Raw genomic sequence first — 125,278 nt, 5'->3', positions numbered from 1 at the left:
AACCATTGATCAAAATGTGAATGATCCTGTGGTCACAGGGAGTGTATTATAAATAGTAAAACTTGGAGATATATATATATGCTATATTTCAAATGGCTTTTGTTTTGAAATTCAACATCAGATTGTCTTGACATCCTATCAGTTGAATGGTTGGGTTAATAACTATCAGTCTAAAGTAAAATGAGTCTGTGCATATAGGGAGTTTGATTTAAGTTCAAACTAAAACTTGCAGATGTATATGCTATATTTCAGAACGCTCTTATTTTGAAATTCAACATCAGATTGTCTTGATATCCTATCCATTGAATGGTTGGGTTGATAACTATCGATCTAAACTGGAATGAGTCTGTGGTAATGGGAAGTTTGATTTAAGTTCAAACCAAAACTTTCAAATGTAAATTTTCAATATTTCTGAAAGCTCTTATTTTGAAATTCATCATCAGATTGTCTTGATATCTTTATTTATTTACTTACAAAACATTTATAAGCATTCCATACATTATACTTCAGTGACAGTTTTGTTAAAAGGGAACTCCCCAGAAGCTTCCTGAGCTTACGTAAGAGGGGCCCTGATCCAGTAATGACGCACTAATAACACACACCAATACAAATTACATTTACATTTTCAATATTGATTTACCTTCCATCTCATTCCTATTTACACCCTAAGTTCCTTTGTTTAGAGTTAGAATTTATTTAATTTCTCACATATTCAGACATTTCAATAATTTATTATCCTTATTCTTGACATTTCAAACGAAAGAAACATTTCTATGCATCCGAAACACAGAGCAGAGATACTAAATATACATGTACTTTATTTGTTATGGATTATTACTGAAGTGATACAGCCATTGAGGTTTACGATTGTGTGTAATGTATTAATAATGTCTGTTTTAATCTTTTTTTTTTGTATATATTTAATGATTAAGACTGTTTTATAGAGCTGTCCATTTCATTCCAAATCTCTGGGCCTTTAAATGTTCTACTAAAACTGGTACATTTCAGTTTACGTTTTTTGCCCATTAACAATGCTTTTTTTTCTAGTATTGTGTGTGAGTAGGAAGAGTGATGGGAATGAGATGGCAGAGTCTATCATTTAATTTATAAACTACTTTATACTTCATACATGCATTATGGAAGATGTTACTCTCAGTGAGCTTCAGAAGCTTGAAGCTGTAAAAAAGAGGATCAGAGGGAGCATTAAACTCAGACCATGATATAACACGTATCACTTTCTTTTGGAGAATCAATAATTTGTCTGGATAGGTTGGATACGTATTACACCATATAATATTACAATAGTTAAGATGGGGTTCAAATACAGATTGATACAACGTTAGGAGAGCTTCAAGTGGGAGATAGTGTCTAAGTTTGTAAAACAACCCGACATATTAACCTTATTGTCAACTCATTAATGTGCTTTTTAAAATTTATGAATTCATCAGTGTATGTCCCTAAGAACTTAGTATGCTGTACTCTTTAAATAGCTCTACCGTTGATCTCAATGCATACATTTTCAATGTTTTTCCGAGTTCTGTTTGAATGGAAAATAATATGGGTTTTATTTATGTTTAAAGATAATTTGTTGCATTTAAGCCAAATGTCTACTTTAGTCAGTTCTTCATTTATCATATTTTGAAGAAGTTCCAGATTTTTGTGGGACAAGAATAAATTTGTGTCATCTGCAAAAATTATTTTATACAAAATATCTGATGAGTTTATGAAGTCGTTTATGTATATCCTATCAGTTGAATGGTTGGGTTAATAACTATCAATCTGAACTAAAATGAGTCTGTGGTAATAGGGAGTTTGATTTAAGTTCAAACTAAAACTTGCAATGTGAATTTGTTATATTTCAGGAAGCTCTTATTTTGAAATTCAACATCAGATTGTCTTGATATCTTATCAGTTGCGTCGTTAGGGTTGATAACTATCGATCTAAACTGGAATGAGTTTGTGGTGGATGGTTGGAATGTTAAATAAGCTTTAAAGGATGACATCATCTTCAACGGCAAGGATGGAATGTTTTAAAAGCTTAAAAGGATTAAATTGTTGAGTTGAATGTTGGTGAAGCTGGGGATGTCGGGGCCTTTCCCTCTTTTTTTTACAAAGAGGAGACCATAGTTGGCAACTTTTGAAGAGTTGGTGGGACTGGTATCCCTTTTGGCACCCCTACAGAAGGGTGTCAGTTTTTTGGGACCCTTTCCAGCCTTTGGTAATGGGAACACAAAAAAGCGTGCCGTATGGAACTGAACCGGACCGCTCAGTGGAAAAGAGCCATAAGTGTTCTAATAGAGATCCTGTGATGCCACTGATCAGTTGGCTTCATCACTCCTCCTCAGGGATGGGTGATGTCACTGAGCCTACGTCCATGTTTTATACAGAATGTGGTCACAAGCCGTTGATTTTTCTAGTTTCTGTACTCTTTAAGGTCAGAAATCTAATGATGTAGATGTGTCCTTCAATGTGAGTTTAGGATGTATAAATTACTGATTTTAATCCAGATTTTTAAAAACTTATTGATATTTTTCTGAGGAACAATCATTAACAAAACCTGGGACAGCCTCAGTAACAAACACAGAGAGTGAATGATTCATAAAGATCACTTAAAGCCCCCTCATCATTAATAAAACATGTTCTAGTGTTAACCCCCCACCCCTCCCCGTCCCCTCAGACAGACAGGACCAGAGGACCCCTGCTGGGTCTCTGTGTTTGGGCCGAATCTGCCCAGTAAGGCGCTGCTCGCCATGTGGCATCCATACCGGAAGGGAGGGAGGGTAAATTTGACGTTTTTAGGTTCCTGATTCCTACGTCCTGAATCCTTTGATTTAACTCAAACATTTCTGAAAGATGGACAGTTTCAGACTACAGATTATTTTACCCACAATCCTAGAGTTACAGCCATGTTTTTGACAAACCAAACTTCTACCACATGTAACATGATTTTTCACTAAAGTTTAAAGTTAAATGAAGATTAATGATCATGGAGAAGACAAAAACAAGTCTATTATCAAATCTCATGAACTGTATTTTATTCACAATAAAACATAAACACCATATCAGATACTGAAACTGAGACATTTTTCCATTTCATGAAAAATATGAACTCATTCTGAATTTGATGGAAGCAGCACATCTAAAAACAGTAGGGACAGGGCAAGAAAAGGCTGGAAAAGTAAGTGTCCACATGAAAAAAGCACTTTGTAACTAATGAGGTTAATTATCAACAGGTCAGTAACATGACTGGGTATAAAAGGAGCATACCACATCCATCACAACAGCATGGCTTCACAGGAGAAGAGTCCGGGTTCTGAACCGGTCTGCCTGCAGTCCAGACCTTTCACCAACAGAAAACATTTGGAGCATCAGAAAAGGAAAAATCCAGCAAACAAGACCCGGGACTGTTGAGGAGCTAAGATCCTTTGTCAGACAAGAATGGGACAACATTCCTCTCCCATTAACAGGTCTTAGACACATTGTTTTTCTTCCTGGAAACGTAAACGGTGTGCCACACTGAGCTGAAATTCAATTGTAGAACTGAATTTGAAATGAATGAATTGAAATTTGAATTTTTTATTTTTGAATTTAAGGATTATATAGAGTTGAATGTGCAAGCTAATAAAAAACAATTTCAAAACAAACATGAGCTCATGTTTTTCCTGAAAAGATAAAATGTCATGTCTCCTTTTCAAAATCTGATATGTTGTTTTTGTTCTATTGTGAATCAAATATGGGGTTATGAGATTTGAAAATCAGGGACTTCTGCTTTGATTTACATTTACACAGCGTCCCAACTTTTGTGGAATTGTGGATGTAAAAGCAGTGCATCTAAAAGAGAAGTACGGGATGAAATGAAATTTGTGCAGAAATGCAGAGTTGTAAGAAATAAGGTGTTTAAAGTTAAAGAGATAGATAATATAAGGGTTACACCACGCGCGTATGAAAGCGACCATTCTGCAATGGGGGGGTCGATCTCGCCCCAGCTCTGATCCGGATCGAGAGGGAGTATCAGAGCCGTAACAGACTTTTCCGTAATGAGTGTGAAAGGACGTCACGGCATTCCGTAACGGCGATTGTGCGCTGCTGTCTCCATAAACGGGAGATTTAAAAACCAGCGCGGTTTAATCGAGCGGCATTTCATCGAAGAAAACAACAGAGGGATAAAACAAAGAATAACGTGGATTAACTGGACGGACTGCGAGGTTAGAGAGCTGATCACACTCTGTACAGGAGAGGAGAGAGCAGACACATCTCTGCTCACAGCAGCATCCGAAAATGTCCATGATGTGTTCAAGTGAGCTCGGTACTCTGAAGTTTCCGACCTCTGACGTAAATACGTGTGCTGTGACACTGCTTAAAGTCGGACCTCCAACTCAGAAACATGGAGGGAAAAATCTATTGGATCTAATCGATCAAAATGAATGTTCATGTTATTTTCCCCGTATTTCATTTAGAAAATACAAAGTTTTGAACCAAGAAATCCAGAGTTTCGAGTTTCATTGAAAGTAGCAGCTCAGGCAGCGGCTGCCATCTGATTATGGGACGCCGGGGTGTGTGTGTAAGCTCGGGCGTGCACGGCTCTGTTACACCTTTGTGTGAATTGCTTGTTGGGGAACAGAGACGGCCATTCCTTTTTTATTGCAGAATCTTTGTGTAAAAACGGCTTTTTTAAATCAAGCTGAACCTAGAAATGGAAAACATTCCCCCGTCCCTACTTTTCTGAGCTCATCATATTCTTAAGGAGCTAATATTTTTCCTGAGTTGTTAAAATGTCTGTTTAAAATGTTGTTTTTGAATCAAATATGGTTTATGAGATTTGATAATCAATGACTTCTGCTTTGATTTACATTTACACAGCGTCCCAACTTTTTTGGATTGTGTTTGTATTTTTATTCCCATAATAACAGAAAAAGTCACTCTGAGTGATAAGAGTCCGTCTGATTCCAGCATGAATAATTTAGGATTGTTTATTTATTTATCAGATGTCAGGAAGGCCCTCAGGGCCCCCCAGGGGCCCACAGAGGACACTTTAAGTCCCGCCCACTTTAACCTGTTAGTTTTACGGTGAATACGTTTGATTGTCTCGGTGAGAACATCAGTGATTTTAAATGAACAGAATAACAAGGAGGGGAATTAGACTGGAGCGTTCTTAAATATGAATGTATTAAAGGTTGTTATTTCAGCTCTTCAGCGCCGTCCCACTGTTGTGAGCGGGGCGGTGATGCGTGAGTGTGTCGGGGGGGGGGGGGGTCCTTCTTCGTGATATGAGCTAATGTTCCTCCTCTGGCATCTGCTCGCCGTGTGCGTCCGACTCATTACAAATTCACTGTGTGGGACCCTGGGGAGCGTGTCTGTGTGGGGGGGGTTATAATGGTGGAGATGGGGGGGTTATAATGGTGGAGATGGGGGGCATGTGGGGGGGGCTATAACGCAGTGTAAGGCATCACATGAAGATGACAGCAGCAGCACATTAGCTCAGTTTCCTGGCTCTCAGTGGGACGTTGTGACTCCGTGTCGGCTGCACGCCGCTCGGTCACGCTCAAACGCCGCTGATGTGTTTTCACTGGCTGGTGCCGCCTCTTTAATCATCTATAATTGATCTGATGATTGGTGATGCCTGAGCTCAGAAGACTGGAAGAATTAATGTCAAACATAATGACACCAAATGTTTTTGTGTTTGTGAGGCTGACAGGATGAGCCCAAAACAGGCGAACTCCTCCACGAAGACCTCGAGACAAAAGCATCACCATGAGTGCATTAATGTCGCTTTAAAGCAAAAATATCAAACTTTTCCACCTTCAAACACAAAAGTTAAATCAGTCTAAAGGCCCATTTATACTCCCTTTACATACGAAAATGTATACATCCTTCTCACACACTTCCATGCATCCTTTATGTTGGCGTGGATGTTAACCAGTACATGGGGGGGGGGGGCAGAGTTAAAAGTTTATGACAACAACAAACTCAAAAACAAACATGGCGACTGTGGAGGAGCTGTTGATAACGTACCTCTTGCATAAAAGACAAAATCGGAGGCAGCGTTTCTAACCAACTCGCACAACTTTTCTTCAAAAAGTTCCGCCGTCTTTCTTCTTCTTCGTGTCTCACTAGAGCTACGTATCAGGTAGTGATAGCAACACTGCCCCCATGGTTTCTGGTGGTACTGCTCCGTTTGGCCCGTGTCCGTAAGCTTTATGGAAACGTGCAGAAATATGGACGAAATGAACGCGGAGCACGGACAGAAGGCTCCGTCCGTATCCAGATTCATATTTAACGTTGAGCATAAATGAGCTTTAAAATAAAGACAATCTAGGGTATCATCATTTCGGTTGACATCCCAGCCCTGTGACAGAATGTTGGGACTGTCTCAGTGAGATCAAAGCAAATGTCTCCTGGAGAACAGCATAGCAACAACAGGCAGAGCTGACATGATTGGTCCATCCTCTACCTGTTTCCCATTGGTTCAACAAAAAGATCTCACTGAGAGTCCCAACATTCTATCACATACACACTCATAATGTAAGTCAACTTCCCAGCACCTCAGTTCCTCCTACAGACTTCCTGTTTAGCTTTAAAAAGTAGATAAATTATTCAGATATTTATTCTGATTCACTTTTTTTGCTCTTTGACAGAGTTTTTATAATTACTGTTGAAGTTTGATGAGGATTTTATGCTTTCAGATTTTACAGCGTGTGCTTGTGATAGAATGTTGGGAGTATGCTTTGCCATCTTGAAAACTTTTGCTATGTTTATGAGGGATTGGGGAATTATTTTTTAAGTTTGGGGGAATCTAATCTGAAATTTGGGTTGAGAATTTCTTATGGAATTCTTCCTGAATTTTCATGGGATTTTTATGGAATATGTTTGGATGTTCAGGGGAAATTGAATTTATATCAGTTTTACATTTTTTGGATTTTTTTTTTTTTTTAAAGGAAATTTTGGATTGAATTTGCTTTGAAAAATTTTTGGTAATTTCCATGGAATTTTTAGGGAATTGTGTGGATGTTTTAGGGAATGGATAGTGAATGTTTGGGAAATCTTCCTGAAATGTGTCAGGAATTTTCATGGATTTTCTGGTGAAATTGTAAGTATATCTCTAGGCTTTTTTCAGAAAAGTTGACTTAAATGTTTGGGTAATTTTTGAGGACATTATGTTTTTTTTCCCCAATAAGTTTTTCAGTTTTTCTCACTGAATTTTTGGTAATTTCTTTTCTTAACTTAAGATGACTTTTACATTTTGAACATTTCAGATCATTTTAAAGAGAGTTTTCCAAGGCTGCCAGAACTTAAAGTGAAAATTTAGTTCATACCTCGCCTTATTCTGTTTTTCCGTTTTTCACCACAAATGAAAAATTGGGAAAACCATGTTTTCCTTTTTTTCCATTTGTGGTCAAAAATGGAAAAACAAAATAACGAGTCTCCAATTTTTTGAGTCTGGTTTCAACCAGGAAATGGATCTGCCAGAAAATACACTGACCTTTCACCTTGATTGAAGCTGATTCGTCGTTCTTTCACATGGTCAGTCTCTTCTCTATCAGCCTTTGTTCATGGTGTGAACATCCAATCAGAGGAAGCGTTGACATGACAGTAAAACCCGTCATCATATCGTCGTGCTTGCACCTCTGCCTAAGGTCAGATTTCAGGGGCCTAAATGCTCGTGTGCTGACAGAGAGATGGATGAAGAAGATGAGCAGCTGAAGATGATGGATGATGGAGAGATGAACCTGCTGTCCAAAATAAAGTGCTAATATCTCCGGTTGACTAAAGGGAGATAGATGGTGATAAAGTGGTTAATCCTGCTCTCACATAAACACAGACCTGTGTCACAGTCACATCCCTCGTCTATGCTACTACAAAATCAGCCGGCCAATCACAGGTGATTTATGGCAGGTCCTTAATGATGACTATCACAACCATCATCATAAACTAGGAGGACCTGACGGCATCTTCAACAAACAGCTCAGAAAATAAAGGCAGAGGAACCTTCTGTTTTGACATTAGATATCAAAATTCAGTTTTCTGCCTCCATAGTCTCCCTGCAGCGAAGCTCTCTACGGAGCAGTTTTCCTTCCAGTCCGGTCAGGTATGACAGCATATGCCAGTTTAGCTCTCTGTGGCCATGGTCCAGGTCTGCCCCACCTCTCCAGGTATCCCCCCAGCTGACCCCTCCACAACACATAAGACCGGGCCCAAGGCCTGGTCCAATCCACCAGGACCTGGGCTCCCAGTATGTGATGAGCTAGATCAGGCCTGGGTAAACACACAAGGTGCAGGTGGAAGTGCAGCTGCCACTCCTGAATCCACCAGCGGGACCTTCCCATCCCCGCTCCCGCTAGCCTTAGGTACACGGTCTAACAACGATACCAAAGAATGCACCGAAGGGGAGTCGTAACAAGAAGTCCAGCCGGCAACTCTGGCTACAAGAGTACAGTAAGACCGGGAGGACCACAGCAGTGGCGGCCCATCACCTCAAACTACATCGAACATGGACGCCTAAGAATGACAGACCCGTGTAGGGGAGTACTCAAGACGAGCTGCGTTTCATATAAAAGTGGTCAAACCCTCAGGACCCTGGTCCTTGGACTAGGAGGAGATCCCTGTGCAGCCAGTGTTATTCAGATTGGTTAAATGTTGCAGAGGTGTTGTTGATCAGTCTGCACCTGGAACGTGACTTCACCTGGAAATGCATGCAGATATTTTATTTTATGGTTTTCCTTTTAATGGAAACCCCAGCTTTGTTATCCTGCATCAACGGTGTCAAACTCAAGACCTGCAAGATCATATCATATCTTATTATAACTGGCCCTAAAATATGAGGCTTGCAGATTTCCTTCAGTATACAAATGTAAACTTAACCTTGATGATATCAAATATGTAAAAGTCATAAAAATGTAGAAAATATAAAGAGTAAAATTAATTGGATAAAAATAAATGTGGGAAATTCATTTGTGTTTTCATTTTATATTTTAATTTTGTATAGCTCAATTAGGACTTTTATTTTATGTTTTGACCTTTTACATTTATTATTTGGACTTTTAGCGAATATTTTGGCTTTGTTGATTTATTATTTTGATTTTTTTCTCTCATATTTTGACTTTGTCAATTCATTATTTTGACTTTTGGCTAATATTTTGCCTCTTTTCTATTTATAATTGACTTTTTCTCTCATTTTTGACCTTTAGGTTCACAAATTTAAAATTGAAGTCATATTTTGGCCTTGAAAACTTGAATGTGACTTTCTTTTTTATTTATTGGCCTTTTAAAAGCCTTATCTTAACAACTCATTTTGTGTTTTGACATTTTGCACTATTAAGCTTGACTTTTTATCTCAGATTTTGAGCCTTTTAACTTATCATTTTGACTTTTTAAATCTCAAAATCATTTATCATCAGTGCTTATTTGAGGTATACAGTTTGGTTTAATGTGGACCCTGTTAGGCACGCAGGCCCTGTCCTGTCTGAATGACATTAACAATCAAAATGGACCAGACTGGACTGGATTGTTCTCCAGCCAACAGTTCACTTTGATTTGGCTGAAAATGTCTTTACTGTGAAGGCTGGAGCTTAATCACAGAGTCTGATCCCTTTTTCATTTCTCCGTCCATTAAAGAAATGAAAACAGGGTTAAATCAACCTGATTGTGGGCTCACAGCTGGAAAAGATTCAAGTCAAAATGTAAATAAATAAAACTTTACTGTCTGTTCATGTCTAAATCCACATCAGTGAGTGAATCTACAGTATTATCAGAAAAAAAGGAAACAAAACTCTGATTAAAACACTAACCTGAGTCATCTCAGACTGGACTAAAACTCCTCCTGATGACTCGTGCCTTCATTAACGCTGAGTCAGGATTAGTTCAGGAGCCACGCAGTCATTCTGACATTTTCTGTTTTCTCCAGCTGTGAACGAACTACATGTCATTTCTGAAGTGCAGTTATCTCTCAGGTTTATTTGACCACCACACTGATGATAGAAATGAATCAATCTGATTAAACAGGGATGGGAACAAAGACCTGTACTCAAACAAACCAATTCATTTGAATAAACTTCATGGATCTCTGCCACCCGTCGCCATTTGGCCACGCCAAGACGACCATCAGCTGATTGTCCTGATGGTCCGATGGCTGGCATCAGCCCAGGTCTTTATATTCAGCTGATGGTCCAGGGAGCAGAAAATGCAAAGCAAATAGACAACAAACATCAGATTCAGGAGGGCCCAGCCTATGAAGCCTGTGCAAAGAGGATGGCTGTATGAGCTACACTGCAGCTGGCAAAGGGGAGCTCCGGACTTAAGGCAACAAGAATACGTGAAGTAATTACTTGATAAAACTGTGTAAAGTGATGTAGAATAAGTGGCGAATTGACATTATATAAAGGTGTAAAGTGATGTAGAATAATTGGTGAACTGACATATATACAGTCCTTTACAAATTTATTAGACCACCTTTCATATTTGTCTCAGAGACCATCACCATCACGAAGTGCTTTAATGCGGACTCTTTCATTTTCGGTGAGCTCTCCACGTTTTATCATCTTGAACAGGAATGAGGGATTTCAAATTGAATTCACCTTTTTATACCCAAATTTGAGCCGGCTCACTGGGCTTCTCTGAGAAGTCAGAAATGAATCAAGCATAACATTCAACCACAAAAACTAATGTTTCTGTTCAAGAATGCAAGTAAATAACTATAATTTGACATATTAATCAAGAAATATTAATGTGCTTTACTATTTTTTCAGTTTTTCTGTAAATCAGTAAATTTGAAAATTCATGGATAAGAAAAATAATTCTATTGTAGCATTAAAAATATCATTTTGGTTAAAGAGCTTCTACATATTGGTGTATTAACCATTGCAGAAGCATAAAAAATGATTTTGGTAATTACTGATGCTGTTAATTTAGTGCAGCTGTGGCATAAAGCTTACTTTGGGTGATGGTGTAATAAATTTGTTAAGCCCTGTATATATTCACATGTCCAATAAGCACACAAAATATATATTATTCATGGCTTGTTTACTTTCTGTACAGATGTAAGGCTATGTTGAATTGGAACTTAGAATAAAAGATAAATCTAAGACAGTACCCCAGCAGAGCTGAGGTTGCTTCTCTTACAGATATTGATTAATCGATTGGTAACTGAAGCTTTAGTTCCATGATAGAACTCGTCATTTAAAACCTTTATACATTAAGATCATAAGAGACTTACAGGACCCCTCTGCAGATTTCTCAATCTCTCCGCAGTTTCTCAGTTTGACAAACGATGGCCCACACAGTGACAGTGCGGACCCCGGGGCCTTAGAGATCCTCTCAGGTTTCCCAGCATGCTTTTAGGCGTCATTAACATCAGAAGTATTGATCGTTGAACTCTGATCAACAGATGGACGAAAAAATCAGGGAGACTGTTCTACAGTCACCAGCTGGACAACGACGTACTGTAAAATATTAACCAACATGTACTGTAAAATATAAACTAACATGTACTGTAAAATATCCACCAACATGTACTGTAAAATATAAACTAACATGTACTGTAAAATATCCACCAACATGTACTGTAAAATATAAACTAACATGTACTGTAAAATATCCACCAACATGTACTGTAAAATATAAACCAACATGTACTGTAAAATATAAACCAACATGTACTGTAAAATATAAACTAACATGTACTGTAAAATATAAACTAACATGTACTGTAAAATATCCACCAACATGTACTGTAAAATATAAACCAACATGTACTGTAAAATATAAACCAACATGTACTGTAAAATATAAACCAACAAGTACTGTAAAATATAAACTAACATGTACTGTAAAATATAAACCAACATGTACTGTAAAATATAAACCAACATGTACTGTAAAATATAAACCAACATGTACTGTAAAATATCCACCAACATGTACTGTAAAATATAAACCAACATGTACTGTAAAATATAAACCAACATGTACTGTAAAATATCCACCAACATGTACTGTAAAATATAAACCAACATGTACTGTAAAATATAAACTAACATGTACTGTAAAATATAAACCAACATGTACTGTAAAATATAAACTAACATGTACTGTAAAATATTCACCAACATGTAATGTAAAATAAAAAACCAACATGTACTGTAAAATATAAACCAACATGTACTGTAAAATATAAACCAACATGTACTGTAAAATACCCACCAACATGTACTGTAAAATAAAAAACCAACATGTACTGTAAAATATAAACCAACATGTACTGTAAAATGAAAAACCAACATGTACTGTAAAATATAAACCAACATGTACTGTAAAATAAAAAAACAACATGTACTGTAAAATATAAACCAACATGTACTGTAAAATATCCACCAACATGTACTGTAAAATATAAACCAACATGTACTGTAAAATATCCACCAACATGTACTATAAAAAAAAAACCAACATGTACTGTAAAATATAAACCAACATGTACTGTAAAATATAAACTAACATGTACTGTAAAATATCCACCAACATGTACTGTAAAATATAAACTAACATGTACTGTAAAATATCCACCAACATGTACTGTAAAATATAAACCAACATGTACTGTAAAATATAAACCAACATGTACTGTAAAATATCCACCAACATGTACTGTAAAATATAAACCAACATGTACTGTAAAATATAAACCAACATGTACTGTAAAATAAAAAACCAACAGGTACTGTAAAATATAAACCAACATGTACTGTAAAATATATACCAACATGTACTGTAAAATATAAACCAACATGTACTGTAAAATATAAACCAACATGTACTGTAAAATAAAAAACCAACATGTACTGTAAAATATCCACCAACGTGTACTGTAAAATATAAACCAACATGTATTGTAAAATATCCACCAACATGTACTATAAAAAAAAACCAACATGTACTGTAAAATATAAACCAACATGTACTGTAAAATATAAACTAACATGTACTGTAAAATATCCACCAACATGTACTGTAAAATATAAACTAACATGTACTGTAAAATATCCACCAACATGTACTGTAAAATATAAACCAACATGTACTGTAAAATATAAACCAACATGTACTGTAAAATATCCATCAACATGTACTGTAAAATATAAACCAACATGTACTGTAAAATATAAACTAACATGTACTGTAAAATATAAACCAACATGTACTGTAAAATATCCACCAACATGTACTGTAAAATATAAACCAACATGTACTGTAAAATATAAACCAACATGTACTGTAAAGTATCCACCAACATGTACTGTAAAATATAAACCAACATGTACTGTAAAATATAAACTAACATGTACTGTAAAATATAAACCAACATGTACTGTAAAATATAAACTAACATGTACTGTAAAATATCCACCAACATGTACTGTAAAATAAAAAACCAACATGTACTGTAAAATATAAACCAACATGTACTGTAAAATAAAAAACCAACATGTACTGTAAAATATCCACCAACATGTACTGTAAAATATAAACCAACATGTACTGTAAAATATAAACCAACATGTACTGTAAAATATCCACCAACATGTACTGTAAAATAAAAAACCAACATGTACTGTAAAATATCCACCAACATGTACTGTAAAATGAAAAACCAACATGTACTGTAAAATATAAACAAACATGTACTGTAAAATGAAAAACCAACATGTACTGTAAAATGACCACCAACATGTACTGTAAAATATATACCAACATGTACTGTAAAATATAAACCAACATGTACTGTAAAATATAAACCAACATGTACTGTAAAATAAAAAACCAACATGTACTGTAAAATATAAACCAACATGTACTGTAAAATATCCACCAACATGTACTGTAAAATAAAAAACCAACATGTACTGTAAAATATAAACCAACATGTACTGTAAAATATAAACCAACATGTACTGTAAAATATCCACCAACATGTACTGTAAAATAAAAAACCAACATGTACTGTAAAATATAAACCAACATGTACTGTAAAATATCCACCAACATGTACTGTAAAATATAAACCAACATGTACTGTAAAATATCCACCAACATGTACTGTAAAATATAAACCAACATGTACTGTAAAATAAAAAACCAACATGTACTGTAAAATATAAACCAACATGTACTGTAAAATATTCACCAACATGTACTGTAAAATAGAAAACCAACATGTACTGTAAAATATAAACCAACACGTACTGTAAAATAAAAAACCAACATGTACTGTAAAATATCCACCAACATGTACTGTAAAATATAAACCAACATGTACTGTAAAATATAAACCAACATGTACTGTAAAATATAAACTAACATGTACTGTAAAATATAAACCAACATGTACTGTAAAATATAAACTAACATGTACTGTATAATATTCACCAACATGTACTGTAAAATAAAAAACCAACATGTACTGTAAAATATAAACCAACATGTACTGTAAAATATAAACCAACATGTACTGTAAAATACCCACCAACATGTACTGTAAAATAAAAAACCAACATGTACTGTAAAATATAAACCAACATGTACTGTAAAATGAAAAACCAACATGTACTGTAAAATATAAACCAACATGTACTGTAAAATAAAAAAACAACATGTACTGTAAAATATAAACCAACATGTACTGTAAAATATCCACCAACATGTACTGTAAAATATAAACCAACATGTACTGTAAAATATCCACCAACATGTACTATAAAAAAAAACCAACATGTACTGTAAAATATAAACCAACATGTACTGTAAAATATAAACTAACATGTACTGTAAAATATCCACCAACATGTACTGTAAAATATAAACTAACATGTACTGTAAAATATCCACCAACATGTACTGTAAAATATAAACCAACATGTACTGTAAAATATAAACCAACATGTACTGTAAAATATCCACCAACATGTACTGTAAAATATAAACCAACATGTACTGTAAAATGAAAAACCAACATGTACTGTAAAATATAAACAAACATGTACTGTAAAATGAAAAACCAACATGTACTGTAAAATATATACCAACATGTACTGTAAAATATAAACCAACATGTACTGTAAAATATAAACCAACATGTACTGTAAAATAAAAAACCAACATGTACTGTAAAATATCCACCAACGTGTACTGTAAAATATAAACCAACATGTACTGTAAAATATCCACCAACATGTACTATAAAAAAAAACCAACATGTACTGTAAAATATAAACCAACATGTACTGTAAAATATAAACTAACATGTACTGTAAAATATCCACCAACATGTACTGTAAAATATAAACTAACATGTACTGTAAAATATCCACCAACATGTACTGTAAAATATAAACCAACATGTACTGTAAAATATAAACCAACATGTACTGTAAAATATCCACCAACATGTACTGTAAAATATAAACCAACATGTACTGTAAAATATAAACCAACATGTACTGTAAAATATAAACCAACATGTACTGTAAAATATCCACCAACATGTACTGTAAAATATAAACCAACATGTACTGTAAAATATAAACCAACATGTACTGTAAAATATCCACCAACATGTACTGTAAAATATAAACCAACATGTACTGTAAAATATAAACTAACATGTACTGTAAAATATAAACCAACATGTACTGTAAAATATAAACTAACATGTACTGTAAAATATTCACCAACATGTACTGTTAAATAGAAAACCAACATGTACTGTAAAATATAAACCAACACGTACTGTGAAATAAAAAACCAACATGTACTGTAAAATATCCACCAACATGTACTGTAAAATATAAACCAACATGTACTGTAAAATATAAACCAACATGTACTGTAAAATATCCACCAACATGTACTGTAAAATAAAAAACCAACATGTACTGTAAAATATCCACCAACATGTACTGTAAAATGAAAAACCAACATGTACTGTAAAATATAAACAAACATGTACTGTAAAATGAAAAACCAACATGTACTGTAAAATGACCACCAACATGTACTGTAAAATATATACCAACATGTACTGTAAAATATAAACCAACATGTACTGTAAAATATAAACCAACATGTACTGTAAAATAAAAAACCAACATGTACTGTAAAATATAAACCAACATGTACTGTAAAATACCCACCAACATGTACTGTAAAATAAAAAACCAACATGTACTGTAAAATATAAACCAACATGTACTGTAAAATATCCACCAACATGTACTGTAAAATATCCACCAACATGTACTGTAAAATAAAAAACCAACATGTACTGTAAAATATAAACCAACATGTACTGTAAAATATCCACCAACATGTACTGTAAAATATAAACCAACATGTACTGTAAAATATCCACCAACATGTACTGTAAAATATAAACCAACATGTACTGTAAAATAAAAAACCAACATGTACTGTAAAATATAAACCAACATGTACTGTAAAATATTCACCAACATGTACTGTAAAATAGAAAACCAACATGTACTGTAAAATATAAACCAACACGTACTGTAAAATAAAAAACCAACATGTACTGTAAAATATCCACCAACATGTACTGTAAAATATAAACCAACATGTACTGTAAAATATAAACCAACATGTACTGTAAAATATCCACCAACATGTACTGTAAAATAAAAAACCAACATGTACTGTAAAATATCCACCAACATGTACTGTAAAATGAAAAACCAACATGTACTGTAAAATGAAAAACCAACATGTACTGTAAAATATATACCAACATGTACTGTAAAATATAAACCAACATGTACTGTAAAATATAAACCAACATGTACTGTAAAATAAAAAACCAACATGTACTGTAAAATATAAACCAACATGTACTGTAAAATATCCACCAACATGTACTGTAAAATAAAAAACCAACATGTACTGTAAAATATAAACCAACATGTACTGTAAAATATAAACCAACATGTACTGTAAAATATCCACCAACATGTACTGTAAAATAAAAAATCAACATGTACTGTAAAATATAAACCAACATGTACTGTAAAATATCCACCAACATGTACTGTAAAATAAAAAATCAACATGTACTGTAAAATATAAACCAACATGTACTGTAAAATATCCACCAACATGTACTGTAAAATATCCACCAACATGTACTGTAAAATATAAACCAACATGTACTGTAAAATATAAACCAACATGTACTGTAAAGTATCCACCAACATGTACTGTAAAATATCCACCAACATGTACTGTAAAATATAAACCAACATGTACTGTAAAATATCCACCAACATGTACTGTAAAATATAAACCAACATGTACTGTAAAATATAAACCAACATGTACTGTAAAATATAAACCAACATGTACTGTAAAATAAAAAACCAACATGTACTGTAAAATATAAACCAACATGTACTGTAAAATATCCACCAACATGTACTGTAAAATAAAAAACCAACATGTACTGTAAAATATAAACCAACATGTACTGTAAAATGAAAAACCAACATGTACTGTAAAATAAAAAACCAACATGTACTGTAAAATATAAACCAACATGTACTGTAAAATATAAACCAACATGTACTGTAAAATATCCACCAACATGTACTGTAAAATATAAACCAACATGTACTGTAAAATATCCACCAACATGTACTGTAAAATATAAACCAACATGTACTGTAAAATATCCACCAACATGTACTGTAAAATATAAACCAACATGTACTGTAAAATATAAACCAACATGTACTGTAAAATAAAAAACCAACATGTACTGTAAAATATCCACCAACATGTACTGTAAAATATAAACCAACATGTACTGTAAAATATCCACCAACATGTACTGTAAAATATAAACCAACATGTACTGTAAAATATAAACCAACATGTACTGTAAAATATCCACCAACATGTACTGTAAAATATAAACCAACATGTACTGTAAAATATAAACCAACATGTACTGTAAAATAAAAAACCAACATGTACTGTAAAATATAAACCAACATGTACTGTAAAATATAAACCAACATGTACTGTAAAATTTAAACCAACATGTACTGTAAAGTATCCACCAACATGTACTGTAAAATATAAACCAACATGTACTGTAAAATATAAACCAACATGTACTGTAAAATAAAAAACCAACATGTACTGTAAAATATAAACCAACATGTACTGTAAAATATCCACCAACATGTACTGTAAAATAAAAAACCAACATGTACTGTAAAATATAAACCAACATGTACTGTAAAATGAAAAACCAACATGTACTGTAAAATAAAAAACCAACATGTACTGTAAAATATAAACCAACATGTACTGTAAAATATAAACCAACATGTACTGTAAAATATCCACCAACATGTACTGTAAAATATAAACCAACATGTACTGTAAAATATCCACCAACATGTACTGTAAAATATAAACCAACATGTACTGTAAAATATCCACCAACATGTACTGTAAAATATAAACCAACATGTACTGTAAAATATAAACCAACATGTACTGTAAAATATCCACCAACATGTACTGTAAAATATAAACCAACATGTACTGTAAAATATAAACCAACATGTACTGTAAAATAAAAAACCAACATGTACTGTAAAATATCCACCAACATGTACTGTAAAATATAAACCAACATGTACTGTAAAATATCCACCAACATGTACTGTAAAATATAAACCAACATGTACTGTAAAATATAAACCAACATGTACTGTAAAATATCCACCAACATGTACTGTAAAATATAAACCAACATGTACTGTAAAATATAAACCAACACGTACTGTAAAATTTAAACCAACATGTACTGTAAAATATAAACCAACATGTACTGTAAAATATAAACCAACATGTACTGTAAAATTTAAACCAACATGTACTGTAAAATATCCACCAACATGTACTGTAAAATATAAACCAACATGTACTGTAAAATATAAACCAACATGTACTGTAAAATAAAAAACCAACATGTACTGTAAAATATAAACCAACATGTACTGTAAAATATCCACCAACATGTACTGTAAAATAAAAAAAAAAAATGAAATTTAAAATATAAACCAACATGTACTGTAAAATGAAAAACCAACATGTACTGTAAAATAAAAAACCAACATGTACTGTAAAATATAAACCAACATGTACTGTAAAATATAAACCAACATGTACTGTAAAATATCCACCAACATGTACTGTAAAATATAAACCAACATGTACTGTAAAATATCCACCAACATGTACTGTAAAATATAAACCAACATGTACTGTAAAATATCCACCAACATGTACTGTAAAATATAAACCAACATGTACTGTAAAATATAAACCAACATGTACTGTAAAATAAAAAACCAACATGTACTGTAAAATATCCACCAACATGTACTGTAAAATATAAACCAACATGTACTGTAAAATATCCACCAACATGTACTGTAAAATATAAACCAACATGTACTGTAAAATATAAACCAACATGTACTGTAAAATATCCACCAACATGTACTGTAAAATATAAACCAACATGTACTGTAAAATATAAACCAACACGTACTGTAAAATTTAAACCAACATGTACTGTAAAATATAAACCAACATGTACTGTAAAATATAAACCAACATGTACTGTAAAATTTAAACCAACATGTACTGTAAAGTATCCACCAACATGTACTGTAAAATATAAACCAACATGTACTGTAAAATATAAACCAACATGTACTGTAAAATAAAAAACCAACATGTACTGTAAAATATAAACCAACATGTACTGTAAAATATCCACCAACATGTACTGTAAAATAAAAAACCAACATGTACTGTAAAATATAAACCAACATGTACTGTAAAATGAAAAACCAACATGTACTGTAAAATAAAAAACCAACATGTACTGTAAAATATAAACCAACATGTACTGTAAAATATAAACCAACATGTACTGTAAAATATCCACCAACATGTACTGTAAAATATAAACCAACATGTACTGTAAAATATCCACCAACATGTACTGTAAAATATAAACCAACATGTACTGTAAAATATCCACCAACATGTACTGTAAAATATAAACCAACATGTACTGTAAAATATAAACCAACATGTACTGTAAAATATCCACCAACATGTACTGTAAAATATAAACCAACATGTACTGTAAAATATAAACCAACATGTACTGTAAAATATAAACCAACATGTACTGTAAAATATCCACCAACATGTACTGTAAAATATAAACCAACATGTACTGTAAAATATCCACCAACATGTACTGTAAAATATAAACCAACATGTACTGTAAAATATCCACCAACATGTACTGTAAAATATAAACCAACATGTACTGTAAAATATAAACCAACATGTACTGTAAAATAAAAAACCAACATGTACTGTAAAATATCCACCAACATGTACTGTAAAATATAAACCAACATGTACTGTAAAATATCCACCAACATGTACTGTAAAATATAAACCAACATGTACTGTAAAATATAAACCAACATGTACTGTAAAATATCCACCAACATGTACTGTAAAATATAAACCAACATGTACTGTAAAATATAAACCAACACGTACTGTAAAATTTAAACCAACATGTACTGTAAAATATAAACCAACATGTACTGTAAAATATAAACCAACATGTACTGTAAAATATCCACCAACATGTACTGTAAAATATAAACCAACATGTACTGTAAAATATAAACCAACATGTACTGTAAAATAAAAAACCAACATGTACTGTAAAATATAAACCAACATGTACTGTAAAATATCCACCAACATGTACTGTAAAATAAAAAACCAACATGTACTGTAAAATATAAACCAACATGTACTGTAAAATGAAAAACCAACATGTACTGTAAAATAAAAAACCAACATGTACTGTAAAATATAAACCAACATGTACTGTAAAATATAAACCAACATGTACTGTAAAATATCCACCAACATGTACTGTAAAATATAAACCAACATGTACTGTAAAATATCCACCAACATGTACTGTAAAATATAAACCAACATGTACTGTAAAATATCCACCAACATGTACTGTAAAATATAAACCAACATGTACTGTAAAATATCCACCAACATGTACTGTAAAATAAAAAACCAACATGTACTGTAAAATATAAACAAACATGTACTGTAAAATATAAACCAACATGTACTGTAAAATATAAACCAACATGTACTGTAAAATATAAACCAACACGTACTGTAAAATTTAAACCAACATGTACTGTAAAATATAAACCAACATGTACTGTAAAATATAAACAAACATGTACTGTAAAATATAAACCAACATGTACTGTAAAATATAAACCAACATGTACTGTAAAATATAAACCAACATGTACTGTAAAATATAAACCAACATGTACTGTTAAATCTAAACCAACATGTACTGTAAAATATATACCAACACGTACTGAAAAATTTAAACCAACATGTACTGTAAAATATAAACCAACATGTACTGTAAAATATAAACCAACATGTACTGTAAAATAAAAAACCAACATGTACTGTAAAATATAAACCAACATGTACTGTAAAATATAAACCAACATGTACTGTAAAATATAAACCAACATGTACTGTAAAATATAAACCAACATGTACTGTAAAATATAAACCAACATGTACTGTAAAATATAAACCAACACGTACTGTAAAATTTAAACCAACATGTACTGTAAAATATAAACCAACATGTACTGTAAAATATAAACAAACATGTACTGTAAAATATAAACCAACATGTACTGTAAAATATAAACCAACATGTACTGTAAAATATAAACCAACATGTACTGTAAAATATAAACCAACATGTACTGTAAAATATAAACCAACATGTACTGTAAAATATAAACCAACATGTACTGTAAAATATAAACCAACATGTACTGTAAAATATAAACCAACATGTACTGTAAAATATAAACCAACACGTACTGTAAAATTTAAACCAACATGTACTGTAAAATATAAACCAACATGTACTGTAAAATAAAAAACCAACATGTACTGTAAAATATAAACCAACATGTACTGTAAAATATAAACCAACATGTACTGTAAAATATAAACCAACATGTACTGTAAAATATAAACCAACATGTACTGTAAAATATAAACCAACATGTACTGTAAAATATAAACCAACATGTACTGTAAAATATAAACCAACATGTACTGTAAAATAAAAAACCAACATGTACTGTAAAATATAAACAAACATGTACTGTAAAATATAAACCAACATGTACTGTAAAATATAAACCAACATGTACTGTAAAATATCCACCAACATGTACTGTAAAATAAAAAACCAACATGTACTGTAAAATATAAACAAACATGTACTGTAAAATATAAACCAACATGTACTGTAAAATATAAACCAACATGTACTGTAAAATATAAACCAACATGTACTGTAAAATATAAACCAACATGTACTGTAAAATATAAACCAACACGTACTGTAAAATTTAAACCAACATGTACTGTAAAATATAAACCAACATGTACTGTAAAATAAAAAACCAACATGTACTGTAAAATATAAACCAACATGTACTGTAAAATATAAACCAACATGTACTGTAAAATATAAACCAACACGTACTGTAAAATATAAACCAACATGTACTGTAAAATATAAACCAACATGTACTGTAAAATTTAAACCAACATGTACTGTAAAATTTAAACCAACATGTACTGTTAAATATAAAACATCTAACTGTGTTCAGAGCTTTAAAAATCTAAATCTAATTCTGTCCTCTTGTCTGTGGTTTTCTGTGGTTTTTTAAGGTTTGAAAAGTGTCCTGTGTACAGCCGGCCTGAGGCCAAGAACAGTTAAAACACTAAATGGTTCATTAACATTGAGAATCATTTTTAAAGCACAGAGAATAAACCATCCCTGCTCTGCTCAGTGAGGCCACTGCTTTAAACTTCATCTCATCACTTTTTACATTTATCATTGAGTCATTTGATTAAGTGACGGAGTCAATCCATTTACTACAGGGACACTGAGACAGCTGGATGATTTGTGGATGCTGCAGCCTGACGTGTCTTTATGCAGAGCAGAAAATGAAAATGAATAGGATGTCAAGGGGCACGCGGGCAGACAGTAGAGGTCGTGTGTGTGTATGGGGGTAAAACCCAGACGGGGTGCCGGGGGAGATGGTGAATCAGTCTGGGGTAACCTGACACCACCAGGAGCAGATACACACATATTCTATTTTCATATATTTACAGTGTAAGACAAAAAAAGCACATTTGTATTTAAGTTTGACCTGGAGGAGAAAAGTTACAGTAGAAAAATGACAACCATTGTTTCGAACTAAGATCGTTTGATTAACAGACTAACTAAAGAAAGAAGTGAAAAACTTTCTAACGATCTAAATCCAGAATTCAGTCACATGTAGATAGTGTTTTCACGTGTCTACAGCGACTAGATTCCAACATTTCTAGAGAGTTGACCATAGACTGTAGAAAGAATTGGACAAACCTCGTGTGACGTCAGTCGTCTGCTTACAATAGGCGGACTCAAATGGCTTTTGAAGCCCATTTGTGGATGCTTCCATATCGAAATCGCAGTCTCAATGAACTTTAGATCAACCTAACGGCCCGCCCACTAAGCACGACTTCCTGTCAGCCTGCTAGCTAGCATTCCAGTTGACAGAAACAGAGCCTCTGCCTGCCGAGCTATCTGTCAATCAAATGAGATTATATTTATCCTAAATATAATCCAAATGATCGTGGAACAAAAAAATTCACTCCCTGTACAGTGGGAGCACAATAAGACTCTAGCTAATGAGACACGTTTGGTGTTTTGAACCAGGCTGTAAACCGGTTCAAAAAACCGGCTGTTTAACGTGTGCAGACGGAACTTTTTTCTTTCTTTTTTTACAGTATTTCTGTGATTTTCCCAGCTGCTCTCTGGAGGCCGTCATCCTGGCTTCTCGTTATCTGACGACCCAAACAACAGCGTGGATTATTGCTGATTAATTAAGCAGCGATCAGTCTTTGTAGAGCGATCAGTGATCATGGTGGAGCTCTGCAGGCCGTCTGCTGCTGTCAGAGGATCACCCCGTCACTATAATTGCTGTCTCTTTGTATGATCAGCTCTGCACTAATGATCCTGGGGTTAAAATATGAAACTATAGAGCATGAATCAGAGCTCATTAATCTCCCCATAATAAATATAATTCATCAGGGGACGTTGTCATGGCCGTCTCTGTGTCAGAAACACTTTGATTTATAGTTTTTAACGCTGTCCGATGTGTATAATGAGGCTCATAGCTGAGGTTTGTGTCTACCTTTTAATGCTTGTATTTACACATAGACTAACATTTACAGATACTTTTAAGTTTGATATACAGGGAGTTTGAATATAGAATGGTATAAATGACATCAATGCGACCAAAGAGAATTTTTGTTTTTTTTTACAACACTTGCAGCAGGTCAAACATACAGGAAAAAGAATGTTACATCCCCAGTGTTCCATTCTTTAGTCTCTTTTTTGATCAGACAAATCACCATGGGGATCACATCACATGCAAATCATTAAACTTGGCAGAGATGATTCCCGCAATATTTTAACACAAATTGGATTCAAAAGATGTGGGATATTTTCATGTTTTGTAGGATTTATAGGTGATTTAGCTAAAATACTACTTCATGCTGCCAGTTGGAGGCGCTGTGTTTTAGAGAAAAAATGTTCTTGGGCCATTTGTTGAGTCACACATTTCCAAAAAGCACACAAAATCTAGTTCTGTTACAACAATGTTATGGTTAGTTACACTAGTTTGAGCTGTTCTGGTGGGACAGCACTGCTAAAATCGTAACTCAACGTGTTGCCCCTCCCCCGCACTTCAATGAAAATTCACAGATATTGATGTCATGTCAATATGTTCAGACATGCACTAAAACTAAGGCTGATAAATTTAGAGCTGTTTGGATGTCATGGATGTTTCCGTGACAGCAAGATCCTATGTTTTGGAAAGATAGCTAACTTCGAGGAGCCGCCATGGCCACGCCTTTCGACTAATTAGAAAATTCCGAATAACTTTTGACTGAAATATGCTGTATCTAACAGAAAACAATCAAAACATCAAATCTCCCTGTTCGATTTACGACATTGGTCCAAGAGGCTTTTTTCTATGTCCTGCCATGACACGCATGTCCACAAATGTTCTAAATCATAGGGTGAACCTGCTGGAGGGCTGAATTTTTAAAAGTTGTGCCATGGAGCCAATAGGCTGCGCCCACCAACAAACATGTAAATTATCTCGGCATGCCAGTGAGACATTTTCTGCCAAGTTTCATTGCTTTACACATATCATAAGCCCTTGAAAATTCTGCGTCCTGTCTCATGGCGAACAAAAATCTGCATGGCCAAGCGTTTTTACGTAAACTTTTGATCTTTGAATATGCATAATGTTGACTCCTTGGGAAGTGTCTAAGCAAATGTCAGCATGGTTTGGCCTACCTCATAGGACACGTGACATGAACTTCTTCCTGTTGCCAGAGGGTAGCGCTGCACAATTTATCAAAATGTCAAATATGAACTTGTTCCTGCCCGGACAGATATCAAGGACATAAGAATGGTCTTAAATGTGATGATGTATACCATAGTTATGACTGTTCAAACATTTGTGGCGAGACAAAATGTTGACTTTTATTTTCGTCGCCCCATCGAAGCCACGCCCACTGACAAAAAGTCACAGATTTTTGCACAGACATGAATCCACTTCTTAAGGCCTTCCTGGCACTAATTTGACATGGATCCTTTTAATTTTCTTGAAACAGCAGCTTGTATCGTAAACCTTGACATTCCTGTCACCACTAGGAGGCGCTATAATGTATGTTAAAACTGACCATATAAATGTATGCAGGCATGGACCCTTCATAACCACAGGAAGTTTCAGTCTGACTGGACTTTGCACAGCTGAACAGCCTTTGTCAAAAAATATGCAAGTTGGATGGTTCGCCACAGCCACGCACTCTGACTTATACAAACTTAAGAAACTTTGAATCATCGATGTCTCCTCTAGCTCTGTGCCAAAGTACAAACATGAAATCCCTTGGACTAGTTACATCAAGTATGACCCCTGGAACAGACCTTAAACCCTTCAATTTTGGCTAATTGATTCAAAATGGCGTATTTCCTGTTAGAGATAGAAACATGGTCCCTGTGGGTTTTTTGTAGATCTCTCCAAGACGCACCTACACACCAAATATCATAAATCTCTTTAAAACTGCCTTTTGACAGTGCTCCGTAAAAGCAAAAATCTTTATTTACCCGAAGACCTTCCAAGCATGCAAACACCTTTATTGATTTCACAGCTTTAACACAGTTTTACAGCTAATTTAAGTCGTATTTCGCTCAATTAATTGCATGTTTTGTTAGAATAGTCCCTTTTATGTTATCCTTTTCTTAGTTGGTCCTCTGATTTCATAGCCTACTTTTACTGCACATGTCCAAACTTTTATTGTTTCTTTTTTAAAAGTTAATATAAAAATATACGGTGGCGTATTGCATTCACTTGAAAATAAAAAAAATCCTCCTGTTTTTACAACATAAATATCTCATAAAAACAGGATTTTTTAAATTTATTTTTGATTTTCCAGTTTTTATGAGATACTATCAGGATTCCCCCTGACGGTCTCCTGCATGACTGGTTGCTGCATTTATCAGCCAGTAATTAGAGGTGCGGGGTCAATACAATACAGGTAAGGTAGGCTTTTTAATGTGTTTTAGGTAACCGTTACGTTTCATGCCACACTGTGTCAGCTAACTGTTCGTTTGACCTGTTCTCTTTGTGCTTGATGGTAACAGAGGAGGTAGTATCTTGTAAAAACAGTGAAGTCCAAAATAAATAAATTCCTGTTTTTATGAGCTAGTATCTCGTAAAAACAGGAGGATTTTTTTTTTATTTTCAAGTGAATACAATACGCCACCGTAAAAATATGTGTCTGAAAATTTAAATACATTTAAAAATTTAAGAATTTAGATTTTGGAACTAACCGAATAGAGCCTGATGGCTACATGTTAGCACAATCCTTCAGTTTAATCAAATGTTTTTGTGTTTAATGTAGTTGACCTTTAGGGCCACCGTACATTGATTATATAGAAGTGAATTTCATGAAAGAAAAAAGGATTTTTAAAGCATCTTTTAACCACCAGAACACTATTAGAGTAAATGTTTGAGATATATAAGAGAAAATCTCATTTTTGGAAAATAAAATATGATGCATTGTGTCTCCCTGCAGTGGTAAATTAAGGGGGCGGGCTCTCTGTGACGCCATTGTTCCCTGGGGGGCAGTGTCATGGAGGGGAGGGGGCGGTGAGCAGCACCTGCCGCCTCCGAGCTTCACTTCCAGGCTGCAGAACAACAAAAGGAGGTGCAGAGCTCCTCCGCTCCTCCTCACAACAGATGCTGCATCAAGCTGTCTGCAGAGGGAACAGGAAACACCGCAGCACAGTGTTCAAGCTTCAAAATAAAAGTCGGTTTGACGCCTGATCACTTAAAGAGAGACAACGTCTACACTGAACTGTTAGAAGTATTTAGTGCTGTAAGGAAAAGAAGGAAACTGTCTAAAACATGAATTCAGGCTTTGTTTAAATGTTTTGTGAGTTATGTTCCCATGTTATGAATTATTAAATGATAGACTGTAATCTTGGGGATTATAAAGAGTGATAGAATTTTAAAAATAGGTCGACAAGAGCTGAAACTCACAAAAATGTAAAAAATAATCCATCCAAACATCATGTTCTCAAAGGAAAAGGTTGGCAACATTTTGGTATGCCTGGAAATGATAATAAAAAATAAATCACACATTATTATGTGACTTGGGATTTCCTTTTTTTCTTTCAAAAAGTCAGAGTTGTGACTTTTATCACAATTTATAATTATTTCTAAAAATTTAAAAAGGTTGTGTTTAAGAAAATTAAGTCAGAATTCTGATTTTGATCTAAAATTTTTTACTTATTTTCCCAGAATCTGAAAAATTTTGTACCTTGGATTTTTTTCAGTGGCCCTAATCTTTTTCCAGAGTTATAATTGTCAGTTATTTGTCTCTATCCATCCACATCACTTTATATGAAAGGTTCCTTTATTTTAATTTTCTATATCTATATCAAAAGACAGTATTATTCTCTTTATTTTGGCTTGTTCTGGTTATTATATATAGTTCATAATTAAACCTACTCAGTCTTTTTGTGGTTTCTGAATATAACTGTCTTTTACCAAAAACATGGGTAATAAGAGCCGAAAAACTACATAGAAGGTATTTAAGCTGTATGTGGTTAAAGACATCATCTAATTATGTTCTCTTGATGAATTATTAACATTCTTCTTCATATTTTAAATATCATTCATATTTAGCTTTTATATTTGGACTTAAAAAGACAGCTATATATGCTATAAAATGCTACAGTTAGCCGCTGTGTGAGCTGGATGCTAACAAACTTAGCAACAAAAGAAATCCACAGAATAAAGAAAAGATAAATATGCATCAAAACTACTAATGCTTGTAATATTGAGTGCGAAAAATTATTTAATCAAGATTAGGGTGACAAAAAACGTATAAACAGAGACTGATGTAGTTTAAAATATGCTAAAATTAGCTGGACGCTAGCAGTGAGCTGAGCGGACTTTTATTTTGTAAGCGACAAGCGGAAGTGATTCACCATGATTTTGGCGGGCTTGACGCTGGTGAAGCACAGCAGAAGGTGTTTGAAAGAAGGAGGGATGAGGAAGAGGAGAGGAGGAAAGTAGAGCCACGGAGAGGAGGAGAGGAGAGTAGCGGACCGTCCTTGACTCAGGCTAACGGAGCATTTAAGAGCTCAGAGGAGGAGAAGAGGAGGAGAGGAGGACAACCAGAGGAGGGGGATATCCAGGAGGAGCATCCGTCTCCTATCGCCGAGGTACCGAGCGGAATCACCCCGCCTCCTGCGCATCCTCCGAGGCTCCGCATCGCCGCTGTCCGGCCCTCATCATCCAGGTAAACAGACCGACACCTCCTAGCAGACACCGCTATACCTTTACCGTCACCTCCACGCGGTTTAACACATGACGAAGAGCAGGAAATGACCACGGCAGCGGGATTTCTGGGTGTTTTAGCAGCTTCGGCTGGATGAATGGGCTCTCCCGGTGTCCTGTATTTTGACGCAGCTCTGACGGTTACAAAACCAACGTGCGTTTTTCTGCCGTTACAGCAAACTTGACGGTAAATCTGGATGTTTTGTTGTTCGGCTTCACCGGAGACACGGTGTCGTGTGCCGAGGCGATGATGGTGGGCTAATGTCATCACGACTGTGTGGGAAAATCATCATTAATGGAGTCTAACTTTGAGTGTTTTTGTGCTGTAAACGGTGCCAAAGTTAGTTCATCAGATCATCCCCGTCTGTCTGCTCTGTCTTTGTCATCATGAATGTTTAACCTTCTGAGAACCTGCATGAGGACAGTTACATTGTGGCTTTCCTACATCCTGGGAGAAAACTGTGCAGAATTTACAGTAAAAAGTCAAGTAAGTTGCTCGGAATGTCTAGAGAATTCGCTTTAAAATTTCAGGAATTTTCTTGAATGTATTTAAAGATCTGTGCTCTGAACTTTTTAAGGTACTTTTATTGGAATCTGGGGAATTTATTTTTAAAGCTTTCTGAATTTGATTTGGGTTAGGGTATTTCCTCTAAATTTTCTTGAATTTTCATGGAATATTTAGGGAAATTTCTTAGGATGCTTTGATAATTTGTTTTTAAATTTTTGTAATTATCCATGGAATTTTGGGGGAATTTATTTGTACATTTTTGTGAATTTTAATCGAATTTTTTGGTGGATTTTGCTTTGAAATTTGGGGGAATTTGGCTGATATTTTATGCAGAAATTGTCATTGAATTTTGGTTGAATAAAATTATGTATCTCTATAGGCTTTTTCAGAAAATTTTACTGAAAAGTTTGGGGATTATTGGAGGTCATTTGGGGTATTTTTTAAAGGGATTTTTGGAATATAATCACCATTTTTGGTAATGTCTTGGAAAATCGGTTATTTTGTAATGTTTTGGAAATCTCTGACCATATTAAGGAGAATTTTCCAAGACTTCCAAAACTTTAAGGGGAATTTAATTCATACCTGTCCTGACTGAACGCCCTCCTACCATCTGGCCAAAACACTAAAAATTTCTTAAACATCAGTTACAAAAATGTTGGGGGTTGAACATAAGATAAGCCTCCTGTCCTAATTTTTGAGTGAAAATTATTTCCTGTCCAGAGACAGTGCCCAGGTTAAACTTAATGGAACTTATTCTAAATAAGTGGGAGAAACTAAAAATGCATTCCAAACTAAAGCTAAGCTCTCGGGGTGATATAACATGACTCCATCTTCACCTTTAGCCCAGATGATGAGATGCTAATATGCTGTAAAGTCATTCTGAATAAAGTAGGTAAGGTATTCTGAATATAGGCAGTTTAACCATCAGGCTAATTGTCAGGCATTAAAATGGCAGAATTCCTGTAAGGTCTGAAGACATCATCTCCTAAGGCAAGGATGGAATGTTTTATTAGCAGTTTTCCTAAAAGGCAAATTGCCTATGAATTCCAGAATTCCTATAAGCTTTGAAGACATCATTTTCAAATGCAAAGGATGGAACGTTTTTATGCGCTTTTAAAAAATCATCTCTAAAGGTCAGGATTGAATGTTTTATATGCTCTGAAGATATCTTCAAAGGCAGAGGATGGAATGTTTTCTCAGCTTTGATTACATCATCTATAAAGACAAAGATAAAATGATGTACAAGATTCAATGACATCATCTTTAAAGGCAGAGGATGGTACGTTTTTTATGCTTTCATGATTAAATCTTTAAAGATTTAGGAATACATGTTTTATATGATATGATGACACCATCTTTGGACAGAGGATGGAATGTTTTGAAAGCTTTTATGACATCATCTTTAAAGGCTTAGGATGGAAAGTTTTATAAGCTTTGATGACATCATCTTTAAAGGCTTAGGATGGAATGTTTTATAAGCTTTGATGACATCATTTTTAAAAGGCTAAGGATGGAATGTTTTATAAGCTTTGATGACATCATCTTGAAAGGCTAAGGATGGAATGTTTTATAAACTTTTATGACATTATCTTTAAAGGCTAAGGATGGAACGTTTTATAAGCTTTGATGACATCATCTTGAAAGGCTAAGGATGGAATATTTTATAAACTTTTATGACATCATCTTTAAAGGCTAAGGATGGAATGTTTTTTAAGCTTTTATGACATCATCTTTAAAGGCTAAGGATGGAATGTTTTATAAACTTTTATGACATCATCTTTAAAGGCTAAGGATAGAATGTTTTATAAACTTTTATGACATCATCTTTAAAGGCTCAGGATGGAATGTTTTTTAAGCTTTTATGACATCATCTTTAAAGGCTAAGGATGGAATGTTTTAGAAGCTTTGATGACATCTTTAAAGGTAGAGGATAGAATGTTTTATAAGCTTTGATGACATCTTTAAAGGCTTAGGATAGAATGTTTTAGAAGCTTTGTTGACATCTTTAAAGGTAGAGGATAGAATGTTTTATAAGCTTTGATGACATCATCTTTAAAGGCTTAGGATAGAATGTTTTAGAAGCTTTGATGACATCTTTAAAGGTAGAGGATAGAATGTTTTAGAAGCTTTGATGACATCATCTTTAAAGGCTTAGGATAGAATGTTTTATAAGCTTTGATGACATCATCTTTAAAGGCTAAGGATGCAATGTTTATGTTTGACAACATTATCTTTAAAGGTAGAGGATGGAATGTTTTATAAGCTTGGGAGTTTTGTGCCTTTTCCTTCCCTTTGCCAAATAGAATGCTTTAGTGGGTAACTTTTTGGAAAGCTGGTGGATTTGGTGCCTCACCAGTCTGTTGGTTCATTCATTTAGGCGTCTAGTCACCGTCTAGACCAGCGATTTCCAACCTGTGGGCCGCGGCCCCCTGGTGGGCCACAGAGGTATTGCAAGTGGGCCGCCAAATCATTTCCAAAATAGTATGATTTTTTTTTTTGGGTCGGGGGGGGGTAATTATATAAAAATAAAAATATACAAAATAGTGTTTTATTACTGAAACTCAGTTAAATTTAAAAGGATATTAGAAATGTTCAAATATTCTTTTTGTTATTTTGTTTTTCCTTCAAGTATTAGACATGTGACAAGTTAATGAGAGACAGGAACTTTTGCTGTTATCTAGGGGTTATTGTGTTGACAGCTTCTTGAAAACTGTAATACTGAAGGTGTTTCAACATGTTGCAGATGCTGTGTTAGCAACTGTGGAGCTTCCAACATTTTTCTCCTGTATTCAGTTCAGTCCTTTATGTTCAATCTTCAATTTAAAAAAGTGCTCTGAGAACGCATTATATGGCAGTGTTTCCCATACATTCATTAGGCCCACCACAGGTAGATTCTGGTGCTACCTGTTCACCCTCGGTCTGTGAATGTAGCGTGTCGTTAAAATGACTATATCGCAAATTTTTGGGTATAAGTTATGTGGAAGCTATGAGCCGCCAGCGTGCATTTCTCACCAGAGTTTCACTTCTACCATTGTCCCTGAATGCATCTCTCAAAGCAGAGAGCTCACTCTCTCTCCTGCGCCTGCGCCCATTCAGAAAAATCCTTTGCACATGCGCATCAGCGGCGAGAAGAAAGGAAAGAGGAAGGTAAACAGAGCAGCATGGCTAGTTAGTGGGGAGTTAGCTGACTTTGGAGACAGCAAGAAACAGCACTGGATCTGCAGCGTTGAGCAGATAAGGAAGAGGTCGAACTCACGCGGTATTCGTTCAAATACGCCACAAGATGACTCAGAGATAACGGCGGGAGTAACACAACACGTCACTAAAGACATGAGCCCAGTGTTGTTGAAAAGCCAGGATTTTAAAAATCTCATAAAGACACTTAACCAGAATGCGAGATTTGCCTGGGTGCAAACATTTTGCTGAAAACTCCCTGCCAGAGTCGTACATGTCAGAGAGAAGACGTCCAGCAGCGGAAAAATGTGATCCCCTTCTCCACAACAACGGAGACTTATCTCAGCCTTACAGTTCCTGCCTCCAGATGAGCTTTTCCCCCATGATCACACAGGAGAGTTTCATGAATAAGGTCTAAAGATGCTCTCAGCTCATGAACTTGTCAGAAACTGCTCCAGCGTTCATCAGCACAGATAGCGGACTAATATAATCACAGCTGGGCCTGAATGGAGGACTAGACTGCAGGGTTTAGGTCTTCATGCATAATTGGTGAGTTTTGCTTCACCCTTAATGAGGAAAATAATCATTTTATAATCATCAATGGTAAACATAACACAGAAGACATTTCAGGACTTTCCATACACTGTAAAAGACAGAGTATTTCATGATTTATGTATTTTTGATTTATTAGTGAAAGATTGAATGAAGTACTTTTCAAAATAAAACAGCTAAATTTGACTTTATGTTGATATTTACTTTCTGCATATAATTTTATTAAAAATCCAATAGAACAGTGTATTTTTATCACCAAACTAGTGCCATTTGGGGTTGAATTTAATACAGCTGCTGAGAGGCCATTTCAAAATATTGCGATATATATTGTGTATCAGGATATGGGGTCGGAGGTGGGCCGTGAAAACTTTTGGAACTTAAAAGTGGGCCCTGAGTTGGAAAAGGTTGGGAACCACTGGTCTAGACTTTCTTTTTACGTTTAACATTCTCCTTAATAACCATTATCATTTGTGGCATTTAACATAAAGAATGGTTGATTGATTTAGTCCAGAATCACTTCTTTAGACGGGTATAGGCTTTAGCCTTTTTCTTACTGGAATCCATACCTATTAGAAAGGATGCACAACATTATCATCAAGGTATTGGCAGACAGTCCAGTCAATATTTTAATACTGGCTGTGAATACCAGTTGTATGAATAAGTTTGTGGGATTTTAGGCAGGACCAGCAGACCCCCATAAGCTGAATTATTTTCTTTGTTAGTCTTACAATTTCAAATGTCTTTTCAGGCCCAAAGTTTTTAGTCTAAACTACTTTATTATAGGGCTGAACCATTTGCAAAAATAATCGAATTGTGATTTAGTATGCGATTAATCTTAGGTCAATCTTAAATATTTTTGGACAAATTCAAGTAATAAATAAGACCATGTGATTGAAAACGATGAAATAATTTCAGAAGCAATAACACATAGCAGCATGAATCTGAATATGAGGGTGCAACAAGCTTCAAACTATAAAGGAGGTGGCTGGGGTGGAGGAGGTGAGGCTGGCTACCAGTGGAGGTATGACTTTCGTGAAGTAATGCTAGTCTTCATCAGTTTTATTTAGAATGAGCTAACTATTTTGGCTCGTATTGCTAATGTGATGTCATTTCCTTTGTTTAAGGGCGTTATCGTTTTATGTCCCTCATTTTGATTAAGAAAAACACTCATAAAACATGTACAGGAGGATTTCTGTAACAATTATAGAAAAAATTACACTTAAATGTTTGCATAATGTGCATAAAATCTCTGCAAAAAATGTTTTATTAAACTGATATTTTGTCACATTTCAAGTTAAAGAAATATTGCAACTTAAGCGATTTGTAAATTGCAGCAGGCCATATTGTGATTAAATATAATTTGCGAAGAAATGCCCAGCCCTTTATGATATCAGTATCAGCCAGTGAATCTGTGAAAATAGGCATATTGGATATCAACAAAAATCTAATTTTGTACACCCCTATTTGACCCCATAGCACAAGGAAATAGAGATCCTATTGGGCAGTAAACTCATGCTCACTTTATGAGTTGCACAGATACATTGTTTGAAAAGTTTGAAGCTGGAGAGGACTGAGGGAAAGCCTGTCTCTGTGTATTTGTGGACTGTAGACTGTGCTCTCTTTGTTTTAAAGTAGGACCCAAGATCTGCAGGTTTATAAAGCTCTGGTACTTTTTAAAGCTCTGATCATCTGTGTCATTTAAAACCCATCCTGTTGATGAGTATCCAAAACTCTGACTCTTGGGTTCCTTCCTTTCCTCGCTCTGAGTGCTCTTCCTGAAGGCAGCGATCGATGGACGGATGGAGGAGGAACACATCAGACTCCATCTGTGCTCCATCACCACTCAGCCCAACAGTAGAGGCTTTCTCTCTCTGAGTCTGCAGCTCTTTGTTCTTTAATGACCCACAGAGCAGAGGGCACTGATATCTAACACTGATACGAGCTGTGGCACCCCGAGGTTACTGCTGACCCGCCCCACCGCTGCAGACGGTCTGACAGATGTGATGATAGGAAGCTAACGGGACAGATTGGTCTCTGTTCCAACATCAGAAATCGCTCAATGAGTGAAACTCCAAGTGACGGTCAGATTCCTCACATTTTCACTTTTATCATTCGTGTGACGTCTCTTTTAGATTGCTGCTCCCCAAAACTACAGAAACACTGGAAAGAATGAACTTCTCTCTGTGGTTTTATATCATAATTCATCTCCTCAGACTCCAGCAGACATTCATCAGACATTTTTCAGCTTTCTTGAACATCATGTTTGCTTAATTTTTCCTTTTTCTTAACACTAAAGTTGTTAATATCTTTGATACTTTGTCATTTTTGATTGCATGTGTTTTGAAATGATTAAGTCGATGTTTTTTTATGATAATTAGCATCAGAACGTTTAGATGCTGAAATTTTAAAAATACAGTCATATTTTTAACGAAAAGCTGCAGAGAGAGAGAGAGAGCACTGCCTCAATCCTGCTACTACGTTAGCAATGTTATTTGTGCTGTTCAGACTAATGTGGGATTCCTTTGTCTCTACTTGTCCAAACATTGCCAACATATTTCTCTGTCAGATGAGCTGCTGATGGTTTTTGACCAGTTATGTCCACTTAAACAGACTAAATCCAGTTAAAATGCTCCATCAGTCTCATGGCACGGCTGGCAGCCTGGAATGTGTTCTGTCACCATCCTGATGTTTCAGTTAAAAGGAAGGCCTTGTCCACACAGAGGGGGGCATTTTTAAAAACGGAGGTTTTTCTCATCCTGACACACCAGATGGATTTTTCTCACATGCATCTGGAAAAAAACGAGGTGCGCTGAGAGTATAACTCTGTAGAGAACTGCATAACGTAAACCATGGCGACTGTCTGAGGTGTATAGGCGGAGGGCCCCTGCTGTCTGGAGGTGTTGAACCTGTAGATAGCATCTAAATGAAAGCTCAGTGAAGCAGAGCAGGACGATGCTCAGCAGACAGTTAATGGACGCTCTGCAGCAGATAAATATCAAACCATTGATGTGAGGAGAGCTACAGCTGCACAGGTAGACACCTGTAACCCTGCTGTCATAGAGAACTCTGGGTAAAGATGCTCAGATGAGCTACCAGGACAGAGTGAAAGACTAACATCAGGCTTTTAGAGGAAATCATCCCTAACATATCAGGTGATAATGAGTCACATCTGTTGGACTTTAGCTACAGAGCCTCTCTCTGTTCAGGGCTATTTTCTCTTCTTTAGAGGAACTGGTCATAAAACCAGAATGAGACTGGGACTGGGCATCTTATGACTTGATTTAGTTGATCATGACGACTCTGTCAGCAATTTGATTTGATTCAGTATCGTGATGGATGCATCATGCTGCTGCAGGACAGCTGCATCCTTGATGACTGAAGTTTAAATGCAGTTTGTCAAAAAGGGGTTTGAATTCTTTTTAGACTTTTCTCAAATATCCACTCAGCCACAAGGATGAGCTGATTGGTCAGAGTTCACTGTGGTGTTAAAGCTGGTGAGCACAATAACCAAGAATGCATGCAGGGATTTATTAAAATATGAAGAATCTGGTGATTCTGGCGTTTGGCACATGGTCTGACCCTGTCAGCTGGGTTTGAGTTAGTCTGACATTTCTCCCTGATTAGTTCACTTTGCAGGATTTGGATTTTTATGTTTGTGACATAGACCTGGCTGCTTTCAGAGGTACAACCCTAAACTGGTTCAGATCTATAGATGTTCCCAGGTCAGACTTGACCTTTCATGTGGAGTCCCCCAAGGGTCTATTCTAGATCCTATCCTTTTTTCCTTTCCTTCCTCAGGGTTTGATTCCAAAAACACCTCTATGCAGACGACACACAGCTTTACCTGTCTTTAATAGAAGTGAATGAAACGTCTGCTGGACTGTGTGACTCACATTAAAGCCTGGATGACCTTTAGCTTTTTTAATGACAGGGAGACTGAAAGCATTGTGTTTGACTTTGTCTGCGATGCCCTTCTTACACGTACATCTCAAAATATTAGAATATCTTGAAAAAGTTCAATATTTTTTGCCATTTTTTTCTGAAAGTAAAACCCATAGATTATACAGACTCATTACACATAGAGTGAAATATTTCAGGCCTTTATTTCTTGAAATGTTGATGATTATGGCTTACAGATAAGAAAACCCAAAATTCAGTGTCTCAGAAAATTACAGTCATGGACAAAAGTATTGGCACCCCTGGAATTTTTCCAGAAAATACACCATTTCTCCCAGAAATTGTTGCAATTACAAATGTTTTGGTATACATGTGTTTATTTCCTTTTTGTGCTTTGGAACAACACAAAAAATCTGAAGAAAAAAGCCAAAATTGACATAAGTTTACACAAAACTCAAAACTCAAAAAATGGGCCAGACAAAATGAACAATCAACATTTCAAGAAATAAAGGCTTGAAATATTTCACTCTCTGTGTAATGAGTCTATTTAATATATGGGTTTACCTTTCTGAAATGAGTGACAAAAAATATTGAACTTTTTCACGATATTCTAATTTTTTGAGATGTACCTGTATGGACCTGGGCTCCCTGCTGCTCAGGTTAAATCACATTTATCTGTAAATGAGTCTGACAGTGAGGTAGAAGTAGTGTTGCTGGAAATGGTCCACTTTGTAGCAGTGAAACTAAACTCTGCAGCGATGAGCGAAACCGGAGAAGTCTGACTGGGAGTGATGGATTGTTCCCCTCTCGTGTCTTTTTTGGACTCTGTGTGTTATCTTCTGGTGTTTTTAAGTCCAGTTGTGCAGTTAAAGAGAATAAAGTCTGTCTGAACGTAGGCAGAGGGTGACAGAGTGATCACATGAACCCAGGACCTCCAGGAGACTAGAGCTAGTTCAACGTCTTTAGAGGAAAATCCTGGTCTCATTTATCAGTCCTTCCTTCCTCTCTCCCCCCCCCTCCCTGTCTCTCCTGAAGCCCCTCGTCTTCACTCTGACAGTCACATCATCTCCGTCTGCTCCTCCACCGGGACTCTGTCGGCGCCTCTGTCAGACTCTGAGGTCACGGTGTCTGAGTCGGGGTCTCAGGAGAGCGGGTGACTCCAGATGGACAGTGTGGTGTTGGAGTAATGTAGTGTCATGATAGTGTCTGCTTGGTGACACAGAAGGATGGAGATACTGGAGACCAGGGGTGTCAAACTGAACTTTGGTCTAACCTGAGGGCCTAACAGGGTCAACATTCAACCATAAAATGCCAACCTTATTTTCACCAGAAATCAATTATGGGGCTAAAAAACTTGGTACTGATGATAAATGGTTTTGTGATTAAAAGGTGAACATAAGTTAAAAACTCAGAATCTGAGATAAAAGTCAAACTTTTAAGTTTAAAAGGTAAAAACATGACACTTAAAGTCAAAATAAGTTAAAGTTAGGAGTTGAAAAAGGAAAAAAAAAAAAAAAGTCAAAATCATGACTTTAAAAGGTCTGAATAGGAATTTAAATTTAGAATTATGAATCTAAAAGGTAAAAATCTGAGATAAAAAGTCAAACTTATAAGTGTAAAAGGTAAAAACATGACATTTAAAGTCAAAATAATGTTTTTAAAAGGCAAAATATGAGATAGAACACTGTTACCATTAATTTAAAAGCAAAAAACTGAGATAAAATTCAAAATCATGATTTTTAACAGTCAAAATCTGAGGTAAACATCGGAATCACGAGTTTCGAATGTCAAAATATGAAATAAAATTAAAAACTGTGTTTTTAAGGTAACAAATGAGAGAAAATTTAAAGTTAGGAGTTAAAAAGGTCAAAACATAAAAAAAAAACAGGAATGGGAAACAGAAAGACAGATGTTCAAAAAAGATTTTTTGCAAGTTTAAATTTTACTTTAGATGTGAACTTTTTTCCTTCAATCACATTTTTTTGTTCTCAGATGCTGATTAATGTTTGATGCAGAAGAAGTTTAGATTCAGTCTTTCTGACACCAAATGAACACATAAGAACAGACTCATCTCCCCCACATCCTGTGATCATGCTGTTATCTAGCGAGGACATTCCAGCTGACCAGAACCAGGTCACTGACATCCTCAAACACAGAAGAAGACTTTTTAATTTCATCTTCTAAAACTTCGATTAAAAAAGTTCACAAACTACTTTTTTCTCCATGATGAAGACTAGACTGTAGCTGGGTTTCCATGACACTTGGAAATGCGCAAAATCGAAATAGGGCAATAAAAATCGGTAATGGAAACACCAGAAATTTGAAAAAACTCTAAAATATCGCTAAAAAGAGGTTTTTCAGGCGTTTCGATATAGAAATGTATCACTAAAGTGCAATGGAAACACCTTTTCCGCATTTACAAGTCACGGGACGTGACGTACAGTGTCACGTGATCATTCACTCCGAGACAACATGGCGCGATACGCGTAAACAGAAGAAGAGACGAGACTTTTCTTAACATCATACTTCTACCCTTATGCGTGGCTTTTGCCATACATAGGGACTTTACCTCTGAACTATCATCCGTTGCCTTCATCTTTTGTTCAAAATTATCAAAGCAACCGCCGTAGATGTAACCAAAACTTTACAAACACGCAACAGGTTTTGAGCGTCAAGCTTCCCTGCAGCGGATTCATGCAAGATGAGATTTTACGAGAATTGCAAGGCCTATGCCCAAAACTCCCTTCAGTGGAAACGTATTCAAAGTGCAATTGTACTTAATCGAAATTTAAGGAATATCACTTTTATTTTGCGAAAAACTGTAATGGAAACCCAGCTTAAGATGGGCTAAAAATAGAACTTTGGTTTAGTTAGTTTACATCAAGGAGACTAAAACTAGACTGAAATGTTTGTGCTGGACTGGTGGGCGTTCAAAATCCATCAAAAACTTTTCTTCTCTTGATGCTACATTTGAACGCATCATGACTTTTAATTTACATTTTCTTTAAAGTCATTTGACTGAGCGGACCTTAAACGCAGTCCAATCTGGAGAGACATAAATTGGAGTGAACTGTGCCGTATCTTTGGCGTTTAGACTCCATCATGATGGCTCTGTTAGGGCTGTAGTCAACCAAAGAAAAACTTGGTCGACTAAAACCGCACCAGATCGTCAATTAATCGATTGGTCGTGGGACGGACCAAAATCATCCTTTTTAACAAAATTTTGCCACACCTCTGACTTTTTCAACATGTTGTCAATTAACAGGAAACGAAGTATAAACGTGCTTCACTGGCTTTGCTCTCCTCTAAGGTGGGAGGGTCCTAGTGACGTTATTTTGACTTTCTGGGTATTTAACCTGTAATTAATTACCCTTAAAGGCACGAGTAAATTATATTTGAATAGTTATATTCATAATTATTATTTTTTTTGTAAATTATATTTTGTAATGCTAGATAACTGAAAAAATAGAAACACATGATGTCTCCCTTCTCACCCCTGCAAAAAATGGATTCTTCCAATCAAAGTAGCACGTCTGATTGTTCGACCAATTGGATTTTTGTCGAACATGAGGTCATCAACCAACTAATCGACCGATCGACTTGAGGCTGTCAGCCCTAGACTCTGTGTACTTGAAGAGGTAGGGAGGCCACGTCTTGGTTTGAGTTGATGCTCAGTGCTGATGAGCTCTGAGCGTCTGTCCACTCCTCACAGGAACTGATGTGTGTTTTTGTACCAGAGATAAGATAAAGAGCCCAGAAGAGCCAGTATAGCAGCGAAAGCTTAAGCTCAGTGATTCCTGCGTTTCAGAAGTACAGAAGGAGGTTTTTACAGACCCAGGTTTCCATTCCTGATCAGGAGCCTTGCTATCAAACATGCTGAGTCCTCTGAGCGCTGAAGTGAAGCTGTGTCTTCAGAAGTGAGCCCTCTGTTAGTCATAGAGGATCTATTGTTCTGATGACAGCAGGGATTGTTTCAGATGAAGTCAGTCAACATGAAGTCATCATCTGCTGATAGTCAGACCATCAAACTGATCCATGAAGGCTCCTCTTCCTCAGGAGTTAGACTCTGATCATTACACCTCCGTGTATGCTGATTGGTTAATCACAGGTGTGCAGGTAAACAGTCATGAGGAGAAGGGAGACTTTATAAAGATTCAACACCCAGAGATGGCTGGTTCTCCTCCTGGCTCTCCTTATGGCTGGTCTTATTGGTCTGGTCTGATCTTCTCTGGTCTTGTCTGTCCATCCTCGTCTCATCTCTTCTCATTGGTCTGGTCAAATCTGATCTGATCTTGTCTGGTCTGGTCTGACCTGGTCTGGTCTCAATCTGGTCTGGTCTTATCTTGTCATGTCATGTCTCATCTTGTCTCATTGGTCTGGTCTGGTCCTTTCTTCTGGACCTTCTGTATTGTCTTGTTGTTTTGGTTTAATCTGGTCTTGTATCATCCTGTGTCATTGATCTGGCATGGTCTCATTGGTCTGGTCCGACCTTGTCTCGTGTCATCGTGTCCTGTTGGTCTTCTCTGATCTTGTCTGGTCTTATTTTGTCTCTCTAGTCAGGTCTGGTCTTATCTGGTCGGGTTGGGTCTAATCTCATTTTCTCATTGGTCTGGGCTACCAGTAGGGCTACTGGCTACTGGTCTGGTCTAGTTTTGTTTCATTAGGCTTGTCAGGTCATGCTAGTCTTGTCTTGTGGTCAGGCTGGTCTGGTCTTGTCTGGTCTCATTTTGTCTCGTTGTGGTCTGCTCTCATCTGGTCTGGTCTTCTCTGGTCTCATTTTGTCTCGCTAGTCAGGTCTGGTCTGGTCTTGTCTGGTCTCAGTTTGTCTCGTTGGTCTGATCTGGTCTTGTCTGGTCTCATTTTGTCTTGTTGATGTGGTCTGCTCTCTTCTGGTCTGGTTTGGCCTGGTCTCATTTTGTCTTGGTGTGGTCTGCTCTCGTCTGGTCTGGTCTTGTCTGGTCTCAGTTTGTCTTGTTGTGGTCTGCTCTAATCTGGTCTTGTGTCATTGGTGTGGTCTCATTTTGTCTCGTTGGTATGGTCTGCTCTGGTCTGGTCTGGTCTAGTCTGACTTTGTCTCGTTGGCGTGGTTTGCTCTCGACTGGTCTGGTCTTGTCTGGTCTCAGTTTGTCTCGTTGGTTTGATCTGGTCTTGTCTGGTCTCATTGGTGTGGTCTGCTCTCGTCTGGTCTGGTCTTCTGAACTAAGCGGCCCACTCCTTAAACCGTCTCAAGCACCACCTGTTCACCACAGCCTACAGTCTTCACTAAACCACCCCTTACACTCATCCTACCCCTCACATAGTTTGTCCATGTCTATGTGTTCCTTTAAAGCATCCTTGGGTTTCTTGAAAGGCGCTATATAAATTCATAATATTATTATTATTATTATTATTATTATTATTAAACCGACCTACCTGTGATTAAACATGTGTTCAACACAGAGCTGTCTACCAGCCTCACCTAGACACCCAGGAATCCTCTGGAGAAAATGAAGAGGGGCTGATGAACCAAAATAAAACAATGCTAATCCAAAGATCATGAGGATATGAGTGCTTAAACCTATCTTTGAATATCTTGTTATTTTTTCTATGGAGAGCATTGAACGTTATTGGTCAGTGCCTAAACCAAACTCTCACCACCAGACCCAGAATACTTCAGATAGTTCCCATAATGAGATATGACACAGTTAAAGTGGCAAATGTCAAACCAAATAGTCAGCAGATAGACAACCATTAACACTCACAATGGCCCCCTTTTACAAAAGCCCAGCTAACAAAACTGAATACACCTTACCAAAATACCTTAATACCAATAACAAGGCCACTCTGACCACCAAAACAAACTAACAAGCCATTGAATGTTCCCTGACAGATGTGAAAACACAAAGAGACTCAGAAAGGACAGACCAGAAATATGATAAGTTTTTTAACATGATTTGAGGTAATGTGTACAAATCTAGCATTAGCAGCTGCAGAGCAGATCTTCAGGGCCTCCTCTAGGGGATCCAGGACCCAAGGTTGGGAACCAGTGATAGTGTATCTGTTATATTAATCAGCCACAGACCAGATAATATCAGACGAAGTCTGATTGATGTAAGCCATACTGGTATGAGGGCATCAGGGCTACTGCCATAGTGGAACCACTGTCTCAGACTACCTTTAGATCCACTGAGGTCCACTGATAATGTTTATTTGGGACCAATAGCGATGCTTAATATTAGTAACTCTCAAAACCAATAACCAACAGTCGAGGCCAATATTTATTTTCAGCAAAAATTTAAATTTTCCAGTTAAACTTCTTATTATAAATTGGTTTAGATAAAAAAGTACAACAGTGATAAAGGTGAGTTTTTGGTTTTGAAGACTTTCACCTTTCACAATATGTATTTGTAATCAATCAGTTATTAATTAGCAATCAGTCAATCTTTGTATTGGACCAATTCATCACAAAAGACACGTTGAGATCCAGAAAAGTCCTCAACATCCCTAGCTTCTAGGGGTGTGACGAGACACTCACGAGATGAGACGAGATGAGATTTTGGCCCAGGAGACATGAGACGAGACGAGACTTTACACTTTTTTTCAATTTTGGAAAAAAAATTCATGAGTGGATAATATGTCCTTTATACAACTAAAGGTGATAATTACAACGCATTCAGGTCTATTAAGAAATGTTTGAATTAAGTACTGATTAGGCTATTAATGCTTCCAAAGAGTATGTTTTGTCTAACTTTGACTAAAACTGTACATTTTAATGCTCTTCAAATCAAACCTTTCATTTTAACAGTCTACAAAATCTTTAATTTACTACACTATGCTCTCATCGCTACAATTACAATAACTATTTTTAATAATATTAAAAACAGGATAATATTATTATACTTAATTACATATAATAAAAAATGATGATTTTAAAGTACTTTAAGCACTGTTTACAACAGACTGAAACATAAAGAGCTGCATCAGTAAAATCAAGCAATTTCTCGTCCTCTTTAAGGACATCCATATTTTAAACACTAAAAAGAAATATTTCTGTCAATAACACGTTTGCTGTAATTTAAAGAAATAGATTATCTTATCGTTTTGTGGTCTTTTTTTCTCATATGAGCTTTGACAGTGTTGGACACGACGCACGGATGAGCGTAAGTGTTAATGTGTGTGCGTTTGTGAGCGAGTGTGTCTCCCTGCTCTGTCTGTTGTCAGACAGCAAACAAGACGCGTTTAACTGGAGCTCTAACTTCGCTTTTGGGAGCTACTCTATGGTGCTCATACAGAGTTTGTTTTGCTAAGTTTACCGCTGCAGTCTGCAGACCCGTTGCACTACTCATGTTAAGCTTCTGACTGATGATACGCACAGCCAACAGCTGATGGATGACATGACGAAGCAGCGACTCAAAGTTACAAAGTCACAAACAGCGGCACTACCAGCATGTTTGCGCACATATACGAACTAAATAAACACTGTATTCTCCTCATGGAGAAGGCACAGGCTTTCACCTGCAGCAATTTATCAATTCACGCTGTTATGATGATGCATAGGCGGATCATGTGCGGCTCAAGTAGCGCACGAGGGGGTGTGGGAGGTTGGATACTGGATCAGCTCCGTTTCCTCATTTGCTCTCTCATCAGCAGTTTATAGTGTCCAGGCATCTTTGTGATCTTTTATAACTTCCAGTTTGGTATCGTCTTCTGTAAGGAGAGCTGCTGCTCCAAGTGTCTGCACAAGGTTGATCTCGCGAGACTGATTTTTCCGTGGCGTTTTGATCTCAAAAGATCTCGTGGCACGAGATTTTGTCTCTTCCCTACTAGCTTCACCAACAGTCCTCTGACTTTGAAGATGATGTCATCCTTTGAAGATATTAAACATTACATACTCTGCCTTTGATGATGATTTTGTTCTTTCAAGTTCTAGAAAATATTCCAATTCCTGCCTTTGATGATGTTGTCATCAAAGCTCATAAGACAGTCAATTCTTGCTTTTCAAGATGTCATCCTTTGAAGATTATACAACATTCCCTTTTTGCCTTTGAAGTTTGTTTGATCCTTCAATGTTTATAAAATATTCCTTCTTTGCCTTTGAAGATAATGTCATCCTTTATATCCTTTTATAAATCATTCTGTCCTTGTCTTTGATGATGATGTCATCCCGTTAAGTTTATTAAACCTTCCATCCTTACCTTTGAAGATAATGTCATTCTTTCAAGGTCATTCAATATTCAACTTTTTCCTTTAATGATGAGGTCATGCCCTTAAAGTTTTTTAAACATTCCGTACTATACCTTTGAAGATGATGTCATCCTTTAACGCTTATAAAACATTCCCTACTTGACTTGTATGATGTCATCTTTTAAAGTCTATGATGTCATCCTTCAACATTAGAAAACATTCCGTTCTTGCCTTTGAAAATGATGTCATTCCTTGAAGCTTATAAAACATTCCCTACTTGACTTGTATGATGTTATCTTTTAAAGACTATAATTATTTCCATCATCTTTTAAGATGATGTCATCCTTCAACATTAGAAAACATTCCGTACTATACCTCTGAAGATGATGTCATCCTTTAACTCTTATAAAACATTCCCTACTTGACTTGTATGATGTCTTCTTTTAAAGTCTGTAATTAATTTCATTGTCTTTTAAGATGATGTCATCCTTTAACATTAGAAAACATTCCGTTCTTGACTTTGAAGATGATGTCATTCCTTGAAGCTTATAAAACATTCCCTACTTGACTTGTATGATGTCATCTTTGAAAATCTATAATTAATTCCATTGTCTTTTAAGATGATGTCATCCTTTAACATTTTAAAACATTACGTTCTTGCCTTTGAAGATGATGTCATTCCTTGAAGCTTATAAAACATTCAATCTTTGCTGTGAAGATGATGTTACACCTTAAAAGTTTATAAAACATTCCCTCCTTGCGTTTTGCATACATGCTGCCTTGTTGTCATATAAGCCACGCCCCTAGTTATACATAACTTTAGTACTTTAGTACTGATTTTATTTTCCAAACATGGAGGTTCCCTCCTGGTACCCTCCTGTTTTTTTAAATGACATGGTCCTCCTGGAGGTCACATAGAGGTCATCTCTCTCTCTCTCTCCCTCTCCTCAGTTAGCTCACATCAATTATACATCAGGACAACTGAGAACAGGCAGAGTGCCACAGAGTTGCAGAAACACTGTCTGAGCTGTTTTACAAATGATCTGGTTTATAAATCACAGCTAATACATTGTAAGCTGCAGTCAGTTTTGGGGCCTCCGGTGGCGATGCAGGTTTGAACCGTCTTCCTGTGTGGAAGTTTGTAGCTCACCATCAACAGTTGCACCTCTATTAGCTATAATACGGTAGTTGAGCTCAGCCTCTGTGGGCGACCACTGTGGATGTTGGACGGCCCACTAAATAAACCAGCTGTCTTTAACTCGCTGTCAGCTCTCACAGCTCAGCTTCTATCATCAGCAGGATTGCTCTTCCTGCCTCTGTTTGGGGTTTAAAGGCATTTTTCCATCTCTGATGTCTGCATTCCTCTTCTTTGGATCAGATCATGTCACTGCATCGATTATCAGAAAGGCTGAGTGTTAGATTTCAGAAAACCACAAACAGTTTCAGCACAAATCTCATCCGAGGATGTCAGATATTGAGGCCTCATAGTGAGTATTTATCCACACTGTTCAAACATGCATCCTAAAAAACAACACATCCATCATAAAGACCAGAAGAAGGTCCTGAATAAAAACCAGATGTTTAAACTTTAGTTCCAGTAAAACTCAAATGGTGTTGGTACGGACATGTCTGCTGTTGCTACGATGATTTCAGATGCTGTCAGACAGTTTTTACAGGAAATTAAAGGCCTGAAGTTCGGGGATCTGATTCCCTCTCTCTGAGCATGTGCAGACTTACCTCCAAAGAATCAAACATGACAGAGGTTCATCCAGCTGGTCAGCTGTGATCGGCAGCCATGGCTCCTTGGATGAAGCAACAGGAAAGGCTTGTTCAGGCTGAAACTCGGTCAGACATTGACCAGTGCTTCCAGTCACAAACAGAGAAAGGATCAGCTTCATACTTCACAGTTAACGACCAGTCTAAGAGAATGTCCTGTGAACTGTCGGCGTTTACCAAGTCATCCCACAATTTCTGATTTTTCCTGACCTGGAAAGTTTTTGGATGGGGATCGGTTTAACACATTTCTATGAAAATACCTCAACATTTCTAGTACATTCCAATTCCCCAAAATCCAAATTAATTCCCTTTAATATATTTTTTATTCTTAATTCAAAGGATAACTCCCGCAGCCCCCCAAATTCCAATTCAAATAAAAAAACAATGAAATTTCCAAAATCTCCATGAAAATGCCTAAAAATCTTAAAGGACATTCCCCCAAACACCTAAGCAAACTCCCTTTAGTTCTTAATAAAATTCTTAATTCAAAGGATACACCTCTACCCCACTCAATTCTCAATAAAATCTAAAAAATACAAATAAATCTCCCATTTTCCATAAAAACACCTAAAAATGACAAAGCAAGTTACCACAAACATTTAAACAGTTTCCTGATTTCTCATTAGAAGGCCAATAAATTTCAGCGCTAATCATTCCCAAAACTTCCAATAAAACTCTAGAAAACATCCAAATATATTTTTAAACTCTCCTTGAAAATACTTAAAATGAAACATTCATGTCATATCAGACTGTATGGATGTTCAATAAGACTGTCTTTGTTTGAACACGTCTGCAGGAGCACGGCGGCATTTATGAGGCTTTAAGTCTTTACAGATATTTATTTAAAAAGGTAAGATAGAAAAGCATAAAGGCAGGGATGAAGAAGAAAAGTCTTCATCACAAAGACCAAACACCTCAAATGAAGGATTAAATGAATGTAAGAGAAATTAAAAACAACAGATTTATAAGTCCTGGTTTATAAACTTCCAATAAAACTCTCAAAAACATACAAACATATCCCCAAAATTTCCCTGAAAATACATTAGAAATACCAGCAAATTCCCCAAAATATGCCAAAAAATCCCTTTAATTTCTATTAAAATTCTTAATTCAAAGGATACCCCTCTACCCCACTCAATTCTCAATAAAATAAAAAAATACAAATAAATCTCCAATTTTCCACAGAAACACCTAAAAATAACAAAGCAAGTTACCACAAACATTTAAACAGTTTCCTGATTTCTCATTAGAAGGCCAATAAATTTCAGCGCTAATCATTCCCAAAACTTCCAATAAAACTCTAGAAAACATCCAAATATATTTTTAAACTCTCCTTGAAAATACTTAAAAAATACCAGCGAATTCCCCCAAATACCCCAGAAAATCCCTTTAATTTCTATAAAAATTCTTTATTCAAAGGATACCTCTCTATCCTGCTAAATTCTTAATAAAATAAACAAATTAGAAATAAATCCCCCATTTTCCATGAAAATACCCAAAAATAAGAAAGCAAATGACTGCAAACATTCACATAATTTCCTAAATTTCCATGAAAACTCCAAAAATTTCAAAGACAACCCATCCAAAAACTTTGCCTTTCCTTTTCTCCTCAGACCGTCTGAAACGCTGCGTCTGTCGGGGCCAGCAGGTTAAACATGTTAAAATATTCAACTCCCTCCTCAACATGCATGAAACATTCATGTCATATCAGACTGTATGGATGTTCAATAAGACTGTCTTTGTTTGAACACGTCTGCAGGAGCACGGCGGCATTTATGAGGCTTTAAGTCTTTACAGATATTTATTTAAAAAGGTAAGATAGAAAAGCATAAAGGCAGGGATGAAGAAGAAAAGTCTTCATCACAAAGACCAAACACCTCAAATGAAGGATTAAATGAATGTAAGAGAAATTAAAAACAACAGATTTATAAGTCCTGGTTTATAAACTTCCAATAAAACTCTCAAAAACATACAAACATATCCCCAAAATTTCCCTGAAAATACATTAGAAATACCAGCAAATTCCCCAAAATATGCCAAAAAATCCCTTTAATTTCTATTAAAATTCTTAATTCAAAGGATACCCCTCTACCCCACTCAATTCTCAATAAAATAAAAAAATACAAATAAATCTCCAATTTTCCACAGAAACACCTAAAAATAACAAAGCAAGTTACCCCAAACATTTATACAGTTTCCCTAATTTTGTCATTAGAAGCCCAATAAATTTCAGAGCTAATCCATCCCAAAACTTCCAATAAAACTCTAGATAACATCCAAATATATTTTTAAACTCTCCTTGAGAATACTTGAAAAATACCAGCGAATTCCCCCAAATATCCAAAAAAATCCCTTAATTTCTATCAAGTCTTTATTCAAAGGATACCTCTCTATCCCGCTAAATTCTTAATAAAATAAAAAAATACAAACAAATCCCCCATTTTCCATGAAAATACCCCAAAATAAGAAAGCAAGCGACTGCAAACATTCACAGAAATTTCTTAAATTCCCATGAAAATTCCAAAAAATTTCAAAGATAACCCATCCAAAATTTTAAATAACACTCGTGAAAATACAAAAATCATATCCACAGAATTTCTCTGAAAATACATGAGAAATACCAGCAAATTCCCCAAAATATGCCAAAAGATCCCTTTCATCTCTGTTAAAATTCTTAATTACCCCTCTACCCCATTAAATTCTCAATAAAAAAGTACAAATAAATCCCCCATTTTCCATGGAAATACCTAAAAAAAAAACAAAGCAAATGACTGCAAACATTCACAGAAATTTCCTAAATTCCCATGAAAATTCCCCAAAATTTCAAAGATAACCCATCCAAAAAGGTCCAATAAAACTCTCGACAATATATACAAACATATCCCTAAAATTTCCCCAAAATAGCTTGAGAAATACCAACAAATTCCCCAAAATATACAAACACATTTCCTAAAAATGTAGTAATACAACCTCAAATGTAACGCACATTCCTTAAACTTCGTTAGACACAAATATCTCCAAAACTATCCCAGCAGAAGCTAAAGCTAAAGCTAAACTAAGTTGTCCTCATGTGGCCGTCTGAGGAGGAGAAGTTTCCATCTGCCTCTTTCTCATGGTGTCTCCTGTTTGACTGAAAACATCAGGATGAGACGGACTCTAAAGCCTTTACAATTAAAGGGCTACGCCAGTTAACAGCACAAATATGCAAATAATTTGGAGCCGAATTTTATCGCCCCCCCCCCTTCTATGCACATCAGGAGCGACGTTATTTTGAGGATCAGTGATTCAGATTCTAAAATCATTGGTGCTGCTGAGGTCTGCGGCGTTTTCTCCTGTCCTCTGATAAACGGTGAGATATGTTGGAGTCAGATGTAGTCATTTTCCTCCTCTGTTTGCCTTCAAACTCACTGACAACAAGTGTTTGGAGCAGCCAGATGAGTGCTTGTTGTTGAGCGAACATTTGGTGTGCAGAGACTCTAACAGCCTTCAGGAGGCAGACTAGGTCTGAACGAGGACGAGGATTAAACAACACGCTGACAGGAAACCAGCCGGGACGTCTTGGGACGTTTTTCCGACCTTCAGCTGAACTCTGTTAAATCTGAAACTCCTCGCTGTTTGTCTGTCCCACATCCTGACGGTTCCTAACGTCCTGTTTTTATTCTTTAATATTTCATGTTTCTGCCTTTCCTTTTCTCCTCAGACCGTCAGAACGTCTGAAACGCTGCGTCTGACGGGGCCAGCAGGTTAAACATGTTAAAATATTCAACTCCCTCCTCAACATGCATGAAACATTCATGTCATATCAGACTGTATGGATGTTCAATAAGACTGTCTTTGTTTGAACACGTCTGCTGGAGCACGGCGGCATTTATGAGGCTTTAAGTCTTTACAGATATTTATTTGAATGGATGAAGAAGAAACGTCTTCATTACAAAGACCAAACACCTCAACTGAAGGATTAAATGAATGTAAGAGAAATTAAAAACCACTGATTTATTAGATCTGGTTTATAAACAGACTGTTTCTCTGTTTAAACCTCTGATTTTTTAAGCAGGTGTTTTTTTAATCATGTATTACCGGACTAATAAACAAACATGTCTTTATTATGATGAAAAACTACAATATTAGTCAGTCAGTGCTGTTAGAAAATAAAGTAAATGATAGATTTTTGAAGATTAATCCTCCCTGTTTTTTCTCCTTTGTCTGTAATCACAACTTTGGAGACATTAGTGTTTAATGGACTCTCCCATTACATCAGTGACTCCAGAGTTTTATCCCCAGACTAATCCCAACTTTTCAACCACAGCCCTTTAGACTAGGGCTGGGCAATTAATCACAAATTAGATTAAATCACAATATGGCCTGCTGAAATGTTCAAACCGCGGAAGTTGCAGTATTTCTTTAACTTGAAATGTGTCAGAATAGCAGGGTTTTTTTTTTGTTTTTTTTTTGCAGTGGCAGAGATTTTATGTACATTTACAAACATTCAAGGGTCATTTTTTTGCAGTATGAGCAAAAATAGTTAGCTCCTTCTATCTTAAACTGATGAACCCTGGCGTTACTTCATGAAAGTCATACCTCAGCTGGTAGCCAGCCTCACCTCCTCCACCCCAGCAGCCTCCTTTATAGCTTAAAGCTTGTTGCACCCTCACATTCAGATTCATGCTACTGTGGATTGATTGCTTCGAAAATATTTTCATTGTTTTCAATCACATGGTCTTATTTATGGAATTATTTATTGCTTCAATTTGTCAAAAAAATACTTAAGATTAACACAAGAATAATCGCATATTAAACCACAACCGCAATATTTGGGGGAAAAAAAACACAATTAGATTATTATTGCAAATTGTTTAGCCCTACTTTTGACCCTCACTGATGACATCACACCTGCCTCAGACCACATTAATGTCATGGGTGCCATATATAAAGATGTCATCAAGGCTTTTGACACAGTTTATCTCTAGTTGGACAAACTTTATGCCATTGGACCCTCACGCAGCGCTCTCCCCTGGTTCAGTTCTTACCTTCATCACAGCCATCACCTGTCACCTGGGCGTTCAGTCAGATCTGGAGTTTGCTGCTAACAAAATCTCTTCCCAATTCCCCAATCCAGCGCCATGCAGATGACGTGGTTAATTACACTTCCTTTATTAGGTACAACTTGCTAGTACCAGGCTGGACCTCCTTTCGCCTATAGCCACTTTATTAGGTACACCATGCTAGTACCAGGCTGGACCTCCTTTTGCCTATAGCCACTTTATTAGGTACACCATGCTAGTGCCAGGCTGGACCTCCTTTTGCCTTTAGCCACTTTATTAGGTACACCATGCTAGTACCAGGCTGGACCTCCTTTTGCCTATAGCCACTTTATTAGGTACACCATGCTAGTACCAGGCTGGACCTCCTTTTGCCTATAGCCACTTTATTTGGTACACCTTGCTAGTACCAGGTTGGACCTCCTTTTGCCTTTAGCCACCTTATTAGCTACACCTTGCTAACATCAGGTGGGACCTCCTTTTGCCTATAGAACTGCCTTAATTCTTGGTGGCATAGTTCAACGAGATGTTGCAAACATCCCTCAGAGATTTTGGTCCATATAGACGTGATAGCATCACACTGTAGCTGCAGGTTTGTCGGCTGCACATCCATGATGTGAATCTCCCGTTCCACCACATCCCAAAGGTGATCTACTGGACTGGGATCTGCTGACTGTGGAGGCCATTGGAGTGCAGTGAACTCATTCTCATGTTCAAGAAACCAGTTTGAGATGATCTGATCTTTGTGACATGGTGGATTATCCTGCTGGAAGTAGCATCAGAAGATGGGTACACTTTGGTCATAGAGGGATGGACATGGTCAGCAGCGTTACTCAGGTAGGCTGTGGGGTTTAAACCATGCTCATTCGAGTAAGCAGCCCAAAGAGTGCCCAGAAAATCTCCCCCACACCCTTACACCCCCACCGTTGATACAAGGCAGGATGGATCCATGCTTTCCTGTTGTTTAGAAGAAGTGTTTGTTGTTTTATCTCTTTGTTCAGTCATCTTAGTCTCTATCTCAGTCAACCAATCAATCTGATGATCACAAATCAATCCAAAAATTGGCCAGTATTTCTATTTTTGTTTCCTTGGTACTGATCAGGTGTGAACATTTATGTCGTCAACACTATCAAACATAAAGTATCATAATTTTTACTTTTCTTAGTAACATTCGTGGATTTTTCTTTTCTTTACTGTCTTCCTGGTCTGAGCATTGCTGCCCCCTTGTGGTGTGCTGAATTATAAGTCAGTATTATTTCCTAAAGAAACATAAACCCTGTAGACATGCTTCTATAACCCCAGAATCTTCATGTTTGCAGCTCAGAGTTAACCTCGTTTTCTTTCTCTTGTTTTCTGCACAGACTCAGACCAGACTCCTCTTCCTCTACTGAGATCAGCTGATCATCCAAAGATGGAGAGTTTCCTGATCCTGCTGATGTTCAGCTCAGTGCTGTTGACCACGGCCCAGGGTAAGACTCAGATTAGGGAGGTTTCAATGAGCAAATATGACAGGATAAGACAAGGAAATTTACCAAGCTTTGGTTCTGTATAATCTGTTAAAACAGTTAAAATCCCTCGACTTTATGTTCTTTAGCGTGGCGTTTGTGTAAGTCATTGTGATGCAGTGTTAACGCCGTTGAGTCTTGTCAAGGAACAATGGAAGGAAAAAAATGTGTTGGAATCAGAGGTATCAGCCAAATTTAATATGAAATTGAATTTAAAAATGTACATAAGTACATTTCAGGCAACCAGACAGGGTCTTTTATTTTGAAAATTATAGGTTTTCCTCTCATTTTACTATGAAATATCATCATTGAACTAAACATACAGTGCAACCAGACATGAACCTTTGTTTTTAAATTAGAAGTTTTTACCCCACAGTTACCAGATGGCATCTTTTATTTTGAAAAGTAAAAGCTGGTTACTGACTGGAGGGCTGTATGGGAGAGGGCTGTATCAGAGAGGTCTGTATGGGAGAGGGCTGTATCAGAGAGGTCTCCTGGCTGCAGCAGTACATTCTTGTAGTCAGAGTTTAACATGAAGGTTCATGTAGTTAAAGTTTAATGACCTCCATCTCTCCTTCAGGACTGAAATAAAGCTCAGATCTGTTGAATGATGGATGCAGACCGTCTCTTGTTCATGTTGGAGTTAACCTACTGAGATCTGCAGGCATGCATCACCACAGAGCTCCTAACATTCCTACAGAACAGTCAAACCTTCTCTTTATCACAGTGCTGAGCTCACAAACACAAGCGGCAGTCGTACGCCGTTAACTCAATGTTTGAACATCTGAGTAGAAATTTATCCTCATGAGCATCATCTATATCTGTGGTTCTCTACCAGGCTAGTCCCAGAACCCTCCACCTAATCCTCAATCAAAAAATGCGACCTACATTTGAAAATATTCAACCAATCATATTAATTTGATTAAAACTAAATGCAGTTGGACCTCAAAGACTGATGAAACAAAGAAAATCAACATAAACATGTTTAGAAACATGCTCCATAGATTTGTTGACGGATTCATGACCCACTGAGAACAGCTCTGTGTTCCACTTTTGGGTCCTGATCCAGTAGTTGAGAACTGCTGTTAAACTATCCGAAGTACGATTCGCCGGCATTTTGCGGTGCATTTGCTGTATGTGGGAATTGGAGGTTAGTCTTTATTCATCAACGCGTTATGAATCCAGATATCAGTAGTATTTTGGTTGTCAGTTACTAATTATATGAGAGGGTCAGGTATAGGAGGACACCCTGGGTTCAGCCATGGTCCTGTACTGCTCTGGTCTCCGTAAAGCCATCCTCCAGGCCCATGCCCTGTCTCTCCAGGTATCCTCCCAGCTTACCCCTCCAAAGCTCAGCTGTCGTTCCCATATCAGGCGGCTGACCCTTCCCATCCCCGCCCTCCGGACCACATGTGTGACCAGTGATATAATGGTAGTAAAAGGTAGCAAAGCAGTTGAACGCTATTCTGATGTGTTTTCTGCACCAAATGATTAAAAATCCATACTTTAGAAGATGTTTATAGTCTTTAAAAGACTCAGGAGTGATAAAGGAGAGCTTTGTCTGAAACTAGAGAGGCGTGCAGGGGTTAAATGTAGAACAGCCGCAGCTTTAGACTTTTACTGAAGTATTAGTGATGTTTTAAAAGTTTGGATCCATCTCATTTAACAAGTAATTTAAAATACATACATAAAGTATGTGGTGCTGGTTTATCTCATGATGGCGCTGTTTGTCCGGTTTGACTGATATTTTAAGTTTTTAAATCCCATTAACCTCTGCTCATGTTAATGGAACATTTTCACTCAGAAAGGGGCGTGGCCAGCATCATTTGGGCAAGTACCTGAATGTGTTGAACCCATGATTATTTTTCCTCCGTGAGATCTCCTGTGTTTATCTCTGATGTATTTGGTGTGTGAAACGTTTGTTTGTTTGTTTGCAGGCGGAGACGTTTGCGTCTCAGGTCACGACAGCGGACCGGTGTTTGAGAAACAACCCAGCAGCGTCATTTACCCAGAAGGCCTCACTGAAGGAAAGGTGACGCTCAGCTGCCAGGCCAGAGCCAACCCTGCTGCCTCCTACAGGTCAGAGACACCAGAGACCGCCAAAATAGACGGTAGCGACCATACCTGAGCACGTTTGACCTGAGAGTCTGGTTAGATCTGGGAAAGAGCTTTCCTCTTTGATAAAGCTTAAGGTAGGACTAGCTCAGACCTGGACCAGGTCTTAGTTAGTCTGCCATAGTCTTCAAACTTTTCTCTTTGATAAAGCTAAAGGTAGGACTAGCTCAGACCTGGACCAGGTCTTAGTTAGTCTGCTATAGTCTTTAAACTTTCCTCTTTGATAAAGCTAAAGGTAGGACAAGCCCAGACCTGGACCAGGTCTTAGTGAGTCTGCTATGGTCTTCAAATTTTCCTCTGGTATACTCCTACCCTCTATAAAGATTGATTGATTGACAGACTGATTGATTGACGTTTAGTATTTATAGATATTAAAGTATTGATCGTTCTGATAGGTTCTCTCTTTAATACTGTCCTGCCCTGCTCGTTGTCTTGCAGGTGGCTGGTAAACGGGACAGAGGTGGCATTGGGTCTGGATGTGCGCTACACTCTAGTAGCGGGCAGTTTGGTGATCAGCAGCCCTGAGTTGATCAAAGACACCGGGTCGTACCAGTGTCTCGCCATCAACCGCTGCGGCACCATCATCAGCCGCGCCGCTGTTCTTAAGTTTGGCTGTGAGTCTGAGGAATCAGGATTCTTTAAAACCCCACTGAGGGTTTATTTTACTCTATTAAACCTTTTCCCCACCTCGTTTCTACCTCTGTTTCTCTCCCTGCAGATCTGGATGACTTCTCCTCAGACGGCCGGAGCCCTCAGACGGCATATGAAGGAGCGGGAACCTTTTTAGCCTGTCAGCCCCCTCCTCATTACCCAGGTAAGCGCTGTCATCAGACACCTGCCCTCATATCCTTTTAAAGTAGACCAGGATAAGATAAAGGAATAATTCACAAACAGTGATCATAACTCTGGGAGCCTAATCCGCTCTGCTCTCTCCCAGCTCTGTCGTACCGCTGGTTCCTGAACGAGTTCCCAAACTTCCTGAAGAAGTCGGGCGGTCGCATGTTCGTGTCCCAGGTGACGGGGAACCTTTTCGTCGCCAAAGCAGAGGTCAACGACACGGGGAACTACTTCTGCTTCACCACAGTCAACCTGGAAATCAGCAGCAAGAGCACGTTCAGCCGAGCCAACCAGCTCACCGTGATGCCTGACGGTATGAGATGGCGGTCTGACACGTAGCACGTCAGAGTGGCGGCGTGGTTAATGATACCGACTATCATTATTATAACTCAGAATTTGACTGTTTTTAATGTTAGGAATGTCAGAATAAAACTTTACAAATGGACCAATCACAAACCGGTTAAAGGACCGAGGACTGCACACAGACACAAAAGAGCAGCCTTCACGGAACTGTTTTTACTAGAAGACACGCCCCTTTATTAGATGTTACTTTCTGATTGGACGCTGCTGCACAGTGCAGTGGACTTTAGTGAAATATGGAATATGGTTGATGTAAACTTGTGAAAACACTGAGATCTACATGTGACTGAGTCTGGATTTTGACCGTTAGAATGTTTTTCACCTCTTTTCTGGCTGGGTTTAATGTGGGCGGGGCTAATACGTGGGCTCATGATGTCACCAGCCCACAGTGGGGAATGACTCCGCCCCTAACACTCCAATCTAAAATCACAGAGCAGTTCATCTCAGTCCAGTCTGTTGTTAGCTGATGTCTCTGCCTTTATTGAAAATTAACAGTCAGTTAAATGCTGTTTCTTTTGTTCATTGTGAGGTAAATTTACCAAATATTTCAGCCACAGTGGTCTATGGATCATTTAAAGCAGGGGTTCTCAACGTTGGGGTCAGGACCCCATTGGAGGTCGCTAGACACTGAGTGGGGGTCTCCAGATGCCTTATAAAAAACTAGGAATATTTTTTAAATTTACACTGTTGCCACTTTACACCAATTTTACCAGATTTCAACCCGTTGTCATCACTTTTTCAAATCTATTTTGCCAACTTTAACACATTTTTGCCACTTAAAACCCATTTTTTTTGTCAGTTTTAAACCCTTTTTATCCTTTTTTTGACTGTTTTTTTCCACTTCTAAACCAAATCTTTCAACTCTCTGCCTGTTGTTGGCTCTGTTAACTCATTATTGCCACTATTAACCCCTCTTCACCACTTTTTATTCCACATTTCTCAATTTAATGTGCCCATTTTTGCCAGTTTAACTAATTTCTGCCTATTTCTGCCTCAGCTAACCCTTTTTTGCCAGTTTATATCAATTTTTTATCCCATTTCACCAAATTTCCACCTCTTTTTGCTAATTTAATGCCATATCAGCCACTTTTTAAATCACCTGTTACCTCTTGATATGCCCGTTTTTGCCACTTTAACCCATTTTTGCCATTTTAGGGTTTTCTGGCCACCTTTATCCAATTTTTGACACTTCTAACCCATTTCTGCTACTTTTAAACTCCAATTTCATCAACTTTCCCAGGATGATTAACCAATTTTAACTATTTTTAATGTATTCTAATTCTGTTTTATAAATAAAGGGTTAACATTTTAAAGAAGGGTTAGGCTGCACAAATCAGGTAAATGATTTTTGTTTCTTTGATAAGAGTGGTTATGATTCAGGTTAAATTTAAAATACTACATCTCAACTTCACAACAGACCATAATTTTGCTGGCCCCCAGTTTGGCTGGGCCATTTCCCCCTTAAAGGACGGCCTTGTCTCCACATGACCATTGTCCAATGTGCACAACTGTGTTCTAGGGCTGGGTATTGTTAAGAACCTCACGATTCAATTCAATTTCGATTCTATAGGTTGTGATTCGATATTGATTTAATTCGATATTGATTTAATTCGAAACTGATTTCAGTGCTTCAATGTCAATTCAGTAAGAAGTAGAAATACACAGTTAACCTGTTGACAATTTTTTAATAATTATTTTCACGCCCATGTGAACATATTTGGTAGGTCGCCTCACATTTTTGAGCAATAAAACATCTGAAAATAAAAATTTGCACAATAATAACTTAATTGTGCATATGGAGTACAAAAGTAAAAAACATGACAGTTCTGTATAAACACTGAAAAAGTAAAGTGCATGTGAACTTAAATAATATTTCTGTCCTCTTGGAAATTGTGATAAACCTCACATAAAATGGTTATGGTTGGTTGTTGTTTGGTCGAGTGCGGCCTCCGTCCATACAACGCGAATCACACACACAGCGACCCCCACTGGCCAGTAGGTGAATCGATTCAGAGGATTTGCTGAATCAATATTGAATTGGGGGAGGAAATATTGCAATGCATCGATTAATCGATATTTTTACCCACCCCTATTGTGTTCAGCCACCTTCAGGTACAGTGGGGGTCCCTGGTCCTTTATTTTTGGGGCCACAGGCTGAAAAGGTTGAGAACCCCTGATTTAAAGCATCAGAACAGAGATTTGAGACGGAGAACAGACTTTGTCTCTTCAGGGTGAACAGTGGGAGTGTTTTCCTCCAATCAGATTGGCTTCAGCTCATTCAACAGACACACCCACACCATCCTGGAGCAGATTTTACGGCCTCATTTTTCATGATTTTGAGGCTTAATTTTATAAACTTAGAGATGTTTTATTTGACTGAAATTTGACCTGGGGGTTCATAACACAGTGACCTTTCATACAACAAACCTGAATACAGATTTGTTTTCACTTTACAGGGTCTTTAAGAAACATGTTTTACAGCCACCATCATATAAAGTTTACATCAGACTGATTGTTAGTGAGCAGTTTGATGTAGGGCTGAACAATTTTGGAAAATAATCTAACCGCATTCTTTTCCCCAAATATTGCAATTTGATATACGATTATTTCTTAAGTTCCACATCTTATGTATTTTCCAACAAACACGTCAAATAAATAATTCTGTTATAACCAGCACAATACTTGTCATTTTCAACTTTAATTAGAAAAACAAACAAAAAGGGAGAAAGCAGGATTTTTGTAGACTACTCTAAAAAAGTGGCACTTAAATCAGTGGTGTCAAACTCAAGGTCCGGGGACAAAATCCGGCCCGTTGTACAGTTATCCCCGGCCTGCAAGATCATATATATTTATAATAAGTGTCCCACTAAAGTCTGCAGATTTTCAGTAGAAATATGTAAACTTAATCTTGATGATTTAAATAATCCTCAAGTCATAAAAATTTAAAAACCAAAGACTAGAATAATTACATAAAAGTCAGGATGTGGTAAAGAAATTGTCTATTCATTTCATTTTTTTTTTTTCAATTTTGCACCTCGCAATAATAACTCAAACTCATTATTTTCATTTAAGTTCTCATATTTGCCTTTTTAAATTTTTAGATTTGACTTATGTCATTTTTTTTACCTTTTAGGTCATAATTTTAAATTTTATTTTTTTTTTTTTAATAAAAAAAAATATTTTTTTTTACACATTATTTTTTAATTGTCATATTTTCACCTTTTCAACTCCTCACTTGGACTTTTTATCTCATATTCTGACCTTTAAGCCTCACAATTTAAAATTTTATCCTATATTTTGACCTTTAAAACATAAATTTGACTTTCTTTTTTATATTTTCCTTTTTTAAAATATTATTTTAACACTTAATTTTGAGTTTTGACCTTTTGTACTAATAAGTTTGACTATTTATCTCAGATTTTGAGCCTTTAAACTTATCATTTGGACTTCTTTTAATCTCAAAATCACTTATCATCAGTGCTAATTTTTCCCCCATAATTTATTACTGTCGAAAATAAGGTTGACAGTTTATGGTTAAATGTTGACCCTGTCAGGCTCTCAAATTAGACTGAAATTCAGAATCTGGCCCCTGCTGAGATTGAGTTTGACACCCCTGACTTAAATGATTGCATGATGTATAATGTATAACACCTCTGCTACAAAAAACAGTTCTAAACTGGTATTGTGACACAAATTTTCGATAAATTGCCCAGCCCTAGTCTGAAGATTATTTACCGGAAGTTACACCTAAAAAACAAGCCATTTCACATTGTATAAGGTCAATCAAAATCACAGTCACATGAATTACTGGTGGCCTACACAGTCCAGTAAGCAGCTCAAAAGCCCAGCGAAGCGTTGTATGGATAAAGAGACTGTTCCCAACTGCAGAAGGTTTCTCTTCATGTTCAGGTGTTTGTGATCACAGACTGAGACCACACACTGTTAATGTTGATTAGAATAAATACAGTTCACATTTATGCAGACACACCGGTCCTCTGCCTCGATTCCTTCAGTCTCTCCACGAGTCTCTGATCTGGAGGGACTGAGACTCAGACCAGAGGATATAATCTGCCTCAGGACAGATTATAAGAGAAGTTAAAAGCAGCCTCTGAGTCATGTACTGCTACAGCACTGAGGGAACTTTTAACCATGACGACAGAGCGCCCTCTGCTGGACTAACTACCTGATGACACCATTTATCAATCACACCCAGCATAGATTCCCGATGTGAATATTGTTCCTCTCTTGCAGTCAATCCCAGGAAGTCAGCTCCCAGCATCAAGGTGCGTTTCCCAGCGGAGACGTATGGGCTGGCTGGCCAGACGGCTCAGTTAGAATGCTTCGCTTACGGAAAGTATGTTTAAACCCCTGGGTTATTTTAAAATCTATCGGGGAGAATATTTAATGACACATTTATTTTCCTCTATTGTCTGGTTTAGAATGATTTCTAACTGCTCCTCTCTATGGTTTCAGTCCGGTGCCAAAGCTGCGGTGGAGGAAGGTTGATGGTTTGATGCCGTCTAAAGCAGGTTCCAGCGTAGCGGGCCCGACTCTGACCCTGCCTGATCTGTCCTTCGATGATGAGGGCGTCTATGAGTGTGAGGCATACAACTCTGAGGGAAGTGACACGTACCAGGGACGCATCAACGTCCAAGGTAACAAGAAAATAGAACTACCTGGACAGGTGTCTGTGATAATAATCCAGGACGGTTAATCTAGAGCAGTGATTCTCAGCGTGTGGCTCCTGTGTAATTATTTGTGGCTCTTTTATGTCTTAATTTTCAATTCTTATACAAAATTTTTATTATTCACCCAGAACACCTTAATAAAGGGTAACTTTTTGCCCTTTTTCACATTTTTTGCCACTTTTCACCCATTTAAGCTACTTTTGCCATTAAATACCACTCTTTCCTACTTTTCCCACTTTTGCACCTTTTTTTGCCACTTTTATCCCATTTTTGCCCTTTTCACCACTTTTTTGGCCCCTTTTGCCCATTTAAGCTACCTTTTCCATTAAATACCACATCTTTCCTATTTTCTTGCCCATTTTTTTGCCATTGAATATTATTTTTGCCCTTTTTCACAATTGTGTTGGCCCCTTTTGTCCTTTTAGGCCTCCTTTCGCCATTAAATAACACTTGTTTCCTATTTTCGCCACTTCTTTTTTCCACTTTTTCTTTTCAAAATTTTCCCACCTTTATCCCATTTTTGCCCCTTTTCACATTATTTTTTGCCACTTTTGACTGCTTTTTGCCCATTTTAGTCACTTTTCACATTTTTTTGCCATGTATTTCCCCTTTTGGACCATTTTTTGCCACCTGTAACTTATTTGTGTCACTCCAATCCTGCTGCTTTTTGACCATTTGTGCCACCATTAACTTATTTGTATTGCTACTTCAAGCTGTTTTTGCCACTTTTCACCATTTGGATCGTGGCTCTCTCAAAGGTATTTTCCAACCATTTGGCTCTTTGGTTGAGCTGGGTTGAGTAACACTGATCTAGAGCGAGGTAAGGGAAGATTTAGCAGATTAACCTTTAAATTTCCCTCTCTGTACTCCAGCTCAGCCCGAGTGGTTGCAGGTGATGAGCGACTCAGAGGTGGAGATCAGCTCGGAGCTTCACTGGAGCTGCGTCGCTGCTGGAAAACCTCGACCGTCGGTACGCTGGCTACGCAATGGACAGGCCCTCAGCACACAGGTAAAACACACCCACTTGAATAAAGTCGATCTGATCTCCTCTGACCCACACGAAATGAACCAAGTCTTTCTTCTCTCTCTCTGTCTGTCAGGACCGGGTAGAGGTGAACGGGCCTCGTCTGAAGATCAGTAACCTCGCCCTGGAGGATTCTGGGATGTATCAGTGTGTGGCTGAGAATAAACACGGCACCATCTACTCCACAGCCGAGCTCAGAGTCCAAGGTATGAATCTGATATTACCGGGATCTTTGGGCTAAAGATTCTGAGGATTTTTAACTGAACCTCTTGGCTGTTTTTTACTCTCCTCCTCCCCTCTCTCCCCCTGTCTCTCTTCAGTCCAGGCACCAGACTTCAGGTTAAACCCGGTCAGGAAGCTGATCCCTGCTGCGAGGGGGGGTCAGGTGATGATTGAGTGCCGGCCCAGAGCTGCCCCTAAACCAAGTCTGTTCTGGAGCCGAGGGACGGAGCTGCTCACCAACAGCAGCAGGTACAGAATAAGAACCTTATCTTCAAACAGAGGACAAAAAGATCTACCATACTTTGAAGAATAAAAGTCCCCACAGTCATTTTTTTGGTGGGGGGGTTGGACTCTGCTAAAGGGAAAAACATCTTAAGCCATCTTGTGCAGCTGTATCGCACCATGTGCTTTTACTGTATGGAGTCTGGAATTCTATTAGCCACAACTGTAGTCGACCACTTGCTTTAATCCGGTAGCTGACCCCATCTGCTAGCTATGATACAATAGTTAAGCAAATCTACTAGCTATAATACGGTAGTTGAGCACATGTGCTGGCTATAATGTGGTAGTTCATCACATCTGCTATAATATGGTAGTTGATTACATCTACCAGCTATAATACGGTAGTTGATCACATCTATTAGCATTAATACAGTAGTTAAGCCCATCTGCTAGCTGTAACATGGTAATTGAGCAAATCTACGATCTATAATACAGTAACTAAGCACATTTTCTAGCATTAATACAATAGTTGAGCTCATTTACTAGCTTTAATACGGTAGTTGATCACATCTACTTGCTATAATACAGTGGTTGACCATATTTACAACATATATGATTGTACTGATGCAAACAGGGTTTACCACAGTTATAATGTGCTGGAAAAAGAAAGTGCATCTTTAGAGTTCTGTAAAAGTGCATGGTTTTACCTTAGAAAATGTGTTTGAACCCTGAATGTGATATAAACAAGAGAAGATTTGGCACATTTTTCATGGGCGCAACCCACATACTCAGCTTTGCTGCTCATCCCACAAATGCATGATCCTTACAAATGTGGCATAATTTAAAAGGGTAAAAAAACAGGCTTTCCAACAGTATAAGATTTATTACCAAGAAGCATTGTTACAACAAAGAAATAATGTACCAAACACAAATTTCCTTACTTTTTGTTTTAAGTGTAGATTACACCTGGTAACAGCAGCTGTACTCGCCTTTTGATCCGTATGTGCTGATGTCCTCTCAGGGTCACCGTCAGTCCTGATGGAGTCCTGTGGATCCACAACATCAGCCGAGCAGACGAGGGGAAGTACACATGCTTTGCTGAGAACTACCTGGGCAAGGCCAACAGCACAGGACACCTGTCTGTCAGAGGTACACAGGTGTAAATACACACGTGCACAAATGTGCACAGCTAAAGGTTTATATTTTAAATCTGCTGCCAAGCCTCAGACTGATGGGTTTAAGTTAAAATCACCATCAGCTGGACTTTTTCATATCTAATAGTAATAACATAGAAACTAAAACAAAACATGTCTTTGGTTCACTCAGACGCCACAAAGATCACACTGGCTCCATCCAACGCCGACATCAACCAGGGAGAGAATGTGACGCTGCAGTGCCACGCCTCCCACGATCCTACCATGGACCTGACCTTCACCTGGGCCCTCAACGGGGTCCAGCTGGACCTGGAGGACCCCATCGGACCGTTTCGTCGAGTGGAGGGGGTGAGAGCATTAAAGGAACACATGTTTATTAACAGTCTTTTCCAGTCCATTGTGTTAACTGTTCTTTGTTGACAACTTTTAGGAACTTGTGAGGAAACCCTCCCTCCTCACAAGTTCCATTTACTTTTCCAGAATGTCATTCTTTTAAGCTTGTTAAATATTCCTTCTTTACCTTGGAAGATGATGCCATCATGTAGAGCTTGTAAAACATCTCATCCTCGCTATCCTCTAAAGATGATGTTGTCCTTTAAAGCCTATTAAAACATTCCATCTTTTACTTTAAAGATGATGTCATCCTTTAAAGCCAATAAAAACATTTCATCCCTGCCTTTGAAGATAATGTCGTCCTTTATAGCCTTTAAAGATGTTGCCATCTTTTATAGCTTATAAAACATTCAATCCTTGCCTCTGATGAAGTTATTATTTATATCTTATTAAACATTCCATCCTTGCCTCTAAAGATGATGTCATCCTGTATAGCCCATAAACATTCTATCCTTGCCTATAAAGATGATGTCTTCCTTTATAGCCTATAAAACATCCCATTCCTGCCTTTAAAGATAATGCCTTCCTTAGAGCTTATAAAACATTCCATCCTTGCCTCTGAAGATGTCATCATTTATATCTCATTAAACATTCCAGCCTTGCCTCTGAGGATGATGACATCCTGTATAGCCCATAAAACATTCCATCCTGAAACCAAACTCTTCTTCGTCATTGTTGTGACAGAGCCCCTCAGCAGTTTTCTTGACATACTTTTCCTCCCTCTGGTCTTCATAGTTCTCTAATGCAGTGGTTCTCAAATGGTGTGCCTTAAGGCAAGTCTAGGTGTGCTGTGGGAATTTGTACCATATGTTATTACTACAACTTTATGTCAAGTACTGTAACCAAGCCTGCCCACAGATCTGGCTGGACCCCTGAAAAACCCCAGAGAATGGGACCACCCCAGTTGGGATTTATTGATGATATCAGTGTATGTGTGTTGGATCAGTAGCATTAGTGCTAGCATCCTGGCTAACAGTTACTTCGTTAAGAGCTGAAAAGCATGGCAAGCTATTATTGGGTTGAAATGGGTGTTAAAGTTATTAATTCGTGCTATTTTTAACCAAGTTAAACATTTTTTCTACCCACTTTTGCCACTTCTTTTGACTGCTTTTTTTTTGCCAGTTCGCATTACAACTTTTGACCCATTTTTGCCATCTTTTCTTTTCGCACAATTTTGCTATTGTTTGGCCATTTTTTTTTGCCATTTTGTCCTATCACTTTTAACCCCTTTTTACCACCTTGTAGTAAGTCTAACCCTTTTTGCCACTTTTCTGCCACTTGTGATCTATTTTGCCACCTTTTTTGCCCACTTTTGCCCTTTCATCACTTTTATCCCATTTTTACCACCTTTTTACATGGTTAATCCTTTTAGGCCAATTATAACCCATTTTTGCCACTATTTTAAACTTTCAACAAGTTTTGGCCAATTTCAACCCATTGGTTGGCCATTTTTTCAACCAATTTTTTCCCATTTCTGACTTTTTTTAGCCACTTTTTGCCCAATTTTGCCATGTTTTTCCATCACCTTTAACCCATTTTTGTCACCTTTTGCCATCTCCATGATCCTTCAGTTATCTGGGCCCCAGAAAGCTCTCCCCTTTATCTCCTCTTATGGGCCACCTTGACTGTAACATTATTTAAAAAGTTTATTTTTTTATTGATTTAAATATGGTATGCCTTGAGATTTTGGCTTAACCTTAGGAGTCCCTTGGGCGAAAAAAGTTTGAAAACCACTGCTCTAATGAACCCATCTCCTGTTACGCCACACGCCAAAGGATCTCAATTGTCTCTGGTTCTGTCTGTAAACTTTGTATTTTCTGTCCGCCATCAGAAGGAGAACATCGGCGACCTGTTCATAGTGAACACTCAGCTGAGTCAGGCGGGGTTGTACACGTGCTCGGCTCAGACCGTAGTGGACAGCGCTGTGGCGTCAGCCAAACTGGTGGTCAGAGGTAAGACACGGGAACTTATCAATGAAAATACTCGACCCAAAGTCTGCTGAAGAGAGATAAAAACTCAAACATGAAGAAAACAGACCACAGTATGGCAGCAGAGGCAGCATTCGAGAATCATGTTTAAAATCATCAAAATAAAAACAGTTAAGAAAGATTACACTGCTGTTTTCAGATTATAAAGATTAAAACTCAGAAATTTAAGAAAAACTACAAAAATTGGGGGCCCAAAAGTCATACATTTTATGATAACAGAAAGAAAATCAAAGGCTTTGATTTAAAAGTCCTAAATTCATGAAATAAATCTAGATTTACAATTTTAAAAGTTCTGAATTTACTAGAAAAACTTTGATCTTATTTTTTTACTCTAAAGGCCTTAAATTAATAAGAAAAAATACTTTGCAAACTCTGATGGTAATCTCATGGATTTAAACCGTATGATTTTGTGTTTGGCCACAGAGTTGTTTAAAGTGTCTTCTAATGCTGGTAGCTCTTTTATACATTCTGTGAGTGTAGATTTACTGTGTAGTCTGTAATGCACTCTAGTGTATCTAATTTATTCCTTGAAGCTGTTACTGTGCTTAAATCTGCATTTAATCGCTGCCTGACCATAGGTGTGCCACCCCTAATATATGAGGGAGTCAACGCGCCAGCTATTTGTTATTGTCTCTATTGTATAGCTTTTTGTTATTGTCTCAGGCATTTCCTGTTTGTTGTTTGTAAATATATATGCATGGTCTAGGTAGAGTACAAGAACTGAATTACCCCTCTGGATAAATAAAATTATCTGAATCTGAACTCTCCTGACTCTGATTTACGCTCTATTTCCAGTAACCTTAAACTTACTGTGTGCTGCCTTCAGGGCCCCCTGGTCCTCCTGGAGGTCTGCTGGTGAGGAACGTGGCAGAGACATCGGTGGAGCTGCACTGGAGTAGAGGATATGATAACCACAGCCCCATTGGAAAGTATGTGGTGATGGGACGGTCGCCGCTGTCATCGGAGTGGAGGAAAATGAGGACAGGTGAGTGGGGGCGAAACTAGAAACACTAAAATAAGGTGTGGAGCCAGATCTTAGCCAACATTACGACATACCACATGCATGTTATTGGCTGTAATGCTCCTCTTAGTTTGGACAATAGGTGGTGTTGCTGTGATCACTCTGTAAACAAAAACATAATTAAGAAATATGAAAATTACTGCCTCATATGTCATTTAATGTTCATGTCTGTTTCCTGTCCATCAGACCCGATGAACATAGAGGGAAACGCAGAGTCGGCTCGTGTCATTGGTCTGATGCCGTGGATGGATTACGAGTTTCAGGTCATAGCCAGTAACATCCTGGGCAGTGGGGAGCCAAGCACGCCATCATATACCATCAGAACACAACAAGCAGGTCAGAGATTTATGTCGTTTACTCCTGAAAACACATAAAACCACTGTTACTATTATTCATCATTATTATTTTAACTAAATATAGATTTTTGTTTATGTAAATCACTGAGCAGCTAAATAAGAATCTTTATACTGTATAATATCTACAATATTCAAAATCTCATCCAATGTAACTAGTGTTCTGTGGTTTAAAGAAGGATAAGTCATGCATAATTAGGGACATGGTTGCAATGACTAGAAGCCAGCTTTTGTGCAGAAGGCAAGGATAGAATGTGCTAGAAACTGTGATGATGCCATCTTCAAAGGCAAGGATAAAATGTTTTACACACCTTGATGATACCATCTTTACAGGCAAGGATAGAATGTTTTACACACCTTGATGATACCATCTTTACAGGCAAGGATAGAATGTTTTACACACCTTGATAATACCATCTTCACACGCAAGGATAGAATGTTTTACACACCTTGATGATTCCATCTTTACAGGCAAGGATAGAATGTTGCAGAAGCTTTAATGACGCCATCTTCAAAGGCGTGGATAGAATGTTGTAGAAGCTTTAATGACGCCATCTTCAAAGAGTTGGATAGAAAGTTGTAGAAGCTTTAATGATACCATCTTCAAAGGCGTGGATAGAATGTTTTACACACCTTGATGATGCCATCTTTACAGGCAAGGATAGAATGTTGCAGAAGCTTTAATGGCGCCATCTTCAAAGGCGTGGATAGAATGTTGTAGAAGCTTTAATGACGCCATCTTCAAAGGCGTGGATAGAATGTTGTAGAAGCTTTAATGACACCATCTTCAAAGGCGTGGACAGACTGTTGTAGAAGCTTTAATGACTCCATCTTCGAAGGCAAGGATAGAATGTTGTAGAAGCTTTAATGATACCATCTTCAAAGGCGTGGACAGAATGTTGTAGAAGCTTTAATGACACCATCTTCAAAGGCGTGGATAGAATGTTGTAGAAGCTTTAATGACACCATCTTCAAAGGCGTGGATAGAATGTTGTAGAAGCTTTAATGACTCCATCTTCAAAGGCAAGGATAGAATGTTGTAGAAGCTTTAATGATACCATCTTCAAAGGCGTGGACAGAATGTTGTAGAAGCTTTAATGACACCATCTTCAAAGGCGTGGATAGAATGTTGTAGAAGCTTTAATGACACCATCTTCAAAGGCGTGGATAGAATGTTGTAGAAGCTTTAATGACACCATCTTCAAAGGCAAGGATAGAATGTTGTAGAAGCTTTAATGACGCCATCTTCAAAAGCCTGGATAGAATGTTGTAGAAGCTTTAATGACACCATCTTCAAAGGCAAGGATAGAATGTTGTAGAAGCTTTAATGACGCCATCTTCAAAAGCCTGGATAGAATGTTGTAGAAGCTTTAATGACACCATCTTCAAAGGCAAGGATAGAATGTTGTAGAAGCTTTAATGACTCCATCTTCAAAGGCAAGGATAGAATGTTGTAGAAGCTTTAATGACGCCATCTTCAAAAGCCTGGATAGAATGTTGTAGAAGCTTTAATGACACCATCTTCAAAGGCAAGGATAGAATGTTGTAGAAGCTTTAATGACTCCATCTTCAAAGGCAAGGATAGAATGTTGTAGAAGCTTTAATGACGCCATCTTCAAAAGCCTGGATAGAATGTTGTAGAAGCTTTACTGACGCCATCTTCAGAGGCATGGATAGAATGTTGTAGAAGCTTTAATGACACCATCTTCAAAGGCGTGGATAGAATGTTGTAGAAGCTTTAATGACACCATCTTCAAAGGCAAGGATAGAATGTTGTAGAAGCTTTACTGACGCCATCTTCAGAGGCATGGATAGAATGTTGTAGAAGCTTTAATAACACCATCTTCAAAGAGTTGGATAGAATGTTGTAGAAGCTTTAATGACTACATCTTCAAAGGCGTGGATAGAATGTTGTAGAAGCTTTAATGACACCATCTTCAAAGGCGTGGACAGAATGTTGTAGAAGCTTTAATGACACCATCTTCAAAGGCGTGGACAGACTGTTGTAGAAGCTTTAATGACACCATCTTCAAAGGCAAGGATAGAATGTTGTAGAAGCTTTAATGACACCATCTTCAAAGGCGTGGACAGAATGTTGTAGAAGCTTTAATGACACCATCTTCAAAGGCGTGGACAGAATGTTGTAGAAGCTTTAATGACACCATCTTCAAAGGCGTGGACAGAATGTTGTAGAAGCTTTAATGACACCATCTTCAAAGGCGTGGACAGAATGTTGTAGAAGCTTTAATGACACCATCTTCAAAGGCGTGGACAGAATGTTGTAGAAGCTTTAATGACACCATCTTCAAAGGCAAGGATAGAATGTTGTAGAAGCTTTAATGACACCATCTTCAAAGGCGTGGACAGAATGTTGTAGAAGCTTTGATGACACCATCTTCAAAGGCGTGGACAGAATGTTGTAGAAGCTTTAATGACTCCATCTTCAAAGGCAAGGATAGAATGTTGTAGAAGCTTTAATGACTCCATCTTCAAAGGCAAGGATAGAATGTTGTAGAAGCTTTAATGACGCTATCTTCAAAGGCGTGGATAGAATGTTGTAAAAGCTTTAATGACTCCATCTTCAAAGGCAAGGACAGAATGTTGTAGAAGCTTTAATGACACCATCTTCAAAGGCGTGGATAGAATGTTGTAGAAGCTTTAATGACACCATCTTCAAAGGCGTGGACAGAATGTTGTAGAAGCTTTAATGACACCATCTTCAAAGGCGTGGACAGAATGTTGTAGAAGCTTTAATGACACCATCTTCAAAGGCGTGGACAGAATGTTGTAGAAGCTTTAATGACACCATCTTCAAAGGCAAGGATAGAATGTTGTAGAAGCTTTAATGACACCATCTTCAAAGGCAAGGATAGAATGTTGTAGAAGCTTTAATGACACCATCTTCAAAGGCAAGGATAGAATGTTGTAGAGGCTTTGACAATGTCATCTTCCAGTGTAAAGATTGAATGTTTTAGAAGCTTTGAAGACGCCATCTCCAAAAGCGAGGATAGAATTTCGTTGAAAATTGATAATGTTATCTTTTAGGTCAAGGATAAAATGTTTTCGGAGCAAAAGTGGGTGGAACTGGCAAAGAGCGTGGGTTTCCCTCCACCCACCGTAAAAGTGGCCAACAAAGGGTTGTCAGCACCAGGGAAACATAGTTGGTATTTCTTTGTTCTAATAATAAAAGAGAGATGAAGTGTGAGCTTTTGTTCAACTGTAGGCGTCAGATCAGACTCAAGTGACATGGAATTTTCTTTAAAAGCAAGTAATTATTCCATAATGAACATGGTGTTTGTGTGGTCCCTTAGCCCCCACTGTGGCCCCAAGTGGACTTGGAGGAGGAGGCGGTGACCGTGGAGAGCTCATTATTACCTGGACGGTAAGATGATCGCCCTGTCTGTGTTTATTTAACAGGTTTAACTTTAAATAAACATGCACTGAATGCTCATTTCATCTGATGGTGTTATGGTTAAATGACATTTTCTCCATTATTCATATGGACTGAGCCTCTTTTTATGATCCTTAATGTTTAACCGCACAGCCGATGGCCAGAGAGTATCAGAACGGAGATGGCTTTGGTTACATCCTGGCGTTCAGGAGGAAGGACACGTCATCATGGACGGTGGTTCGTATTCCTCATGTGGAGTCATCCCGATACGTTTACTTCAACGACAGCCTGACGCCGTACAGCCCCTTCGAGGTCAGGATCAGAGCGTATAACCGGCGAGGAGAGGGCCCATTTAGCCAGATCGCAGTGGTGCACTCTGCAGAGGAAGGTGAGGGGCTGAGACAACAGAAGAAACATTTTCATACCTTACAATACCTTAATGCATGATTTAAAGTTATTAAAACACAAAATGCCATTTAAAACTGGGATGAGGCTTTACATGATATAATTTCGACATTCTCTGAGTTATAAAGTCACTAACAGCCCGTTGATTTCCCAGAATTAAAGGACACCAGAGGGTGCTGTTTGCTATTTATCATTCCTGCAGTCAATGGCTTAGTCAGATTATTCTTTTAACTAAACCAGTCAACAAAGTTGTGTTATTTTAGGTCAGGGCCAGTCTTACCTGATAAGCCCAACTCTCTTTTATTAGGCTACTGCTCAAAATTTACAGCCCATCTTTAAATGAGTATATTTCTGTAACTACAAGCTCTATTTGAATGATCAACAAGGGTCAAATCACTGGCATGCAAAAAAGGCTTCAGTTTGCTAGGGAGCATAAAGATTAGACTCTGAAGGAATGGAAGAAGGTCATGTGGTCTGATGAGTCCAGATTTACCCTGTTCCAGAGTGATGGGCGCATCAGGGTAAGAAGAGAGGCAGATGAAGTGATGCACCCATCATGCCTAGTGCCTACTGTACAAGCCTGTGGGGGCAGTGCTATGATCTGGGGTTGCTGCAGTTGGTCAGGTCTAGGTTCAGCAACATTATGTGCCCAAAGAATGCCACAGCGAATGCGTGCTCTAATCAGCTAAAGGGGTCCAACAAAATATTAGAGTGTGTGACCTTTTTTTGGTGGCAACTTTTTTTTTGGCCAGGCAGTGTATGTGAATATATGTTAATGGATCAGAGCGAATCAAGTTGGCTAATGAAAAATTTTATTTTCACCTAATTTTTTTTTTGCAATTTTAGCATGTATCCCATAGAAATAATGCAGTTGAAGTCCAAAAATCTCCAGAAAGCCAAAGTACATTTTGACATTACCTCTTTCAACTTTCATGCCACTAGAGGTTTATCAGGACAAAATAAGAGAGATTTTAGTTAAAAATATCCAGGCTAAATCCCCTCTTGTGTCATTTGGGCCCAATTTGGCCCAATTTGGTACAATATTTCCTGTTTGAAAAACTCATATGCCATTATAGGTGGTCACTGCATCATGGAATTCTTTTTTACCCCCTCAAATCACCCAGACCTCCATTTATTTCCCTTTCAAAGGAAGTCCTACAAAGGAGCTAAAGTTTGACACCAAGGGGAGCAGATTTATTTTCAATGGCACAAAAAACAACACTAAATAAAGTGCAGAAAACTAAAAGAAACTGTTGAAACAAATGGAAACTGCACAAACATGACTGGAATTTTCAGTAGAGGCTGGGCTTTCAAATGAGACCATGTACATGAAGCTCATTTTTAGATCCACTCTAGTTAAATGAAAGTGTCTGTTGGTTTGTGAAATATTTTTGTGTACATTATAAAGAGTGTTAAATATTAGCCCCTCCCCCACAGCGCCCACGGTGGGGCCCTCCATCATCAATTCCACTGTCCTCACTGCCTTTGAGATCCTGGTTTCCTGGGAGCCGGTCCAGGAGCACATGGCCAACGGCATCCTCCGAGGATACGAGGTAAGGAGACTGCCCCCCCACCCACACACACACACACACATACCCACACACCCACACCTCTACACAGACACACACACACAGGGTTATCATGACACAAATAGATCTGAAACACACAGTCGGAAGAGAAGGTATAAGTGCTGTAGCGCCTGCCCTTCACCCCTGAAATGTGCCCTGTTCTCAGGTCTTCCTCTTTACTTATTTGTTTATCTATCTATCAGGTATACAAGCCTTATTTTACCCTATCTAGACAAAATACCAAAGATGGTAGTTATGCTAAAATAAAGCTAAAATGCTTTTCTGCTTTTTTCTTGTTTGGATAAAAAGACAAGAAAGTCAAGAAAGAACAGGACAAAATTCAGTGAAAGACGGGATAGGAAGATTCAAAGAGATTCTAGCTGGGATTCTCCTCTCTGCTCCTCCATTTTCTTATCAGAGATGATCACAATCTGGGAAAAATCTGATATTTGGTAGCTTTTTTTTTGTTGTTTATATAAATAATTAAGGAATTACCTATGCGGCACAGATAAGTAAAGGATTGACATGTCATTACTGTGTGAGACATTGTGTTAAATGCTTTTTAGCTGTTGTCAGATTCAATCTGGACTAGAGTTCACCAAAAGGCATGCGGGAGACCCCATGGTCAAGAGGAAGAAAGTTCTTTGGTCTGGTGAGACCAGAATGGAGCTCTTTGACCATTAAACAAGACGCCAAACACTGACATCACCACAAACACACCATCCCCACTGTGGAGCACTGTGGTGGCAGCATCATGCTGTGGGGATGCCTCTCAGCAGCATCATGCTGTGGGGATGCCTCTCAGCAGCATCATGCTGTGGGGATGCTTCTCAGCAGCATCATGCTGTGGAGATGCTTCTCAGCAACATTATGCTGAAGGGATGCTTCTCAGCAGCCAGCCCTGGGAGGCTTGTAACGGTAGCGGGGAAAATGAATCCTGAAGGACATTTTTCTTCAGTCTGACAGAGAACTACGGCTCAGGAGAAGATTTATTTTCCAGTCAGACAATGATCCGAAGCATTCAGAGAAAGCAACACAGAAATGGTTTAAAGACAACGGGAATGTTCTGGAGTGGCCGAGTGAAAGCCCAGACCTCAATTCAAGAGAAAATAGAGGCTGGACTTGAAAAAAAGCCGTTCACTCCTGACCCCTGCACAACCTGACAGAGCTTGAGCAGTTTAGAAAGAAGAACGGAGTAAAATTACAGAGAGACCTATCCACACAGACTCAGAGCTGTGACTGCAGACAAAGGAGAATAAAGACTGACTAGACGGGGGTGAATATTTATGCAGTCATTTTTATTTAACTGACATTACTGTGTAGAAATCTGTTTTTTTTTTTTTTTTAAGATTTATTTTTGGCCTTTTTGCCTTTATTCGATAGTATAGGACAGGGGATAGAGTCGGAAACAGGGGAGAGAGCAGGGAGAGACATGCAGGAAATAGTGCCATGGGCTGGATTCGAACCCGGGTCGCCTGCGTATATGGCATGCGCCTTAACCACTCGACTACCGGTGCGCCAGAAATCTGTTTTAACTTTGACATTAAAGAGGGCGTTTTATTTTTTTTTTGTTTTGTCAAAAAGCCAAATTATATCGGCCATGATTGATTTATAAAGTCAATAAAATGGTCAAACATCCAAGGGGTTGAGTACTTTTTATAGGCATTGTAGATCTTACATACCTCATATAAACCTTATACCCCAGCAGACCTTTGAGTCAAACTCTAATTCTCGTCTTTGCTCTGATCAAATCATCTCATCAGTTATGGTTAAACTAAAACACCAGAAGCACTATTTATATCCACAGACCATATTTAGAGTATTATAGATATACCATATATATTATTCTTAAAATAAAAGAAAGCAAACACCAACATCAGGCACATAAATGACCAAAAACTTCTCCAATAAAGGGGATATTTTTCTCCATACATGGACTTCAAACAGGCTTAAAGTGTTTCTGACATAGAATGATTGATTTCGACGCCACCTGGTGGAAAAAAGCTGGGACTGCAGCGTGTCTGTGAGGAGATTTCTTGTCAGTAATCTATCACTAATTCAGACAGACTTTAAGCACACTATCTGATATTAACTGATTTATTTGTTTTCTTTTTAAAGGCAGAAATTGTTAAAAGAAAGTTAAATCCAGAATCTATCTGATGTTTGAGCAGAGCATGAACTCATCTTTAAATCATAAATATAGACCAGGATTAAATGTAGATCCCTCACCTTCATCTCCAGTAAAAACAGGCTCAAACTTTAATCTGTGGGATTAAATTCTTCAGAATAAGAGCCGTTTTAAATGACCACCATCCTCTGACAGGAAGTTTTATTAGATTATAGTTTTATTGATGAGTCTGACAGGCCGACACTGTCTGAAGTTTATGATTAATATCCAGATATGAAGACTGCTGAGTCTGATAATGTCTGATATCAGCAGCCTGGTTTATTCAAGAGAATCAATATGTTATTGATCAGACTGATCAGCTCATCATTAACACACTGAATCAAACAGAAAACTATATTTACATTATTTTCCGTTGTCTTTCTTTGTTCCAGATCCGTTACTGGAGGCAGCATGAGCGTGAAGCGGCGGCAGATCGAGTGCGGACAGCGGGACTCGAGACGTCGGCTCGAGTGTCCGGGCTCAGGCCGAGCACTCGGTACCACGTCGCCGTCCTGGCATACAACAGCGCCGGAACCGGTCCGCCCTCACCACGAACTACCGTTACCACCAGGAAACCCCGTACGTACGCGGCGCAGACACAACCATGCCTGAAATCAGTGTGTCCCTGACGTCGGAATCAAACATGGCTGATAAATAATCTTTAGATGCAACACACACAGCCAAAAAACCTGAGTCAGTTAGCCATGAATCAGGCCACTTCCCCTGAATGTGGGCTGTAAATCAGCTGCTATTCATCCAGCCTTAGTGAGAACATCTCAGAGAGGGAACACAAACCTGTTCATCATTCCTTAGGTGTTTCCTGTCTGTAGCATCCTGACAGTCAAACAGAGGGGGTTAATAACCCGTCCAGTCTCCTGTTCTGAGCTAAAACAGGCCGGCTCAGCTGGAGGAGGAGGAGGAGGAGGAGGGGTCTAAGTAGGAGGGAGGGTGACATAAGAGCTCTTACCTGGGCTCACCTGGAGGCGTATCAGACAATGGATCTGTTTCAGAGCGTCACTCCTCTGCCTACAGCGTTTAAACACCTTCAACACACGTTACATAAGATGGTAGAGGGATATATGGTTCCTAATCTGGTTTCAGTTATTTCAGAGGGGGTGGTGTTGTGTTCGGTATGTATCTGAACACCTCAAGAGAAAATGCAGAAATACAGGAAAAGGTGTATACTTTTACAAACCTAGAATATAAATGACCCTCAAGGGGACCCGTAGTTAATTTGGTGTAACAGGGCAGCAGCTGGATCCTAAACTTTGTTCTCACAGAGATGTAAAATGTGGATAAGGTCAGAGTATTTTACAGCCAACTGATTCTTAATTTGAAAAAAGAAACCACTTTAATTTTCCAAATACAGTTTGAGAATAAAAACAAAACATAGAAAAAAATGCCAGTGGCCCTGACAGTCAGTTTTAACCTGAGAATCAAAAAAAACAATTACTTTATTTGGTTTCTCTTTTTCATACTTTCCAGAAATGAATAATCTTTCTTTTTAAAGAAAGATCCAAGAATGGAACTCTAGGACTCTAACATCCTTTTTCCTATATATATGAAGAAACAAAGTATGTACCAATAACAGTGTTCCATTTTTTGATCTTACCTTGAAACAGATTTATTTTTAAGGAAGATCAAAGAATGGAACACTGGGGCTGTAACATTCTTTTTCCTGTATTTATGAAGAAAACAGTGCAACATCAGCAGTGTTCCATCCTTTAATCTTACCTTGAAACAGATTCATTTTTAAGGAAGATCAAAGAATGGAACACTGGGACTGTAACATCCTTTTTCTTATAGCAAAAAAGAATGTTTCATCCCCGTGTTCCATTCTTTGATGTTACTCCAAACACAAAAGAACACAAGAACTAAACTAAACTAAAAACGATTCTATTTTCCTTTTGTTGATTCTCAGCCTTACATGAACTCCCTGAAAGAGTCAGTGTGTGTTGTTTTCTTTTATTTCCAATCTTTTTCTTTCTATTTTTTTTAAACAGTAATTGGTAAAGAGCTTGTTTCTTGGTTTTAGCTTTCACATTTTTAATCAAAAATCATCTGTCTATAAAATACACTGGTCAGGACAATCGTAAGGCCAGGTCTGTTGGGACTCTGATAGGGAACAGTGAAATTAATCTGATTTTGTCACAGACGCTCGCTTGTTAGGACGGGTTTTGTAATAAAGTTCTGCTGAGTTCAAACATGGCTGCGTTTCTGTTTCAGCTCCAAATCGCCGCCCTGGTAATGTGTCCTGGAAGGCGGATGGCTCGTATGTGACGGTGAGGTGGGACCACGTGAAGGCCATGCACAACGAGTCTGCTGTGCTCGGGTACAAGGTGAGTTCTGACACAAAGACATGGTGCCTTTGACACTAGAAATTTACCCCAGGCCGTTCTTTAATTGTGTCTTACTTGATGTGTTTACAGTTTTAAAGACTGTCAGTCTTTAACTTTTCCTAAAAGTTTGTTAAATAGCACCTGGTGTCATAAAAAAAATCTTTGCCTAAACCTAAATTTTCTTAAAGAACATTTTTATCTAGCACCACCATATGGGTCAAATTTACCTCATAAGAAAGCCTTGATTTTCCCACTGTTTTATTTCACGCCAGCAATAAATAGATACTGCAATGGAAATACCTTCTCTCTATTGCAGCAACACCTAATCAATAGTTATAGATCAACCTTCAACATGGATAGAAAAGGGGAAAAAGGCATTTACCATTGATAAATGTCGTAAGGTAATCTCAGTGCTTTTAATGAAGTAGAATACAGTGATGAGGAAGTTTCGGGATTAGCAATCAGTCCAAAGACGATTTTCTAGGTGATGGATCATCTTCCAACAGTGATCTAGTTTGCTATCTGTGGTTAAGAAGCTGTTCAATGTCAGTGGTTAACTAACAGTCCTTGATCAGTGCTATTTATGAAAATCAAGGCCCTTTAATGGCAGGTAAATTTGACCCATTGGCTGTTTTAGGTACGTAGAGATCCACGACGGTTCTAGTCAGATCTGAGACGAGAAAATATAAACACAGTCAGATTAGGTATCACCAAACAATCCAGACAGAGAGCACACCTATCAATATAAACACCAGACCTGTACTGTGTACAACCACTATTCCAAAAAAAGCTGGGTCGCTGTGTAAAATGTAAATAAAAGTCAATGAGAAGTTTTAGGTGTGTAGAGCGCTAACCGTTCTTCACAAGTCCTGATGTTCCACAACCCCAGGCTGGAGAGAGGAGGGAGGGCGGCCAGAGTCAGTGTCGACTAGGGGTGCGGTAGACGTTATAAATGATATAAATTTGGCCTATGGTAGAGATTTGGACTCTACTGACCAATCGTGATAACGCTTGTTAATGACATCATCGTATCTGCCTCAGTGTGAGTTAGCAGGCAAAAACACGTATTTTTTCCTCTCAAAGTCTGACAGCTGTACCGCAACTAAGTTAGTGTGCTGTCTCTGTCAGCCTGCCCGGGACTGTAACACAAGCTAAGTGCTGCTTTGGCTGGTCGCAGAGGCCAGCGTCATTAGCAGCTTAACACACCTTATCAGGTTAGAGATGACATGCAAAACTTGGAGTGCAGTTAGACAGAAGTAAACCTAGAGAGACTTAAAAACAATTAAACATGTTTCCTGTGTTCCTATACTTAGAGATAAATTGAGTATACCATCAAAGGCCTGTTTTAAGGGGAGAAGGGGGTTAATAACACTTAAATTTGGATTAAAAGCATTATCTCTTTTTAATTTTGTAATACCGTGTTATAATACCGTTATCGTCAAAGGCAAGAAAAATACTGTGACATGATTTTCAGGCCATATCGCCCAGGCCTAGTGTCAACACATTTGACATGTACATGTGTTGCTCAGCAGCCAAGGTCGAGCTTAACAGCATTTCTTTTGTCCGGGCCTTTGCACCCCTGGTAATACGCCCAGCAACCACCAACAGTTTTCAGGTGCTTAGACCATACACGCGACAACCAGGGGGCTGTGGCAACCCTCCTGCCTGGCCTAACAGTACCCTAGGCTATGTTTAAGCACCAAATCTACCCATAACTCTGCCCTGAAGCTGTGGTTTTTGTTTTGTTTTCATCAGATTATTTTCCCATGCCCTTGGTAATGTACAAAGACATCCAGAGCATGACCTGGGTTGTGTCAATCCTCCTTCCCACCTGATGGGGCCCTCAGGTGGGCATACTCGCCATTATATGCCTTACTTTAGCCCCAAATTTTGGCCCAAACATGCCTAAAACTTCTGCACAGTACTGTATATATATATATATATATATATGTATATATATAACAGCAGATATATATATATATATATATATGTATGTATATATATATATATATATATATATATGTATATATATATATATGTATATATATATATGTATATATATATATGTATATATATATATATGTATATATATATATATATGTATATATATATATATATATATATATATATGTATATATATATATAGAGTGTAATATTTAATCAAATCAAAATCAAACTTTGAAAGTCTTTGTGGAAACCACAGAAACTGTGTCCTGTGGACTAAAGAGGACAGGGAGCATCCATCTTGTTCTCCTGGCTCAGCTCTAAAGCCTGCCTCTCTGATGGTGTGGGGTTGCATTAGTGCCTATGGCGTGGACAGTAGTTTAGCAGATGATCTTTGGATTAGATAGGCTGATGGAGACATTAAACCTCTGCTGAGTCTCTTCACCTCATACTCAGAGATGTGAAAGACTCTTATCCTTCTCCGTCCTCATGCTAGTGTTTGGGTTAACTCGGTTTGTTTTACAACAGGAACAAAACATCCCATTAAAACAGAACAACCCTCTGTGTTTATCTGCAGTAATAGTAATAAAAAATAAGGTTGATTTTCATACTAACTGATCACGTCTGTGTGTCTGATATGAGCAGTAATAAAGCAGTGGTCAACAGAATCAAAGATCACTGTTGTTATTCTGTTTACTAGGGATGGCAATTGTTTATTTTTATTGATACTGACACCCTTATCATACTCCTTATTGATCCCAGTCCTTATCAATCACCCTGTTAGTAGTTATTAACGGAAAGTAAAGTAGGTCGGTCTTCTTAGAAAATTGATCATTTTTGGGTCTCTGACACATCTGACAAACATGCAGAGGCCTGACTAAAAGGAGGGAGCTGGTCTCTGTCAGGAGTCTGTGGTCTTGCTGTGCCCCCTTGGTCTGATGCAGTCTGGTAATGGGGGCATATGTAGGGTGGATGGTTGGACCTGGTTCATCATCTGCAGCTTGCGTTGGCGGCAGCTTTCAGGAGTGATCGACTTCTTAACCTCCTCCATGTAGAGATCTCTTGGCTCACTGGTTTGGCTTCCTCCACAGCCTCCTGGAGGTCTTCAGATCCAAATGTTTGCTGCTCCTTCTCCTCTTGAAGCCTGTCAGCCTCCATCTGAGAGACTGATCTGGTCCTGTGGTCCTCATACAGTCTGTCTCTAGTGTTCTCTGGAGACCACCAGACCTGGTTTTGGACTCTGCCAGCTCTCTCTGCAGTCTAAAGTTAACCTTCCTATGGCTTTTGTGATGTCACAGTCCATTTATTCTTCTGATCCCAACATTTCATTTCTATGACATAGAATCGTCTGTTGTTTAAAGTGAACAAATGTCTGATCCTTCACCAACATTCCACACAGTAGTGGCAGTTTGAGGTCAGATAATATTCACTATTGATCACTTCAACTTTTGTCCTAACAAGCTGGCCAGGTCCTTCTTGGACTGGATCTCTCTACACCCCTAGTTGTTCATGAAAGATTAAAAATACTCCTTTAATTAAACACAAACTGACTGTAAATAAATCAGTAAATAATTTAAGAAATCCTCATTTCTGAGCATGAGTATTTCTTTCTAATGGATTAAACCTGCTGTCTTCTGTCTGTTTTTGTATTTTCAGGTTCTCTACAAACATGAAGGTCAGACGGCTCTGAAGGTTCTGGACAAAGCCAAGACGTCCGTAAGTCTGCCACTGCCCAAAGACAATGGCTACGTGGTTCTGGAGATCCGGTCATGGGGGGAGGGCGGTGATGGACCGGCACACGAGATCATCGTGTCCAGAGACTCAGGTAATGCAAACATGAACAGGCACGGGTTAGATCCGTCTGTGAAACAGAGGGTTCCTGTTCTGTTTTAGTCGTTTCTTCTTTTTATAAAAAATGTATCAGGTGTGTTTTATGAGACAAGTAAGACGGGGTTAAACTGGGCTGGGATGAGGCTCTCAGTGACTCTGGAATTTAAAGAAATGTCTTTATGGCATCATGTTTTTATGACATCACAAGTCTCTCTGACCAAACATGTGTCTATGATGTCATATCTTTATGATGTCACACATTTATGAGATAACAGGTCTTTATGATGTCACACATATTTATGACATAACAGGCCTTTATGACATCACGTCTTAATGGCATCATGTCTTTATGACATCATGTCTTACTGACATTGCTTGTCTTTATGACTTCACATGTCTTTATAATGTCACATGTCTTTATCAGGTCACGGGTCTTTATGACATCATGTGTTTGTATGGCATCACATCTTGAGGTCGTCATGTGTCTTTATGACATCAAATGTCTTTATGATGTCACACCTTTATGATGTCATGTGTCTTTATGACGTCACGTCTTTATGACATCACATGTCTTTATGATGTCACATCTTATAACATGTGAATCTGCCAACATCCTTTCATGTTTTATACTCTGGTCATGTCTAGTCAGCATCCTCCCACCCTTTGCAAATATTACAACCATACTATCAACACACACTGACCTGTTCATACAAAAATAATACCGTCAAGAGTTTGTAGTTATTTGAATCTTAGTTTTTTATACTTTTGTTCAGTTGATTTATTTTTTGTATTTATGGTTTCGTTCCTGTACACTGAGAGCAAAGCTAACTGGAGTCAAATTCCTTGCTGCCTAAGTTTACTTGGACAATAAAGCTGATTCTGGTTCTGATCTGGAAACAAAGAAGAAAAAGGAGTCAAATTAAGAGTGATTAAAAAGTGGTAAATCATCATCATCATATCAACAATAATGAATTCTGTTTAAACAGAATAATGTCAGAACCAGGTAGACTTTCCACGGGTTACCTGAGGGGGGAGCTAGGAGATATGGGCATGGAGAAGGCAACATTTAGAAGGAATTAACCTTGTTTTGATATAAGCATAGATTATTTATGATTTGTAACTCATGATCTCGATGTACAGTACTACATTACCCACAATCCTAGAGTGTTACTGGCTGATCTCATACTTCTGTGCTCTGCCACTAGGAGTGGATCAGAAATTTGTTTTCAGCAAAAGGAATGTAAATGGAGATATATAGAATAACGCACTGTATTTTAAGAAGCACATGGTTCAGAGATGTTGCTGAGACACTGGATTATGGGTAATGTAGTGCTGTTCAGATTATATGCTAGCATGTGTTTTCTACATGATCATATATTTTCATTTACCCATTTAAAACAAAAGAAATTCAATTCTAGAGGCACTGCCAGATTAATCGTGGAAGTTTGGGAATCAGAATTGTCTTTATGGGCAGAGAACGCTTTTCCTGCTTTTAGTCAGGGATGTTGCTGTGACACTCTAGGATAGGTGGAAACGCAGTGCTGTACACCAAATCATGAATAATCAATGCTTATCTTAAAACGAGGTTAATTCCATTCTAAGTGTTGTCTATGTCCTGGTGTCTCCCTCAGGTAGCTCGTGATAAGTCTAGCTTAAATGGTTCTGACATAATTAAATCTAAAAAACTGCAGAGACTGAATGATGTTGATGCTGATTTAACCATCAGGCTGGTTTTACTCATGGACTGCTTTAAGTTTTCCTTTCTCACTGCTGAAACAGACTCAGTAACTTTTATTAATCCTCACAGCCTGATTTTTCTCTACTGATATTAAACCTTAAGATCAATAACTATGGAACAGAGGGTTCTAGAGAAGAGAACCTGGAGCCTTTATTCCTGCTTTATCTCTGAGATAAAGCTGTCAGATATCAGTGGTGTTGATCATAAAGCTGTCAGCTCTATCAGCTCTAATAATCAGCTCTTTGTGCTTTTATATCTCTACCCGTTAACATCTATCACTCGTAAAGATTAAAGAGCAAATGTGAGCTCAGGACAAAGCAGACGTTTGTTAGTGAGCTGATAGGTTCATCAGGGCCCCAGCACTCAGGATGGGACGATCCCGTTAAAACCCTCAGGGTTATTATTTATTTTATACCTTTGGCTGAGGATCTAGAAATGCTCCAGAACTCATGACATGTGGCAGTTATGATGGGCTCAGTGAACACATGGGGGTTTTATTGCTCTCAGACATAAGGTGAGAAACATTGACATGACAACACCCCGTACTGTATTTGGAAACAGCAGCCCCCAGAGCAAGGGGAGATTTAGTCATTTTAGAGCGGACTGGAGTCGACTAGAGAGTCTGTGTCCCCCCAGAAGGGCGATTTTGTTTTTAACAGGAGTCCATACAGTCTAAAAACACCATAAAGAATGCACAGATACATAAATATGTACATTTAATATGCAATACCCATAGATTTTATCCTGATGGAGAGGCAGTAGGATTAGAGACACCTGCTCATCCATCCGTCCGTCTATCCAGTATTCTGTTTTCTCCCATTCATCTGGAATGGGGCCATATCTGGCTAAAGGATAAGTGACATTCTCCTGCTGGTCCTGGGGGATCTCCGGATGTTCCCAGGCCTGATGGGATATATGACAGTCAGTCCTGGGTCTACCCCGGTCTCGACCCCTTAAGAATCCTTGGCCCACCTGGGTCCCCCCAAAACTCCTTGGTCTACCCTGGGGTCTCCTCCCATTTGGAGCCCTGGGTCTGTCCTAGGGTGTCCTCACCAATCCCCCTGGGTCTACCACAGGGTCTCCATCCTTTTAGAGTCTCCAGTCTACCCTGGGCTCTCCACGCAGTTGGGAGTCCTGAGTCTACCCATGGGTTTCCTCTCAGTTAGAGTCCTCGGTCTACCCCGGGGTGTCCTCCCTATTCGTCCTTGGTCTACCCAAGGGTCTCCCTCCTTGTTAGAGTCCTGGGTCTACACTGGGGAGACCTTGGGTCTCCTTCCTTGTTCTTGGGTCTACTAGAGGGTCTTCTCCCTGATAGAGACCTGGGTCTATCCCAGGATCTTCTTCCTATTAGAGTCTGGGGTCTAACCTTAAAGTTAGAGCCCTGGGTCTACCCTGGGGTTTTCTTCTCTATTTGAGTCCTGGGTCTAACCTTGGTTCTCCTTTAAGTTAGAGCCCTGGGTATACCCTGGGTTTTTTTCCCATTACAGTCCTGGGTATACCCCGAGGTTTCCTTCCCTATTAGAGCCCTGGGTCTATTTGGGGTCTGCTTTTTGTTAGATTAGCCCTGCAGACCTCCACAGAGAGAATCTGAACACAGATAAATATTCTGGTTTAATGACGACCTTTTTGTTTCTTTTTCTCTCTGACAGGAACCGGGATGATGGTTCAGAATGAAGCCCCCTCCATCCGGTCCACCATCCTCAGTGTCCTGTCTGCATTGGTTCTCCTCTCTCTGGTGTCATCATTAGGCCTGTGAACTCAGCCAATCAGTGGACTTTTAACTTTAAAGGCATGAATCTAGATCTCTGTGTCTCAGCCCGAGGTCGGGGTCAGGTTGGGGTGGGGTCAGGTCAGGGTGGGAGTTGAAGGGGGGTTGTGGTTATCAGGGAAGGTTGCAGCTTTGAAGGAGGTCATGTTTTGGTTCTTTTATATAAAAGGGGGTGTTTTTTTAAATTCTGGATCAAAGGGGGGTCAGCTCTGTCTGTTTGTGTCTGATTAACCATGCCTTATTGGAGCATCACATCTGACCCGTCCAGCAGTGCTCACATGAATGTTTACATTTTATATTTTATGTTTACATGAAGGAGTTTTATTTGCTATCATCTGGTTTGGTCTGAGCTCTTTTCCTTTGTCCTGATTGGTCCCTGTTCTCAGCAAAATCAATCAAAGTTATCAGACGTTGACAGGACGAGATACGACCCTGATCAGTCTATCAGCTCTTACATAACTTTAGTCTGGAAGACATTTACTGGAAGGAAGTGACCTCTTCTCTGGGACTAAGGTCCCTATGTAACCACCAATCATCCCTATCATTGCCTAAAGTCTCTCTTATTTTTGATCATTTTTATCTTTTGTTGCTGAAGTTTCTTATTTTTGCTCGTTTGTCTCTTTTATTGCTGAAGTTTCTCTTATTTTTGCTCATTTGTCTCTTTTGTTACCAAAGTTTCTCTTGTTTTTGATCGTTTGTCTCTTTTGTTACTAAAGTTTCTCCTTTTTCTGCTCATTTTTCTGTTGTTGCTGAAGTTTCTCTTATTTTTGCTCGTTTGTCTCTTTTGTAGCCACATTTTCTCTTATTTTTGCTAATTTTCCTCTTTTGTTGCCAAAGTTTCTCTTGTTTTTGCTCGTTTGTCTCTTTTGTTGCCAAAGTTTCTCTTATTTTTGCTAATTTTCCTCTTTTGTTGCCAAAGTTTCTCTTGTTTTTGCTCGTTTGTCTCTTTTGTTGCCAAAGTTTCTCTTATTTTTGCTCATTTGTCTCTTTTGTAGCCACATTTTCTCTTATTTTTGCTAATTTTCCTCTTTTGTTGCCAAAGTTTCTTTTATTTTTGCTCGTTTGTCTCTTTTGTTGCCAAAGTTTCTCTTGTTTTTGCTCGTTTGTCTCTTTTGTTGCCAAAGTTTCTCTTATTTTTGCTCATTTGTCTCTTTTATTGCTGAAGTTTCTCTTATTTTTGCTCATTTGTCTCTTTTGTTGCTGAAGTTTCTCTTATTTTTGCTCATTTGTCCCTTTTGTTGCTGAAGTTTCTCTTATTTTTGCTCATTTGTCCCTTTTGTTGCTGAAGTTTCTCTTATTTTTGCTCGTTTGTCTCTTTTGTAGCCACATTTTCTCTTATTTTTGCTAATTTTCCTCTTTTGTTGCCAAAGTTTCTTTTATTTTTGCTCGTTTGTCTCTTTTGTTGCCAAAGTTTCTCTTGTTTTTGCTCGTTTGTCTCTTTTGTTGCCAAAGTTTCTCTTATTTTTGCTCATTTGTCTCTTTTATTGCTGAAGTTTCTCTTATTTTTGCTCATTTGTCTCTTTTGTTGCTGAAGTTTCTCTTTCTTTGCTCGTTTGTCTCTTTTGTTGCTGAAGTTTCTCTTATTTTTGCTCATTTGTCTCTTTTGTTGCCTTATTTATTGTTGGGGTTTTCACTCTTTTGTTTTTGAACTAAATTATTAAAAGTGTTTTTTTTTCTTTATACGCTAAAAATGTGAAAATGCCCTAAATTTTAATATTCGCCAAAGTAAGCCTTTTGTTTGCTGTTCACACTTTTACATTTGGGGTCATTTCAGAGGAAGAAAATTCAAAGTAAAATTTTAAATTCAGTTTTTATTGTTAAAATGTTCATTGGATTCAGTTTTTCACATTAAGGCTCCTTTTTTGTCTTTATTGTGAATATTTCTGATTTTATTGTACAGTATTTAAACCTGTCGACGGTCTGGACAACCAAACCTCCGCGTGTTTCTCCACTCTTATTAGTTTTTATTAGCAGGTGGTTGAATGATGGACCACTTGATTGTATTGTAAGATGATGTGCTTTATTTTGGCGGGACGCCATCACTGTTCATTCTGTGCTTCATAATAAAAACACCAAAATGTAGATTTAGTTCATGTGGGAGATAACGTGTTTGTATGAACACTAGGAAGTACAAATAACCACAAACATCCAAACATTACTGTCGTTAGAGCTACACGGGTTTTATTTTGATATTAATGCTCACATATTTGTTAAGAGTTCAGGTTTAAAAGTCTGAGCTGAACCTTGGCCATGTTCAGGAAGCTAAATTAGACCAGTCCTGAGATCAGGGCTAAGAAGATTATGTTTGTTTGTATTTTAATTCTGTTTCTTTATCAGTGTTAAATTTATCATCCCGTTGATAAAAATGTCTTTAAGCTGGGGAAATGCTCCTCACCCTTCATAGAATCCCAAAGTGACGACTTCTTTTCTTCTTTTAAGAAACTCTCAACATGAGCCCGTTTTGGGCTAAATTTGGACCCAATAAGTCAAATAAATTCAGACCAGTTTTCACATTTTTGGCACATTTAGGAGCCTGTATAGCTTTCAACATAGCACAATTTACAATGTTAACCCTTACAGTAAAACTTCCCAAACTCCTTTTGGGCTAAATTTGGATCTGATAAGACCACAGACACCATCCTATTTTACAGCTTTTTGGTCTAAATTTGGACCCAGTACGACGTCTTAAAACAGACGAATTTTCAACACTTTTCAACCAAATTTGGACCAAATTTAACAGCTGATTTTTACAAACTATTTTTGGTTAAATTTGGATTTTCTAAGACGACTAATTTGTCCCAGCTTTAAAACTTTTTGCTAAATTTTGGGCCCTAGTAAGACGTTTAAAAATGGCCCAAATTTCAAAACTACTTTTGGCTGAAGTTGGACATGACGAGAGGTCCAAAAAAGGCAGTTTTTTTTGTTTGTTTGTTTGTTTGTTTTTACTATTAAATGTGGACCGAATAAGAAGACTCAAAATGACCAACTTTTCAACTGCTCCTTTTGGGGCTATATTGGACCTACTGATGGTGGAAAATGCCACATTTTCAACAACTCCTTCTCACAAACTTTGGCCACAATAAGATGACTAAAGGTTTGACCAGTTTCAGCAGGGACTGTCTGAGTTTACATTCAGGCTCTGAAAGATGGATTTTATAAATGTCTGGTGTTAGTGGGATGATGGTGACGGTTGTCTGCAGCTCTGTCATCCTAAAAAACGTCCCAGCTGTGTCTGTGTCTCAGTATTTAGAAGTTGTCACGAGCATTAGCAACCATCCTGATCTTTTATTTTTGGGCTCTCCTCGGTAAAAAAGTGTTATTTTTTTCTGTCTTTGGTGTTGATGAAGAGTCATGAGAATGATGAACGCAGACTATGAATATGAGTTCAAATAAACACCCTGGGATTGTATTTCAGCTGTGTCGTATTTTATTGGCCTGTTTGTTGACTAACCTTATGATCAGACACTTCAGCTGGAATAAAGCTGTAAAGTTAACAGGAAGTCATAAAATAAGGTCAAACTGAGCAGAACGTGAGTTTCGTCTACAGACATCAGAATGACAAACATTCTGACGTCACCATTCCCAACCTGGGGTCCGGGACCAAGGGGAGTCTTGGACCCCTGGTTGTGAATCAAGGGCCTAGGGTACTGTTGGGATGGGTAGTTGCCATGAGCCCCTGTTTATGCTGTGTTACACCTGCAAACGTAATGAACCACAGTCATGATACAAATCAGATTTTGTTTTTTTGAAGTTTTTTGGGGGCAGTTTGTGCCTCTGTTTGATAGAGGAGGACAGTGGATAGAGTCAAAAACAGGGCCGAGGATGGGGGAGTGACATGCGGTAAAGGACCCCAGGCCGGATTCGAACCCAGGCCGTCCACGTACACGGGGTACACTTTAAACCACTAGGCCAGGGGTTCATAATGTTGGGGTCAGGACTAAGGTTGTTATAGTGAACTAAAACTAACTAAATAACTAAAACTAAAATTCAAAAATCATTTCAGTTAACTGAAACTAAACAAAAACTAAAACTTTACCAAAAAACTAAAACTAAAACGGTATAGTGCGTTTACAAAACTAACTATAATAAAATAAAAATGGAGACAAAATCTCTGTAGTTTAAGTCTTTGGCACAACCAGACTGACTGGCACTGACACACAAGTCTGAGGACAGTAAAATTGCAGAGAGGGACCCAACTGCAGTCAAGATGGCCGACATGGGCGTCACTATACATCCAATCCATGCCGGAAGTCCCAAGTGGAAGTGTCTTCTTCGTGTTGGACTCAGCTGCCAGTGTTTTTCAGTCTTTTTTGCACTTAAGCCTAACCCTTGGTACTGGATCTCAAATATATCACCTTCCCCACTGCCTTACCCTGAACCTAACCACTCGGTTTTAATGCCTAAGCCTAGCATTAGACGTACGGACTTCCGGTTGAGACTTCCGGTATGGATTAGATGTATGTCAGCCATCTTGTCTGCATCAAGGTACTCTTGAAATTGCCTGATCTGATTGGTCTGGAGTTGTATTCAAACATCACCATTAAATAAATAAAATGATAAGTGAAGAGTAGCCTGTTTTAATATGTTTTTAAAAATGAATTACACTCACTTAGCCCCGACATCTATCCGTAAAATCTAAAACTAATAAAAACTAAACTAAAACGAAGCATTTTTGTAAAATAAAACTAAACTAAACTAACAAACCAGCGGTCAAAACGTATAAAAACTAAACTGAAATTGAACACAGAAAGTGAAAATGAAATAAAAATAGAGACTGATAAAAAAAATTCTAAACTATTATAACTTTGGTCTGGACCCGTTGGGGGGTCACAAGACACTGAGAGGGGGTCTCAAAATGCCCTAAAAAACTAAAAACATTTTTGAATTACACTGTTGCCACTTTACACCAATTTTGCCCAATTTTAACTCGTTTTCATCACTTTTTCCAAATAGTTTTACCAATTTTATCACATTTTTACCACTTAAAACCCATGTTGTGTCAGTTTGAAACCCTTTCCACCTCGTTTTTTCTGACTGTTTTTGTCACTATTAAACCAACTCTTGCCACTCTGCCTGTTGTTGGCTCTGTTGGCACATTATTATTAACCCCTTTAACCCTTTTTGAGCCACATTTCACAATTTGATATGCCAATTTTTGCCACTTTCTGACTTGTTCTGCCTCAGATAATGCTTTATTGCCAGTTTATATAAATTTTCACCCCATTTCACCAGTATTCCACCTATTTTTGCCACTTTAACGCCATTTCAGCCAGTTTTGAATCATTTTTATCACATAATATGCCCTTTTTGTCTCTTTAACCCTTTTTTGGTTATTTTTTTGCCCCGTTTATCTAATCTAATTTTTTGCATTTCTGACCCATTGCTGCTACTTTTACGATCTAATTTCACCACCTTTCCCACCATTTTTTGCCATTATTAACCTATTTTAGCTATATTAACATGTTTTTAATTCTGTTTTTAACAAAAGAATCGCTTTTAAGAGGACTACTTGCTGCAAAAATTAATTAAAATTTGTTTTTTGATAAAAGTGGTTATTATTCAGGTTAAATATAAAATACCACAGCTTACTTTTACACTGAAACATGATTTTGCTGGTCCCCAGTTTGGCTGGGCCCCAGAAACCTCTCCCATTTTTCCCCCCTAATGGGCGGCCTTGTCTGCACATGACTATTCTTACAGCGGGGGTCCCCGGTCTCTGTCACCTTTATTCTGGGGGTTACGGGCTCAAAAAAGGTTGAGAACCCCTGCACTCAGAACACAAATCAGATTTTTTTTTTTTTTTTTAAAGATTTATTTTTGGGAACTCCTGTGCCTCCAATAGATAGAGGAAGACAGTGGATAGAGTCAGAAACAGGGTCAAGAATGGGGGAGAGACATTCGGTAAAGGGCCTCAGGCCAGATTCGAACCCGAGCCGCCCGCATACATGGGGAGCGCCTTTAGCCACTAGGCCACCTGTGCCCCACAAATCAGAATTTTTTAACAGAATAATTCCACAAACAAAACACATTCCACACAAAAGTAATAGCAGCTCCCTACTGCACATACAGAATTCCCACAAATGTTACAACTATTAAGGTTGCAGGGATTGATTATGTTTGTGGGAAGGAAAAAACTATGGTTTTTAAAAGTTATGATAATTTCCCACAAATATAATACGAACATAAAAACTAAATATTTGTGGTCATTGTTGTTTGTTGTCACATTTTGATAACTGCCAGTGGGTTCAAGTCAGCTCAAGATCGAGTCACATCGAATAACAGATGCGGGTATTTTTGTTCGCCATGAAACAGGAAGTTATTTTTGAGTTATTTCACGGATCTCAGCAGAGTGGATTAAAATGTGTCAAAACAGCGTTAAAAAAATAACGTTACAAAAACAACGTTCACCCAGCCGGTTGAACTGTTTAACTGAAATATGAGATCATCTTGCGGGCCAGATTTAACTGTTCCACGGGCCAGATTTGGCCCTCAGGCCTTGAGTTTGACACCTGTGGCTTAAGCGGACTAGAACACACTGGCAGTTGTTAAAAAAAAAAGAAAAAAAAGCTAAAAAAACAATGACCACAACTTTATTTCCATGTTTACATTCTGTTTGTGAGGTTAACCCATTTGAGAAATGGTTAATTTGATCTTTCCATAAATGTTAGAAATGTAAAACCAGTGGTGGTCTCCAGGCATGTTACCATGGATGAAAAAAGGCCCAGACCAAAGAAACGCCATCACTCGACCTCAGCTGCTGCACAGCACGTACTGATGTGTTGACCTTTGACCACCCCACCCATCAGGGCCCCATGGTGAAACCTGAGAATGTGAGCACACGGCTGTATTTATTCAAATAAATCAAGAAATTATGTCAAAAGTTTGAAGGAAATTCCTCTAAGTGTTAAAATATGGCGTTCAGCCTCAGTCGTTGGATGAAGCCACCGCTGATCAAACTGATCAATCAGAGCTGAATGAATCTGATTTATGAATATTCTGGTCATTTTTAATCAGCGAGGCCTCACGTAGGTCGGACAGATCTGATCAGGATAGAAACCAGAGTCTGAGCAGGAACTTTGTCACTAATCTCCGTTTATTATTTTGTTCTGTCATGGATCAGGACTTCCTGCCATTAAGGTTAATATTTACAGTTATTTCTCAGCAGGTTTCAGTCTTTCCCGCAGTGAGGTCATTAAATATCAGCTGTTATCAGCTGAACTTTGACCTTTACTTATTAGTCATTGATGAGACAAATATAAATGAGAACACAGAGACCAGGAGCACAGGACTCCTCCGACCCTCTCCTCTACTACAGGTGAGCACAGGTAGCCTCCACACCTTTATCAGGGAACATTTGATGTTTTATTTTGAAAGGGCAGAGGGTTATTTTCATTGAAATGCTTTAGAAGTCAGACAGATTTGTCGTGTGTGTTCTGCTCAGTATTTTTCATGCTACTAAATCAGTAGAGCCATTAAAGCTGACATTTGTTAGAGAAATGAACTTGAGTGATTCCTGATTTTATATTTTTTACAGATTCACGTTTCAACAGAACATCTCATCTCCACGATGGCAAAACTCCTCGCAGGTATTCACTCATTCATGTTTTTCAACGACGGGTTGAAATAATCCTTGAATGTGTGTGTGATTAACTCTTATCAAAAGACAGGACATAATAAAAACAAGAGAAAGCCTTTTATTCAAACTTTATTAGTTTAAGGATGAAACGTTTGTTCGACTGTCTTTAGAGAAAAACTCTACATTCATTTTTTATTTCACATCCATGTCGTAGACTTCAGGTTTCTCCACAGAAAAGCTGGATGATCACCATGGTGTCTAAAATAGGGGGACAATGGGGGGCCAGCAGGGGGCGGGGCTTTCAGCACATAGAAATCCTCACATAGTTTAAATTTCACAAAAATGTTGGTGATATTTGGACAAGAGGATGGACAACGGCATCTACTACTGAACTACAACCCCAATTCCAAAAATGCTGGGACGCACAAATCTCATAAACAACATATCTGACATTGGAACTGAAACATTTTACCCTTTAATAAAACATATGAGCTTATTTTGAATTTGATGGCAGCAAACACATCTCAAAAAAGTGGAGACAGGGCCGTATTTATAACATCCTCTCGTCCTTAACAACAGTCTAAACATCTGGGAAGCCAGGAGACCAGCTGCTGGAGTTTTTCAAATTTGACCACAGAACAGTTTTCCATGATTCCTCAGTCCATGTTAACCCCTGAATTTCTATTGTATCATATTTGATACACACTTTTATGGGAACTCTATCTAATCAAAATGATCTATAAATTACTTAAAAATCTTTTTTATTTTTTAATAACTTTATTTTTAAAATGTGTCACCACTTTGAAACAGAACTTATATATACAGCCGACCAAAAAGCAAAAGGACCAAGCTAACAGATGAAAATACATTGACATGAATAAACCACATACATAATAAAACATAAAAACATGTGTGATGTTTAACAGTATTTTTTTATAACTACTAAAATTTTACGGTAAATTACCGGCGGCAGTGGTTGCCAGAGCTTTACAGTAAAAAACAACAGAACAAAACATGAGAAATTACCATGATTAAATTATTCCATGGGCTGCACGGTGGTGCAGGGGTTAGCGCGGTTGCCTCACAGCAAAAAGGTCCCCGGTTGGCTTCCCGGTCAGGGTCTCTCTGTGCAGAGTTTGCGTGTTCTCCCCGTGCATGCGTGGGCTCTCTCCGGGTACTCCGGCTTCCTCCCACCACCACAGACATGCTCGTTAGGTTAACTGCAAAGCAGAGCAAAGTCTGTAATTTTAACCAAATACTTCCATAACTGCCTGTCAAGATTACAGCATTTTTCCTTTAATTTCACAATCTTCTCTCATTTTAACAGTACAGTTTTGTAGTTATTACATACTATAATTGTAAAAATCAGTGTTATGAGTGGTTGCTTGATTGACAGTAACCTGTGTATTTTATAGAGTAATATACATTTTAGCTTTAGCTGTCATTTGTGGATGGCATGGCCAACTGTGTTGACAGACGATGATTTCTGCAATGTTCCTGAGTCCTTGCAGAGATTTTACTGCAGAATCATGCCTGTTTTTAATGCAGTGGCTTCTGTTTTACATTGAGAAACATTTTTATGAAATTAAAAACAAAACAGTAAAAAACAATTTTTAGACTCAGTTTTTTGCAGATTGTTGAACCTCTGCCCATCTTTCCTTCTGAGAGACTCTTCCTCTCTAAAATTCTCCTTTTATACCCAGCCATGTTACTGACCTGTTGATAATTAACCTAATTGGTGTCAACATGCCCCCCCCATCGTCTTCCATCAGTCCCGCTTACTTTTCCAGCCTGTCGTTTCCCTGTGCCAGGTTTCAGAGCGACATAGGGAAGGGAAGGCTGCCACTATTTTCAGCAAGACAATCCTAAACCACATACCACATCCATCACAACAACATGGCTTCACAGGTGAAGAGTCCAGGTCCTGAACTGGTCTGCCTGCAGTCCAGACCTTTCACCGATAGAAAACTTTTGGAGCATCAGAAAAGGACAAATCCAGGACGCAATGGGAAACTTAGCCCTGTCCCTACTTTTTTTGAGATGTGTTGTTGCCATCGAATTCAAAATGAGCAAATTTTTTTCATGAAATGTCTCAGTTTCAACATCTGATACGTTGTTTTAGTTCTGTTGTGAAAAAATATGGGTTTATGAGATTGACAGTCATTGACTTTTTTTTTAACATTTTACACAGCGACCCAACTTTTTTGGAAATGGGGTTGGCTCTACATTTAAATACACACCAAGGACAGGAGTGAACCTCTCAGTCAAAAAAGACAAAATCATCAGTATATCAGCAAATACAGGGTTTTTATAATTGCAATCACATCATAGCACTGTCTACCTTTATTTGCTAAAATAAGACGTCCTCATTGGTTGTTTGTTTTGCAGCTCTGGGCGTCCTGCTCGTCCTGCATGTCGGTAAGATCCTTGTCCATCAGATTTGATTATTCACTGTGGTTGATATTTTCATGAATATAAATCATTTTTAGAATAAACACGTGCTCATTTTAAATCTGCTTTCTTCTCCTCAGCCTCGTCTGTGAAACTGGTGTGTCACATGACCAACTGGGCCCAGTACAGACCTGCAGGTGGTAAATTCACGCCAACCAACATTGACCCCTTCCTGTGCACACACATCATCTACAGCCTGGCTACCATCAACAGCTTCAACCAGATCACCCCTGTAGAGTGGAACGACGAGCAGCAGTTCGTCCTGCTCAACCACCACAAGAACGTGTGAGTGTGCATGATACGCCATCAACACAGGAAGTTTCTGAGATTTTATTCCAAAGTTTAATAAACCCCAGTACAATATAAATTAAGAACGTGTGAGTGTGCATGATACGCCATCAACACAGGAAGTTTCTGAGATTTTATTCCAAAGTTTAATAAACCCCAGTACAATATAAATTAAGAACGTGTGAGTGTGCATGATACGCCATCAACACAGGAAGTTTCTGAGATTTTATTCCAAAGTTTAATAAACCCCAATACAATAACACGTTTTTAAGATTTTAATAAACCCCAATAAAATATCACTAAGAATGTGTACAATATAAATTAAGAATGTGTGAGTGTGCATGATACGCCAACAACACAGGACGTTTTTTTTTTAGATTTTATTTAAAAAGTTAAATAAACCCCAATACAATATCATTAAGAATGTGTGAGTAGGCAAGAATAAGCCAACAACACAGGAAGTTTTTAAGATTTTATCATAAAGTTTAATAAACCCCAATACAATATCACTAAGAATGTGTAAGTGTGCAAAAATTAGCCAGAAACAGGACCGTTGCAGACCACATTTTTGATAAAAACTACTTCCTGTTCAAAAACCAGGCTGAGCTTTTAAACTGATCCAGTTCTGCTGATCCCAAATAGGTGGGAGAAACTAAAAAAGGCATTCAAAGTAAAGCTCAGGTCTCAGGAGGTGAATGTTGTTACAATGCATGATGGTCCTTTAGAATTGGAACTCAACCACAGTGGTAGAAATGGCCGGCATAGTCATCTTGTCTGTTAGCCATAAATACTGTCGATGACTATTGATGACTTATCAGGAACCTGAAGGGCCGCCTTGGAGCCTGAGTCTCAGGGTGTGGATGTGGCCACTCTACAAATCTTGATTTTAACATTGTGTCTCATCAGTGAATTTACAACAGCTGTATCTCAGCCGGACATCCTCGTATCCTCGCTAGTTAAAATAAAATCTAATATATTCCCGGTCTAAATAAATCTATGTTTGAACTTTTCTAATTAAGGTTGTGTTTTTGTCTCTGTGCTGTCAGTAATCCTGCTCTGAAGACTCTGCTGTCGGTTGGCGGTACAGTGAATGGAATCAGCCCGTGAGTTTCAATCTAACCTTCCTCTTCAGTTTACATGAATTCAGCTGAGACATCAAATCAGCTTCTTCTAATGCTGCGTGCTTTATCCCAACAGCTTCATCGCCATGGTTGCCAGGGCTGAAACCCGAGCAGCCTTCATCAGGTCGGCCATCAGCTACCTTCGGCATCACGACTTTGACGGTCTGAATCTGGCCTGGGAGTTTCCCGCTCACAACGGGAGCCCGGCAGGGGACAGGGAGAATTTCTCCCTGCTGGTTGAGGTCAGTTTAAATCTAATTGTTCATTATTATTTTAATAAATGCTGTGGGATCAAATCAGCAAAGAGGGGGGCTTTACAGATTTAAGAGTTTAACTCTTTATCACAGTAATGTGCTAAATCCTCCTGAGAGCTTCAGAAAAATAAAGAACAGCCGAGGGAGATAGGAAACAAATATTCTGCAGATGTTTGATGGAAATTAAATGGACATTATACATTTTTGATGTAGATCCTACCTGGACTGTCATTAAATGAAAAAAATAATTAGGCAGACTCTGATAATATCTGTGAAAGTAGAAGCAAATCAGATGTTTAATAGAAGAGTTACACCAACTTCCTGTCAAGTGGTGAGATATTGAAAAGAACCTGAAAGAAAGATTTGAACGTAAAGAGGGGCAGACTCTGATAATACCTGTGAAAGTTGAAGCAAATCTAATGTTATTTATTAGAGTTATGCCAACTTCCTGCCAAGTGGTGAGATTTTGAAAAAACCTGAAAGAAAGATTTGAACATTTAGAGGGGCAGACTCTGATAACACCTGTGAAACTTGAAGCAAATCCGATTTTTATTATGAGAGTTACGCCAACTTCCTGTTATATGGCGAGCTTTTAAAAACGGTGCTATCACCATTGAGGCGTTCTTTGATAAAACATCTCAGTGTTTTGGATACCTATTGAGGCTTTAGATCCAAAATCTGAGCTTGATAGGTTCAGCACGGTTAAAAGTAGCACACTTCCCTCCCCTCATACTAACAGCTCATACCGAGGTGTGAGGACATGAAGGTAGAGGCCCTGGGCTACAGTCCCTGTAAGCCCATGCATTAATGCGCCTATGATTATATGTATGATATAATACATGATGGCAGTTTGGTAGGCATGGTCGATCTACATAAAGGCCTCTAGGCTCATACCCTAGCTCAGCCGTCTCAGAAAGATCTAACACAATGCAGACATGACAAGAGAGATGAATTCTAAAATCCTCTTCAGGTCCTGTCTGATCTGATGTCAGTACTGAGATGTGTATTTTTTTTTTTCTTTTTTTAATCATTTCATCTTCAGGAGATGGCCAAAGCCTTCGAGGACGAGGCCAAAGAAAACAGGCTGACTCAGCTGCTTCTGTCAGCTAATGTTGCTGGTTTAATCCCGACCATTGACAAAGCCTACGAGGTCGGCAAAATCTCAGAGTAAGTACGACTTCACTGCCCTCAGAAGATAGAGCTATCCTTAGAGGTCACATTTATAGTTTATTTGTATGTATATATATTTTAAGATTATATATTCTCAGAGGTCCCAAAAACATGCCTGTGAAGTTTGTTGCTGAAAAAACACCCTAGTATTGGATTTTTGCATGTCTAAAAACCCCTCCGTTTCAGCCCTTGTTTCTGTGTCTGTGGCTTTAAATGTTCTTCCAAGTGGGGAACAGAACCTTGGGGTGGGGCTAACTCCTTACATGACATCATGACCACAGAACAGTTTTCCATGTTTCCTCAGTCCATGTTAAATGTCAACTGAAATCTCAACAAGCCTCCCTATTTTGCCTCCCAGTTAACATGCCGTAAACTACAAACATCAATATTTTTTAATCTTCTGCCATGAACGGAGACCGACACAGGGACTGGTTTTCAGCATTTAATGAGGTCTGCAGAAGACACAAAACACATAATTTGCCCTCTGTTCCTCTGTCTGCGCCGTAGCTCCTAAACAACAAATTTTTAACAATGAATAAGGTGGAAAATCTCCTGCTCTACATGACGACATGACTTACGGCGGGATGCGGTATTCCGAATCGCGCCTAAAAAGTTACATGAAAACATCGTCTAAACTTCTAATAAAACTTTTCAAAACAGCACTAAACGGCTGGATAATGTTATATTAGCAACAGTTAGCACCACACACCAAGGGTTACAGCTTAAATGGCTCATTTTATAATGTAAACAACAAAATAATGTCGGAGAATTTTTACACACAACTTACCCTCAGCAATGTGGAGCAGCACTGTGAGGGACAGAGAGGAGGAGCTACGGAAGCCCAGGAGGTACAGAAGTCATGAAGGGCAAATATGTCAGTTTTCACAGGATAATTGAAATAACCCTAAATAAAAATACATACTTGAGATAAAATTCACAAATACCAAATAGAATATTCAAATAAAACAGTTATAAATTCTCAAAAATAAATTGGAAATATATATAGAAATTAAAATTCATTTTTAACTCCGTTACACCATCACTGATCTTAAAATCTTTCACCAACAGTAAACTCGACTTCCTCAACGTCATGACCTATGACTACCACGGTCACTGGGAGGCAGCTACTGGACACAACAGCCCTCTGTACCGCAGCAACGTGGACACGCCCGCACACATGCACCGCAACATCGTAAGAGCACTTAGAAATATGGAGTCATTATTGTCACAAAACTCAAGAGAATATTTCAACAATCTGAGAGCATGACTCATTGATTTGGGCAGGATGGCATCGTCTTTCTAAAGCCTATCAAAGACTTTAAAGGATGAGATCATCAAAGATATAGGATGAAATGTTGTTCCCTCCATTTTTGCCTCATAGTAGACCATGGTTGGCAACTTTAAGAAAAGTGGGTGTAACTGGCGAGGAGTGAGGGTTCCTTGCCAGTTACACCCACTTTTCTAAAAGTTGCCAAAAAAAGACCATCAAGAAATGGAAAGATCCTTGGTATGTCTGTGTTCAGTCAACTTCCAAGCCCCACAACTCCAACTCAGTTCCTCCTAGAGAATTCGTTTTAGCTTTAAAAAGTACAGAAATTATGCAGCTATTTCTGCTGAATTCACTTTTTTGCTATCTTTGACAGCTTTTATGAAATTACTGTTAAAGTTTGATGATGAATTTTGGCTCTCAGACTACTATGAGTGTGTATGTGACAGAATGTTGGGACTCTCTCAGTGAGATCAAAACAACAGTCTTCTGGAGAACAGCATAGCACCAACTGGCAGAGCTAATGTGATTGGTCCATCCTCTATCTGCTTCCTATTGGTTGGTTCATCAGAAAATCCAAGAGATTTATGCAGAGAAAGTTTCGTACGCCACAGAGAAAAATGAGAGAGTTGGTTTGACAAGCCAGCAGAATCTGCCTGAATGAGAGGAGAATGGGTTGAATAGGAAACTAAAGATTTGAGGACTTTAAAACATTACGATGTGCTCTTGAGTTTTGCAACAATACTGACCCCATACATCCTTCGTCATCAGCATCATATTAACATAAAGATATCCACACTGTTGGACTGATCGTCTTTCTCTCTGTCAGAACTCAACCATTTCTTACTGGATTTCACGTGGAGCGGCCCCTCAGAAGCTGCTGCTTGGTATCCCCACCTACGGACGAACCTTCCGCCTCTCCACCTCCGCTAACGGCCTTGGAGCTCCAGCTAATGGCCCAGCTGATGCCGGGCCCTACACTCGCACAGCTGGGTTCTGGTCCTATTATGAGGTAAAGTCATGTCGAGTCTGTTTGAGGTCCATAATTCCCTCTTAACCTCCTGAGACCTAAGTACAGAGCCCGGGAGGTGACATGAACATTAATTTTTTAATACGTGCGAGCGAGTTAGTATCTCGTGCGTGCGTTTTATTTGTATCTTGTGAGTCGGATTTCTCTGTATCTTGCATGCGCGTTTAACATATATATGTATAGACTATTTCGTGCGCACGAGATATGAATAAAACACGTGCGTGAGGTACTAAATCACGTGCACATATTAAAAAAATAAACACGTTCATGTCACCTCCCGGGCTCCGTACCTTAGCTTTAGTTTGAATGCATTTTTAGTTCCCCCCTCTCAGTAGGACCTGATAAGTCTAAAAGCTCAGCCTGGACTTTGAACAGGAAGTAGTTTAGACCAAAAATTATGTCCACAAATCTCCTGAAGTGCCAATTTCTGCAGAAAACCCAGACCTGGATCAATTTTAGAGCAGATATTCAGGTAGAGTGTTGTTGGTGGTCATCAGCCAGTCAGGGATGGTGCAGTTATTCCAGAAATGTACGCTCAAAGTTTAAATTTCTTAGAATCAACAAAAAATCCCTCAAATTCAAAGAAATTACCTAAACATATATTTAATAGTTTTCAATAAAATGAACCCCACAATGTCTTCAAATATTCCATAAATGATTCTGTGAAAGTTGATCATGCATTCCAATAAAAATCCCCCCAAAAAATATCCATGTAAGTTCCTGAAAATTCCAAAGCAATCCCCCAGATTTTCTAAATACTCTCCCCAAATTACATAAAAATATTGGACCAGCCCCCTAACAAAGACCACCCCACTCCTCAAAATTTACAAATAAAAAAATAACTCAAAATTTAAAGCACATTCCTCCAAACATTTCAATTGAACCCCTAAACTCCCATGAAAGAGCTGAAATGTTTCAAAGGGAATTTCTTCTATAAATTCTCCATAATATCCAAACATATCGCCAAAATTCCCAGTCAAATTCCCCAAAATATACGAAGTCCATGACATTTCCATGAAAATTCCTGAAAATGTAAGAGTAAATTCTCTCACTATTTCAAGCAAATTAGTTAACAACTACTGTTGGAGAATACAAACAGGACATATCATGTTGCCACAAGGTGGCGCTATGACTATAATGCCATAATATTCCCATAAAAACTCCCCCAAAATGACCTATAAATTCCTGACAATTTTCAACCAAATTCCAACAAATGTGCAAATACGTTCCCCCAGACTTCGCGAAAATGATGGAAAATTCCCCCAAAATTCCAAAATATTTTCAAAATAATAACAAATATTCCTTTTGTGTTCCCAGATCTGCGAGTTCACCCCGACTGCTGATGAGCACTGGATCAATGAACAGGAAGTTCCTTATGCCACTTACGGCAGCGCCTGGGTCGGCTACGACAACCTACGCAGCCACGCTGCTAAGGTAACCCCAACTTTTAACAACAGACCAAATTAAAGGTACATTTCCATGTTTATTAGGTCATCTCTGACTGCCTCTGTCCCTTCATTCGTAGGTTGAATTTCTGAATGAGAACAACCTTGGAGGTGCTCATGTCTGGACTCTGGACATGGATGACTTCGTAGGAACCTTCTGTGCTGGCGGACAGTACCCTCTGACCAACACCCTCAGGCTGAGAATGGGTAAATCCACCATCATCATAAATCTACTGATCTATCAAAGAATCTGTCCAATCAGTGACATGTTTCCTCCTCCGCTTCTGCAGGTTTCCCACCAAAGCCCACTACCACACCGGCTCCCACCACCACCAGAGACCCCATCGCTGATTTCTGTCACGGTCGGCCCGACGGTCTGTATCCAAACGAGGCCGATAACACCACGTACTTCCAGTGCTTCCAGGGGAACACCTACCTGCACCGCTGCCAGCCTGGACTCATCTACTGGGACTCCTGCAAATGCTGCAACTGGCCTTGAGCCGCAGGGACCCGATCCAACAAGTCCACAACAAATCCACAATGAGTCAATCTCTGTACGGTATCATCAGTGGAAGGGTTTCAGTCTCTGACTAATCTCTCGATGCTTGGTTCAGACTCAAAGCTCTCATAAATGAAATAAAATTCTACTCTTAAACGATACGCCGGCTTCACGCCTCCTTCTTGGGTTTTATTTTAAAAATGTGAATATTTTCTGCAGGCTTGACTAGATCTCATAGCATTGATCACATAATCATGTGTTGTAATTAGGTTCACTGATACTTATAACCCATAGTTTACTTTCTAATCCTCCCTCTTTATTCCTCCTTATGAACGGCTTTGTCTACACACAACTATTCTGGAATGTTCATGACTGTTCAGCCCCCTTCAGGTACAGGGGGGTCCCAAGTCTATGACACCTCTATATTCGGGGTCACGGGCTGAAAAGGTTGAGAACCAATGACCCACAGAACACCAGAACCATGGTCTACAGAACACTAGAACCATGACCTACAGAAATCTAGAACCATGACCCACAGAAAACCAAAAATATGGCCTACAGAACACAAGAACCATGGCCTACAGAACACTAGAACTATGACCCACAGAACACTAGAACCATGGCCTCAAGAACACTAGAACCATGACCCACAGAACACCAGAATCATGGCCTACAGAACACTAGAATCATGGCCTACAGAACACTAGAACCATAGCCTACAGAGCACTAGAACCATGACCTACAGAACACTAGAACCATAGCCTACAGAGCACTAGAACCATGGCCTACAGAACACTAGAACCATGGCCTACAGAGCACTAGAACCATGACCTACAGAACACTAGAACCATGGCCTACAGAACACTAGAACCATGGCCTAGAGAACACCAGAACCATGGCCTACAGAACATTAGAACCATGGCCTACAGAACACCAGAACCATGGCCTACAGAACACTAGAACCATGGCCTAGAGAACACCAGAACCATGGCCTACAGAACACTAGAACCATGGCCTACAGAACACTAGAACCATGGCCTACAGAACACTAGAACCATGACCTACAGAACACTAGAACCATGGCCTACAGAACACTAGAACCATGACCTACAGAACACTAGAACCATGACCTACAGAACACCAGAACCATGGCCTAGAGAACACCAGAACCATGGCCTACAGAACACCAGAACCATGACCTACAGAACACTAGAACCATGACCTACAGAACACTAGAACCATGGTCTACAGAACACAAGAACCATGACCTACAGAACACTAGAACCATGACCTACAGAACACTAGAACCATGGCCTACAGAACACTAGAACCATGACCTACAGAACACTAGAACCATGACCTGCAGAACACTAGAACCATGGCCTAGAGAACACCAGAACCATGGCCTACAGAACACCAGAACCATGACCTACAGAACACTAGAACCATGACCTACAGAACACTAGAACCATGGTCTACAGAACACTAGAACTATGACCCACAGAAAACTAGAACCATGACCTACAGAACACTAGAACCATGGCCTAGAGAACACCAGAACCATGGCCTACAGAACACCAGAACCATGACCTACAGAACACTAGAACCATGACCTACAGAACACTAGAACCATGACCTACAGAACACTAGAACTATGACCCACAGAACACTAGAACCATGACCTACAGAACACCAGGACCATGGCCTACAGGACACTAGAACCATGGCCTACAGAACACCAGAACCATGACCTACAGAACACCAGAACCATGGCCTACAGAACACCAGAACCATGGCCTACAGAACACTAGAACCATGACCTACAGAACACCAGAACCATGGCCTACAGAACACTAGAACCATGACCTACAGAACACTAGAACCATGACCTACAGAACACTAGAACCATGACCTACAGAACACTAGAACCATGGCCTACAGAACACTAGAACCATGGCCTACAGAACACCAGAACCATGGCCTACAGAACACCAGAACCATGGCCTACAGAACACCAGAACCATGGCCTACAGAAACACTAGAACCATGGCCTACAGAACACCAGAACCATGACCTGCAGAACACCAGAACCATGACCTACAGAACACTAGAACCATGGCCTACAGAACACTAGAACCATGGCCTACAGAACACCAGAACCATGGCCTACAGAACACCAGAACCATGGCCTACAGAACACCAGAACCATGGCCTACAGAAACACCAGAACCATGGCCTACAGAACACCAGAACCATGACCTGCAGAACACTAGAACCATGGCCTACAGAACACTAGAACCATGGCCTACAGAACACTAGAACCATGGCCTACAGAACACAAGAACCATGGCCTACAGAACACCAGAACCATGACCTACAGAACACTAGAACCATGGCCTACAGAACACTAGAACCATGGCCTACAGAAAACTAGAGCCATGGCCCACAGAACACTAGAACCATGACCTACAGAACACTAGAACCATGGCCTACAGAACACTAGAACCATGGCCTACAGAAAACTAGAGCCATGGCCTACAGAACACTAGAACCATGACCTACAGAACACTAGAACCATGGCCTACAGAACACTAGAACCATGGCCTACAGAACACTAGAACCATGGCCTACAGAACACTAGAACCATGGCCTACAGAACACTAGAACCATGACCTACAGAACACTAGAACCATGGCCTACAGAACACTAGAACCATGGCCTACAGAACACCAGAACCATGGCCTACAGAACACCAGAACCATGGCCTACAGAACACCAGAACCATGGCCTACAGAAACACTAGAACCATGGCCTACAGAACACCAGAACCATGACCTGCAGAACACTAGAACCATGGCCTACAGAACACTAGAACCATGGCCTACAGAACACTAGAACCATGGCCTACAGAACACCAGAACCATGGCCTACAGAACACCAGAACCATGGCCTACAGAAACACCAGAACCATGGCCTACAGAACACCAGAACCATGACCTGCAGAACACTAGAACCATGGCCTACAGAACACTAGAACCATGGCCTACAGAACACTAGAACCATGGCCTACAGAACACCAGAACCATGACCTACAGAACACTAGAACCATGGCCTACAGAACACTAGAACCATGGCCTACAGAACACTAGAACCATGGCCTACAGAACACTAGAACCATGACCTACAGAACACTAGAACCATGGCCTACAGAACACTAGAACCATGGCCTACAGAACACTAGAGCCATGGCCTACAGAACACTAGAACCATGGCCTACAGAACACTAGAACCATGGCCTACAGAACACTAGAACCATGACCTACAGAACACTAGAACCATGGCCTACAGAACACTAGAACCATGACCTACAGAACACTAGAACCATGGCCTACAGAACACTAGAACCATGGCCTACAGAACACTAGAACCATGGCCTACAGAACACTAGAACCATGGCCTACAGAACACCAGAACCATGACCTACAGAACACTAGAACCATGGCCTACAGAACACTAGAACCATGGCCTACAGAAAACTAGAGCCATGGCCCACAGAACACTAGAACCATGGCCTACAGAACACTAGAACCATGGCCTACAGAACACCAGAACCATGACCTACAGAACACTAGAACCATGGCCTACAGAACACTAGAACCATGGCCTACAGAAAACTAGAGCCATGGCCCACAGAACACTAGAACCATGACCTACAGAACACTAGAACCATGGCCTACAGAACACTAGAACCATGGCCTACAGAAAACTAGAGCCATGGCCTACAGAACACTAGAACCATGACCTACAGAACACTAGAACCATGGCCTACAGAACACTAGAACCATGACCTACAGAACACTAGAACCATGGCCTACAGAACACTAGAACCATGACCTACAGAACACTAGAACCATGGCCTACAGAACACTAGAACCATGGCCTACAGAACACTAGAACCATGGCCTACAGAAAACTAGAGCCATGGCCTACAGAACACTAGAACCATGACCTACAGAACACTAGAACCATGGCCTACAGAACACTAGAACCATGGCCTACAGAACACCAGAACCATGGCCTACAGAACACCAGAACCATGGCCTACAGAACACCAGAACCATGGCCTACAGAAACACTAGAACCATGGCCTACAGAACACCAGAACCATGACCTGCAGAACACTAGAACCATGGCCTACAGAACACTAGAACCATGGCCTACAGAACACTAGAACCATGGCCTACAGAACACCAGAACCATGACCTGCAGAACACTAGAACCATGGCCTACAGAACACTAGAACCATGGCCTACAGAACACTAGAACCATGGCCTACAGAACACTAGAACCATGGCCTACAGAACACCAGAACCATGACCTACAGAACACTAGAACCATGGCCTACAGAACACCAGAACCATGGCCTACAGAAAACTAGAGCCATGGCCCACAGAACACTAGAACCATGACCTACAGAACACTAGAACCATGGCCTACAGAACACTAGAACCATGGCCTACAGAAAACTAGAGCCATGGCCTACAGAACACTAGAACCATGACCTACAGAACACTAGAATCATGACCTACAGAACACTAGAACCATGGCCTACAGAAACACAGAAAATAAACAAAGAACTCAGAAGACACAACAACACAAAACCTGGATCACAGAAATTGGAAAACAGAAGAAAAGATTTTGATAAAACAGTGAATTAAATATGAGTTTATGAAAACTGACAATCATTGACTTCTGTTTTTATTCACATTCACACAGCGGCCCAACTTTTTTGGAATAGCGGTTGCACATATCACAGGCCTGATGTTTATTATTGATACTGAAGGTGTAAACCACATATTAGCAGATAATAAGCTCCTCCTCAGTCCACAGGACACGGGGTCTGTTGTTTCCAAAAAATAATTAAAAATTTTGATTTATCTGACCACAGAACAGTTTTCCATTTGGCCTCTGTCCATTTTAAAAGAGCTCTGGTCCTGAGAAGATGACGCATTTCTGGACCTTTTGGTCATAGAATTATCAAAATTCTTTGATTATTGTGTTTAAATTATTCTCACACTGAGGTCTTTGGTATATTATCCCGTTTAGGGATGTTGTTTGGAAAAAAAACAGAGGAGTATTAAGATGAAAATATACAGCTTTCGTGAAACTCCAGATCCAAACACTCTACAATCAGACCTCCTAAACTGCTGAGATTCAAACATGGTGTCCCTTAATTGGCACAGAAAAAGTCGTCAGCCGGATCCTGAACTCTGACGGTGGTTTCAGGAGATAAAGGCTGAGACCTCTGATGAGCTGTGACACCTGTATAAGCCATAAAAATCTGTTTCACATTGAGAAGCAAACACGGTAAAATCATGTTTGAAGCTTCAAAGAGAGAAGATGAAGAGAGAGCCGGCGGTGTTTTACACAGCGGTAGTTTAGATTAACCTTTATGGTGCTGAGACGTTTCTACAGTGGCGATAAGACGTTAACAGCTGACCTCAGGACCCCGTGGTCATTATGAAACAGCTCTAAAAACACCAAAACTGTGTCAGACCGACATGCCCAGCATCGACCAGAAGTTACATAACCAGCGCCAGGATTAATGTGTTATTGATTATACAACCACATTATCAATACAATGATTATTATATAACTACAACATCAATACAACGACTCATCATTTATTTATGTCTTATGTAACTAGATCATCAGAACGAGTCAGCATTTACAAGTCCAAGTCAAAAGGTGGTCTCCAGCACGACTCACTCACTATGGATCTGTGCAGTACATTTATCTATTTATCCTCAAACTGCAAGGTAGATGTGGGAGTAGGACAAAATGAAACTATGGTTGTTGTGTATGTGACAGAATGTTGGGACTCTCAGTGAGATCAAAGCAATTGTCTCCTGGAGACCAGCATAGCAACAACGGGCAGAGTTAATGTGATTGGTCCATCCTCTACCTGTTTCCTACTGGTTGGTTCATCAGAAAATCATAAGAAATATGCGGAGAAAGTTTCATATGCACTAAAGATTTGAGATCAGGCAAATATCTGGAGCACAAGCAGAAAAATCTAAACACAAGAAGGCAGTTTGGAGCACTGGAGTATTGTAACAGCTACGACCCCGTAGAGGAGGGTCATCGCTGGTGTCTCAAAAATTATAAAACACATCTTTAGTAGCAGGATGGACTCATAGAGGATTTTTAAACTAACTACAGTACTTCATCTCTCTATCATTATTATATAACAGTCTTACCCTTATGAGGACTGTTTTTGTTTGTAACTTTTGGAAAAGTGGTGCTCAAAATTCAAAGGTTTGTAAAAGGCTGTTTTTGATCCAGACTTCTGATTGGCTCCTGCCGTCTGTCCATCAGCTCATTGGTCAGTCTGTCTCTCAGCGCTGTGCCTGTATGTGTGCCTGGCTGGTGTCCATCACTCACCAATCGTTCCATGATGTCAGCTACCAGAGGGTAAAGATGGAGGAGGAGGATGGAGCGTTTCTCTAACACACACACATGCAGAGTGCTGGGCTCGTCGCAGTTTCCTTGTTTCAACTGTATGGTGTAGTGTGCAACCATATGCAGCACAATGTGCAGGCATCCTTGTTGTTTTAGTTTTCGTGCCATCCACAACCATGGAATACCCTGACACTTTTGCTCCCACTAGCTTAGCCTCGCCGTAGGCACGCAGCTCGAAGGGGCGTGTCGTATCTACTCTTCTATATATATCTATGGTCAAAGCTATTTCCATCCTGGCCTTTGAAGATAATGTCACACAGATATACCAACAATCTTTCCCTTGTTCTTTGTTCTTTGTTGGCAACTTTCAGGAAAGTGGGCGGAACTGGCGAGGAGCAAGGGAAACCCTGACTTCTCGTAACCTTGAAAAGCAGGCGGAAACGCCCGTTTCCTTGTTTTTCACGAGCAAATCCGTCTTGCAAAGCTCCCATCTGGACCGTTTGGGCCCGGTTAGACAGTGACAGGACCAATCAGCGACGAGGGGCAGTACTTTCAGGCACAGCAGAGTCCTGATGTAAACAAGCAGCAGCAAGAGCTGGTGCAGTTATGGAGGAAGAGATTAGCGTGGATGCCGCTAAAGCGCCAGTTTTATCAAAACTTGACGATATTTCTTTGTTAAAAGAAGAACAAAGAACAGCAGTGAGTTGTTTCTTTTCAAAAATGATGAAAGTCGAGTACTGACATGTCTATGGCCACCATGTTTCCTCAGTAGCTGCGCACTCGCAGCTTGATAGCGGCTACATCACGTGTTTTGTTGCTCTGATTGGCCCGTAGAGATGTGACAGACAGAACGTTCATCCAATCACTCTCTGAGTTTTTTCAAAGCCTCTGCCTTTTCTCAAACGTTTCCTATTGAAGCTTTCCCAGATGGATGTGTGAAAAACATCCATCTGGCGTGTCAGGTTATCCTTCTCGCCGATTCCATCTTCTTTTACAAAAGCTGCCAACTATGGCCTACTATAGTGTTCAACAGTGCCCGCCCACTTTATCAACAGCCTTGATTAAACTGTCCCTTCAGACCCTTCATAGATATTCAACAAAAATCTTATTATAGCACTTCTAATCTATGCAGCAAGCTTTCTAACTACCAAGACTTCAAATGTTTGATTTGGTGCAGAAAGGATGATCAAAAATGGAGAAAGGCAAAGCTGCAAGATTGTGTTCACATTTCTTTACAGGGAGGAAGGAACTACATATCCCACAATCCTTTCTGATACTTTTTTTTTTTGTTAGTGATAGCTTTACTAACTTTCATTTCTATACTTATCTTTATTGTAGAGTTTATATCTGACATAAAAAGCTCTTATATATCCTAGGTTAAGTATTTACTGGAAACTGGTGACCCACCAATCAGAGATGTTTCTGTGACACCCAAGGATTGTGGGTACTGTAGGATTTTGGGTTGAGATTGTGAATACACACTGTTTCTTCGATATCTTAAGAGTATTTATCTTCTACAGTGCCTGGTGGTCAGTCTGATAATACGGCCAATAATCAAATCCATTATGGAGAAAATAAATGGGATTTTCACGTCTGGAACCACTGAGCTCTGTTTGCTAATAAAGTAGGGAAGAAGCCACCCAGTGTCACCAACAGTCCGTCCTCTGCCTTCCTTTGAAGCCTTTCAGAGGCCTCAGATGAATTTGTCAAATCCAAACATTTTACCCTCTACTGAGTTCACACAGCCGTGCTCGGGTACAGAGTAATGTCGCCGATGTGAACGCAGACCAGCAGGATGGAGGGGGGAGTAATCATGCCCGGGCATGGTACAAATGCCCTCTAAAGTTTGCACCAACTTTGTTCCATAAATGTGATAAATATCTCAGTGATCAGTTGTGTTTGATGGCCCAGTGCAGAAAACCGTTTGCTAATACAGCCAATCAGAGACACAGCTGCTTCCTCTGACAGCTTCCTCCTCAGGTTTGGTATCTGATTCAGAAAAATTCAGTTTTTCTCTTCAACAGTAGACTTCACCGTGTATCTTATCTCTCCTGGTCTGGGTTTTATCTTCTCCCCTCTGAGCGCCCGTTTTACTGAACTTATCATTTCTGCTTCGTGATAAATAAGGAGGGTAGACATCCTCAACACAGGCACCATAGAAGAAGAAACTCACCAGCTTATCCTCACTCTGAGGTAAGGCTCACATTTTGGACAATAAGCCTGTTAATTTCTGTTTGCTTAATTATATTTCTATGATGGCGACACGAGTGCATTTTCAAAAAGTAAGAGGATTAAAAAAAAAACTTAAAAAAAGTCAATAAATTTACAAAAAACAAATTTCAAATTTTCTATTTTGAAATTTATGAAATCATGAGAACCAAAACTTTACATTTAAAAGGCTTTTTAGAGCCACTAAAAATAATGATAATAATTTGAAAAAATGTATCTTTTGATTCTTACCCCAAATAAATGAATAAATTTTAAGGTTAAAAATTCAAAAATTCATGACAAAAAAAAAATCAAAAACTTCTGAGTTTAAAACAGTTCTACAATTAGAAGACTCAAAACTCTGAATTTTTGAGTTCATAAAGTCAGCAGTAAAACTGAACAAGTATAAAAAACTCAAATTATTGTCGTAGCTGATTACGTAAAAGTGTTAAAGTAGTAGGAATATATATTTTGAGAATGATTTAAGTTAAAATATAAAACATTTTCCATAATGTCTTTCAGGTATTTTAATTTTGAACAAGCATGCCTTTAGAATACACAGCTCTGATTGACTACAACTAACAAAGACTGGAGGATGACCTTTTCCTCAGCAGAATTTTAGAAGCTTGGTCTATTTGGTTTATTTGGGAGGCGTTTGGATGTAACCTGCACGTTTGGCAGCTGTCTCCTGACTTCTGAACTGTCGCTGAAGTTGTCCTGAAATCCCTGGATCATACTGATTCTAGAAAACGTGATAAAGAGATCTGATATTCTAAACAAACAGGAGAAGTATGATATCATCCTGGTGTCAACAGTATTATGAGCAGGAAGGACCCAAAGGGGAATTTTCTGGGCCGCGTTTAATCCCTGATATTATTTCTGCTCCAGGATCTTTGTGAAATAATCCGGTGGTGTCGGCTCTGCTCGCCGTTTGAACCAAACTGACAGAGATAGAATATCACTGATCAGATCAAATTACTTAACAATTGGTTCACTGTCCTCATATACCACAACCTTTAATAACAGTGTGTAAGAAGATACATAGGAGCAATAAAAGCACCACCAGATAATAAATGTGATGTGTATTATTATTACCATGCCACAACTGATAGTGAAAACAAGGTTCAAGATGGTCAAACACAGTTTAGACGACCCAACAAGGTTAAAGAAGACCCAAGAAGGTTAAAGAAGACCCAACAAGGTTAAAGATGACCCAACAAGGTTAAAGACAAACCAAGAAGGTTAAAGATGACCCAACAAGGTTAAAGACAAACCAAGAAGGTTAAAGAAGACCCAACAAGGTTAAAGACAAACCAAGAAGGTTAAAGAAGACCCAACAAGGTTAAAGACAAACCAAGAAGGTTAAAGAAGACCCAACAAGGTTAAAGACAAACCAAGAAGGTTAAAGAAGACCCAACAAGGTTAAAGACAAACCAAGAAGGTTAAAGAAGACCCAACAAGGTTAAAGACAAACCAAGAAGGTTAAAGATGACCCAACAAGGTTAAAGACAAACCAAGAAGGTTAAAGAAGACCCAACAAGGTTAAAGACAAACCAAGAAGGTTAAAGATGACCCAACAAGGTTAAAGAAGACCCAACAAGGTTAAAGATGACCCAACAAGGTTAAAGATGACCCAACAAGGTTAAAGACAAACCAAGAAGGTTAAAGAAGACCCAACAAGGTTAAAGATGACCCAACAAGGTTAAAGATGACCCAACAAGGTTAAGGAAGACCCAACAAGGTTAAAGATGACCCAACAAGGTTAAGGAAGAACAAACACAGTTAAAGAAGACCCAACAAGGTTAAAGATGACCCAACAAGGTTAAAGAAGACCCAAGAAGGTTAAAGATGACCCAACAATATTAATTAAGACCCAACAAGGTTAAAGAAGACCCAAGAAGGTTAAAGATGACCCAACAAGGTTAAAGATGACCCAACAAGGTTAAAGAAGACCCAAGAAGGTTAAAGATGACCCAAGAAGGTTAAAGATGACCCAACAAGGTTAAGGAAGAACAAACACAGTTAAAGAAGATCCAACAAGGTTTAAGATGACCCAACAAGGTTAAAGAAGACCCAACAAGGTTAAGGAAGAACAAACACAGTTAAAGAAGACCCAACAAGGTTAAAGATGACCCAACAAGGTTAAAGATGACCCAACAAGGTTAAAGATGACCCAAGAAGGTTAAAGATGACCCAAGAAGGTTAAAGATGACCCAACAAGGTTAAGGAAGAACAAACACAGTTAAGGAAGACCCAACAAGGTTAAAGATGTCCCAACAAGGTTAAAGATCAAGCACAGTTTAAGATGACCCAACAAGATTAAGACGACCTTACAAGGCTAAAGATTATCCAGTAAGGTTGCAGGATATTAAAGGAGCAGATCTTTACTGGATTGTCACAAAATGAGGGAGAAAAGCTGTTAAAAGGACCTGGTTAATGCTGGAAGCTACTGTATTTTCACTTGCATAGCAGACAGTTAGATCCACTTTTAAGAGCTTTTCTCCCTTATTTACAGAAATTCATAGATGAAACCAAAACAGTGGTTAACGGCTCAGTAAAACCCCTCCATAGTTTTTATTAAAGTGAGTCCTCTGTTCACAAGAACACAGAGAGAGTGGCTGATGAGTGTCATTTTTAAATGCAGAAGCTTCAGTGCCAAAATTCTACGTGTTGTTCCTTTAAATAATTGTCTGGTAATTTAACAAGCGACATCATCTTATCACAAGCTTCATTATTTTCATGGATAATCTTCTTTATTGTGTTCATGGAGAAATCACTGACTGTCCTGTTATTTTTCCTCCTCATTTGTGCATTTCAGAGCGTGAAGATTTTCTGTTTGTTATCGTGCTGTCATTTTCAGTTTTTTATGACTTTAACACACACTGCCATGTCCCAGAATGCCCTGCTCTCTCTATGTAAAGACACACTCAGCATCCATCAGTGGAGCATGTTGATGGTCAACGGTCACCAGTGACGACGGTGTGGAATAAAGAGCCGAGATAAAACTAATCAGAAAGATTAATGTAAGAACAGCAGCATGGTCTGTTATTTATTCATGTAATGTTTATTTGTGTCACCACATGGATGGAGCAGATAAACTGTTGCTACGCTGCAGCATTTATAGCCTGTCCTTTAACAGGTTTTTACATAATGATAATAGAAATAATGACTTTCATTATGAGAACAAGTTTAGAATAATAAGTATAATAATAAAGCACTTAAAAAGTTACAGGCTAAATATTCATTTACATAAGATAAAAAAGAAGAGATGTGTGTATTAAGATGTTCAAAAAAGCACGGCAAGATGAAATGCCTTTACAGAGTAAATTTGATCAACTACAGCAGGGTTTTCAAAGTGTCGGAGAGTGAGCCTCGCCCAAGAAGAAATTATTCATTCAGTGGACCCCCACCCACATAAAATAAGATTAAACAATCACAGTTTCAAACATTTATGTCTTATCTTAAAACATTTCTAACATGAATATAATTTTGATGTTTTGGTCTGCAAATGTTCTTAAACATCTGCCTTTCCCTCTTATTTAGAGGGAACGACACGTTTTCATTGTTGATGCAGGGTTGCATAACAGCAGACCTTCCTTGCAACTCCTTTCACACGTCCTGTTAAAAATTCCCCTGGTTTTGGTCACTTGACTTTTTGCTCAGTCTTAAGATGACTCCAAGGTTTACACGGCTTTATGCTGTCATTAGCTTGTACATGGTTGCAAATTCAACACTGTTACTTGAGCATCATTGGGACCAATGCAGGAAAATCCTGCCTTGAATAGTTGACTCTGTAGCAGTGATACTCATACTGTGATACTGTGGCTCTTTTGTGATGATTTGTGGCTCTTTAATGTCTTAATTTGAAATATTATTCCCCCAGAAAACCTTAAAAGTAAAAACTTTGACCTCGGATATTATCCATTGCAAGTCACATTAATCAGTTTGTTTCTCATACAGTAGGTTTTAATGGTCAAACTTCATTGTCAACCTTTACTTCTCCTCTGTATATTTCCATTGCAATTATTTGCAATTTTGTCCCTTTCTTGCCACTTTTTGCCACTTTTAATCAATTTTTGCTGCTTTTAGCCCATTTGTTACCACTTTTATCCCGTTTTCACCCTTTTTCATCAGTTTTAGCCACTTTCATCCTGCTCTTTTGCAATTTCTCCCCCTTTTTTGCCACCTTTAAGTTGCCTTTTGCCGTCAAATTTCCCTTTTCCCCCATTTTTCCACCTTTTTTACAGCTTTTTTGCCCATTTTAGTCATGTTTCTCTCATTTTTTGGTCGCATTTTTGACCAACTGTAGCTCAATTTTTTGTGACTTTGCACCAATTGTTAACACATTTTTGCTGTTTTTTTGACCATGTCGGCCATCTTTAACTTATTTTTTTGCCACTTTAACCCATTTTTGCTACTATTCACCATTTAGATTGTGGCTCCTGTAAAGGTATTTTCAACAGCTTGGCTCTTTGGTTGAGCAGGGTTGAGTAACACTGCCTGCCTGTTTTTGCCACATCTAAACCAATTCTTCCCAAATAAGCCAAATGTTGCCTCTGTTGACCCATAATTTCCACTATTAACTGCATTTTACCACTTTCTATGCACAATTTTCCCATTTTAACCACATTTTACTATCTGATATGCCTTTTTTTTTGCCAGTTTGACCAACTTCTGCCAATATCTGCGTATTTCAATCAAAGTTTTGAGTGCTGACTACTCAGTTGAAGTTAGTGGGGTTGCATTAGTGCCTATGGCGTGGGCAGCTTACACATCTGCAAAGGAACTATCAATGCTGAAAAGTAGAGAGAGCAGCTAGAATCCTACATCAGACAAGAATGGGACAACATCCCTCTCCCAAAACATCAGCTGGTCTCCTCACTTCCCAGATGTTTACAGGCTGTTGTTAAAAGAAGAGTGGATGCTACACCCTGGTAAATTTGGCCCTGCTCCTACTTTTCTGAGATGTCTTGCTGGCATCCTTTCCAAAATGAGCTAATATTTTTTATTAAAGGGTCAAATGTCATTTGATGTGTAACGTCTGAGCTGTTGTTTATGTTCTATTGTGAATGAAATATGGATTTATGAGATTTCACAATCACTGACTTCTGCTTTTATTTACATTTTACACAGTGACCCAACTTTTTTGGAATTGGGTAAACTCAGATTAAAGTCTCCATGATGCAGACTAAACTAAGACTAAGAACAGATCTTTGGTGATAAAAACTCCCTTTAGTTCATTTTAAGGACCTGAACCGTCCCGGGCCAGTGCTCCTGATTTATAATTCCACTGGTTAAATAAAGGTTTAAATGTGTGTGAATGTGGCTGATGGAGCTGTTTAATGGTGTATTATTAACCCAGATTTGTGTTATGTAAGGATAGCAGGATGATGAGGACTCTGATCTGCAGGCCTCAGTGTTAACGGTGTGATAAAAAGCTCAGTTGGCTTAATTATTGTCGGTCTTATCAAAGACATGGTCTAATAATCATTTCATTTATTGCAGAGGTTCATGGGAGCGTCTGACCCTCCTCCAGGCTCCTCTGTATAAAAGGGGGACGCCTGCAGAGCGGCGGCGGGTCTCTCATCAGCTCCAAAGGTGAGTTCACTACTGAGGAAATCTGACAGTCAGGGGTGATACTGCCTCTATTTTATATTAATATGTATTCAGTACAGATAAAGTCTTTGGTTTGTTCTTTCTTATTTCAGTCAGAATCTTTATTTTTATCTCTATTTTGATTAAATAAGGTCATTATATTTATTTTATATCCATCTGAATATTTAATTTGACTAATTTTAGAGATAACCTTTCAGCTTGGGTTCATGTTTTTAACTCAGGAGAATCGTGAACCTTTTTAAACTTCTCTTATATTTTATATTCGGCCATCAGAGAAATCTTCATTCTGAGGGTTTATTTTAACAAGGGATGCCTAACCAGTGTGATATTAGTGTGAATAAATCCTCATTTAAGAATCATCCGTATCATTTATTCCATAGAAACACAATCCTTGTTTTATCCCTCTGAGGCTGTATTTTGGACTGATTTTAATCCTTATCTGGATTTTATCTTCACTTCTGTTTTGTCTTTCAGTAACAGCCAACCAGCCGAGGTGTGAGGAAAGAATTCAAGATGTCAAGACTCACAATTCTAGCAGGTACTGATCCTGATAACACGATTAGATGATCAGAAATAAGAACATTCTTTTCCCTCCTTAAATCTGAAAACCTTTCATAGAAGCACAAACGTATTTGAACGGTGTCATTTACGACTTTTAATTTCAAATAAATATAAAAACAAATGAAGAAACAAGCTGTTTCCCATTTACTGTAAAAAAGAATGTAAAGTTTTTGATTCCCATTTCATGTTTCCAAAATGAATCAAAACGGTTCATTTTCCATCTTTATCATTTTTGTGTTCTGATTAAAAAGAGATCAAAGAATGGAACAGTGGGGTTGTAACATTCTATCTTTGTTTCTGGCCTCTGCAGATGTTGTAAAAAAGAATGTTACATCACTAGTTTTCCATTCTTTGAGCTTCCTTTCTTTAACAGAACACAAAAACAAGAATGAAAATTGAACTTTTTTCAGAAAACAGGAAAACTGAAAACTGTGTTAATTTTGGCAGCTATTTTTAATTTTAGTCCTTAAATGAAATGCATTTTAGTTTAAGTCACATTTTAGTCATTTCTACCCTTTTTAGTTTTAGTCTAGTTTTAGTCCACAGATTTTAGTCTTTTCTTTTAGTCCAACATTCATTTTCTTGCATGTATTCTGTGCATGAACGCGTTTCCTCTGTGTCTGTTTGTTCTGCAGGCCTGTGCCTGGTGTTGTGTCATCTGGGTGAGTTTACATCCTCTCCTTTGAATATTTCTAAAATGATTTCAGGTCTTGATCGAGTGTCTTTGGGTTGTTTTTGTGTCTAAAGTTTTTGCTGGTCTTTTAGGAACTGCCAACCAGATGGTGTGCTACTTCACCAACTGGTCCCAGTACAGACCAGGGGAGGGGAAGTTCATGCCCCAGAACGTGGACCCCTTCCTGTGCACCCACCTGATCTACGCCTTCTCCATCATCAACCACGCCAACGAGCTGGTCACCTACGAGTGGAACGATGACGTCCTCTACAAAGCCTTCAACGCCCTCAAGACCAAGTAAGGGAATACAAAACTATAGATGCACACAAAAAACACAAAGACCCAGCCGACAACATCCTCTCTGTGGCTCTCTGACCGAGGTTTGGTATCTCTACAGGCTGGTTAGAATAAATGGGGGACAATTAGTGGTGCCCCTTTAACCGCTTTTCTCCCTCCTGATGCCATAAGCAATCTTTAAAAGGACACACTGATGTACGATTTAGCTAGGGGTACTGGTTAGACTGGAATGGCAGCAGGCCTATGATACTCTGAGTTTGATTTACAGAGTAACTAAAGCCAGAGTTTGATTTAAAGTCTAACTAAAGCCAGGATGTAAGAGTAACAAGCCAGAGGATGACATCATCAAAGCCAAGGATGTAATGTTTAACAAGTCTAAAGCCAGAGTTTGATTTACATCATAACTAAAGGCCAGAGTTTGATTTACAGAGTAACTAAAAGCCAGAGTTTGATTTACAGAGTAACTAAAGGCAGAGGAGTTTGATTTAAAGTCTAACTAAAGCCAGAGTTTGTTTTAAAGAGTAACTAAAGCCAGAGTTTGATTTACAGAGATGACATCATCAAAGGCAGAGTGTTGATTTACAGAGTAATTAAAAGATGATTTCATCAAAGCAGAGTTTGATTTAAAGTCTAACTAAAGCCAGAGTTTGTTTTAAAGATGACATCATCAAAGGCAGAGGATGTAATGATTTACAGAGTAAGCTAAAGATGAGTTTGATTTACAGAGTAACTAAAGGCCAGAGTTTGATTTACAGAGATAACTAAAGGCAGAGTTTGTAATGGATAAGCTGGCACACTCCTCATCAAGGCAGAATCAGCCAATGTTATTCAGTCTGGGGATGTTGGGGCTTTTTCCATGTATTTAAAATACCATAATAATTGAATTCCAAGAGCTAACCTTTTGGAGGAGAAACCAGGATAGACTTTACATGGAGAAGACACTATGTAGAATGGAACAATTCATTTTAACAGAAAAACATGATTAATCATTGAACACAAGTTTTTCAATGTTGTATAACAAACTCAAACCTTAATAAACTTTATCCTCTTATCTGCTCACAGGAATCCTCATCTGAAGACCCTGCTGGCTGTCGGTGGATGGAACTTTGGCTCACAACAGTGAGTTGTTTTTTTAAACCATTAAACACCAAAATTAAAAAGCTGTTATCATTAGCACCATAGAGATGTTTGAAGCTGATAACAGATCTGAATGCTTCCTGCAGGTTCTCCATCATGGTGTCAAATGCTGCAAACCGTCAGAAGTTCATCCAGTCATCCATCAAGTTCCATCTAAAGCTCACTGCCTTCATGTGGGATTTTCTCTCTTTGCCTCAGGAATATCGCCATGAAGTACTCCAGAGGACAAGCAGCGCTTCACTCTGCTCTGCAGGGATGGGATTCGCCTCTTATGAACTCGCTGTTTCTCTTCAGACTGACCTCCTCAAACACTTCTCTACCTCCACCCTAACTCCATTCATCTTTCTTTAATTCCTGCAGGAGCTGGTCCAAGCCTACGCTGCTGAGGCCAAGTCCACTGAGTTTGATTTACAGAGTAACTAAAGCCAGAGTTTGATTTAAAGTCTAACTAAAGCCAGAGTTTGTTTTAAAGAGTAACTACAGCCAGAGTTTGATTTACAGAGTAACTAAAGCCAGAGTTTGATTTAAAGTCTAACTAAAGCCAGAGTTTGTTTTAAAGAGTAACTACAGCCAGAGTTTGATTTACAGAGTAACTAAAGCCAGAGTTTGATTTAAAGTCTAACTAAAGCCAGAGTTTGTTTTAAAGTCTAACTAAAGCCAGAGTTTGATTTACAGAGTAACTAAAGCCAGAGTTTGATTTAAAGTCTAACTAAAGCCAGAGTTTGTTTTAAAGAGTAACTACAGCCAGAGTTTGATTTACAGAGTAACTAAAGCCAGAGTTTGATTTACAGAGTAACTAAAGCCAGAGTTTGATTTACAGAGTAACTAAAGCCAGAGTTTGATTTACAGAGTAACTAAAGCCAGAGTTTGATTTACAGAGTAACTAAAGCCAGAGTTTGATTTAAAGTCTAACTAAAGCCAGAGTTTGTTTTAAAGAGTAACTAAAGCCAGAGTTTGATTTACAGAGTAACTAAAGCCAGAGTTTGATTTAAAGTCTAACTAAAGCCAGAGTTTGTTTTAAAGAGTAACTAAAGCCAGAGTTTGATTTACAGAGTAACTAAAGCCAGAGTTTGATTTACAGAGTAACTAAAGCCAGAGTTTGATTTAAAGTCTAACTAAAGCCAGAGTTTGTTTTAAAGAGTAACTAAAGCCAGAGTTTGATTTACAGAGTAACTAAAGCCAGAGTTTGATTTACAGAGTAACTAAAGCCAGAGTTTGATTTACAGAGTAACTAAAGCCAGAGTTTGATTTAAAGTCTAACTAAAGCCAGAGTTTGTTTTAAAGAGTAACTAAAGCCAGAGTTTGATTTACAGAGTAACTAAAGCCAGAGTTTGATTTACAGAGTAACTAAAGCCAGAGTTTGATTTACAGAGTAACTAAAGCCAGAGTTTGATTTACAGAGTAACTAAAGCCAGAGTTTGAGGTGGATAAGCTGGCACACTCCTCTTTCCTGCTGTCCCTAATCAGCCACAGCATTATTCAGTCTGTGCCGCTTTGATTTTTGACCATCATGTTAGAACCGTTTAAGTTTGAGTTCCAAGAGCTACCTGGAGGAGAAACCAGGATAGATGGACATGGAGAAGACACTATGTAGAATGGAATCAACCTCATTTTAAGAAAAACATGATTAATCAATGATCACAACCAACAGTAGTACATTACCCACAATCCTAGAGTGTCCCAGCAACATCCCTGATTGGCTGAACCGGTCTTAATGTGCACAAATTGCTCATAACAATATCCTTCTTGTCTTTCAGGGAGCTGGACTTCATCAACGTAATGCTCCATCTAAAGCCTCTGCCTTCATGTGGGATTTTTTCTCTTTGCCTCAGGATTTCGCCATGAAGTACTGGAGAGATAACGGAACCCCGCTGGAGAAGCTGAGGATGGGATTCGCCTCTTATGGTCGTACCTTCAGACTGACCTCCTCAAACACGGGCATTGGAGCCCCAGCCAGCGGCCCCGCAGCAGCCGGTCCTTTCACACGGGAAGCTGGATTCTGGGCATACTATGAGGTACGTCTGCAGCATGACACCTCGTTTCTACTGACGTACGTGACTAGTGTCCAACACAAGAAATCAAAAAGGATTCTGAGGACAGAAACAGGACCAGTATTTCATGGAGACAAATTAAAGAAGAGAGATGTTGGCCGGTCCAATAAAAATTTCATTGTAAAGATGTAGAGCTAGCTCCTTTATTTAGCAGCTAACAGATAAAACTTAAAGCATATTTCCAGAGTGAAGCCTCACAGATGGTTTTATTTTGTCTTTTTAGATCTGCACCTTCATTAAGGGGGCCAGCGTTCAGTGGATCGAGGACCAGATGGTCCCATACGCCTTTAAGAACAACGAGTGGGTCGGCTTCGACAACCATCAGAGCTACGAGAACAAGGTAGATCCACGCTCTGTTAACCCTTCACCTGTCTGTATTCAACATGGACGTAGGCTCAGTGATGTCATCACTGGGTTCTGAAGAGAAGTTATGAAGTCCAACACCGGCAGTCGCCATATTAGAAATGTCCTCTTAACTTTAGATCAGGGCTCATGACCGTACTGGTAAATCTTTTACTCTACGTAGATCTATCAGGTCTAATTGACCTACCATGTTTGACCTACCACTAACTGGAGGTTGGTTTACAAAAAGTCTAAAATGTTGATCAGATTTATTCTAATGAGGCCATATATGGTGTTAAAAATAAATTTTACTTTTAGCACTTTCAAAAAAAGATGTCAATTTATTCATTGAACATCATTCATTATTTCTAGTTTTATTTATTTATTTATTTTTCATTTTTATTGTTAGCTAAGTTCACTTGTTTTGTTCATTTGGAATGTTAATTTATAAGTTTTAATTTATGTTATTTTATTTATTTTTTTACTGCTGGCTAGTTTAGTTTACTTGTTTTGTTCATTTGAAAAGTTAATTTGTTAGGTTTAGTTTTAATTTTATTAGTTTTACTGTTGGTTAGTTTAGAATATTTTTTGTAGAAATGCTTTGTCATAGTTTAGATTTTATTTATTCTAAATGTTGATTGATTAGTTTTAATATTATCAGTTTTTAATGCTGGTCAGTTTAGTTTTCTTGTTTGAATGTTGATTTCTTTTAGTTATTTTTATTATTTGTTTCAGTATTTTTTTTTCTGTGGTAAATCTGGCTTTAGGTTGTGGCTTTTACAGCCCTAATACATACATACATAATTCTTTTACTAATCATGATATTTTAAAAATAAATGTACATCTAACAGAGCAGACAGGGCCCTGCGCCCCCACATGAGATCTTTGCAGCCTCCCTATGGGTACCCAGATCCCAGGTTGGGGCCTAAAATCCTAACTGTGGGAAGTTTTGACCAATTTTAGTTTTATAAGCAACAATTCAGTTAATTATTGTTATTTACATGATCTTCTGTATCTCCACAGGTGCGTTACCTGCAGGAGCAGAAGTTTGGCGGTGCCTTCGTGTGGGCTCTGGATTTGGATGACTTTGGCGGAAAGTTCTGTGGGGAGGGCGCCCACCCCCTGCTGAGCCACCTCCGCAAACTTCTGAATATTGGTGAGTAAAGATATGTTAACTTGTACTTCTAAGTGAAGCAGGAAATAAAAAACACCTTGGTGGGAAACAGTGACCCGATGGTCAATAATACGTCTTAAAAGGCTTTTATGCCTTTAAAAAACCTCTCTAATCTATGAAGTTAATATTTCTTCGTCCTTTTTGTGCTGATGGTTAAATATGTCAACACTAACACCCTACCGTCTTCTGCCTCGTCCCTTCAGAGCTGCCACCGCTGCCCCCCACCACCACCCCTAGACCCGGCGCCAGCACCACCTCCCCGCCCACCACCACCACCACCGCCACCACCCACGCCCCCGGCTCCGGCTTCTGCAACGGCAAGCCCGACGGCCTGTACCCCCACCCCGATGACAAGAACAGCTTCTACATGTGCGCCGGAGGAATCACCCACATAAGGCATTGCGGCGCCGGCTCCGTGTTCGACGACAGCTGCAAGTGCTGCGTGTGGCCGTGAACATCTGAGCATGTGCAACGTCTGATGTAAATGTGGTGTAATAAAGAAATGTTGAACTTCTCTGTATGAGTCCGTCTGTCTGGTTTATATGAACTTGTTACTCTCAATATCTGATCAATGGCTTCACTTATTGATTGTTTTATAAAACTTTAGTCACAGCTGGTTTATGATGATCTGAAACGTCCTTGATTTTGTACAAAGCTAAAAATCAACTTTGCTGATTGAAAAGATCAAATGCGTGCATAAATAAAAGTTTGAAAAAACACAGTAAGCTTCTGGAATTCAGTTTTTATTTTAAGCCTAATATGAACAGATATCTGGAGCTGTTATTCCTCTTCTTGGACTTTTACACAATATTCTACAACCACATTTTCAATTTAAATGTGTGATTAAATGAACTTCTCCGTGGTATTCTAATTTACTGGGATACACCTGGACTTTTACCTGTACTCGTCCTGGATCTCTGTGCTTCCCAAACTTTCCCTCCTCCAGGTGAAATAAAAACACTCCATGCTGACAGCTCCTTTGTCCACAGATCACATTCACATTAACGGATATTAAAAGTCTCAGTGACGCTGTTACGTCCTGTTTCATGTTTCAGAAAAAAAGCTTTAGGTGAAAATTAAAGTGGGTCAGTGTGAAATAAAGACTGAACATCTGATCCAGGTTGTCCTGTTAGGGCAGAAATACAACACAACATTCATATATTCATGAAAACATGAATTTAAGTAGTTTTTACTGACTCTATTGTTACAAACGTGTCCTTGGATTTAACATTAGGGGATTTTAACGCAGATATTCTGAAACTTTATTACGCTGCACTCAGATACAAACCCTGACAATCTTTAAATTCCTCCTACAACCACAAAAGTGCCAAAATACTCATCTGATTAAAGTCAGAAGAAAGGATATGACAGCAGTGAGCATCTATTTCTATTTATCTATGTTCCACCTGGACTAGAGACGTGTTCAGATGTTAGAATGGAAGGAGTCTGAGGTCAGACCTGGACTAGAGACTTGTTCAGATATCAGAATGGAAGGAGCCTGAGGTCTGATGGAGCACTGGTGGCTATTTGGGGATTTAGATTTATCGTTTGTCCAGTAGTTCTCTGGAGAGAAATGATTCCGACGGTTTGGTTCAATCCCAGTGATTGATTTTAAATAAACATTGACTGGGCCCCCTACATTACAAAAATCAAGTCAGGCCCAGACAGGTCTGCATGCAAAAGGCAAGGTTGGAATGCTGTAAAAGCTTTGACTACATCATATTTAAAGGCAAGGATGATATTTTGTATGAGCTATGTTGACATCATCTTCAAAGGCAAGGATGTATTTTTTAAAAGCTTTGATTACATCATCTTTAAATGCAAGGATGGAATGATATTTAAAGCTTTGATTACATCATCTTTGAATGCAAGAATGGAATGTTTTCTAAAGCTTTGATTACATCATCTTTGAAGGCAAGAATGGAATGTAATCTAAAGCTTTGATTACATCATCTTTGAAGGCAAGAATGGAATGTTTTCTAAAGCTTTGATTACATCATCTTTAAATGCAAGGATAGAATGATATTCAAAGCTTTGATTACATTGTCTTTGAAAGCAAGAATGGGATGTTTTCTTAAGCCTTGATTACATCATCTTTAAATGCAAGGAAAGAATGATATTTAAAGCTTTAATTACATTGTCTTTGAAGGCAAGAATGGGATGTTTTCTTAAGCCTTGATTACATCATCTTTAAATGAAAGGATAGAATGATATTCAAAGCTTTGATTACATTGTCTTAAAAGGCAAGAGCGGAATGTTTTCTAAAGCCTTGACTACATATTCTTTAAAGGCAAGAATGGAATGTTTTTTAAAGCCTTGATTACATCATCTTTAAAGGCAAGGATGGAAT

The 125,278-nt window shown here is 38.4% G+C and overlaps 2 protein-coding genes and 1 pseudogene across 2 annotated transcripts; all 3 read left to right on the top strand.

Moving 5' to 3' along the window:
* Positions 1 to 28,867: 28,867 nt before the first annotated feature.
* On the top strand, positions 28,868 to 85,359 carry cntn2 (contactin 2). Its single transcript, XM_041782973.1, has 23 exons — positions 28,868 to 29,127; positions 53,636 to 53,743; positions 55,717 to 55,858; positions 56,333 to 56,508; positions 56,613 to 56,708; positions 56,832 to 57,044; positions 61,343 to 61,445; positions 61,565 to 61,746; positions 62,652 to 62,788; positions 62,880 to 63,009; positions 63,124 to 63,274; positions 64,269 to 64,396; positions 64,574 to 64,749; positions 66,626 to 66,746; positions 67,609 to 67,767; positions 67,990 to 68,139; positions 71,468 to 71,538; positions 71,701 to 71,935; positions 73,390 to 73,505; positions 76,080 to 76,266; positions 77,914 to 78,026; positions 81,627 to 81,795; positions 85,188 to 85,359. The coding sequence occupies exons 2-23, from the start codon at positions 53,686 to 53,688 to the stop codon at positions 85,292 to 85,294; spliced, it is 3,120 nt and encodes a 1,039-aa protein (XP_041638907.1). The 5' UTR covers positions 28,868 to 29,127; positions 53,636 to 53,685; the 3' UTR covers positions 85,295 to 85,359.
* Positions 85,360 to 92,873: 7,514 nt separating this feature from the next.
* Positions 92,874 to 102,441, top strand: LOC121507351 (acidic mammalian chitinase-like). Its single transcript, XM_041783634.1, has 11 exons — positions 92,874 to 92,892; positions 95,271 to 95,300; positions 95,414 to 95,618; positions 96,668 to 96,724; positions 96,819 to 96,984; positions 98,039 to 98,163; positions 99,235 to 99,358; positions 100,263 to 100,445; positions 101,781 to 101,897; positions 101,989 to 102,115; positions 102,199 to 102,441. Exons 1-11 carry the CDS (start codon positions 92,874 to 92,876, stop codon positions 102,405 to 102,407), a joined length of 1,362 nt encoding a protein of 453 aa, XP_041639568.1. The 3' UTR covers positions 102,408 to 102,441.
* A 14,765-nt stretch (positions 102,442 to 117,206) lies between these two features.
* On the top strand, positions 117,207 to 123,577 carry LOC121506979 (annotated as a pseudogene).
* The last annotated feature ends 1,701 nt before the right edge of the window (positions 123,578 to 125,278 follow it).

The sequence above is a fragment of the Cheilinus undulatus genome, linkage group 3 (assembly GCF_018320785.1).
Source record: "Cheilinus undulatus linkage group 3, ASM1832078v1, whole genome shotgun sequence".
Classification (NCBI taxonomy): Eukaryota; Metazoa; Chordata; class Actinopteri; order Labriformes; family Labridae; genus Cheilinus; species Cheilinus undulatus.
The sequence above is the reverse complement of the archived record's forward strand: the minus strand, read 5'-3'. Positions and strand labels throughout refer to the sequence as shown.

Bases quoted from the DNA above. Each gene is read 5' to 3' on its own strand.
- LOC121507351 (XM_041783634.1), top strand. The intron at 96,725-96,818 runs GTGAGTTTCAAT...TTATCCCAACAG, and splicing joins ACAGTGAATGGAATCAGCCC to CTTCATCGCCATGGTTGCCA. The intron at 98,164-99,234 runs GTAAGTACGACT...TTTCACCAACAG, and splicing joins GAGGTCGGCAAAATCTCAGA to TAAACTCGACTTCCTCAACG.
- cntn2 (XM_041782973.1), top strand. From the start codon at position 53,686: ATGGAGAGTTTCCTGATCCTGCTGATGTTCAGCTCAGTGCTGTTGACC. The intron at 56,709-56,831 runs GTAAGCGCTGTC...GCTCTCTCCCAG, and splicing joins GCCCCCTCCTCATTACCCAG to CTCTGTCGTACCGCTGGTTC. The intron at 67,768-67,989 runs GTGAGTGGGGGC...CCTGTCCATCAG, and splicing joins GTGGAGGAAAATGAGGACAG to ACCCGATGAACATAGAGGGA.